Source organism: Eschscholzia californica, unplaced genomic scaffold (genome assembly GCF_041429995.1).
Source record: "Eschscholzia californica isolate CP2 unplaced genomic scaffold, dmEscCali1.0.p SCAF_4, whole genome shotgun sequence".
NCBI lineage: Eukaryota > Viridiplantae > Streptophyta > Magnoliopsida > Ranunculales > Papaveraceae > Eschscholzia > Eschscholzia californica.
In genome coordinates, this window is record NW_028238461.1 from 15137315 (window position 1) to 15279876 (window position 142562).

Below are 142562 nucleotides of genomic sequence, written 5' to 3' on the forward strand. Positions count from 1 at the left end.
CATTTAGAGAACCAAACCAAGCTCTCCTCCCTTAGCCCCTCTTTCCCCCTTCTTGTAGTTGTAAAACCCTAACCTTCTTTTCCCCTCTTAGCCTCTATTAGCCTCCTTTTCTCTCTACCTCTTCTCAACTAAAAACCCTAGCCACCATTCTTTTCTCTACCACCTTCATCTTTTCTCTAGATCTCCTTTCTCCTTCTAATTTCTTCTTCTAACCTTCTAATTTCTCCATTCTTCTTCTCTAAAATCTCTTCTTCTTCTATCTCTCTTCTAAATTTCTCTTCTTTTATCTTCTAATTAGCTATTATTTGGAGTTTTGAGCAATATTCTTGAGATACTTGGAGCTTAAATTGGACATCAAAATGGAGATACATGGGAATATGGATTGGGAACATTCTTGGTGATTTCTTTCCATTAATCTTTTGTAATTTCATTTATTTTATGAATTCAATGAATATTATTTTAGATTCCATGAGTAGCTAAATTTTGTATCTAGGGTGTAGAGGAAACCCATATTTGGGCTTATTTTGAGATATGTTATAGATCAATGAATCCTTATTTTGAGCTTCAATGCCTATTGATTGTCATTTCATGTTGATTCTATAACCTTATTATCATTCATGTATTATAATTAGATATTTCATGCTTTTATTGATTTATTAGATGGGATATGCCTTTTAGATCTTGAATGATAGTGTAGGAAATTAGTTTTATATGATAGTCAATCATACATTCTTGATTTTGAATTGTGTTATTAAAGAATATATTCCGAAATCTAAATAGTTTATTATGTTAGATTTTGAGTTATACATGAGAAAAAGGATTTGTTAATTAATGCATGTTTTAAGTAGTCCATTTATGTGGTGAAATCGAAAACCCTAGATTCTTCTTCTTCCTTGATTTCATCCTTATTAGTTTATTAGTATTGTTTTCTCTCTTTAAGTAGTTTCAAAATCAAATCTAAAAAATTGAAAGGGGTTTTAAATTCAAGATTTAGGTAAAATAGCTTGTCCTTTGGAACGAAACTCGACTTATTAGAAATACTATAACTTGACCCCGTATACTTGCGGGAATAGACCTAGTTTTAGGTTCATCACTATTCCACCCTCGACACGTCATCTTAAAGATCCAAATAGAGTGTTGCATTGAAGAGGAGTTTTAAGACTCTAAAAATTCTAAGTGGCACTCAGAATTTCTAAGATTGAGTGTTGCATTGGAGATGCTCTGAATGTACCCAAAATCTCAAATAACTCTGAAATAAAATTCTTGAATCCTAATTCATAAGGAAGATATTGAGAATTTCAGATTTGAAGAAATTGGGTGGAAATATAATTGTGATGGGCCAAATGAATTGAAAATTTTACTTGGAAGAATAGTTTTTTCTTTTGTTTTGGATATGAATATGAACTAATAAGAACAAAAATGAAAAAAGTCTTCTTACTTTGATGGAATTCAAACAACTTCTACCAAAAAGTGAGAATTTTGAGCCTTCTGTTCTTTTTTTCAAATGATGTATCTCTCACTCACATGACCGCCTACAAGGGGCAAACTCATCATTTCACTCGGGTTGAAGACGAAGCAACTGAGATTTATAGGCAGATTGACAAATTCTTTTTGAAATACTTATTTCTTTCTTCATAACTCCGCTCTTCATAGCTTTTTCGCCATTATATAAACAAAGGCTTTTTTCGCCATTACCGAAAAAATACATAATTAAATAAAGAAAGATAAAAGCTGTTGGATAGGAGTTGATTAGATTAAGACTCATTCATCTAATAATCTAAAAAGTGTTTTGCAAGTAGTAGGTATTTTGGGTGATTGTTAGCAGCTAAGGTCCTGCATTCACCACTTTAAAGAAGCAAAACTTTTTTTTTCTTTCTTTTTATGTTACATTTTTCATATTCTTTTGATGGAGATGTATATTTTAGATAAACAGCATTGGTGTTATTAATGATTCACAACAACATTGTTTTATTTGGGTTTCATACATCAAAATCAAAACCCAAAAATATGTCTAAGATCAATCCAACAATGGTGAAACATTTTGATTTTTGTTCATTATTATTGACCCATTTGAAGACCACATTTGCTTATGGGACACAATCCATGTGATGGCCCATGGGTCTTTCTTATTTCATGTTTTCTTATCTTTCCCTTACGGCCTTACATACTCATTGCTCTATTTTGTAATTAGATGAATGTATTAAATATATACATCGAACGGTAAGATTATGGGTATGCCTATTTTTAAATGTACTTTTAAGTCTAGGTTTTTAGTGAGCTTGTGAATCATGATAACCGGGTTTCTGTCAAAAAAGTGTATAAATACATATACAATTACTCAACGGTCAGATCATTTGGTACCCGAAGATCACTTTTTTGACTTGAGGTCTGTAGTGAGTTTAATCAAATCGGGCCTAAATTTAGGAAACCATCTTTTCATGGTAAAGGTTTCCTTGTCTGTGTATGTTTTTTTTTTTTTTTTTTTTGATGAGAGAACTTGTCTGTGTATGTTAGTGTTGTTTATATCTCTCACTAGGAAGTTTCATTTATATTGAAGTGAAATAGGGGAAGAATAATGTATGGATAAACATTAGTCTATTAAAGAAAAGATAATGTTAGGAGGAGCTATTTTTTTACGAAGAACTTTTCAAGTAAAAAACTGTCATTAATTTTTCTCGGATCATATTCATCCATAAAAAATATTTAACTATAAGACATATGAGAAATGAAAGAGTTCATTTCATTTTCATGTTGTATAAAATCGATGATAAAATATTTAGTGCAGGTAAATTTATTCAATTTCCAAGTTCATCCAAATAATGTGGCTTTGTTGTAAAGCAATCCCACATTCGTGGTGAGATGGAGTGTGGTGCTCCTCTTAAGAGGTTAAACACCCTTCCCTAGTGAGACATTTTAAAACCGTGAGGTCCAGGTGTGCTAAAGCGGACAGTATCACTAGCAACCCGGAAGGCTGGTCTGCACCATCCTATAACACGTTATCAGCACGATTCGCTCTACTGTGATGTGGTCTTGGGAGGGTGTGTTGTAAAGCAACCACACATTGGTGGTGAGATGGAGTGTGGTGCTCCTCTTAAGAGGTTAAACACCCTTCTCTAGTGAGGCCTTTTAAAATAGTGAGGCCCAAGTGTGTCAAAGCGAACTGTATCACTAGCAGCCCGGAAGGCTGGTCCGCACCATCCTATAACAGGCTCAGAATTTTTGAAGATTAAAAGGAATTTACTGAAAAGTTTATAATTTTAAGCAAAATGTGGAAGCTATCAAGAAAATTTTGACATTGACCTCCCACCTATTAGATTTTTCTTTCTATATCTTTCTTTGGATACATAAATTATAATAATAAGAACCTCAGTAATTATATCTAAAGAAATGAATGTCCAACCAATTGTTTGGTCTTTTAACAAAAAAAAAAAAAAAAAACAATTGTTTGGTGAATGTCCACTACTAGCTTTTGAGAATAAGACTTGGAGAGTCTCTTTAGCATGCTTTGTTTCCAAAGAAGATGTATTCATGCCTAAATCTAACTATGTAAGTTTTAACGGTAAGGTTGTTTATCAACTTGATTCCCGACACTTCTTTCATACACGAAATGTGTATCTTCTTGATTATGGTGCATAATTAGCAATAAAGGTTTACAAAACTTCAGTTCTTGTATTCAAGTAAGTTTATCTATTGTCTTAGTTTAGGTAATAGAATATTAAGTTGTTATAGCACTTACGCATTGTTTTGTCGCTAAATAACTTGGAGCGCATGTACTAGTGAACAAACCCTTATGGGTCAAAAGGGGAAACGATGGGTATTAAGTATTTGGTTACTATGAGACCTAATGAGGTAAACATATATTTACAAAGTGCAATCCTCAACGACATGCTTTAACCTTAGTGGGTTCGCAACTTGCCCCCATCTAATTTCCTTGAATTCCATTGTGGATGTTATTTTCTTGACTCCTCGTATGCTGAATTAGTTGAAGATGAGGAAGGTTAAGGATCAGACTGTGTAATATAATGATGTATTTAGTAGGTGTTGGTCATCTTCGACCCTCACAATTTGTACTCTCGTGGTTCCTGTTGTAAGTCTTAATATTATAAATTTCCCAACACCTACTAAATACATCATTATATTATAATCTAGAACAGTCAGTTACCTCTGGTTTTGTTTCAATTAGACTATTGGGAGATAAACTAAGAGATAAAGAGGATGACTGAAAATTCTTACTTGATCATTATAATGGATTTTCATTGTTTGATTTTCTTCCAAAGGAATGCCCCAGGTCGAAAATCAAATAGGTATTCAAAAGTTTGTTCTTGGAAAAATTTTGACCTTTGGTTTGGTTATTTAACGGAACCAACCATTCATGTATAGTTTGGTTCAGTAACCGAACCAACCCATGAACGGATTGGTTTGGATTGAGATTTACAATAACCGAACCCTTTGGATCAGACTATGGATAGGCTAAAAAAGTCAGATATCCAACGATTATCACCCCTACTCTTAACGCTCTGTTGGAGACAAATGGCATTGTAAGTTTCACCAGACTGGACAGTAATTCTCATTCTTGGGATACTTTGTCTATCATTTGGTCAATTAATGAGGCGCACTTTTGTTCAACAACATCATCAATGTTTTTACATCTAATTTGAGTGTCTATCTAATCCGAGTAAGCCTCATAACCGCACCTCTGAACTCTCTCAGTGATTTTTTGGTAGCCTACTAACCGCGTCAGTTCCCATGAGTAATCTAGTAAAATTGACCACACTTAATTCAGAATGGAGCATCTCTATAGGTGCTCCTATTTTTTATTTTTGTCCCGCCCTCGCTCTTACCGCTCCCACAGTCACAGATGTCCATAGGAAGAGCCAAGAGAGGAGTGGGCTAAGAAGAAAAAGTTGGGGCGCCTTAAGAGCACCTAATATAGAACCCGCGGAACCTGTAACCTTATTAAGTAAGGACATGTCGTATACTAGTTTGGAACCCTAACTTAAACCATACAAAACGCTTAACCAGTTTCTTTGAAGAAGAAGAAGAAGAGAAAAATGGAGTATTATCATATCTCCCCTCTTCTCACTTTTATCCTATAAACCTCTCTCGTATGTCTTTCGGTATCTCATTATTTCCCTCTACTTCTATTCACTTTGACCTAGTTTCTCAAATACCCATCCTTCCATATCCATCAAGGTATCTCCTTTCCTTCTCAATTTATCTTCCTTGTTTTGCTATGATTTCTTCAGGGCTTGTTCTTCTGACTGATTAGGTTTTATTTTGTGGGTATGATGAAAACCTTTGTATTTCTGCGTTTGGGTTTGGTTACTTTGTTCAGCATCGAAGGATTAATGTTGGGTTTTGTTATGTTTTTCTCTTGAATGGATATTGGTTTTGTGGGGATCGTGACTGGTATATCAGTGAGGGTTTGTGTTTCATGTTGTTTACTTGTGTTTCATGATTGGATTCTAGTTTTTCTTCATATTGGTGTTCTATTAGATCCCATCCATGCCTTTTGGTGTTTTTGTTGCCCTAGCTTATGCCTGTATTTGTAATTTAGGGCAATTTCTGATTGAAAAAAATGTATGAAGTTAATTTTTATTCAAACCCATATAAATCCTGTAGGATAACTAAACCCTTAATTTCTAGGGTTTAAGTGGAGAAGGAAATCAGAATGAATGTGAATGAAGAAGGGATCTTTTGTTGGGAAATTGAAGAACCGCCAGTTTTCTTTACGCGAATTCGACCCTTTACTTTAGACTAAAGATGAAATGAAGCACGTTTACTTATCCAATTTCCCAAAAATAACAAAAAAGTTTTTTTTTAAAACACTCTGGCGGGCCGGTCTGGTTGAAATGGTCCCGGGCCTGCCCTTGTTCAGACAACCCGGGTTGACTGCCCGATCCGGGACCATTTCAACCCGGGCGGCCTAGACCCGGCCTGGCCTTTTGAGCACTTCTAGTTAGACTGTTTGTAATACTAATAGTATGTGTATGAGTTATAAGTAGAACTGTTATAGTGTTACTTTTATACACTGTTAATTGTTTAAATTGGTGTTAGTAATAGCAATATAGCAGTGTTGTTTGATTTGTTTAAATTTGGTGTTAGTTGTTAGTATGTGTTAGTAATAGACTAATAGTATGTTTATATCTGTAAATTGTAATGTGTATGTGTTTATGAAGCCCTTGAGACTTTATATAATGGTAAATTGGTAGTAAAATTATGTCATGTTATGTCTTTACACTCTTTGAAGTTATTTTTCTATATATATATATATATATATATAAAATTACGTATTTTACGCATCGAGGCATACGCTTCGAGGCACCGCTTCGCTTTTTGAGAGCCCAATGCTTCGAGGCTTAAAATCGTATTTTCGAACATTGACTGAAATCACCTACACACACTTAATTTAGAAGGGAGCGTCTCTATAGGTGCCCCTCTTTTCTATTTTCGTTCCGCCTTTACTCTTACCATTCCCACAGATGTCCACGGGAAGTGCCAAGAGAGGAGTGGGCTAAGTAGAAAAAGTTGGGGCGCCTAAAGAGCACCTAATATAGAACCCGCGGGAACCTGTAACCTTATTAAGAAAGTACATGTCGTAGACTAGTTTGAAACCCTAACTTAAACCCTTGAAAACGCTGAAACAGTTTCTTTGAAGAAGAAGAAGAAGAAAAAAATGGAGTTAGTAGAAGAAACACCAGGTATGAAGGAAGAAGAAATAATAGGGAAAAACAAAGAAGCTGAACCAAAAGCTGAAGGAGACGAAGAAGAAGAGGACTACGACGACGAAGAAGAGCTATCATGGTCATCAGATTCAGAAATTGGAGATGCCCTAGATTGGTTGGATGCCAAAGACAACACAGGAGGTGTTGATGGAGCTTTTTCCCTTTCTTCAAGACGTCCTAACGCCAATGGTGGACTTCTCTCTCGTCCTCGTTCTTCTCCTCTTCAACCGCTCTCTAATCGGAACCAGAAATTTACTCATCATATCCGTCCATCTCCTCTCGAGGTCAATCTCTCTCTCTCTCTCTCTCTCTCTCTCTCTCTATAGTTTGAATTCTAATTTGCAGAATATTATGATTACTAATGGTGGTTTGATGGTGTAGGAATGGGAAGGGAGGATAAATGTCGGGATGTCAAATTCTGTAACAACAGAAATTCGTGGAAGTGTTCGAGGATCGACAATTGGGAAAACTAAAACTACTGAGAAAGCAGATCGAGCCACGGTTGAACAAGTTAGTATTCATTTGCCCTAAATTCTTGGTCTTATATATCATAGAACTGAATTTCTTTTGTTCATGAGAGTAGGGAAAAGAATGTTTGAGCTCAAAATGATGATTATCCAGGTTTATCTGCCCGTTTTATGTTTTGTTCGATTAATATTTCACGGTCTAGTTACCATTTCTTTGCAGGCTATCGACCCAAGAACTCGAATGGTTTTGTTTAAAATGTTGAATCGCCGTGTGTTTAATGACATAAATGGCTGCATTTCAACAGGGAAAGAAGTATGTTACAATAACTAACTATATTAGTTTTTCATCTTGATTCCTGACACTTCTTTCGTACACGAAATGTGTAATCTTCTTGATTCTTTTGACCATTTTCTCAGGCGAATGTTTATCATGCAACTAAAGATGATGGTCCAGAATTAGCAATAAAGGTTTACAAAACTTCAGTTCTTGTATTCAAGTAAGTTTATCTATTGTCTTAGTTTAGGTAATAGAATACTAAGTTGTTATAGCACTTATCCATTGTTTTGTCGCTAAATAACTTGGAGCGCTTGTCGTAGTGAACAAACCCTTATGGGTCAAAAGGTGAAACGATGGGTATTAGGTATTTGGTTACTGTGAGAACAAATGAGGTAAACATAGATTTACAAAGTGCAATCCTCAACCACTCGTCATGCTTTAACCTTAGTGGGTTCGTAACTTGCCCTCATCTAATTTCCTTGAATTCCATTGTGGATGTTATTTTCTTGTCTCCTCGTATGCCGAATTATTTGAAGATGAGAAAGGTCAAGGATCAGACTGTGTGATATAATGATGTATTTAGTAGGTGTTGGTCATCTGCGACCCTCACAATTTGTACTCTCGTAGTTACTGTTGTTAGTCTTAATATTTTAAATTTCCCAAAGAAACCATTGTTAATCTTTCATTTTGCGCTTCACTTGCATACTATTCTATATCTGCTATTTTATGACCTAGCTTTTTATATTGAGAAAAGAAGGGTGCTATGAATATTTCAATGTACTCCTGTTTTAGGCCTTTTGGTAAAAGTTCTTAATGGAGAAGTCTGAAGTCACATACTTTGTCTAAAATAAAGTAATTCATCTTTGACTTGCACCATCTCTAATTTCCATTAAAAGTTTTTGCGAAGTAATGTATTCAGATTATTCTCGTCATTGCTACTTCAGGGATAGGGATCGGTATGTGCAAGGGGACTATCGTTTTAGACATGGGTACTGCAAGCACAATCCCAGGAAAATGGTGAAGACCTGGGCTGAAAAGGAAATGAGAAACCTAATGAGGTGAAGCAGGTCCTTCCAGATTTTTTCGTCTTAATTTTGATGTTTTTATCTTATCTTGGAACATCATTTTATTTATTTTTGACCTATATGGTATAGAGGGGTTTTAATTGAGCACGACTAAGAAGTGAGAGAAAGCTACATTTTTCATGTTGTGCGTGCAAAACTCATCTAACAATTCTGCTTGGGGACCAACCAATCAAGAGAAAGAGAGCTATTAATGATCTCCCTTTTATTTCATTTCTTCCCATGACATCTTACTGTTGATATTCAACATCACTATACTTTCTTGCCAAGACAATGGACAAAACTCTACCATCCATAATTTCCATCAGAGGTACAACCTCAACGTCACTGTCATCCATCAAAGCATTCATTATCCCAGTAGTTCTTCGAAATGCCAACAAATAAAACATATCTATTATAAAAAATTGACCTATTGGCCACATTCAGATTGTGAAATCTTATTGTAAATAAGGGAGCTAATACAATTTCAGTTTTTCTTTTGAAAGAAGAAGAAAAGAATCATATTCTCTGGCTGTGCTTTTGTTTATTAAATGCCCTAGTTGTCAAATGCAGGCTAAGGGCGGCAGGAATTAGGTGCCCAGCGCCAATACTTTTGAGGCTTCATGTTTTAGTTATGGAGTTTATAGGTAATATTCTTTGCATGTTATTCGTGTCATGTTTTTGGGTTTTAATTTGATGTAAAGCCTGAAGTGGAAGTCCCTTTGAGGTCTTACACTAGCTTTTATGTTTCTACCTGCTCTCTTTCATATATTTAGAACTCATGATCATGAAGAAACCAAGTCAAATATGGTCTAGTGAAATAAAAGAACGTCTGAATATGGATCAAATAGTACACCATCTAACATGTCCACTCTTGAAAAATTTTCTTATCAATAAGTTTGGGTATGAGTCCGAAGTACGGTATGTGATTTGTTACCATCATAACATTATTAAAACATGGTTGAAATGCCTATGAGATAGATAGATGATTTATAAACAGGGTTTTTTAGTTTACCCCCCCCCCCCCCCCCCTCAATACTAATATATAATTGAGTTTATCCCCCTCAGTAATTGGTACTTGAGTTTACCCCCTTGGACATACTATTTTTGTTACAAAAACTATGAGAATGTTTGGTGTGTGGAAAAAGAACAGGACTCCCAAGAATAATGAACGGATAATGTGATTTTAGTTATTGTAATACCATTACCTTATGTTAGGTTTACTCAAGAATATGATTCTTAAAATTTTTGTTTTGTCCGTAAATAATTTAAATTAAAATTCGAATTCCTTCATGCCAAACATGACTCTAGTATTTTGCTAAAAATAGTAAGTCCAGGGAAGTAAACTCAATTATAAACTATTGAGGCGGGTAAACTCAATTACCAATTAGTGTTGAGGGAGTTAAGTCAAAAAAACCCTTATAAACAAGTAACAACCATGGACCCTTTCCTTGAAACAGAAAAAGCTGCTCCCTTCTTTCTGAGTATTACCGATAAATATTCAATTGTAGTATATGTTTATATGTTGGTTTTCATATGAGAGCAAAAAAGAAGAAATGGCAAGCGAAACTGTTTATCAGTGGGTGCAATAATGAAGTGAAAAACAAGACTGAGATTCTTTATGATGACACTGTATACCAAACTAGTATTACACCTCAATGCATTTACTAGGAAACCTCAATCCCTATGTGCATCTTTTCTTGAACTCCGTAAGTAGTTTTTCTCTATATTTTCTTTGTTAGAATTGAATCACATCGAGAATAATTTTATTTCTGCATTATAGGAAACTCAGGGTGGGCTGCACCTCGTCTCAAGGATGCTGGTTTATCTGAGGACAAGTTACGTGAAGGTTATTTAGAGGTCAGTTTAAGTTAGTCATTATATGTATCTTTTTTTTTTAAGTTTTGAGGGTGAAATATAAAAACCCAAAACTAGCCGTTATGGCTGTTCTGAGGGCCACAGGTCCTAAGAGCCTACAAACAAGCTATAAACAGACCTTAGACATGCATGCACTGGTGCTAAGCCATGCCCGGGCTAAAAGGGCAGTGATTGATGTAATTAACTACGATAACTATAAACACTTCACCCAGCAAGATTAGTATCATCTATTTTGTTGCTATGTTTGTGTTTTCATTAATTAGCGAATTCCTGTAATGTTGCTGCAATAACTTAATATCTTCTTTCCATGATTAGTTGATTATGGTGATGCGGAAGTTATATCAAAAGTGCAAGCTAGTACATGGAGATCTGAGCGAATATAACATATTGTGTCATGATGTGAGCCTAATATACTTTCATGTTCTACTTTTTCCTCTTTTGTTTTTGGCTTTTGAGCACTTATACATTTTTCCCGTCTGCAGGGCCACTTATACATCATTGATGTTTCTCAATCGGTAGACCTTGACCATCCTCATGCTCTTGACTTCTTACGTGAAGATTGTGTGCACGTTTCTGTAAGTTGATTCTAGCCTAACTACATCAAGCGCTCTTACACTTCTTCCTGATTGTATCAATAAGCAAGAACTGATGTTTTAAAGCAAATGATGACTTTCAGGATTTCTTTAGAAAGAATGGTGTAGCTGTTATGACCGTGCGTGAATTGTTTGATTTCATTGTCGATTCATCTATTGCTGAGGAATCCGTGGATAGCTATCTAGAAGAGGTTTGATTCTCCGTTTTATGCTCTACAAATACTCATCTCCTATACTTAATGAAAGCCTCCTAATATTGTATATTGATTTTAAATGATTAATAATTACAGGTTCAACAAAAAATTTTGGCGAGAGGAGATCAGCTAACTACAGAGGAGGAGATTGCAGATTCAGTATTTGTGCAGGTATCTATCTATCTATCTACTATTTCAGGTTCTTTTGTGGAAGTCTCTGGTTATATTCATTCGAAACTTTTATATAAACTATTTTCACTCGGATATTTATTCGACTCAGACCGAGGACTCTCGCCTAATATCGTCTTAGTGATAAATGTGAGTGGAAGTTCCAAAAAAATAACTGTGAGTTTTTCAGTCTTACATTCCAAGGGCGCTCGTGGATGTAAAAAATGCAGAGAAAGATGTAGACATGATCAGAAGTGGCCAGGGTACTGGGGATCTAATATACCAGACTATAACAGGACTAAAACATGTTCTTCCTTCGGTTGATGGAAGTGAACAACCTGAACAAAAAGAAGAAACAGACGTGAAGCAGGCATCTGTCGAACAAACCAAAACCTTGGTCGATAGTGATTTAGAATCAGAGACTGATGCAGACGAAGACGGTTCAAGTGATTCAGATGGAAATGACTCGGAAGATGAGAACAAACAGACACCAGCAGACAGAAAAGCTGCGAGGAAAGAGAATAAGAAGAAAGTGAAAGAAGAGAAGAGGGAAGCTCGTAAAACCAAAGTCCCAAAAGCCGAGAAGAAAAAAAAGAAGAAAAAATCCAAAAATATCAAAGCTAGGTAGGTTTATCTATGCCAGTTCATGGCTGTTAATAAACTGAGCTAATTTATTTATTTATAGGTAGGTTTACCTATAAATAATGCTGGCTAGTAAGTTTTGTTTGATGAGAGTATTAGACCTGAAATAGTTAATTCATATGTTTAACCAAGTTTTTAGGAGGTTTTTATGGAACAATTCGTGAAGTGTTATCTATTCGTGTTGGTTGTTTGGTTAGTCTTGCATTCCGAAGTCCTCAAGCTCAGCAAGTGTCGAGGTCTTTCAAGGTGGAACAAAATCTCAAACCATGGTAAATGGTGGCCGAGAAAGGACAAATTCGTGCATGTGGGGGTGGTGTTGCTGCCGTACTCTCATAAATAGGGCAAATCGTGGCTTCACCAATGTCGAGGCCTTTGGGTGTGCTTTTTGAGCATTTTTTTGAGAACAAAACCCTGTACCCGGGTGACAGTATCGTTAACTATGGCTTGGGGGAGTGACGCGTTTTTCTTTTTTCGGGATATAACATTCTAAAGAAACTGGTTGTTTTTTCAAAAAAGTTCATGGGGCAACAAAATTTCTTTGCCTTATGTGCAGGACCGGCCCTGGCTTTGCTCGCTTTGGGCTAGTGGTGGCCAACGGGCCGTGCCGTGGCGGCACGACCCGTTTGACAGCCGTGGCGTGTTTTTCCCAGAGCACAAAGTCTGGGGACAGAAACTCCCCATGGCAACGGCCCAACCGTTGCCGTGCTGTTTCCGTGGCAGTTCCGACCGTTGTTGTGTCGGGTCGTGGCTAATGGGCCAGTTGTTTCCAGTAACAAAATGAACCACTAAATAATTTTCAAGTTAAACGTTGTGATCTTTGTTTAAACTTTAGAATCTATGTTTATTATATTACTTAATAATATTATTAACTATTGATTTTATTAATTAATAACTATTTTCAACAAAATAATAATAATCTTTTGTAAATTAAGTATCCGTTTCTAACGTGTTAGCGTGTCGTGGCGGGTTAGGAATGCCATAGACCGTGGCGGGTCGTGTTTCCGTTCCTGACGTGCCGTGCTTGACGGGTCTGGGAGCTTAAAATCCCAGACCTGCCACGGCCCACTTGATCCGTGACGGGTCGGCACGACACGCGACGTTTCGTGTCATGTTGCCTTATAAGCGGGTCGTGCCGTGCCGTTTCCGGGCCGACACGACCCGTTGTCCACCACTATGCACACAAATTGAGGGCCTCAACTGGAAGGGTGCCTACAGAACTCTTATTTTGCTCGCTTTGGGCCACACAAATTGAGGGGCCTCAACTGGAAGGGAGTGCCTACAGACCTCTTATAAGCCTATCTATAATTGGAGGCCTAGTACAAATAAAGAAAAGAAGGGGCGGGACTAAACTACGTTGGGGGCCCAGTTCGTTAATTGTATACTCACTTCTTCTTTCATTTGAGCAAGTGGCCCCCACCTAAACTTCCCTTCTCTTCTCCCTCAGTGACTTACCTACATTAGGGGTGGGAATCGGGCGGGTTCGGACGGGCTCGGGCAAATATGAGTCGGGCTCGGGCGGATCGGGCTTGGATAAGCCGAGCCCGCGACAAAGAGTCGGGCGGATCGGGCCGGACCAAACACTAACTATAAGAGCCCGTAGCCCGTCCGAGCCCGACTGCCCGAGCGGGTTACAACGGGCTCGGGCCGGACGGGCTCGGGTTTTTGTGATTTAAAAAGATATAAAAAAAACAAATTTTCATCATCATCTATTATATACTCTATCAGGAAAGAAAAATTGAAATTTCATTTATAAACAAAAATTACAAAAATATACACAAAAACAATATTGCACCAAGTAATTCAAAGAATTTTAAGAAAAAAAAAAGTATAAGTGAAAGAATAAATTACACAAGGCATATCTAATATCAGATCAATCAATGGTTTATTCTCATTAGTTCCTTATCTTCTTCTCCATGAGATTTGTATAGTGAAAAATTCATCTTCCCCTGAAAAAAAAAAGCCATAAATGTATTCAATAATCAAGATGATCACAAATCAAGGTTATCCCTGATGATACAAGATAAAGAACTTCGAAAAAGAAACAACAGAGATGATAGAAAACATAAAACATAAAACCCTAAAGTTATACTTACAAAATGGTGTATGAATAAACTTACTGTTGATCAAGCCCTAAGAAGATAAATTGAAAACAAGTAGTTAAAAAGCAGAAGATATTAGGAATATAAAATGAACAAGGAGTAAACAAGTTGTTACATTATGCATAAAAGATATTATTAGTCTGGAGTGGTGTCTTATGGTTCTAACACGGAATTCTGTAAGTTCACACAGAAACCAATATACATATCTAAAAGTATACCCATTGAAGTTAATGGAATATCTGATACAAGTAAATGAGTAATCCAACTTCCAAACGATTATTCGACTGAGCAGTATATTACTAAAATAGTATACCTAGATTACACTAAATAAAACAACAGTTATAGAAGTATCCAAGGCAGTGAAATGACAATTCGTCTTATTGTACCCTGGAATCATGTGAGACTAAATACTATTCATCAACTTAATCTTTAGAAAATGCAATGGGAAAAGCTAAGCTAAACATCAGATTAAGAATATCAACTGCTTCTATCATTACGAATTGAGTATGCAGTTCATTAGTTATTGTAGTATCTGAAAAAATAAGTGCTACTAACTAAGCAATTGGGATCGCCTGATCTACCAGAGACCTCATGAATTGGATCGAAACAGGAGGTAGACCCGAGCCAATCCATGCCCATCCCCCAAATCAAAGATTTTCCACTTAAGACAGAATTTTGAGAAAGAGGAGGGGAAAAGGTTGATCCATTGAAAGGCTTTATGTATAAGTATATACATGTATACATAGTCTGAAGTATGACCTATCCCAAGCCGATACCAAAGCCAATCCAGTCACGAAATCGGGATCGTTGGATAGCTGATCTACGCAGATTGGAACTACATAGGTTACCATAAACAAATATCATTCTGAAAACCTGAATCAGGTACATACTACTTAGCTACTTAGTTAGTTTATGTTATTATGTACTTCAAACTGAAAAACCAATATCAATAAGTGAGATTCCCTAGATCATAGAAACTTGGTTTTGAGACTTCTCTCTCAATTGATGTAAGAACTACTCAACTAACATCTATCATCTATGCATCAAAAAAATAAACCCAAACTCTAAAACAATATAAGTAACAAAATTAATGGTTTTGATCGATCACAAGTTTACTTACATAAGATTTCCATCCGCAAGGCACTTCCTGCATAAAAAGGTAAATGTTAAAAGAAATCAATCATCCTATCCGGATAAACATAAAAAACGAATCAGGGAAAATTACTGCAAAATACATCTAATCTACTAAAAAATGAGTAGAGCTTGTTTTATTATCTGTTATCCCTAGGGTAAATCGAACAATTTGAGTATCAAAGAAGAAGCCAAATAACTAGGGCTTCTTTTTATCACCTTTTCTATAGAAAAAGTGAATTAGAACCTATAACACGCGGGCGGAAGAGTTTAGGGTTAGGTTTCTTTCTGTTAGAGAGAAAGAGGCGGAAGAGAGGAGAGAAAGAGGCGGAAGAGAGGAGAGAAAGAGGCGGAAGAGTTTAGGGTTAGGTTTCTGGTTGTGATTGCTTTTATATTAGGTTTAGATCTTAGGGTTACTATTACACGCGGGCTCGGGTAGCGGGCGTAATCGGGCTCGGGTATCGGGCGGACTTATCGGGCCGGGACTCGGATTGGAGTCCCTGTCCGAGCCCGGCCCTATAAGCCCGAGCCATCGGGCCGGGTAAGCCCGGCTCGGGTTGGCTACGGGTAGCGGTCTCTAACGGTCCGGGCCGAACGGGCCGGATCCCGGGGTCCCGGACCGTTTTCCCAGCCCTATACATACCTACTCCATCATCCTATCTCTTATTTCCCCTACTTCTTTTCAATATTTTGATTTTTTTGTCGAGAAATATTTTGATCTTTTGATACATACTTAGGGGGGGGGGGTATTGGATTGAGATTTTCGCGGACATTTGAGAGTCCGCGAAAGTCCGAGGCATTCAAATCCAGACATTTGAGAGTCCACGAAAGTCTGAGACATTCAAATCCAGACATTTGAGAGTCCACGAAAGTCTTAGGCATTCAAATCCAGACATTTGAGAGTCTATGAAAGTCCGAGGCATTCGATTGTCTTCCAAAATGTCCCAGACTTTGGTGGACTTCATAGTTTGATGGATTTTGTGAAGGATTTGGGACAATTTTGGAAGCCAAAATGTCTTTCAAAAAACAAGAGACATTTAAAGTCCATCATGTGATCAAACAACAATAATAATATTAAAATAATAAATGTCTACCAAATGTCCACCAATATCCACAAATATTCACAGATGTTTACGAAAGTCGAAAAATATATACTCCGTATTTGAAATGTTAGTATAAATATATTATTTCATGTGATCAAACAACAATAATAATATTAAAATAATAAATGTCTACCAAATGTCCACTAATGTCCACTAATGTCCACAAATATTCACAGATGTTTACGAAAGTCGAAAAATATATATTTGAAATGTTAGTATAAATATATTATTTCATGTGATCAAACAACAATAATAATATTAAAATAATAAATGTCTACCAAATGTCCACTAATGTCCACAAATATTCACAGATGTTTACGAAAGTCGAAAAATATATATTTGAAATGTTAGTATAAATATATTATTTCATGTGATTAAACAATTATAATAATATTAAAATAATAAATGTCTACCAAATGTCCACAAATGTCCACAAATATTCACAGATGTCTACGAAAGTCGAAAAAAATATATATTTGAAACGTTAGTATATATTTTTTGTGATTAAACAATAACATTAAATATATTATTTCATGTGATTAAACAATAATAATAATAATATTAAAATAATAAATGTCTACCAAATGTCCACAAATATTCATAGATGTCTACGAAAGTCGAAAAATATATATTTGAAATGTTTAGTATAAATATATTGTTTCATGTGATTAAACATTAATAATAATATTAAAATAATAAATGTCTACCAAATGTCCACCCATGTCCACAAATATTCACAGATGTCTACGAAAGTCGAAAAAAATATATATTTGAAATGTTAGTATAAATATATTATTTCATGTGATTAAACAATAATAATAATATTAAAATAATAAATGTCTACCAAATGTCCACAAATACTCACAGATGTCTACGAAAGTCGAAAAAAATATATATTTGAAATGTTAGTATAAATATATTATTTTCATGTGATTAAACAATAATAATAATATTAAAGTAATAAATGTCTATCCCCAGAACATTTTGTCTATGGATCAAATGTCTTGAAATGTCTATAAAGACATTTTGTCTACAAACTCAATGTCTTGAAAATGTCTATGAAGACATGTTGTCTATAAAAAGTCATCCGAAATGTTTTGAAATGTCTTGAAATGTCTACGGAACATTTTGTCTATGAAAGTCTGTGAAAGTCCCAATCCACTAACCCCCCCCCCCCCCCCCCCCCCCCCCTTAACATCTCCCTCTCTGTCTTACCGTATGTAATTTATATAATACATAAAATTATTTGTATATATGTATATTACATGATATTTTGACCTTTGGATACATACTTAAACAGGTGCTTTTGTATTTTTCGAATGAGACGATGCTAAAGTCATTTAGTATAGCGGTTTGTCATGTTAAAGTCCCTTTTTATAAGGAGTTTGATAGAGATTACATCCGACGACTGATGTAAAATTTCTTTTTGTAATTCGACTCAAAATAAAAGGTAGTAATGTCAACAATTAAAGCACTTAAAATCTCTTTAAAATATCGCTCACGACCCCACAATTTCTCTCTTTCTTTCTTACCCTCTCTCATTTTTCTCCCCCCTCCGTAACTTCTACATAACTTCTCGCTCCTCCTTTTAAATCTTAATAAATAGGATTTGTATCTTTCTTCTTATTCTTTTTCAGGAAAAGAAATTTTAACCATCATTATATTTATTTTTCTTCAGATAAAATGTGGATCACCGGCGTAATCAAGAGGGATTGGACGCGTCCGAAATCTAGTTAGTGAAAAATCACATCGAACTCTAAAGATTATTTTAATATGTTCTCATTATTATTAGTATTTTTTTGGGTTAATTCTGTTTTGGCACCCAATTTGTGACCAACTCACCGTTTTGACCCCCATAAGTGTCTGACAGTTCGTTTTGGCTCCAAAACCACTTTCGAGCAATGATGACATCATCAAAGTCAGACAAGATATTTTGTATTCCCAAACTACCCCTCTCATCAAATCCAAACCAAATACCCATCAAATCAACTGACCCCATTTATTACCCTATTTTATTCCCCAAGACACTTTCAATTTCCAGTTCTTTCCCTCTCTCCCATTAATTCTAATTTTTTCTCTCTATTTAATCTACCATTAAAGAAGAAACAAACTTTTTCCTCTCTAATTTTTTTTGAGTTAATTTCTATTTGGTCCCCTACTTTGTGACCAGCTTTCTATTTGGCCCCCTTTTGATATGGGTCAATTCAAAAAAAAAAAATCAATCATTTTGGACAAAATTAAGGGGCCAAAATGGAATTCAATCTAAAAACACTTAAGATACCTCATCCTTCCCTCTCTCTCATCCACATCATCAAAACTAGACACCTCATCATCTTCTCCGATGAAGGTAGCCGGCCGGCTAATATTTCCGGCGACCTTCAAACTCAGAAAAAAAAAAATCTCTCTCTCTCTACTCTCTTCTTCTTCTCTCCTTTCTTTTCTCTCTGTCTTTCTTCTCTCTCTATCTATATTCTCTCTCTATTCCACTGTGGATGTTATTTTCTTGTCTCCTCGTATGCTGAATTAGTAGAAGATGAGGAAGGTTAAGGATCAGACTGTGTAATATAATGATGTATTTAGTAGGTGTTGGTCATACGACCCTCACAATTTGTACTCTCATGGTTACTGTTGTAAAGTCTTAATATTATAAATTTCCTAACACTTACTAAATACATCATTATATCACAATCTAGGACAGTCAGTTACTTCTGGTTTTGTTTCAAGGGTAGTTTTATAGCAGCCCCCGTTCTTGTTAAAAGGCCCCCCATGACTCCGTTGACTTAATAAAATGTCGTTGACTTAATTTAGTTAAAGGGCGCCCCTTGGAGTGGGTGAAACAAACCCCCTTTAAGGGTTAAAATATATTGACACATTAGACATTGATTTGAGACATTAGACATTAGAAAACAAGCGGAAGATGATTGCAATTAGAAAACAAGCTTAAAATGATAAGTAGATATTTCTCTTATCTTTAGACTAAAGTACTTCGCACGTTAAAATATATTGACACATTAGATATTAATTTGATTAATTTGGTCATTCTTTTCATGAAATGAAGGTCAATCTTTGTCAATTGTTATGGTTTCACACCTGATATGATTTCACAAAAAAATGTATGATGATTACTTATTAGTAATGCAATTTCTATCTTTCATAATGATGATTCTTTGTTGACCTGAGACGTTAAGAAGCTCTTATACAAAACAAAATGAAAATGATTTGATTATTCAAAACCCTAAGGCCATGTTTGGCACGCGGAAATCGCATGGGAATGGAATGTGATTCCTGGGAATCACATTCCCGACTACTGTTTGGCTCGCGGGAATGCAGGGAGAATCCTATTCATGGAGGAATGAGATTCCCCAGAAATGGGGTAATAGCAAACCCAGGGAGGGGGTGGGTTTGTGATTCCCATTCCCGGGAATGATTTGATTTAATATTTTTGGACAAAATAATCCTTAATAAAATATTAGAATGACTAATATTAAAATCGTCATTCTCATAATATTTTTACTAAAAATATTAAAAACCCAGGGTTTCAACTACCATATTACCAACACACACTCTCTCGCCCACCCCTCTCTCGCTCAAACGTAACTCTCTCTCCATATCTCTAGTTTTTTTTTCTTCTCTCTTGCTCTTTGTTCATTAAAAATCGATTTCATAACGTTTAAAAAAAATTAGTCGAGACCTTATTTATTCTAAATAAATCTTTAAAAATACAAGTTAAATTAGTGTATTACGTTATTATTTCATATCTATAAATTTGAATAGACAATGCTATTTAAAATATATATAACAAAGTTGACCTATAATTTATGTAGTTTGAGTAAAAGGATACAACAGGACTTTCGTAAAATTTACATCATAATTTATGTAGTTTGAGTAAAAGGATATAACAGGACTTTCGTAAAATTTACATTCCTATTCGTACACAAACCAAACAACAAGTTAGGAATCCATCGGGAATGAAATTCCTATTCCTGGTTGAACCAAACATTAAACTAAAATAATCTGATTCCCGAGAATCGCATTACGGGAATGTGATTCTCGGGAATGACATTCCATTCCCGCGCGCCAAACATGGCCTAAGAGATGGAATGAGAGTTTATTAAAGGTCTACTTCCATGATACTATTGTTCGCGCTATCACTAATATCAACTTATCAGAGGAAAAAATAGTAGACAACCTTATCTGGAAACCTACTGAATCGGGTCGATTCAGCCCCAAATCATACTACTCAGAAGTCAAACACATTCCAACCTTTGCTACAGATATACAAAATTTTCCATGGAAGTTATTTTGGAAGTACACATCATCCAACCCTAAGATTCAAAACTTTCTGTGGAAATTTATTCACAATGCTCTTGCTACTTTGAGTAATGTGGGTAAAAGAATTCAAAACGTACCTCAAGTGTGTAGATTATGCAACTCGGGTGAACTAGAAACAATCCATCATCTTTTTGGTTCTTGTCGGTGCTTCCAAGATCTTCTCCTTCTTTTAGACGACCTTAACCTTCAAAACCTAGACATGGATCCAATCTTAAACAACATTAATATTTTAAGAACAGGAGCTACAGAGTTGGTAAAGTGGATAACTTACACCTTTTTATTGTGGGAATGGTGGAAAGCTAGAAATGACATGAGTTTTAGGGCTACTCCAATAGATCCTCGCCGAGTCCGGATGATAACACAAAAAGTTGTAAGGTATGATATCTCCCTCCCTTCGATTTCTACTAATTCTTCCATGCAGGTAGAAGATTGGCTTCCACCACCCCAGAACATGATCAAAATCAATGTTGATGGAGGATATAAAGTAGATAGAGCTTCGGTAGCAGCAGTTGCTAGAAATGATTTGGGTTCGATCATTGGTGTTAAGACACAAGTGTTTTGCCCTAAATCTCCTTTACACAACGAGCTTATTGCCTTCAAACTCGGATTCCTTTTGGCGATAGAGAAAGAGTGGAGCCCCTTTATATTAGATGGGGATTGCAAAACCCTAATCGATCTCCTATCTGACGGTGTGGAGAGTGCCCCGTGGCGTATTCAGATGGAACTCCTGGAGCTACGTGGCATTGCGGAAAAAGTCCAAGTTACTTACTCCTTCGTTTCTCGAAAGTGTAACGATTTAGCCCATGATTTGGCTGTTGTGGCAATTTAGTCCAGTACTACAACTTACCCATTTGTTGTTCATCTCAATAGTTAGGACTTTTATTTGATGTATTCTTATTCTGGTCCTTTCTTGTAAAACATTATATTATTAAGGGTTTAATTCCAAAAAAGGATGAAAATAAAAGAAACTATAATAAACTTAACAAACTTTGCATCTAATTTTATGATGACAGAGTGAATAATTCTTGTAACTACAACTCTACAAGAAGATGACGCAATTAGAATTCTTGTATCAGATCTTCATCTATGTGAAAAATGATAATTGCAAAGGTCAGAAAGAAAGGAATAAAGTGATTCCAAAATCTCCTTTAAAGAAAGACCAAAATCCATTAGGACAATAGGACCCATACATTGTTATAACTTTAACTTTTTTTGAGTAATTTTTTCCACTGTCATTTAATTCTACAAATCTTTATAGTTTATACTAACTTAAAAGCCCTAATGCATTGACCACTCACCACCCTAAGGGACACAAAGTATCACTCTACCACAAAATCGTCACTTGACAAACCAAATGTCAAATCTTAAATTTCTACCAGACAATTCATACCCCACTGCTAGTCATATTATGACACGTAGTTTGTCAGACAAAAATTTGTCAACAAGACGAGTTAACTAGATTTATCAACAAGATGAGTTAATTAGATTTGTCAACGAAATCTCACTTTAATCAAAGCACACTGTTAATGACTCTCCATATACGGGAAAGTGGTGTCAACTTTCAAAGCCTAACATTGGAGAATGGTTTCTTTTGTTTGATCCAAGAAAGTGGGTTTCTCACTTCTTTCCAACTTGGGTACGATTCTACAAATGGGTGGTTTGTATAAGGACTATGTTTGGTAGTATATAGCCATAGGGACACCAAGAAAGTGGTGCCCCTTCTTAATGTTACAACCATCAAAAAAAATGTTACAACCATCATCATCTCTCTTTAAAACTCTCTCCTTTCCTCTGACATTTCCATGGAAGCTTCACATAAAGCTTCAGTTAGAGGGAGGGAGAGAGCTTAAGAGAGAGAAATGGTGGTGGTGGTGATGGTGATGGTTGTGGTGGAGTCCATAAAAACCATGTCTTATCCGGATCAACCAAATATTTAATTATATCAGAAGGTGATAGAAGAAGAGAATCATAATCTCGTGGTCTAAATGTGAATGTTAGACAAACATGAGGATCAAATTTAGTTGGTCACAAGCTGGAAGTCAATTTAAAATTAACCATTTGTAATTCAATCTTTAACCCTTTATACAATTCTATTTAATACTTGCGTTTAAAAAATATTTAGATGTGACCACAAACTCCCCTTAGAGCAACTCCAATGACAGATTGTCTTAGGCCGAAAAAAATTACTTTTTCACTCAAAATTTTTGGCCTCAGCTCAACCTCTAAAATTCAGCTCCAGCCTCAGCCTTTCTTGAGGCCGAAAATTTGAATTTGAAATTTGAATTTCCCCCTTTTCTACCATATTAAATATCTCTAACCATCCAACCACCATATTAAATATCTCATATTTCTCTATAAATATATCTCCCTTTCTCTACAAACTCATCAAACTTCATCTTCTTCTTTCTCATCAAACTTCATCTTCTTCTTTCTCAACCATGGATCCTTTGAATCCCATAAATCCTTTGAATCCCATGAATTCCAATTTTACTTTATTAATGTTGATGTTCGAAGAAGATGAATGGGCTCGAAGTAGAGATGACGATGATCGTAGAATGTTAGAAGAAATGGAAAATAACGTTACACGAAAACGTTCTCGTCATGTTGGTTCTGTTTTGGGTCGCCAAATTGTAGATCGTAATAGACAACTCGGTCATGAAAACATCATGAGAGACTATTTCAATGAAACTCGAACTTATGATGACACATTGTTTCGCACACGCTACATGATGAATCGTGGTTTGTTTTTGCGTATTCTCAATGTTGTTGGGAGATACAACCCCAAATTTACTGAAAGAGTTGATGCAGTGGGGCAAAAGGGATTGTCACCTCATCAAAAAATAACAGTTGTAATGAGGATGCTTGCATATGGATGTGCAGCCGACGCACAAGACGAATATTGTCGGATTGGTAAGTCTACTGTCATTGAATCTTTAAGAGAATTTCTAATAGGAGTCATCCATGTGTTCGGCCCTAGATACTTGAGAGATCCGAATGAGTTAGATATATCTAGACTCCTAGCACTTGGTGAATCGCAAGGATTTCCTGGAATGCTAGGGAGTATTGATTGTATGCATTGGGAATGGAGTAAATGCCCCGTCTCATGGCACAGATCCTACACTGGCCATGTCAAAACCCCAACTATCATCTTAGAAGCAGTTGCATCGTCAGACCTCCATATATGGCATGCATTTTTTGGGATGCCTTGATCCTCAATGACATTAATGTTCTTGAACATTCACCAGTTTTTGATAAACTGTTAAGGGATGAGAGTCCCCCAGTTAATTATGTAGTTAATGGAACACAATATAATATGGGTCATTATCTTGCTGATGGGATATACCCTCCATGGGGTACTTTAGTTAAAACTATTGCTAATCCACATGGTCCAAAAGAAGCATATTTTGCCAAAAGACAAGAGTCGGTTCGAAAAGACATTGAACGAGCTTTTGGTGTACTGCAAGCTCGTTGGGGAATTATTCGGGGACCGTCACGTTGGTGGGACGTAAAGACCATGAGTGATATTATGAAGGCATGTATCATAATGCATAACATGATTATTGAAAACGAGGGTCCAAATGCTAGCTACAATCAATATTGAGGGATGTGAAATGGGTCTGATAGAGCGTGGAGAAGATTTATCGGACGAAGTGCTTGAACGAGTAAGTCGAATTAGAAGCCAGGATACTCATTCTCAGTTGAAGGCAGATCTTATTGAACACTTATGGAATACGAGATCTAACGATGACAATGAATAGATTTTGGTCGTTGGATTATTAGTAATGTGTTTTGGATGGTTGGATTATTAGTAATGTGTTTTGATCGTTGGATTATTAATATATTTTTATTATTAATGTTGGTTTTGATTTTTAAGTTATTTTTAATTTTTTAGTTATTTTTAATTTTATATTTAATTTTGTAGTTATTTTTATTTTAGAAAAAAAAAATTAAGCAAGATCTGGTCGTTGGATAATCCAACGGTCATGTTGAGGACTGCTTCAGTCGCCCCAGCCGACCCGCGTTGGAGATGCTCTTAGTCCTAAAACACTTGTTTCGCCTCTCATGATAACATAAGAAGTCTTTTGACGTTTATGAAGAGAAAAAGAGGTAGAAGAGCGAAGATGGCGAAGAATATGGATATAAAGGGAATAAGAAAATATAGCATCGAGTTAGTATTGGGTAGAGATGAAGATGAAGTTTGAGTGGTATTTTTGGGAAGAGAAAATAACGAGGGGGCTCATTGGAGATGCCCCTGCACCAATTGGTATATAGGGACAACCCAATCAAAAAGCTAAATCCTTTTTAGGTGCTCCTTTACACCAATTATGAGTCCCTATACATGCTCTCCTCTGCATAAGTATTCCTATTTTAGAGAAAGATAAGAACAAACTTCCCTGTTTTGTTTTCTTCCTCAACTATAAGTTTTACGAAAATTGAGAAGAACCCATTTCTTAAAAAGCGTAGACAAGAAATGGGTCGATCTTACTTTTTCGATTTATTTCTGTTTTCAGCTGTTCTTTCTCTCTGCATATCTCCAGGTACTGGCATCAATTCTCTTCTTCTTTTTATATTTCTAGATTCTTCATTCTTTTTCCCTTTCTATGGCTCACAAGTTTCTTTTTTTATAATTTGATAGGATTTGGGAGAAAGTTAATAACATTAGAGAATGGAGCTGCTTCAGATGTCTCAGGAAATGATGTGGGTTTTTCTTTTTCTCTCTATAGCTAGCTGTGGGTTTTGAGTTTTCTATATCTTGAAATTTGGGTTATGTTCTTCTGTTTGCTTTTTTTATGATAGGAAAAAACAGGGGAATCAAATGGGATGATTGAAGTTCTTGATTACACTGATCCAGAAGCAAACACGAATCCAAGAGCAGGATATTTATACAAACCACCCTCATCTTCATCTCCTTCTGCTCCTTCTCCTAAACCCTAAAATATTTGATTTTGTGTGCTTTTGGTTGTTCTAGAATGTAAGATTACCATCTTTAAGGTGTGAGAGTGAAAGATGAAATGATCTTTTTGTAACAAGTGTTCTTTGTTTACCTTTGTTTGAGATGGAATAAATGAAATTCTAATGTCTATTAGGACTATCGTCGGGCTCAGAGCATCTCCAATGCAAAACTTAAAAAAAACTCTATTTGGCTTATGTGTTGAGTCTCAATTGAGATTCTCTTTCCTATGTGGCTAACTTGAGTGTCTCTAATTCAAGTCCTTCTCCAATGCAACACTCTAACAAACTCTAATAGATACACATGTCATACATACATTTAATAGGAAAAAGTGGTTGAGAAAGAAAAGCTTTTTATTGGTTCAAAAATTAAATTTGATGACTAGGACACTTAAGACTCTCAATAGAGATCTCAAAAATAGAGTTTCTAGTTGAGACATCTTAAAACTTAATGTTTCCACATCAACTTAAGATCTCAATTGAGTTTTGCATTGGAGAGGTTTTTTCTCAAAAAAAAACTCTAAAGTCCTAGGTGGCACTTAAGATTTTAAGATTGAGTCTTGCATTGGAGATGCTCTCAGGCAGACTGTTTTTTTTTTTTTTTTGAAAATTGACTACGATGTACAATAGTCAATACAATGGTGTTGATACATCAAAGATGTGATATGCACGATAACCAGACCAACTGTTTTTTTAAGGTACATTTTATAGGGTTGTCTCAGGCAGACAATTTCTGTAAGGGATATTTTATATGCATTTACCGTTTTTACCGCCCACAATTACGGTTAATCGTGTTCACGACCCAAACTCAATTTCGCACATACCTTTTTAAAAAAAATGAAAGATGTGATATCTTCACTTTGCTTTCATGACATCCCAACTAGGTTGGCACCCCATGAAGCATCTATCATTAGATACCATCACCTGATATTATTCATAAATGAATTTGTCCTTTACACACTTATTTTAGTTGAAGGTCTTTTGATAAAAATTCCAAAGGATTTTGAGGCATAAACATTGTGTTTCTTTATCTCTGAAACCATTCCAAAAAACCGAACCTTCAATTACTTCCTTAATCTTCTTATCTTTCTTCGTTCTACTACAAAGATAGGTTCGAGTACAAGCAGTTACAGTTTCAACTTTGTTGCTGAGATTTCACTTTGAAACTCCACTTTAAAGTTCAACCATTCATACCTTTTAGGGTTTTCACTTTTTTAGAAAATTTTGGATGATTAGGAATGCCTATGGATGATTTTGATGTTAAAAAACTATATAATATATGCTACAATTTAATGGTTATGGATAATTTTGCTGTTTATGATATGGATTTGCTTTTTCTTTTTTTTGTTGCGTGAGAATCTTGATTATTTGCAACATGATTAGCCGCTACCATTTTTCTGAAATATTTTGGATAATTACGATGGTTATGGATGATTTTGATGTTAAAAAGACTATATAATGCTACAATTTTAATGGTTATGGATGATTTTGATGTTTATGTTATGGATTTGTTTTTATTTTGTGACAATCTTGATTGTTTGCAACAAGATTAACAGCTACAGATTTTTCGCCCGTAACATAATTGCTGACACCATCTGAATTGGAAAGGTGCTTCCGATGGTAATACTTGGCTGCTGGTATTCATTATACCAACAGATAGCCGAGAATAATATTTTAAAAGGGTACCTCTCGATTTTCCTTTAGTATGACAATTACCAATGCCATCTGAACAAAATCGAAAAGATGTCTCTGATTGTAATGTTTGAAGGTCATTACTCATCCTATTGGAAAAGTGAGAACAATTTTTTTAAATGGTAACTTTCAATTTTCCATTAGTAAGACGATTACAGACATTGTTGAACAAAATCGGTAGCTTTGGGCCTATTTGTAATGCTTCGTCTGAGCATCTCTGATAGGTTATGTACATAGTGTTTTTTTAATTTTCCAACTCAAATACGACTTTCAGTGAAAAATAAACTTGAAACGGAGATTTATGTAATGTTTGTATAATTGTATACCTTTTGAATGGTGAGTCTTCTTTATATAGTTGTGTATGGATCAAATAAGAAGTTGAACTTTCTCTTTTCTCATAATTTTCACCATTAAAACACCAATGCAAAGCTTCAACAGCTAAATATGATCTTGGAGGAAGATCATGGTTTGATTTTAATATGTCCCTACTCCCTATCAACAACGAAGTTTCAAGTGGTGGGGCAAAGAGTATGGTTAATGGAGGGATTCTTAGGTTTTGCGAGTCGTAGAAGATTTTGTGTTTTGTAATCAACTTGACTCGGTCGACGTAAATAGATCAGTCAACCCGAATGTGAGTGTGGTGGGTAGAAGAATGAGAAAGAGATTTAATCTTTCAGAGATAGTCAGCTATTGAGGGATCTCTTCTTCTGATAGTTTGAATTTGTTGTCTCATGGAAGAGATCTTTGCCTCAAATTCCTCAAGAGAAATTTTATAGGCAATGCCCATATTTCTTTAAAGGCAATGCCTGCAATAATCAAGTTTTGGCGGTTATCATCACCCAAGTTATCTTTTCCTCTCTCTTCAAAATAAGGAACTAAATCAAGCCCTAGATGTCAAACCCGAATCCCTAAACCCTAGTTTCATCTCATCGAAAATATCAAAGTCACCGGTTACTGGCGACCTTTGAAATGCACCACCCATTGTGTTTGTCTCCTCAAACTCTAAGTGCAAGTGATACCATATTTGTTAGAAACCACCATGGATGAAGAAAGTTCCAAAAATATTAGGGATACGCCAAAAGACTACACCAAAACGATTTCTGCCCAAAATTCTATTTCTAAAGCGGTATGTGAGCATTCCCTAATACTTCGATTCGTGTTTGAAGGAGTAAATTTCGGCATTGATTAAAAAAATTGATGTCGACCTCAAAATTGGTCTGGTTCGATCGAGTTCGTGTGTATAGCACGATGTGACCAGACCGATTTCGACATACTTGTTTTCTGTTATTGAAATCGGTGAGGTTGTACCGATTTGCACTGCCCCCACCGGTGTGGCCACACCGATTATCACTGCCTCTATCGGTACGAGCCCACCGATTCAACAACAGGAACTTAATTTTGTTAAACATCTTTAAATATTGCGTCAACTCCAGACTAAAATGGTCGGTAGAAACGCTTCAATTAAGACTCAAAGCAACCCCAAACAGAGAAATTTAGTTTTGGGTCAAGATTTACAGAAATTCGATCTCCCGAATTCTAGGGTTTATGGACAAATAAAATGGGAGAAAGATGGAGAGGAGAGTTGTAGTGAACGCAAGTTAAGTATGGCCGATCTTGAGAGAGAGAGATTTGAAGAAGAAGAAGAAGAAGAAGAAGAAGAAGAAGAAGAGATCGACGAACAACGTAGATCGATTATCTTCTCTGAATTTGGGGAGGGGTTAAGAACGATTATCTTCTCTGAATTTGGGGAGGGGTTAAGTCAAAAGACTTTGACTTAACGATTGACCTAACAACATTAATTACGCCGTTAGGTCAAACCGTGGTTGAGGCATTGCCTCCTACCTATACATTGCCTCTAACCAAATTCGGGCTTGCCTTTAGCGAGATTGCCTATAACAAGCTTGGGCATTTCCTATAAAATCTCCCTAAATACAATTTCAAGATATTTTCAAATTTCTCTAGCTGAGGTTAGTCCAAGCACATTAGTAGATATTCAGTCAATAGAGGTAGTCTTTAAACATAAACGAACAAAGCTATCAGCGATTCAGTTCTTCTCCATTGATTATACAACGAATTAGGTACTTCTTTGTCATCTCCGTTTATTATCTTAGTTTGAGGTATCACTGAACCATCACCGAACCCAATTTGTTTTGTGCTTATAAACATAGTTTCCATCTGATCTTTCCAAATAAGATAGTTTGTTCCTTCGAGTTTCTCCAATACAAATTTGCAACATTCGATATTGAATTACTTGGAATTGAATAGGAGGTAAAGAAAGGTGAGGAATAAGAGGCGTCTCTAGAAAGACTTATTAAACAACTTAACAACCTTTCGTGGGTGCTGTTAGAGTTACAACTATAATGAAGCCATATGCTAATTCTATAGGTACTCCTATGACTAGTTTCTCATTTATTCTAACATCACAGTAACACTCTCTTCCTTTCAACCATTAGAGACTTTAGATTGAGCTTGGTCATCATCCAGCAAGCGGTCCACACTCGCTTCCCCATGGTACTAGGAGAAACTGAGCGCTCAAAGCTCTGCCTATAAGGGCAATGAGACAACTTAGGTGGACGTTTTACAATTTTAAGTGGCCATTGCTCGCCCAAGCCCGCCACAGTTGTTAGGCACACGAGATATCTCGTGCCGGGTCAAGCAAACATTTTCTTTGATATACAATATCATAAAAAATTAGCGAGAACCCAACCATGAACCAATTCTAGTATTCTAACAATTACCAAGTAAGTGGACAAGTTTTCCAACTATGAACAATTCTTTCAATTACTTTATAATATCATTTAGGTGGACTACCCTCAAAGTTAACCTAGACTTTTCTTGGAAGTACACCAACAAGAGAAAATCACATAAAATGACAAAAGAAAAAAACTAAAAGTCAAGGAGAGCACCTAACTCCATATGGAACATATCTTTGCCCTTTTCAGGCTATAGCAGTTGACCATGAACCTTCCTTCAATACTTACTTCTCCAACTTTCTCTCTATTCTTTTCCACCATTTTCGTATGAGACTTCCCTACATCAGCAATAACCTACCTTCTTCCTTTCCTTTTGAAATTCCACAATAACTTTGATAACTTCAAAGATAAGCAAGTACTCATTCTATATATATATATATATGACTACCAAACCTTCTTCCTTCCTCAACTCTTATCAATACATATTAACTTCTAATTTCTCTTTAAATTGTTTCATAGCTCAAATTTTGATCAATTAATCAGTTCTTAAGATACCCTTTTGACCGATAAATCGGAATCTGTTTATGTTTTTTTGATTGAAACTAATCAAATTTAAATGGAGAAAACATCAACCAACTCCCTCTTACCAACTTTCTCATTAGCTGGCCTAATTGGGTTTCTCTTATTCCATGGGATTTTCAAGTGGGTTAGTATAGCTCAAGATTTCTCTTCATTTTTTGACTTTTTTTTCGGCTCGTCGTCTAAGCGTCGATTGGAGAAGAAGAACATCAAGAATGACATGCCAATAAGTACTTGGGAGAAGGAAGAAGAATCACAGGAAGATGATGGGAAGCTAAGTAGAGAAGATATAGGGATGGTAATGAGAGAAATGAAACTCAACTATAATCGAGAAGGTAAGAATCTTGAACAGAGATTAGGGTTGGATGATTTGCTAGTCATGTTCGAAGAGAAAGAACCCGAAATAGAGGAAGTAAAAGCGGCTTTCGATATAATTGACAAAAACAAAGATGGATATATAGATACAACAGAGTTACAAAGTCTTTTATGTAGTTTGGGTTTTCGAGAAGGATCGGTTATGGAGGATTGTGAAAGGATGATTAGAGCTTTCGATGAGAACAGAGACGGACGAATAGATTTCAATGAGTTTGTAACATTAATGGAGAACAGTTTTTGCTGATCCCTTTTTGTTCTTGTATAGTTTAAACCAAAATTAGCATTTCATTTCTTGATTTTAAAGATATTTTTGAGTGATTATATATTTCTAATTCGAGATTATATGAATTTTGAGAACTTGAGAAGAAAACCCACCATGAAAATAACAGGCAAATGTCAACAACCCTTGATTTGAGTGGTTAATATGTTGATCTTAATCCTCTAGGTCTCGATCACGAGACACTGATACATATTGCCTTTCCAAAAACAAATTAACAAGCAAATAAAACACTATAAGAAACTATATTTCTATGAGGCATCACTAGAAAAATGATGGTCATTATTAACGGGTTACTTATAACTGCCGGGAGTAAGCCGTTACAAATAACTTATTTATCACGGCTGCTTGAGAAAAGACCGTTACAAATACGTGATTTATAATGGCAAAACCCTAAGAGCCGTTTTTTTCTTGTTGAAAGCAAATACATTAAACTTTTAGAGTCTATTACAATATCCAAATTCGAAAAACAAACATAACAGTAAATAAAGTAAAATAACAAAATTACATGATTGAGGAATTGCACAATATAACTTCGATTAGTGGAGCTTCCTTCATTATGTAGCTTTTAAGTCTGATAACTCTTCAAGAGGATGATCTGAAATTTTGTTCTTGAGAGTCCTTCCGGTTAATTGAAAGATGAAACTAGTACCTAACTTCTTGTAACATTGAAGATGGATTAAACAGACACCCAAAGTTCCAGAACGAAACGAGGATGTCTGTAAGGTGGAACCAAATGATGATTCCGAGTTATCCCGCCAGTATTCTCCATATACAGAGACCATATCCGCTCGAGTTCCACAAAGTAGAATCTGATCAGGCACCTAGTATATGGGATCGTCGTCATAACCCGAGTATAAATACCCAGCTAATCCGACAAATGATCGCAAATGAATTGTGAAAAGGGGTGGAAGTGAACATGTTAAGGAACTTGGATAAGTAGTTAAATCTATTCGAAAATCAAACACAAAAGTAATCGACAGAGATTGAGTTGAGGAATGAGAAACAAAATGTGAGCTACAAAGATAGACATAACTATGTGAATCGTAGTGTCTTCCTGGGTCGAAAGGTAAGTTAATACTTCTGTTAAATCTTTTATAAGACAGAGGGTATGAACTCATGAGCCACAAAGTTAATAGATGGATCCATATAAACATAAATTGATCTCATTCGTTAAAAACTTTCTTGGTGTTGTAATGTAAGATGGTAGAAGAAGATCCAAGGTTAAAGTAATGTTCAGTTAAGATAGAAGAGAAGTTTGAACCTAGGGTTTGGTCATCGTTTAACATGAGAGGGATGAAAACCACCACTATTTCATGCGCTCTAAGCTTGTCCTCTAAAGATGCGCGTCTAAAAATCAAGAGATGCAGAAAAATAGATATTCATGTGGAAGTCCTAGTACAGACAGATCTAAAGATCACAATAACCAACATAAAGGTGCCTAAAACCATTCAAGAAACTCTAATTAAGGATGAGAAGTAAGGCCTAGACTAAGGAATAGATATACAAAAGTAAAGAAGAAACCAGATTACTACCCTGAATGTGCTGACGTGATGATGAATATAGGGTTATGTTTTTGCTTCTGTTGTCTCCTCACCGGCTGCAATTTATATAGGGCTTTGTTGTGGAACAGATTGCTGACTCTGATTCGAGATTACTCTGACCAATTCATAGATTTCCTGAAAGTTAGATTTAGTTGAAAGAGGCCGTGATTTTGCTGGTTGTGTTGGTTGATTGTGAGTGTTTTGGAGTTTAAAGATTAGGGTTTACTTGGGGTAACTTATTTCTGATAGTTGAGAGGAAAAATAATGGAGGCAAGATGTTGATTAATCGTATGTGGGATTATGCTGGTAGGTTAGATGAGAAGATGTTATTGCATGCAGGATTTGGGTGGTTGATTAGGTGGATTTGGTTGATCTTGGAGTGGTTTAGGGTTCGTTTTGAGGAAAAAATAAGAGGGAAGAAAACCAATCGCCTGTTGACGTCAGGCTGGACTTTCTCTCTCTTCAAAAACCCTATTCCTTTATTACCAATTTCTGACTGTAATTAAGAGTTGTTATATATAACACATTATAACAACTTGTGGATCGGAAATGCTAGATAACCCAGCAAATTTAACCTACTTGGTTGACAAGTACAACTAGACCACACATCAAAAAAAAAAAAAAAAAAACTTAGATAAAATCTGGGTCGTTTATTTTGTGGTCCAGATGTACTTGTCAACCAAGTGGGTTGAATTTGCTGGATTATCTAGCATTTCCACTTGTGGATAAAACCGTTATAAAATGTAAAGACACAGAAAGGTAAGTGCTTTAGTTGTAGTTGGGATGTTATAACGACTTGATAATGTTTTACCATTTTCTTGTAACGGCTTGATGTTGTTTTACCATTTTTTTGTAACGGCTTCTACATGAAGAGTCGTTAGAAATGGATTATGTATAACGGATTCTTTTAGGAAAGCTGTTGTAAATACCCCATGTATTTGTAACGTCTATTTTAAATCTATGTAGTTACAAATACCTTAAATAATTGCGCCGTATTATTTGTAACGGGTCAATCGTTGCAAGTACTTAAGTTGTAACGGCCTTTGTCTGTTTGAGCCGTTACAAATGTGAAAAACCCTAAATATCATGGAACCTGAGATGAAATCCAAGAGATAAAGAAATTTCAACCTTACTCATGGAACCTGAAAATGGGAAATATATTTGTGAAGAACTACCATATAATGTACAAATTAACCCATAAAATGTATTCCACTTTCATAATTATTTAGAAAACATGAGATAGAATTTTCGAATTTTAAAAACCCTTCATGTTCCTGCGTCTAATTATGTGTATATGGGATTAGCAAGCCATATCGGTATCCTACTGGTTATGATATTGGGTCTTTTCTCATGAACAATGCTCTGATCAGAGAGATTAAAAAATTGAGTTTTAGGCTCCTCTAATTTAGGTTCATTGTAGAATTCTTAGCAGATTTTGTAGTTTTAGTTTAAAAATCCATCACATAAGAAACTTCTAACCAATTGTCATTCCCATAAGAAGACACCCTCGGTAAATAAGACACTCTTATGTGTTTAGGTGTCCAACTATCATTTTTATGCTCACCCTACCAATAAGAGTGAGGTAATTTCATTCAAGGATAATCCAAATCTCATATCCATCATCCATCCATCTTAGTCCATTGCTTGTTTTAAATATATATAAACATCAATGAATTAAATATGTCTGTCAATGGACTTTCTGTTAATAAGCAATGTATGGGTTCATTGCTTCTAAGGTGTACTCGATCTGAGTCGATGATAGGATATCGTATGATTAACATATCTTTATTTGTTTCATGGAAGTTAGAAATCATGGACAAATCTTGGATGATCGATGATAAAAGGAGATCAGAAAAGTTTGCGGATGGTGTAAAGGCGTTCTTGGATTTTGCATTTGCTCACGGACCTGTTATCAGAAGTATGGAAGGTGATCAAATAAAGTGTCCGTGTGGGAAATGTAATAACTCTAGGTGGGCAGTTAGAGAAAGTGTTATGGAACACTTGTATTTCTACGAGATGGCGAAATAGTACACAACCTGGCATATGCATGGAGAACCTAGACCGATAGTACCGAATCCTATGCCCGCACCAATAAAGGTCACTAATAAACAAGTCTTTGTCGGCAACAAAAACAAAGACCTTGAAAAGTTGGTGCGAGACGCTTATGGAGTCCATGACAACTCTAGAGTAGATGTAGATGGGGGGACAAACGAGGTTGAAGACAAAGACCTTGAAAGGTTGTTACAACAGAGGAAGAAACCATTGTACTCGGGTTGTGATAAAATGAATATGCTGCCTTTTGTTGATAGATTATGAACTATTAAAACAATGGGAGGTCGGAGTAATGCGTCTTTTGAGTCAATGCTCAAGTTATTGCATGAAGCTCTTCCTGACGGTTGTAATCTTCCAAAAAATCTTACTCAGTGCAAGAAGATCATCTCAGATTTGGGAAACGAAAATGACGAACTCAAAAAGAAAGTGGCTGAACTTGCGGCAAACCAAGCTGTAATGCTTGAAAGGCAAGAGAAACAAGAAAGAGATATTGCTGCACTTATGGAACTCATGCAACAACAACAACGACAACCACCTTCTTCTGAATCTTCACAACACCTCTAGGTAAGTTTATGGTTGTTGTGCACTCGTGCACTTATAGCTTCATCTGTTTGTTGTTCGCCATTTTAATATCTTATCATGTTAAATGTGTTCACTTGTTGTTAAATGTGTTTATTTGGTGTTAAATGTGACTTAATGGTTAAATGTGTTCATTTGTTGTTAAATATGTAAAAGTTTTACAAATAGTGTCCACTATATATGTTAATTTTGTCTACTTAGTTTGTATGTGTTGAAATTGCAGAAAAACCATCATTTCATGATTTTAGTTGCTGAACTGTAAGCTTTTCAAGTGCTCCAAAGCTTTTGATGTCTTAGACTTGAGATTTCTTGAGCTTTGAAGGTTTTGTTGAGCTTTGATCTGCTCTTACTTTTGTTTTGGGATCTATTCTAATTTTGCTCTTACATTTGTGTGAACAGTGTGGTAAACTAATTCGACTGTCTAACGGAACTTTTGTAGACAAATAAAAGGTACTTTCTGATTATTATTGTCTGGTTCATGAAAAAATCATCGTTTAGCTTTAATAGTTCTGATTCCATTAAGAAAAATAACCACTTAGATATGATTTCCATCCAAGCAAGTAACGATATTGTTTATGTTTATAAGCGTAAAGCGCTATTATTACACAAGATATGAGTTGATAGCTAGTGTAGGCACAGATACAACTATGGTGAAATCTAGCGAGAAATCAGATCAAATAATAGCGATACGGCTTGTTCCCTTCTTCTGCATTCTTGTTAAGACCGTTTGGTCCGAATGTGAACTTCTCTAATTTGATATTACTCTTCTTACTCGTAATTGTTTTTGTTGATTATCTTCAAATTTATTAAGTCTGATCTGATTTTGCTTTTCAAATTTCCTTCTTTAGCTTGCAAGGCTAAAGGATCAGATCTTAGAGTTCATTTTAAGGTGTCTCATTAAGATTAGTATCTGGTTTTGCAACATTATTTCTTGATTAGTCCAAAAAGATTGAATATGAGTAAAAAATTCATTAACTCTGCTATTTTTCACTATGACTAGTAAGTGTTTATCTTGTTCTGTTATAGGTTTTTAGTATCAACTGTTGATTAGGTTTTTCTTTTCTGTAGTGAACTGTGAATAGCATTAGTTTCCGTTTAGATTACAGTTCTCTGTTATAAACAGAAACCTTCTGTATTTTTTGACTACTGATATAGTTGTTAATGAAGTACTATGACAAAGTGCATTAGTGTTTGAGACTTCATATTAGTACTTTTATTTATATTGTAATGTCAAAACATTTGCCTTAAATATAACTTAGGTATGCAGATTCTGCGTCAGTGGAAGAAACTGGTGGTGCTCGGGTCACTTTGTGAAGAATGAAGAGGGTGGAAACTCTATAACCGCGATTGTGTTCTTTTGTGAACATGTACTGGCAGTAGCTTAAATGACCAATTGAGACAGCAGTTGATGATGGTGTTGTCATGCTATTGCCCCTCATGTTTTGGAACCCATGTTTTTTTATGGAACAATCAAGTTACTTGATATTTGAAGATGAATTAATGATGTGCAGGTGAACTTTATTGAAGTATATTGAAGAAAAGGAAGATATCTAGAAGATATCTCCCCAAGATAGAAAGAAATACATAATATAGCAATTGTAATTTTAATTGTTTCCTCTTTGTAATATTTCCTTATTTATTATTTCTCCACAAACCCTATTGTAATCTCTATAAATATGTACCCAAGTCTATCAATGAAATCACCTTTGATTATTGTGTCTTCTTCAATTTATTATGGTATCAGAGCACAATTAATATTTCCTGGAGTTTTTTTTTAAGATTATTGGTTTCTTCGGCTTTTATTCAACTCAAGGAGCTCTAAGGATTCTTATTATTTTAATACTCTACTCCATCTTCAAAGGTCAGTTATTATCAACATATTTTTCTGTTTTTTTTTCCAATTTTTTCGAAATTTTTTTCGAATTTTTTGCGATATTTTTTTATTATTTAGGTCAGAAACAAATTCTGTTCCGTTCCAGAACAGATTTAACCTAATCTGGTCGGTTCTGTTCCGTTCCAGAACAGATTTAACCTCATCTGGTCTATTCCAATACCAGAATAGACATAACCCGGTTTATTCCATCCCAGAATAAATCTGTTCTGTTCCGTTCCAGAACAGTTTTAATCTAATCTGGTCTGTTCCAATACCAGAATAGACATAAAACCAGAACAAAACTAAAACAAGTCCCAGATCGGAACCCTAATTTGGTTCCCGATTTCTAGGCTTCTTCTCCGACGAACTGGCCCTCTAGGGTTTCAGAACTTCCGCCGGCAAGGGGTGATACCGGAAGCATTCGCCCCTTCTAAACCACCGGAATATCACTTCCGACGACAGGACCATACAACTCGCACGATTTCCTCTCTAAAACCGAGATATTTCACTCCGGCGTTTCTCTCTCTACACCATTCAACTTGATCGAAAATCCTAGCTTTTGATCGGTTTCATTACGACCCACCATCTCGGTTTTTTATTACCCTGTGTCCCCTTAATCGGGACCCTAATTTTGGCCGGAAATCGACACCCTGTTCCTTTGATCGGAACCCTAATAAGGCCGGCGACAATTTTGACCGGAACCCTAATTATTGGCCGGCGACAACTCACGCAACAGAGTCAAACCTAATTGACCTCGACTTTGTTGCTTTGACCCTTAACTTTCACATATTGACTTGACTAAAAGTCAGTCAACTTTGACCCAGATTCTGTCCTTGACCGACCCAAACATCTGACCCCTTTTTTGTGACACCTCACGTTTGTGACGTTTTTTTTTTTACCACAGTACACAACTGTTGGGACTATTCACTTGAGACAGCATCTACTGTCCCTTTTCCTTTCCAACACTTCTGTTAGTTGTGACAATCTGAACCGTCCCTTCTAATTTATTGTGACGCTGCATTTGAACATTTTGAACCGTCACTTCTAATACTATTGTGACGTTGAATTTAAAATAGATTATTTTCTTCTATTTCTTACAGAATAATGACTTCTGGACAATCTGCCAACATCAGTGATCTGAACTCGAATACCGATGACACTCCACCGATGACAGATTCAACTCCCCTCCAACAAATATGTGAGGCTTATTATGTGCATCCTTCGGACAATGCAACTTCCGTTGGTGTTAACCCCGTTCTTACCGGGCCAGACTATGCTGAATGGGCTCACAGTATGCATGATGCTCTTATCATCAAAAATAAGCAAGGTTTTATCGATGGGTCGCTCCCGAAACCGACGGATCCTGCGCAACTTCATGCATGGATCCGTTGTGACACCATGGTGGCTGCTTGGATATCCAATTCTGTCAGCGAGGAAATCCGACGTAGCACGAGACGTTCGGCTTCTGCTTTTGATCTTTGGAAAAATTTGAAGGAGCGTTTTGCTACGTCTAACGCTACCTACATTTATCAACTGAAGAAAAAGATTTCTGCCCTTACTCAGGAGCACCAGACTATTTCAGCTTATTACTCTCAGTTGAAGTCTTATTGGGACGAATTGGATGCTATCATTCCACCCACTTCATGTGCATGCCCTGTTGGCAAAACAACCATTGAATACCATCTTACCTCGCGTACAATTGAATTTCTCATGGGTCTTCATGCACGTTATTCTGCAACTTGCAATAACATCCTTCTAATGGAACCGTTACCTTCTCTGGCTAAGGTATATAATTTGGTCATTCAAGAAGAGCAGAAGAACAAGATCAATGCTCCCTTTGACTTTCATGCTTTCAACGCCAAGATCACGGCCGCTAACAAGCTGAAAGAAAGTGATTTACCTCCCCCGAGAAATAAGCGAATTCGTCCTTATTGTACTAAGTGCAACCTTCATGGACACACTGCTGACACTTGTAACAGAGATGTAATGTGCACTCATTGCAAACGTCTCGGTCACCCTGTTGATCGATGTTATCTTCTCCATGGTCGCCCCCCTCGTCCAGGTGGTGCCCGTAGCACTTCTCAGGGTTCCAGCTCTTCTCCAGCTCCAACTCTTACCAGAGAAGACTATGACCGCATTATGGCAGTTGTCAATGCACAGACTCCTTCCAGTTCTGCTATGATGTCAGGTACTTCCCTATCTCATCCTTCTGTTTGGATTGTTGATAGTGGTGCTTCAAACCATGTTTGTTTTTCATTAGATGCTTTTAGCTCTTATGCTTTAGCACCACCATCTTGTTATGTTCAAATTCCCGATGGAGCGTCTTACTTAGTCAAATATATTGGCAGAGTCACTTTTTCTGACTCTCTCTCTATTGACCAAGTTTATTACATTCCTAATTTCAAATTTAATTTGATGTCTGTAAATCAGACTTGTAAATCTTTGAAATCTGGTGTTTATTTTGATTCAACTCATTGCCTTTTTCAGACGATCTCAAATCATCAGGAGATTGGTCGGGCTGATGCTATTGATGGACTCTACATTCTCCGTAGGAATTTTACTGCACTTGCTTTGAATAAGTCAATCGACGTCTGGCACCGTCGACTTGGACATCCTAATTTAGGCCGTTTACGTACTTTATCAGAACGTTTCCCGTTTATTTCGTTTAATAAGATGCATGAATGCGTTGTATGCCCTATGGCAAAACAATCTAAGTTGGTTTTTAATAAAAGTAGTAGTTTTAGTACTTTTGCTTTTCAACTTATTCATGCTGATATTTGGGGACCCTTTCCGGTTCCATCTTTAACCAACAAGCGTTATTTCCTCACACTTGTTGATGACTTCTCCAGATTTACTTGGGCATTCCTTATGCAAACCAAGTCTGAGACTAAAACACATTTAAACTTCTTTTTTCAGTTTGTTTCTAAACAATATCATAAGAAGATTAAATCTATATCCTCGAGTCCTGAAAATACATTTTCAAACCCGATTGAAACATTTCGTTCTGATAATGGAGCCGAGTTCTTATCCAATGATCTCCAAACTTGGTTCCATTCTCATGGAATTCTCCATCAACGCAGTTGCGTCTCCACACCCGAACAAAATGGTGTCGTCGAACGTAAACATCGTCATTTACTCGATGTTGCTCGCGCTTTGCGTTTTCAAGCACATCTCCCTTTAAAATTTTGGGGGGAATGTTTAAAAACGGCAACCTATTTAATCAATAGAATGCCGACTCCAATACTTTCATACAAATCTCCTTATGAAATGTTATATGATTCTCCACCGGACTACTTAGCTCTCCGAGTTTTCGGTTGTTTATGTTTTGCAACCAATACCAACATCCAAAATAAGTTCGATCCTCGAGCTAAACCTGGAATATTTGTTGGTTATCCGCCTGGGAAGAAAGGATACACCATTTACGATTTAGAGACACACAATCTCTATGATTCCCGGAACGTGCGTTTTTTTGAGGATAAGTTCCCTTTCGCTGAACGTCAATCGACATTCTCTGAACCTACCTCCTTCACTCCGCTTTCATCGGACGCCTATTACTTCAGTCCCATCGACGATACCCACTCGCCTCATCCGGACTTGTATACTCTCCCGTCTTTGGTCGACGACCATTCACACTCTTCCACTAACGCGACCCCCATCCCACCTATTGTGTTAGACTCCTCCTCTTCCGCTGCTTCTTCCTCGGAGGAATCTCCCGAGCTTCCTTCTGACTCTGTTATTCCCTCGCAAGGTATTTCCCCTCTGCAAGGTGCTTCTCCTTCGAAAGAACCTTCACCTTCGAATTCTGACACCACCCCGGTTTCAGCTACTTCTCCCGAAGAACCTTTACCTTCTTCTCGACCAGTCCGTACAACGAGACGTCCTGCCCATCTGGCTGACTATCTTTGTTCTTGTACTACTGCACCTACGACTTCCACCAAATATCCCTTAACTGACTATGTCAGTTTTGAAAAATTCACCCCTTCTCATCGAGCATTTCTTACTTCCGTTGTCAATACGGAGGAACCCACATCCTATTCCGCCGCCAAGGCTTTTCCAGAATGGCGTGCTGCAATGGATAAGGAAATTCAAGCTCTTGAACAAAATCAAACTTGGTCATTAACTCCCTTACCCCCGGGAAAGAAACCAATTGGTTGTAAATGGGTGTACAAAATCAAATACCGCTCTGACGGATCAATTGAACGTCATAAAGCGCGACTCGTTGCCAAGGGTTATACTCAAGTAGAAGGCATCGATTATCATGATACTTTTGCCCCAGTCGCCAAATTGGTCACTGTTCGTGCACTTCTTTCCGTTGCTGCCATTAAAGATTGGCCCCTCCATCAGTTAGATGTGAATAATGTTTTTCTTCAAGGTGACTTGGATGAAGAAGTCTACATGACTATTCCACCTGGGTTTTCCAGGACTGGTGACCACAAAGTATGTCGCTTGCACAAATCCCTTTACGGATTAAAACAAGCTTCTCGACAGTGGTTTGCCAAATTTTCTACCGGCTTACAAGCTGAAGGTTTTAAACAGTCATCTTCTGATCATTCACTGTTTTGTTTTTTTGATGGTCCGACTGCCATTTACGTCTTAGTTTACGTAGATGACATCATTATCACCGGCAATAATGCCTCGGAAATTTCATCTCTTCAATTACGTCTCGAGAAACGTTTTTCTCTTAAAAACCTTGGACGACTTCAATACTTTTTTGGAATCGAAGTATCTCGTTCCCCAAAAGGCCTTTTCCTTTGTCAACGCAAATACACGTTGGACATTCTTCGCGACTCGGGTCTCCTCGGAGCTAAACCAAGTCTTTTTCCTATGGAACAACATTTAAAGTTATTACCTACTGATGGTACGCCATTAGACGATCCAACTTCGTTTCGGCGTCTTATTGGTCGACTTTTATATGTCACGGTGACTCGTCCTGACATTTCATTTTCTGTGAATTACCTTAGTCAATTCATGCAAAATCCCCACTCCAATCATATGGATGCGGCTACTCGAGTTGTTCGTTATTTGAAAGGCACCATGAATCATGGCCTCCTTCTCTCTTCGTCCAGCACTCTAACTATTTCTGGTTTTACCGACTCTGATTGGGCTAGTTGTCCCATCACCCGTCGCTCGACCACCGGCTACTTCACTATGCTTGGTTCAAGTCCGTTGTCTTGGAAGTCCAAGAAACAACCGACTGTTTCCCGATCCTCGGCTGAGGCAGAATATCGGGCTCTAGCTACACTCACTGCGGAACTGCAGTGGCTGAAATATTTGTTTCAAGACCTTCGTGTCTCAATTCCAGAACCCTTTCAGGTCTTCTGTGACAATATGGCGGCTATGCACATTGCCGCCAATCCTGTCTTTCACGAACGAACAAAGCATATCGAGATCGATTGCCATTTCGTTCGGGAGAAAATTGAATCTGGTCTTATTAAGACGACTCACCTTCGCTCTGCCGATCAGTTAGCTGACATCTTTACGAAACCACTTGGTTCAGATCCATTTCATCGGTTACTCTCCAAGTTGGGCTTGATTCAGATTCCTTCCCCTGCTCCAACTTGCGGGGGGGTATTGAAGTATATTGAAGAAAAGGAAGATATCTAGAAGATATCTCCCCAAGATAGAAAGAAATACATAATATAGCAATTGTAATTTTAATTGTTTCCTCTTTGTAATATTTCCTTATTTATTATTTCTCCACAAACCCTATTGTAATCTCTATAAATATGTACCCAAGTCTATCAATGAAATCACCTTTGATTATTGTGTCTTCTTCAATTTATTAAACTTAGATCGAATCTTGGCTATTAATATCATATTTCTTTGGTTTGAATTGTTATCTTGTCTGATTTTTTATGTTCTCTGTTATATGAGCATGCTATAAAAAGCAGCAATTTTGCAGCTGATATTCACTGTTTTGTCCTGTTTTAAAGAATACATAACCTATTTGTAACATCTTACAGTAGATAAGCCGTTACAATAAGTACCACTTGTAAATTATAACGGCAAAACGAGGTTGACCTGTTACATGTAATAAACTTGATTTGGCGTCATAACCTATTTGTAACGCTTACAAGAGGTTAAGCCATTACAATTGGTAATGTTTAGAACGGCTTGACTTCCTCTTAGCCGTTACATATATTCATCTCGAATTGCGCTAAAATGTTGTGGTCCTTCCTTATAATAAAAGGACTCCTAGTTGAAATAGGATTTCCCTTATTCCTTATTTGGGGAAAAAATAGAAACTTTTATTTTTTTCAAACCTAAAAATGAATTCCTATTTCTATTGGTAAACCTCCTTATTTATCATTATAAAAGGGAAGGAAAGGGAAGAGATTATTCATAACTTTCAGAACAAAAAAGAAGTCGGAGAAAGAGAGATTTCTGAAGTGGTTCTTTCAAGAGAGATTGATAGAGAAGAATATTAGTTTGAAGAAAAGAAGATTATTAATCTTGTGAAGCAATTTAGTTTGTGGTTATCTTCTTCAGCCTTTCGTAATCTAGGATTTGTTCAAATCCTAAGAAGTAAGAGGTTTTTATTTCTTTGTTTCTTTGTTCAGTTTATCCACTATAGTTTTGGTGAAGAGTCGTTATCCAAGAGTGTTTCTACACATCTTAAAGAATTGGTTAATCCCCAATTGCTTTAGGAAAGATTTGTGTAACACATTATTATCATTATAGTGGAAGATTTCTGGAATAGGTCCCGTAGTTTTTTACCTTATATCTTGGAGGGGTTTTTTGCCACGTTAAATAATCTTGGTGTCTCTGCTTTTACTTTCACATTGTTTATCTTCATACTAGGGTATATCCCGTGCCCTAGGGCACAGACACTTGTATCAATCAAATGTTACGAAATTTATTGTTATATTTTATTGAGAGAGATTTTTATTAGTTATTTTTTTGTATTATTTTTTTGTTTCTTTTCTTTTAAATTAGTTATTATTTTATTGAGAGAGATTTTAATTTCTTTTTTTAACCCTTGAAATTTATTTTGTTTTTTTTTTTTCGTAAATTAGTTATTTTATTTCTAAGAAGGAAAGGATTATTGTTTTTTAAATAGGTAACTTTATTTTTACGAAGGACTATATTTTAAATTTTGAGAAGGACTTCTAGATAATATCCTTTATTAAAAAAGGATGTTTGTCCCAGTCATCGTTTTCCCTTTTGTTTTATTATATAGATTCCTGAACAAGTTAATTAGGTTATTTTTCCTAACATAAAAAACTTTACGTCAAATGCTCCGCCTATTTGTAATGGTTTTAGTTAGTAAAACGGTTACGAAAGACTATTTGTAGCGGCCTCAAAGCAGATCTAAGGTTTGGGGGAATCTTAACCCTATATTAGAGAGAACGAAGAAGATAAAGAAGAAATAATCAAAAAAGAATTAAAATTTGAAGGTCGTTAGAAAAAGTGGTTGATTGACGATCTTCGCAGGATAAGATGGTGGGGTGGAGAGATGAGATGCAGGTGAGATGTGATGTAGTGAAGGAAAAAGAGTAGATGAGGTAGCCTTTAATGTTTTAAAAAAATTTGGGAGTTCACTTCATTTACCCCCAACGGATATTTTCAAAAAAAAGTTGAAACTTATTTAGCTCTTGGAGGGCAAATTCAAATTGTTGCGCACTTATGTGGTTGAAACCGCGAGTTGGTCACAAATTGGGGTGAAAATGGATTTAATCCTTATAAAAACTCGAATTTCTTGCCTCTCTATGTGTTTATTGTTTCAAGTTTGCTTTTGGTAGTTATTGGGGGACTAAGGTCTTCCTCTTGGATTGATGTCTCGCGCCCTCATTGAACTCAACACCTTATAGAGAAGCGAATCCCCACCAGGAAGCAAGCGCGCATGTCTTTTTAATCAAAAATGAAGTTTCTATTCGAGTCTCCTTACCCTTTTTTTTGTCAACAACCCTTGGTTGGAGTGGTAAGAGGTATAATCTTCCACCTAGAGGTCAAGGGTTCGAAGCACACGCTGAACAATTCTAAAAAAAAAGTCTCTATTCTTAATTAACGAGAAATTGGAAAATTCTTTACTTTGCATCAGTGACAGGCTAGTTAAGTAGATTAGGTTCCATAGCAAGTGTTTGTTTTTTGAGTTATTAGAGATGCTTGCTTGCACGTGTTTGATGAAATGCTAATAGAAGTATCATTTGTTTGACTGAATGATATATGGACGAAGATAAAGAGCAGTGGCGTGGCTGGGAATTAGGGGTTCGGTGCCAAAAATGCTAACTGGCCTATTTCATATCGAATTTTTTTAAATAGAATAATAAATACTAACGGGCCTATTTCATATCCAAATTTTTTAAATAGAATAATAAACATAAAATTCTAATGATCCAACCATAAAAAGAAAATATTTCATCGACGAATTGAATCTCGATGGCTATTTTGAACTATATGATTTCAATTAATATCTTTATTTGACAAAAATTTCTCTTCGCATTTTTCAAAGCAAAATTGTCAACTACTAGTCGAATTTGATCTTTCCATTTAATTAATAATCTCTACTTTTATTCTTTTTTTTGTTGAAACTACTTTTATTCTTAATAACAAGAAACAAAGCTACGTTCAACAAAAAAAACAAGAAACAAAGCTAGTAGACAAGAGTAGTTATTAGTTAATATTTATATTACATAAAGAGAGATGGCACTTGAATATGGGTAGAGAGAAGAAAACAAGTGGGTAGAAAGGAAATGTAATAAGAGAGAGAATAAAACCAAAAAGGAGGAGATGAATTGGAAAAGTAGGTAGTAGGGTTGTGAGTCACCCCCTATTCTCATGCACTCATGGGATAACTCGGGCGTGTATTCAATTTTTAACCCTAATCCAAGAAGTCTAAGAAAGTAAAAAAATTTAGGGGTCCCATGTAGTGGGGGCCTGTACGGGAGCACACCCCACACCCCCACCACACGCTACTGATAAAGAGACTTTAAGGCTTTCTCAACCAACTTTGATAAAGGATTTGGAGGTTGATAATTTTACTTTTAGAGGGAGGAAAAGATGATGAAGAAGACGAATAACAAGAATAAAAAAGTATAAAGCAACATCTTTAGAGTATTTTGTAGGAATTAATTTTGAAGGCAGGGCATTTTTGTCACATTTCATGTGTGTCACTTGCATAAATTTAATTTAGGGTTATTTCCCTAATGGCCCCCTACTTTGTGACCAGCTTTCCGCCTGGCCCCCTACTTTACAAGAAATGCCCATATGGCCCCCTAAAACCGTTAACTTTAACTTTCCGTCACTCTCTCTCCTCCATCTCTTTTTCTCTCTCTGCCATGTCACGCCACCTCATCTGTTAGGCCACCTCATCACCATCTCCGGCAGAGGTCGCCGGCCGGCCAAATTTCCGGCCGGCGACCTTCAAACTAAAAAAAAAACATTTTTTTTTTCTCTCTTCCTCTCTCTCTCTAAAATTACTCCGGCGAAGGGAGACCTTCGCCGGAGTGGTCTGTTCTTCAATGAACAGACCAAGGTCTGTTCTTCAAGAACAGACCCGGGTCTGTTCTTCAATGAACAGACCGAGATCTGTTCGTGAAGAACAGATCTCGGTCTGTTCATTGAAGAACAGACCACTCCGGCGAAGGTCTCCCTTCGCCGGAGTAATTTTAGAGAGAGAGAGAGGAAGAGAGAAAAAAAAAAAAAAAAAATTTAGTTTGAAGGTCGCCGGCCGGCAATTTGGCCGGCCGGCGACCTCTGCCGGAGATGGTGATGAGGTGGCCTAACAGATGAGGTGGCGTCACATGGCAGAGAGAGAAAAAGAGATGGAGGAGAGAGAGTGACGGAAAGTTAAAGTTAACGGTTTTAGGGGGCCATATGGGTATTTCTTGTAAAGTAGGGGGCCAGGCGGGAAGCTGGTCACAAAGTAGGGGGCCATTAGGGAAATAACCCTTTAATTTAACTAGGATTACGTCTTTTGTTAGAGTGGGCCAGTGGGGGTCTATACCATATGCTCTAAAGAAAACGAGGTGTAGTCTTAATATTGACATTAAAGTAGAGGGTGTTTTCAAAATCTCCCTATTCAAATTTAGATAGGTTTTGTTGGAGGTGCATTTGGAATTTTGGATGCCTAGAGCCATTTCAATGTTTTGGTGCCTATCGAACTTGCCTCAATATGTCGAAATACAGTTTGTCGATATATTCTTTTTTCTTATTTGGTGGACTCTACGAATCAAAGTGGCTTTAAGAGCATCTTCAATGCGACCCTTAAGTAAAATTCTGAAAAATCTTAGTTATCAAGTGTCAATTAAGATTCCCTCTCTGAAGTGGCAAAAAAAAAAGATATTCAAAATTTTGTGTTTTTCCAATGAAGATCTCTAAATAAATTTCATTTGATACATATGTTACTCCTAAATTTAATAAGAAAAAAGTAGTTAGAAATAAAAGTGTTATTAATTTGAGTTTTAAATTTAATGAGGTGACATATAGAAAAACTCAAGAAAACACTTCATCCTTCTCGATAGCTTCTATAATAAATATTCCCGTATCTTCATGGAGTGTGTAACAAATAGTTGAGTTAGAAAAAGAATTTTACCATAAGATCTACAAAATTCTTAAGTGGCATAAGTTTTAGCTATTTTTTTAATATTGAACTCCAAGAGTCATTACATTTAGATGACATTGATACATCATGAATATAATATCCAATACATCATGAATTTCGACGGACACTATAACAGCCATATTAAGACATCTTGGGTCCTAAAGGTCACATAAAGTGTTGGGTTATGATGTCTTCTAGTGTTGCGAACGGAATCTCAGACATTAGTTCCGCTCTAATGTCTAACACTAGTATTTCCCGAATCTCATGCATAAGCTAATAATTAACTAAGAGTTAGAGATTACCTTAATCGTTAAATTTTCCCTCGAACCTTTCCAATCGAATGTGAAGACCAAGAACTCCAATTGTTGCTCTTCTACTCAAGACACCAGAATGAGCAACTTGATCTCCCCACCTTGCTGCTAGCTAGAACACCAATGGTGGTTTGATTAGAAGAACTCCATCTTTTTACGACTAGATAGATAGTTGGGTATTTTCTCTCTTTCTTTCTCTACTTGATGTTATAGAGAAGAACGCTTCTTGAGAATTCTTCCACTCCTTATTCAAATCCCTAAGAGACATTATATAGAACCCTTAGTTAAAATAAAATCCTAACTAGGTTTCCATAAAAGCCCTTTTGAATAAGAATTAGGAAATATTCAAAAATAGAAACTAGTTTCTATTTTCTCAATTCCCTTGCGTTGGCCGACCATATGAGGCCCATCTTGGGCAGATCTGGCTTGCCCCTATTGGGGTGCACGGTCAAGCATGGTCGTCCCCTTTTGGGGTCCAGATCACTTGTTTTGGTGTCCGACCCAAATATGCAGAAATTTTTATGTTAAAGGTGAAGAAGAAGAAGAAGAGAGAAATTTTTTTTTTTTGCGTTAAAGGTGACCAGCCAGAATTTTTATTCCGACCGGCGACCATTCGCTGGAGAAGAAATGTGAGGTGGAGAGGAGGTGGTGTGATGGAGGAGAGATAAGGTGAAGTGGAGGAAAAAGAAATAGGTGATGTGGCTTTTGTGTTTTTTTTTCGAAATATTTTCATTTTGGCCCCCGAGAGTAATTTGGTAAAAAATTTGGCCCTTTGGGGCCAAAACGAACTGCCAGACACAATTAGGAGCCAAAACGGTGAGTTAGTCATAATATGGGGGCCAAAACGGAATTAACCCTTTTTTTTCGTATGCAAATTGATGAGAGGGGAATTTTTAGATTCCACCAAGCCTTCTAAGGGGTTATCTAAACCCTTTTATGTGTATTTTTAGATCTCGCAGATAATAAACCAACTGTCTGATAACATTTGTCAATTAGTCAATAACTGTTAGCTCAGTTGGTAGTGCATCTGCTCTGAAATTCTGGAAGTTTTAGAAATTCAAGTTCAAATTCATAACAGAGGAGGAACCTAATGATTTATTGAACTTGGATTATTAAAGATATAAATACTAGCCTATAGGGTAGTTTGTGTGGCATTTAACGATTTGATCAAAATAGTTAATGACAGTTATAAACATATTTTATCGTTTTATGTGTCAAAAGTTAATTAATGTAATTATGTTTTATGAAAAAAAACAAATTAGAAAGCCATGAAAAGCCCAAAATTATTGTAAGTGTTACTAGGTAGACATAGAAAGTACTTCAGGTGTGGTTTAAGAATCATGCCTTCTCAATTTAATAAGAGTAAAGTAGTTTAACAATGTTTAATCTTAAATGTGTTTGGGGGGAGTTTCAGTTCAAAAAACCAAAAGAGGAAATTGAGGATGTATATTTGCTGGCTAAATTATGTACAATAGTAATTTAGTATGAGTTATAATTTTTATGAAGAGGAAATTCTTATCCACTTTTTCGACCCGTTTTCGTAGAAAAAGAAATTCAGTATCAGAGGAAAAAGGAGGGTGCTTCTAAAGGCACCGGGCCAAAAGGCTGTTAGCATCCAAAAAATTTATTGACTCGGGTCAATGGGCATTGACCCGAGATCTCTATAAGCACCGGTTTTTAATGTGGGTGACGTTCACCTTCGTTTGCTTCTTCTATCTTCTTCTTCCATGCTATAATTAATTATTGGCCCCAATGGCTTGGTATGAAAGCTCAACCACGCTATAATCAATTATTAGCAATTCCCACCGTTATGCTCCTTTAGTTTTGGTGCATAACTGATAGTAAGTCATCTTCCAGTAGAATGAATCAGGCTCTTACCAATTCAAGAGTTCATTAGAATTTCTTTCACTGTTAATGTTGTTTGTCAATTGACATATTTAAGTTTTGCAGTCATAGAGTACATGGTAAAAACCTGTTCAGGAATATAAAGTGGATTGGTTACATTGAATTGATAAAAAAAAAATATAGCTGAATTGCTGAAAAAGTGAGATGGTTATTGTGTTAGAGGATAACGCTAAGGTGGTTAGAGGGTTGGAAATAGAAACTCTATGTATTGTATGTAGGAATCTTGGATTGTTGTTTGGATAAAGTTGTCAGTTCATGGTTTTTAGGAGTTATCTAGAGAAAGAAAACAGTCTTGCATCGGTGAAGGTAGCTTTATTACTTGTTTATGTCAGATCTTTAGAAATGGAGTGTCACTGTTAGAAAGCATATGCTCCGATTTGAGAGAAGTCTTAATTAGTAAGCATAAGTAAGTTCATAAGATGTTCTCGCAGATGGTGTATGTACTGTTGGAATTTCTAGTTGGTGTATGTACCGTTGGGATTTCTAGTTGGTTGGTGTTAAAAGAGAAAGGAGTCGTTGGGCCTGGTGGTAACAGAGATGGATGCTAACAGCCTTTTTGATGTAGAACGCAGCGGAATTTAAGAATAAAGTAAACTAATACGAAGAACGATAAAATAACAATTAAATAACTCTAAATAACTGTAAACTCGATTAAACTTGATTGGGTTTTCTCTTCAACATCGGAATAATGGACAAACTAGATATCCTTTTATAGGATTCTGGACTTTCCTAGATAGACTTGAATTAGACTTTCCTAAATAAATAAAATACTGCAACTTCCTAAATAACTAGACTCAAATCTGGACCTTTCCAATTATTGGAAATACTAAAATAACATAATTTCCTAAACCTAAATTCTCTAATAATCATACTAAAATTGGGACTTCCTAAAGCTACTCTCCATGGCCGGATGGCCCATGACCCGGTTTAGTCATGGAAAAAGCCTCCACGCCGGGTGCCCCTGCATCAGCATCCCCTTCTCCCAAGAGGTTCGTCCCGAACCGTTTGATGAAGAAAATAACGTAATGCACCAGCAAACGGTGAACTCTGTTATGGCGATCCGTAATTCCCACTTTGTTCGACATTTGCCGAAATTTCGAAGAAGAATAAGGACCAAAACACCTTCATACCGAATCCAACGTTGCAAAGATCCTCGGAGAATCGATCTTAGAGAATATAGGTCCAATAATTTTCTACATCTCTTAACCTTTTCCTTCTCAAGATTAGCTTTCTCTTCGTCTATTTTCTTAAACTTTCTTGCTACTTCATCCAAAGTGTTCGAAACTTTTGACTGTAATTCTACTCCACTCTTTTCCATTACAGATATGGTGGTTTTAAGCTTTTCAACTTCCTTTTGTAAGTCATCCATCTTCATCTTCAGATTAGTTCCCTGTTCATTAATCTCTTCCTTCTCTCTAACAAGTTCATCTTTCTCTCTCTTCAGATTCTCAATTGATTTCAAGGAATCAATCAACTTTCCATCAACTAAATCTTTCTCCTTAATCAAAGATTGAATATTCATTTCCCTAACTTTTCCTTCCTCAATAAGTATTTCTTTCTCTTTCTCTAATTGATTCAGTTTCTCCTGAATTTCTAATCTAATTTTATCAAGTTCAATGAAATTTGATTTCAAAGTTTTAGATTCAATTACCTGAATATCGAGATTCTTCTGGATCAAATTCATCTCACGAACAACAACTTCAGAAGAACTTCGTTCACGACCTAACTCTCCATTGACGATATCAAGCTGCTTCTGCAATTTCTTGATCTCAACATCTCGATCAATCTTTTCTTTCTCTAGATTACAAAACTTCATCTCCATGTCTGATTTCTGTTCGAGAATTCGATTATTAATCTTCCAGATCCGCTTGATTTCATTCTGAGATTCTTCATTACTCTTCTCCAAATCATTCACTAAATTTCTCAATCTATCTTCTTCTTTTTGCCTCTTCTCACGATCGTTATTCACTTCAATTCTGTCATCACTGAACTCCTTATTCACCTCAATAACCTCTTTGATTTTCTCATTTAATTGATCGTTCAGTTCTTTAGCTTCTTCATTCATCTGTTCCTCTAACGCAGCTTCATTCACTAGGGTTAAGTTATGTTTAATCTCAGCTTCCATAGCTTTATCTTGAAGAATCTTCTTCTCTTCCTCTAATCTTTGATTCTCAGCTATAAATCGTTCGATTTCAATTTCAAGATCACTTTTAGATTTCATAAGAGTACTAACCTGATCACGTCGCTCCTTTGTTTCTTTCAAAAGGATATTATTAAGAGTTTTCAAGCTCGTAATCTTCTCCAATGGATTATTATTCTCCTTTGTTATTTTAGGTTTTCCTTCGTTCGTAGTTTGTGATGAAGTAATTGCGTAAATACCTATAGCTTCAACTTCTTCGTACGTTTCTTTTTCTTCTTGTTCTTCTTCTTCGTCGACTTGAACATCGTTGTGAGCGTCTTCTTCAACTTCTTTGTGTTCTTCTCTTTCTTCTTCCTTATTGAAAGTTAAAATAGACGATGAATATGGTTGACGTATTATTGTTTTGATGTCGTTCACCACATGTTGATCCTTAACTAAATCGGGTATTAGCGATGGAACTGTTTCGAAAAAAGACGGTTGTGGTTGTTGTGGTGGTGAATAGGAAAGAGAAGATGATTGTGTTGGTGGTGGAGGTGAATACGGTTGTATAAGAGGTGGTGAATACGGTGCCGGTGTAAAATAAGAGTACGAAGGTTGCGGTGGTGGTGGTGATTGTGGTGAATAATAAGTGTATGAAGGTAGAGGTGGTGAAAACGGTTGTGAATAATAAGAGTACGGAGGTGGTGTAGAAGAAGAATATGGATGTGAAGCTGTATAAGACAATGGTGGGGGTGGTGACGGTGATGATGAATACGGTTGTGGAGGGGTTTCTCGTTCGATTTCTCCCGGATTCCAATGATAATTGTACGAGTCGTTATTCGCATATAAACATGAAGAACATGAGCATTGATTCGTTATCTCTTGATGAGTATAATTTGATTGAATATAATCATCTTGACGAATATAATACGATTGATACTGATGTAACTGGTCTGGAAAAAAATTTCCAGAATCATTAGCCAAAAACTTTGGTGGCTCTGAATACCACATGATGTAGAACGCAGCGGAATTTAAGAATAAAGTAAACTAATACGAAGAACGATAAAATAACAATTAAATAACTCTAAATAACTGTAAACTCGATTAAACTTGATTGGGTTTTCTCTTCAACATCGGAATAATGGACAAACTAGATATCCTTTTATAGGATTCTGGACTTTCCTAGATAGACTTGAATTAGACTTTCCTAAATAAATAAAATACTGCAACTTCCTAAATAACTAGACTCAAATCTGGACCTTTCCAATTATTGGAAATACTAAAATAACATAATTTCCTAAACCTAAATTCTCTAATAATCATACTAAAATTGGGACTTCCTAAAGCTACTCTCCATGGCCGGATGGCCCATGACCCGGTTTAGTCATGGAAAAAGCCTCCACGCCGGGTGCCCCTGCATCACTTTTGGCCCGGTGCCTTTAGAAGCTTACAATTCCGTCAATAGTTGGTAGCCCAAGTGGTTTCAAGGTGTTGACATAAAATCCAGAAAGCCCTGGAGGTCCCAGGTTCAAATAATGTAGTTGGGCTTTAGCCATAGTTTAGTTGGGCTATAAGCCCGGTCTTGTAAGAGTTTGAATGGGCGGTTATCGAGCTTACTATCGTTAGATCGTAGTCGATTTCCAAAATAAAAACCTTTTCCCGATGGCCACACACATTTACCCGTCCGGACCCTTTTTTACCCTGGTATATTCATTTTTTATATACAAATTTTGGTCAGAAGTGTTTTAACCTAATTCTTCATTAATCGAAGCTTCAACCATCAATTTCTTCCTCACTTTGTCTTCTCTTTCTTTGTTCAACCTTCAATTTCTTCCTCAATCTTCACCATGCTTTCAGTTTCTTCCTAAATCAACAAAGAAGAATAACAAATGGCAGTGGGTAAATAATCAACATTCTTTTTTACATGATCAAATGGGGACAAATCATCACTTTTCTCTGTAAATCATCATTATTTCTTGTCTTTGAAACCCTTTGTTTGATCCAAAGGTTTCACAATATGATAATTTCGGTAAGTGGTTCACTACAAATGGAGGATTTTCCCGACAGATTATTACCGACAGTGTTTTATATCAGTTGGCAATAATAGTATTTTTGATGGATCGTTCGAAATCCGTCAAAATCCGAAAAATCTTATAACTATATGAAACAATATTTTCATATAAATTTCTCTCTCAAACTCTGGCATGGGGTTAAAAAATTGGGAAATGATAGAGTGACTTAGAAATTGGTACTTAGAGGGTGACATATTTCCTCATTTAGAAATAAAAGCGGTCCCCACCGTAGTCAAACTTTGAAAAAACCTTGTCTTTTAGTGATTCCACATCAGCTGGGCATTAAAATGCCCAAAAAATTTGGGCTCTCTAGCATCTCCCAAAAAAATTATACTCCAAAAAATGTGAAGAAGCTTATGACCTAGCTAGATCTGACCTAGCTGGCCTAAAATATATGACTTCGATTATAGTATGGACATTTTGCTACTTTAGTTCTAACTACAATATTGTTCATTAGTCATCAATCAATCAAGAACATTCAACTAAGGTAGTCTCACTAAGACTATGTATGGTTCTCTTCGCAAGCGACAATGGATAGATTTATTTATTTATTTAAGACATCATTAAATCAAATAACTGAATTTCCTTATTCAAAATGATCCTCTTGGAGATAACTTGTGCTGAAATCTAGCTAGTGTTCAAATATTGTCCCGCTTATCTTCAAAACCGGCTGGAACAACGTCGAAGACTATCCTCATCTGATTCGACAAAGAACGTCGCGGAATCAACTTTAAGGGGCCACGCGGGAAACTAGACACACTTTTGGGGCCAATAAGGAAATAACCCTTTAATAAAACAATACATCCATTAAAGATGTTTCAGGTATATCAGTATATGAAGCGAGAAAGCGATTTAAGATATTAATCACTTCTCAAAAAAAAAATGTCACTTCTCTTATTAAATGGTATCTTCCTAAGGTTGTAAATTTTCAAGATGTATCAATAATGACTTTCTAAACATAGAATGATTGTTGTTTGACTAAAACCCCTTAACATAGATGATTGGTTTTAACTGTTACATACAGAGAGATTATGTTGATATGATATGACATTAAAAAGGGCAAAAGATTATTGTTGTTATGTTTCCACATCAAACTATCAATACAACAATCCTCTCTTTGTTGTTCTTTTGGGTAACTTACCATGGCAAAAATGGGTCCTTTTCTGACCTATCAAGGGAAATCTACTCAACTACAGGTGCTTTAGAAATCCTAAATCCCTTTTCATCATTTAGCTCCCACCCCAAGAAAGTCAATGAAAGTAGGTGTAATAGGGGTGTCACAATAGCTGCTAACTGATCTCTGGTTGGTGGTGATGTTATTGTCAAGAACTACTTTTGATGATGATGGTTCATTGACTGAGAAATGAGATGGTGATGTCTTAGAGTAGTAGTAGTAGTAGTCTGAGTTGTGAGAAGAACTAGTATCACATTGGTGGTTAGACTGTTGTATTGACATCATCATCATCTCTTGGGAGGAAAGGTGATAAGAATCAATGAAGTTTGAATCATCATTTCTTGGCATTTCCCAACACCTGATTTGGTTTAATGAACTTTCCATCTCCATCTCTTCTTTCTTGGTACCTTCACATGAAAAAAAAAACAAAAAAAAAAAAATGAAAATATTAGTACTAATTAATCCCTCTACTAATTTAACCCACTCATTAAACAAATCACTACTTAAAATTTGACCAATATTAGTAGTGTTTAAGTATTATCAAGATAAATTAACTAATGGATTGTGTTGCAATTCTCAAAACAAATATGGAATAATCAAATATTTAGAAATAATTGAGAGAAATTTTATATGCACTCCAAAGTTTTGTTATCTCCAGGATTGTGTGACTAAATTTCTCCTCTCTTAAGTGTTATCGTAGTGTAAATAACAAAAATAATATGTGGTTGTGCTAGTGATTGATAGTGTTGACATAAGTTCAAAAGTCCTAGAAGTCCTACATTCGATTATCAGAAAAAATGGAACCCATGATTATTAAATTTGGGTTATTAAAGATAATGACTAACGTAGATCGTAATCCATATTCAAAAATAAATCATTCTCTACTTAAAAATTTACCAAATTTTGGACAATTCGTGTTGAAAGGGAATTTCGAAACCAATGGACCAATTATAGTGACTAAATATATTGTCTAACTAGTGAGCTGAATTGTTGGGTATGTTAGTAACTTTCAAAATAAAATATAGAGACATATATATATATATAGAGAGAGAGAGAAAGAGAGAGAGAGAGAGAGAGCATACAAGAGAAGAAATCAAATGGTGTTTGTTGTGGTGGTGGTGGTGTAGCTTCTGCACAAGACCAAGTTTGAAGAGTTGAGTTGTTGTTTGAAGAACCAAGTAAAACTTCACTACAACTTGAATCCCTTCCATAATGTACAACTTGGGTACTCATAAGTTTTCTCCTTCTACAAGAACTACTACTACCACCACTACTAGTAGTAGGAGTAGTAGTACTTGTAAATGACTTCTCTCTATATTTCCTTGCAATTACAACATGCCAATGGTTCTTGACTGAATTATCAGTTCTACCAGGAAATAGCTTAGCAATCATAGCCCATTTGTTACCATATAATCTATGAGCTTCCATTAATCTTTTCTCTTCTTCTTCACTAAATGCTCTTCTATTGATTCTTGGGTCTAACTGGTTAAACCATCTTAATCTACAACTCTTACCTTCAAAACAAACCAAATTTTAAAACCATAATCAAAACCTAATTAAAGTTACCTCAAAATTCAAGAATGTTAGTAGTGTGGGTAAGAGAGATCTTTTGCTTACCAGATCTTCCTTCAAGTTTTTCAGAAATGAGGTTCCAATTTTGAGGGCCATAAAGAGCTACAAGATCCTTTAACTTTGAGTCTTCTGCTGGTCTCCAATGGCCTCTTGAACAAAGTTTTGACTGCCCACCATTATTCATTGAATTCTCATTTGGGTTTTCTTCATTTAAGTTGATGTATTGAAGTTGTTTATGATCTTCACTACTAATGGAGAGAGAATTGATATCTGCAAGCAACCCCATTGATGAACAAGAATTAGAATTAGAATGAGAAGCAAAGAAATTAAGGAGAGAAATAGAAAGTGATGATTTGATTATGAGAATGGAAGTTGGTTTCTTAAAGAGCAGGGTTGTTGTTTTTGTGAGTCAAACTCATATTTTCATTTTCATGGTGTCAGTGTGAAAACTAGTTGCTTTCATTTTCAGAAGGAAAAGGATGAAAGATGAGGAAATGAAGTAGAGAGAGGATAAGGATTGATAGAGATTGAAATGTGAATAGTAGAAGGAAAGGAGTTGTACAGAGGAAAATGATCTCTTCACTTCTAATTAAACACAAAAGCTCTCTTTCTCTCTCATCTCTCTCTCTCTCTCTCTCTCTCTCTCTGTCTCTCCCTATTGATAATCTGTACTCTGATATGCTCTTGGCCTAGCTATTGGCCAAACCTGCAAGCTCAATACATACACCTTTTCTGTACAGGGAGGGAAGTCAGGCTTGACACAGTCATCCCAACTCCCAAAAACCCAACCTTCAGCCCAAATATCCCAATAATTCATATATTTCTTAGATAGGTGTATATTAATAAATAAATCTATAGACACTATAGAAGGGTTTATATCGATTCAAATAGTTGGTGTTGGCACCGGAATTGGGAATTGGATGATCCAATTGGTTATAATAGTCAAGTAAAACGACATCAGGAAGTTTACAAACTGGTCACGCCACGTACAATGTTGGGGTGCAATGCAATTTGTTACCAAGGTGAAACGGGTTGTCAGTCATACTGTCGTTGCTTGATGTGACTTCACATACCCCCTAAGTTCATTTTGATATTGTACTCGTGTTCCCTAAAGAATTTTATCAATATTTTGCCTCACATTAGGCTTGGGAGATCATCTCGGCCTCCACAAAGAGATAGAGGCATTGATATATCTAGGCTTTAATACCATTTGTGCGTATGGTCTTCCTCGCCTCCTACTGGTCTTGGCTCGATGACACTGGAAGCTAGAGGGTGTCAATTGTCATTTGCTTTTACTTCTAAAGTGCGCACCACTCTCTCCTAATAGGCTGAGATAACATCTGACGTTTTTCAATTTTACGATCAGAGCAACAAGGAACCGAGCCAAGTCTCTAGAAGTAGAAAGAAAAGATTATGATTGTAGTTAGTGGTGGTAAGTGTTCTTGGGTTAGAGAGAGAAGACAAACTGAGTACTTGATAATACATAAACAGAAGAGAGCATTAAACTCAACATTAATTTTTAGTTAATCACTTTATTAATAGCTTCCATCTGTTCATTTGAACAGACTGTCTGGTGACCCTCTCATGTGGCAGTGAATAAGTAGCCTGAGCAACTTTTGTAGTAAAAAAGAACCTAAAACCCTGCCTATATATGGAGAACTAAACTAAATGAATAGACTACTGCATGGAACCTCAGACAGATATTGGCAATTATTTCACCAGGTACCAACAAACTTATAGAGCTTCTCTTAGACCATTGGTCAAAACTTCAAGTCCCAGACTCCCATCCCCCTCCCTCTATCCAAAGTCCGATCAATGACACCCTTGATTAGGTCATCCATGTTGTCATGTTGAAACGTGTAACATTATAAAAAAAAAAAAAAAATTATATTTCCCACAAGTCGAATGCCGATGTGACCGTCTCTTATTGATCGGTCATCTAGAGAAAGAAATGTCCTTTCAAATAAGAGTCAACCACATCTACTTTCCAACCGATCAGGTCCCATTCCTCGAGCTAAATAGTATTTCTCCAAGATTATTGATATTGCGTTCTTGTGAATGGGGCATGAATTTCTGAAATGAGTCTTAGGTTTAGTTTTAGTCCAAAGATGAGGGAAGAATGGGATTAATCCACCCATCCAGGAAAATGAGCTTTTGCCGACTAGGAAAATGAGCTTTTGCCGACTATGTTTCGCGTTTTATATAATAAGTTTGTCTCCATTTTTTTAACATTCCCGCTTTTTTACTTCAAAAACATTTTACAGAACGGAAATGTTAGGTTCACAAAAGTTTTTGATGAATTTTATGTCAGAATGATGGGGCAAGTTCCCTTTGAAAGCTTAATCGAATCTAGGTCGTAAAAAACGTTCACGACCCATATTTAAATCTCTTTGGATTATTCAGATCCAGCCAAATTTTCAAAGAGAACTTGCCACATCATTCCAGCATGAAAATTCGTCAATTTTTTGTGAAACGAGCATTTCTGTTCACAAAATTTGACAGTAATTCGCTTCACGTTATCAACATTTGACAGTAATTATGTCGTGAGCAAACTAATTTCGTATGACTAAGAAACAACTAAAAGATATAATTTACCATTTTCTTTTCATGACAAAGGAAGCAAAATGTTTAATGTAAGTCGGGAAATATTGATAACATTTTGAATTATGTTGTGAAGAAAACTAATTTTATTGGCCAGCGCTTTGGGGAAAGCTAAATAGTTTCCGGGGTATGAAATTTTAAAGGAAATATGTAAAATTTTAAAGATTTTCCGGGGAAATAAATTTTAAGGGGAAATAAAAAAAAAAACACTCCACCTCACCTCAATCTATCTCCACCTCACCTCACTCTCTCTCCACCTCACCTCACTCTATCTCCACCTCACCTCACTCTATCTCCACCTCACCTCACTCTCTCTCCACCTCACCTCTTTGTCTTCTCCGATTTGGTCGCCGGCCGGAAACTGTCAAACAAAATTGTCAAACAAAATTGACCAATTTTTGACCAAGTCTTCACACCCCGGAAACTTTTTAGCTTTCCCCAAAGCGCTGGCCATTTTATTTTACTCAACAATACATGTAGAAGATCACTGATTCCTTGCAATATCAGACAGGGGCGGGCCCACATAGGGGCCCGTGGGGGCGCAGGCCCCCACGACCCAAATGTGAGTCCCTCCTATAGTAGTAATAGAACAAGGGGTGCCTATTAGTTTATACCAAGTAGCGGCCAATCCAAAAAACCAGCCCAACTTTATTAGTTACTATTTTTTTGAATAAAAAAGTGAATGGCCCACCACCAACATTTACTTCCATAAAAAAATCACCACTTTCCACTTAATCTCACCCTGTCTTGGTATACTTACCAATAACCCCACTTACTTCTCTACTCTTTAATGTTATTTTTTTAGGCCTAATTTCTTTCTATGTTGGAAATTTTTTATGATTCCTTATAGTTAGCCACTTCTATTTTACTTAAATCCTAAATTGTTTTCTATTCTAATTAAAATTAAATTTTTAATCTACGATTATATACTAATTTTAATTCTAATCAAATTAGAAACAAACAAAGATATAGAAGTTATATATTTCGTTACTCAGGTTCCCTTACAAAATCGTATTCTCATCTTTTCTTTTGTCGTGACATCAAAAGAAGACGAGTATGTGATTTTTCTTTTCTATTCTTATATGATTTAAATTAAAAAATTTATATTCAATAACGTTGTTAATGTCCGTAAACTAATGTGCCCCCACATCAAAAAATTTCTGGCTTCGCCACTGATATCAGACATTCCTCTCCAATATTCATCACTACTCACCCTTTTTTACAATTTAGGTTTTTTTTTTTGTTGAAAACAATTTAGGTTTTGTTATCGAGAATGTAATACAGTGCCACATCAATTAGCTGCCTTTCCTTTGAATGAAAATAGGACATAAACATGGGACATAAGTAACATTTCCGATACTACTAACAATTTTATTATACGCTATCATGCTTGAACAAAATTATAGTTTTGTTTTAAGAAAAAGTAATGTAGTGTAATATAGAAAATAATGACAAGATAGACAAAAAAGAAGAAAAAATCGTTCTTTTTCACATTCTTGTACTCTTGTTGCATCAATATTTTGTAAACTAATTGCTTTTGCAATTCGGGGCAAAAGGGGTTAACAAAAAATGGATAAAAATCTGAAAAAGAAAACTAAGGTGCTGTTTGTTTTTTTAAAAGGGTCTGAATCTGAATTGGCTGAACTGAATTAGCTGAATCTGAATTGGCTTAATTTTCTTACCAGTTAGATGTTTGTTTTGTACATCTGAATCATTAAATCTGAATTGAATTTTTTACTGTTATACCCTTAATAATCTTGTGAACCAAACAACCCTTATCATATTCTTTTTTAACCAAAGAAAACCCTAATAGCTATTTCTCTTTATCTCTTTTCTTTCCTGCTCTCTTTCTCTTCTCAATGGCAGCCATTTCTCTCTCCACCCCCAACGAATTTTCTGTATCTCTCTATCTCTAGAAGATTAGAAGTGTCTCTCTCTTTTGGAAGAAGAAGATCAGAAGCTAAACATTACAAGGATTTACTTGTTCAAAGCTAATCAGATTAGATGCAGATCTACTTAGATTTAGGGTTTAGTTTTGTTTAAATCCTGGCCGGATTTATCAAGGTTTCTCCAGTAATCTTTTCTTTTAGGGTTTAGTTTTTCTGTATTCATTAATTTCTGAATCTTTTATCTTGAATCTAGGGTTTATTTATGAACCAAAGTTGAAAATTTTTTTGGCAAAGAAGTTAAAAGATTCTTGTTGTTTATCATTTGTTGTGGTGGTAATGACAGTGGTGGTTGGCCCATAATGGTGGTGGTGGTTTGCCGGTAATGGTGGTGGTGGTGGTTCGCCGGTAATGGCAGTGGTGGTTCGGTGGTGGCAGTGGTGGTTCACCGGTGGTGGCAGTGGTGGTTCACCGGTGGTGGGTGAAATATTTTAATCAGAAAGACTTTCCTAAATTTAAGGGGTATAAATGTCATTGGACACTTTTCAGAAGTTCAACCCTCATTTCAGACTTGTTTTGAAGTCTGAAATTTGTGGGGTATTTTTCAGCCGAATTCAGATCATGGCCGAATTCAGGTTGGTTTTCAGATTTTCTTGAATTATAAAACAAACAGCTGAAATCTGAATTGGGATCCAATTCAGATTTCAGATCTGAAAAAGTAAAAAAACAAACAGCACCTAAGTTGCTGAATTTTGTAGTGGATGTATTTTCTGAACTAAATCCATATTAGAGTTAAAAATGGGCAATTAGGAAACTGGCACGTACTTTTTGGACAAAATCCGTATTAGAGTTTAAAATGGGCAATTAGGAAACTGGCACATACTTTTTGGACTAAATCCATATTAGAGTTAAAATGGGCACATACATTTTGGACTAAATCCATCTATCTTAATCCATCTATCTATACTTTTTTAGTTCAACAAAAAAAAAATCCAAATCTACTTTTGGACTCGTGAACTAATCTTCTAGCTTAACCCCTAAACTAATGGTGGTGTATTTTTTGAACTAAATGCCATTTTTTTTTTCTTTCACAAACATCCGGTCGCACCCCTCGCACCCCATGGATCCGCCCCTGCCTGAGTGGAGTATGATGGTTCTTTATTACATAACCTAAATCAACCATTTCTCTTATATAATATAGAAGAAGGTAGTATTAATTAATAATACATAAAACTAAAAAGGATAAGTGAATGACCATAGGAAATCAAGTTCTATAGTTAAGGAATGGGGAAACAATTAGCTTAGTGTTTGGAACTAAGTTAATACTGAAGAGGGGTATATAAGTTAACCACCTAGAATCGGTCCATGACCGCTGACAATGCGGAAAGGGTGAGTCTATAGACGTTCAAATATTTGACATAGACTGCCGCTCACTTGGCATTTCCGGTGGGCCTCGAACCAGTCGGAGTCCATGTTGTTTAAACCCAACATGGGTTAGGGTTAGTCTGAATGCCCTCGGACTGCTCTCTTTGTGCGAGGAGCTAAGAGTGAGGGCGGGTCTATGGTAATTTGTGGGATCGCCTATAGGCCCTCCACTAGGGAAAGGTCACAAGGTGATGACACTAAAGGTCCCACAACATAAAAGAAGTCACAGACTGATTTAGGTGCATATATGGCTCCACCATATAAATGAGTAAAGAGAGAGAGTTGATGATCCATAAGATTCTATTGTTGGTTATGGTGGCAATATCTCAGTCTGCTTACCATCCCTCTCTACAAAACTAGCTCCCAGGAAACTATTCGTATTTAAGAAGAAAAATGCTAAATGTACAAAGGATTTTTGACAAATTTTTTAAATTGACAAGTCACACTGGTATAGAGGGCAACCCGTGTACACCCCCACACTCACATCAAGGAGGACAGTCACGCTTAGGGATGTCAACGGGGGGTTCGGACGATTTACCCCTTCCCAATTCTATCCCGCTAGTAAACGAATTTTACCATAATCATCCAAAAAGTTAATCGTGGTGGGTATTTAATTACCATACCCGCCGCTAATAAAAATCGCTTAACCATTACAGCACCGTTTAATATGAAATGGGTCAGGCGAATCGGGTTCAAAAAAGTTTGTGACTTGTTTAATAAGAGATAAAATATTTTGATGAACATAACGATAAATATATCATATAACATACTAGTCAACAATTGGTTGCCCAAGTGGTCCAATGTGTTGATATAAACTCTACAATCCTGGAGGTCCTAAGTTCGATTCCAGAAGAGGTGGTTTCCATAGTTTATTGAACTTGGGTTATTAATGTATAAATAATGTTGTCGGGCTTTAGGCCAAGTTTAATTGGGATAAGGGCCTTTTTTGTAAGAGTTTGTATCGGCAGTTTCGTGCTTATCACATCTTTGATGTATCAATCCCAATGTAATGACTATCGTAGTCAATTGCCAAAAAAAAACATACTAATCGGACCGGGCGGAGTTTATTAACTAGTACCAAACCCGCTCCAACCCCAATCATATTTTTCGTAACTTCATCCCAAATCTGACCCGTTAATTAACGGCGCGGTAAAACCCAGCCCATTAAGGGCGGGTTGGGGTGAAATCCTGCCGATTCGAGTCAAATTGCCACCCCTAGCCACCCACGGTGAGTTAAACTTATCCAACCATAAGAGTCTTTGAAATATTGCTATGATTGAAATGTTACACATTGACCATAGGTTATCCATTTATGGTCATGGATGAAAGCTGCCTAAGTAGACATCTTAAATAGGAACTAAGTTCCTAGTACTCTCATTCAATACTATCTAGATATATAGAGAAAGATGGGTTCTCATGATTACTCACTCTCTCTGGTATATATTTTAGACTTCAAAGTTCCCACCCTTCCTATTCACCACAGAGTCATTTTGATTAGAGAAATGAAAGGGAAAGAAGCCTAGTAGAAACAGACAGACAAAGAACCAATGCAAGAAACAGTGATAAAATTTTCTCTAACTGAAAGATGATGGAGATATGCCTGCCAATTAGGTTAAATAACTGGGCAGATTTGAGGAGCTGACATCTACAATAATTTGTACAAATAGGTTTAGAGAGAGAGAGAGAGAGAGAGAGAGAGAGAGAGAGAGAGAGAGAGAGAGAGAGAGAGAGAGAGAGAGAGAGATGGTTTTCTCTCCTTATTGGATTCTCTTACTTTTCTTATTCAGCAGGTCCACGTGCATACAGCCTTTGTCCTTAAGTTCAACAAATTCACACTAAAAACCGATCGTATGTTGAATCTCATCAAAGAATCTAGACGGCCAACCGATCGTATGGTTTTCTTAATCGGAAAAAGAGACTAGACGGCCAACTAGAGACTCGCTAACAGAAAGAATCTCATCAAAACCGATCGTATGTTGAATATTATAATTTATACTTATATTAGCAATTATAGACATTTGATCCATCCATGAATTCAGACTGTCCAAGAATATAATAAGAAATTTGAGTTTTAAGCTTTAAGATTAGAAATTTGAAGGAAAAAAAAAGTGATGAAGAAGATATAACAATAAACAAAGAATGAAATTTCGATTCTAATGAAAATTTTAGTCGGTTGAAAAGTTAAAATATTTTGATCAGTGTGGAAATCTTACAAATGTACAGGATTGATAGAAATATGATGCAATTATGTATGACAAGATTATTAAACCATAACGAATTATAAAAATGATGTTACTAAGTAACGGATCAATACCCTTCATCAAAAAAAAGTAACGGATCAATAGAATCTATTAGTTTGAGGAGTAATAACAAATTTTTTTTGTATTGTCAGTGTGTCTCAGACCCATGACCTAGAAGGCAGAATACTATACCTCCTATCACTCCAACTAAGGGTTGTTGGCGAGTTTTAACAATTATACAGTTACGTCCGGAGGTAAATTGAATAATTTTTTTGCTATAACACCGAAAAGATAACATTCTTATTAATAATAGTTAATAGTTAACAAACTATATTAATTTGAGAAAGTATCATCAATTACACAGTTATATCAAGGGTGTTACTAAGATAAAATCAATTTAGGCAGTTAAGTCAGGGCGTAAATCATTCAAATATATTCAAAAAAACATCCAAAACATAACATAAAGATCAAGAGATATCTATGAGAAATGAAGATGAAAAATATGAAGAAAGAGATATATTTCTAGTATTAATTTGAATATTTTGCTAGATTTCTATTATGTAGGTCAAAAGTTGTTGAAATTTCAAAATCAACATTTCGGGTAGAAATTTCCCTCATGTTGGTGGAAACTATGCAGGAAATAGTTGTCAGTGTGATTTCATGCACCTAATCTAAAGCTATAAAAACGTTTCGCAAAATTTCAGTACAATTTTGCGAAATTACATTTCTTGCGAAAAAAAGCAAAGAAATCAAACCACAAGAGCTCGGGTCATCACAGCGACTAAGTAGGCTTCCCAAATCGACTATAAGAGCTCGGGTCATCACAGCTATAATAACCATAGCAGTTGTTCTTATTTAAAGGAAAGCGATACTAGGTGAGCTATGTCGATCATTCTCATACAGCAAAAGTTATCAAGTCTAGACTACCCTGAGGTCCTTCTATCACAATATGACTACAATTTCAGCAGAGACAAACTCTAACCCAAGCTCCAAATACAGCAGGAAGAATATATTCTTCCTCATCCTGCTGAAGTATACTCCAAATAATAAGCTAGAACTGGGAATCTGATTCTACCTAACACATTAGTACTCTGGTAATAGCTACAATCACCCCCTTACAGATCCAAACTATTCAAACTTGGCAGTCCAGTTGTAGTGATAGATACACTCTTTACCAACAACCATAAAGAGTTAAAAAGGTACAAAAATCACAGTTCACATCCATATATCCAATCTATTTAACTTTTCTAGCATCTTCCTTGATAGTCTTATAGCATCATAGAATTTCTACTTTTTTTTTTCTCTATTTCATTTTTTAACAACAGTGGCTTCCTTTGAAAACCCTGAATTCAGAAATAAGAATTATTAAGGCAGTCAATTTCTTAGGCAACAGCATCAAAACTATATCAAGACCTTGGTTTTGTGGAGGCCTATAATATTAAGTCTTGCAACCGTGACACCCTTTATCATCTACCTTTATAACATTGACATAGCTACCCATAACTGCCTATGTTAAACTGACTCTATGCTTTAAAAAGCTGGCGCCTAGACGCCGATGACACACTATTCGGCCAGTGGCCAGTCGACTAGGGCCTGGAGCCCTAGTCGAATCTGAAGACCGAGTTAGACAGTTACTGACTACCTATGTATGGTGCCCGAGTATTCGGCATCTATGCAACATTGTTTGAGAAGGTCGTTCTAGTGAGTTAATTGTATTCAACGTGGGTAATGGGAAGAGGCACATCAGACCTAGAGAGGTAGTTGTATTCGACATGGGTAACAAGAAGAGGCACATCAGACCTACATATATTTTCTTGTACTTAAGATTCTTACTTTTAACTTCTAAAGTCAATTCTACACATTATAATAGCTCAGTGGTATTCCACGATGTAAAATGGAAACAGTATTTTTTTTCACTTTTTGAATGTCAAACCGGACATTGACTGATCGGCAAAACAAAATATTCTTTTATAAACCGCTTAACCTAGTTATAACACATAAAAAAAAATCCTAATTGTAATTCTCTAAGGTTCTCACCTGAGCCTAGTAACACTACGCCGAGCAAAAAATAGAAACGAATTTGGAAGTTCAATTGTTTTCGCTAAGCCTGAGCCTAATATCGCCATTCCTTGGCCAATTTATCTCTAGAAGGGGTTAAGATGAGTAATTCCAAATGACTATCTGCCCCCACCATTGTGTTTCTTTTCTAAATCAAATTCTAACTTATTTTATCAACAAAATCCTAATCACTAAGATCCTCACTTGATCCCACTATCCTAGTAATACTATTCCTAACACAAGAGAAAACAAAGTCGAGCTTGCCAAGCCTAACCCCCGCATAGCTTGGCTCGAAAAGCAGCCTTTCTCTTGGCTCGGCTCGTTAATGTTAAGTGGGGGGTTTGGATTAGCAATGTCAGAGACAAGAAGATTTCAGTATTTCACACTAACTTCTTACTAGTGAAGATAAAAAAAAAGTGAAGTATCTAAACGTAGCGACGAACATAAACACCTGGTTATACTAATTGGAAAAGTTCACGAGAATAGTTGTTCGAAGCAGACCAGAGTGACAGCAGACGGTGAAACTTTAAAACAAGCAGAGCAACATACGGCTCCCTTAGATTGATCGTTATCAATATCTGAATATGAATCCTTATTGTGGTTTATTTCTATAAAGGTTGCAGAACCCCATCAATTTTGATCAAAAACACCTTGTGATTCGCACATAAGGAGGTAATTTTGACTATTATAAAGAACATACCTCCATCACTATAATTCAACACCTAAGAAATAGGTGGGAATAAAATTGAAAGTCATTATCTGATTTTAATTAAATCATGTTAGGGTACTAGACTTTCTACAGGAAGCTGTTTGGGACTTGTGTCCAACCTAACATTTTTCTTTTCGCGGTTGGCTCGACCTCCCATATTTGACAGGGTTTTCTTCAAAAAATGCAATTCATAAACTTTTGACAGGGCAAAGAGAACCCAAGCTAACTCCCATTTCGGCGAGCTTAAAAAAAAGTATGCAGGAACAAATGGTGTTCAAGTAAGTAGATCTAATTCGAAGAACAACAGCTAAGTTTTATTGTACTGCTTTCCACTAATCTTTGGCTTAACGGAAATAGTGACATTTTGTATATTTCAGGTATCAATACAATAAAGTGGTGCATCTTAGGGTGATTGAAAACTCATCGAAACAACGCATAAATGATTCGATAAATTAAATTTTACATACTAATTTACACAATTTGATAGATCTATAAAGTGTAAATAAGATTACAGAGAATAATAAAACTTACAATGACAGTTTGTCGACAGACCGGAGTCTCATTTCAACCAATCGATCATTGAATTCCCCATCACTAACCCTCAACATAGCTTCTAGTGGAAGCGAAAATCCATGTTCAACCAAAAGCTTATGCCTACGTTTTATCCTCCCCTCCAAACTGAAAGAGAAATACTGTGGAAATTTCTTCAATTCCATCACATCCCCTTTCATTTCATTCAAGAAATATTCCACCTTTGGCTTTAAGTTATTTGATATACTAAAAGTTAACAATCCGGGTGATCTCAAAACCATCTTAACTACTTCTCTGTAAGGAAACCCTAAACTTTGAAGATAATCAAGTTTAGGTATGAGTGTATCTTCAACACTTGATACTAAAAGCAATGTAGTTTGACATGTAATTGCATTAGTTCCAACAAACCCTAATCTTCTAAGAAAATAAAGTGTGGGTTTCAATTGATCACGAACACTACAAGTTAACAATCTAGGGCATCGAATTATACATCTACGAATCTCACCATAAGAAATTTTAACATCATTGAGGAGAAAATCAAAAACAGGGTAAAGATCAGTATGAATATCACAAGTTAGAAGTTGAGGATGCATACCGAAAATCCGACCCATATCAGACCGTTCAATTCCCATTGAATATAAACATTTTTCAACTGATTTAATTGATTCGAGAGAAACTGATCGAAAATTAGGGTTTTCTTCTAGGGCTTTTGTGGAGTTTATATTGAGTTTCTCAAGGTAGATAAGCTTTTCACGGAATAAGAGACCAGAATCGGTACCGATGTTGGTTGGAAGAGGGGGAGAAGTTATTAGGGTTTTTAATGGAGTAAACCCTTGAAGGAGTTGAGTGTTACGTGTAAGATTAGGGTTTTTGAGAGGTTGCGATGAAGCTGAGTTGTGTGGGAGACGAGGAACTGAGATTCGGAGGGGAATTTGCATGCGAATTATCATCTCGGATTAAGCATTTAAGAGTAGAGAGAAAGAAAGAAGAGGAAAATGTGGATAAGAAATTTAACGAAATTTAACGAAATTTAACTGTTGGTATCGGGCTGATGGATCGGGCTAGACGGTTGTTGACATGGCTATGGTGGAATGGGCTTTAGGATCGTTGATATCGGGCTGACCTGCTAACCTAGTCGGGTTAGTCGCTGTATATATAGGCATACAAGGTTTTTACATTCTACCATGCCCACTCACCATTATACTTAACTTGGTTCATGTGTCCTTCATCCTTTGGTATAGTGGTTGGACATCATTTTTTTAATATAATGAGGTCCTCGGATCAATGTTGGTGGAAGTAGTTTGCTATATGGTTTACGTTTACCCCACCTAATTACTAACACATATATTAAGTGAAAGTGAGAATGTGGAATCGATGAAAGAGTTTTTTATATGATTTTTAAAACCCAAGATAAGTTAAATGAGGTTGTTATAGTGTTTATTCAATTCATGTTGTATTTTCGTACTATATGTTCATGGTGGATCCAGTGTCATAAAAAACTTGGTCCAATAAGTTGATCAAGTCAAATGTAAACACAACCACGTCCAAGAAAAAAAAGATGAATGGTCATCGACAGAGAGGTTCCTCACTGTCAGCAACTCACTCTCGCTATCATTGTTTCTTAACTTCACCAGCACAACCACTATCGTCATTGCCACCACCACCAACTCTCTTTTTCCTCACCATCTCCCTTATCATCATCTCATCTCTGACCACTTCCTTTCGTCTCTGCCTATAGCAAAAAGTGAACAGAGAACAAAGAAAAGTAAGTGTAAAGAAGATAGAGAAAGATATTGTGATGGTTAGAGACGATGGTGGTGACAATGGTGTTAATTGGTTACAGTTGTGGTGGTAGTAAAAATGAGAGTGAAAGAAACAAGTCGGGCGACACAGATGTCGTCCGTTGTGCATTGCTATCGACTTTTAGTTTTTTTTTAATAGGGTAAGTAACAAACAAGTCAGGAGATATGTAGAAATGAGTTCGACGCCTTGGGTCTACTTTATTTGTGAGAAATGTCGGTTACACGGAAGGTCAGACAAAGATCTTTATTATAAAACTTCCATTTATGGCCCTGTGGAGAAAGATATGATCACACGACTATGATCATAAAGATTCAATGTATGGGCCTGTCAAGTGGGTTTTATTAAGTTCGTGATCTATTACCGCCATGTAAACATCTATAAACAATATTTGTTTGTCCCGAAAAGAGATTTGATGTTTAACCTTTAATTTCTCATTGACTTTCAACCTGCAACACCAAACTGACTTGAGCGTCGAAGTGTTTACACGTACTCCATATCCAACCACCGACGACAAAGAGAAACAGTTGAATGGATGATTGGGTCCGTGGTTAGCCCAACGGGCCAATTCAGTCTCATTCCTCTAGGCTCTAGGACAAGAGTCCTTATCCCCTTGTGTTCTCTCGTCTCCTAGAATTAAATTACTCTAGGGTTCATAATTTATGTCTCATTTTCTTTTACAAAACCCCGACTTTTCATTTTTTTTGTTCGTTTGAAAGAACATTTTACGCCTCGCGGTTCTCTCGTTTGAATTGAATACCGAATTTGAAGGTCCTCCGATCATGTATATGTAAGCTTCGTCTCTTCCATTTAATCTCTCCTTCTTTCTTTTCTGTTTTTCTGTTACTGTTCGTTAATCTCTTCCTTTCTCTCTCTAGTTTTTTTTTTTGGATTTATCAAATTTTGTCTCAATTTAGGGTACCTGAGTTACGTAATATCAATCAAGATCAAAATCTTTTTTGTGGGTACCTGTAATATCTGCTTCAAACACTGTTCTTACGCTTTTTAGCATTAATCAAAGGGTTCTTTTCCAAATTAGGGTTCTTTTTGAATCATGGGTATAGTCGGACTGTTTGAATTCTTACATTCTTATATTGAATTTTGCTCTCTGGAGTTTTGTTGGTTTTGATACAGAATTTATCCTCTTTCCCCCCCTAAAGTTGTTAGCTTTTGTTATTGGCAAAAACTTCTACATTTTTTTTTAGAATTTTTTATTTTGGATGGTTGAATCCCTTGGGATTAATAAGTTTATCTAATATAGGGCGATTGAATATTAATGCTTATAGGAATTTGAGTTTCTTCGTATAAGGGGTGTTAAGAAAACTGGGGAGCAATATAAAGGGTGTTAATTGAAAGGGGATAAAGTCATGGGAAGGGTTAAATTAAAGATAAAGAGATTAGAGAATACAAGTGGTAGACAAGTTACATATTCAAAACGAAGAGCGGGTATTTTGAAGAAAGCTCGGGAGTTATCTATTTTGTGTGATATTGATATTGCTCTTCTTATGTTTTCGCCAACTGGAAAACCCACATTATGCCTCGGAGACCGTAGGTAATACTTTGTTTGCTTTTGAATTTCGGTTGTTCATTTGGATCGACATTATATTTTTGTTGTTTGTTCTTTTATTGAATTACACTTTGTATCCAATCACTTGGTAGGATTTAGGATCAATGGTAATGCTTTACATGTTTCTCTTACTAACGGTAATTAGTTTAGATGAATGCGAACCATAATATTGGGTTGTTTCCTATGAATAACTAAACTAACTTGACCAATTGATTGAAATAAGATTTGGAAATAACAACAAGAAGTAGAAAATGAATGCATTTGAATCATACTTTTAGGTTATATTTGAATGAGAGAGAGTATTTCAAGTGATTTTGAGGTTCTGGTGGAAAGATTATTTGTATGTGATTGCGTAGTTAGGGTGTTACGTACCAGTTCTCTCTAAGTTGACAGTTGTGCTCAATATTAGTTTTGAACTGTTATTTTCATATTAATTGCGTCTGCTCTTTGATCTGGATCTCTAAATCTAAACCAGTCTGATCAAATCGGAAACTGCACTTCATTATGTGTTGGAATTGTACTATTTACCCTATAACATCAAGAATATATTTGTGGCTTGTTGGGCGTCAGTAAGTAACTTATACCTTTATAACTTTGGTTTCTACCCTTTATTCTCCAGCAACATCGAAGATGTTATTGCGAAATTTGCTCAATTAACTCCACAAGAGAGAGCAAAAAGGTGCATTTGAAAATTCTTTTGTTTTATGACTATTTCTCCAATTTTTTAGTAGCTGAATAACAATGGCACTAAAATTGAGCACTTGTGCGTTGGAACAGGAAGCTAGAGAGCCTTGAAGTAAGCCGATTCTTCACAACCTATCATTTTATTCGCAATTTTATTTTATAGGTGTTACATTTGGGATCAAACCGTCAGCACTGTACCATCATAGTACTATTCGTTTTCTTGGCCAGGCACTGAAGAAAACATTTAAGAAGCTGGAGCACGATGTAAATATACAAGATTTCTTGGGCACAAGGTATTGACAACTTGAAATTAGTTGTCATTCTTCTCATTTTAAGTTCACTTGTCACATCTTTTCCCGTAACAGAACTCTTATACTGCCATTTATTTTCTTGCAGCACACAAACTGTTGAGGTATGCATCGGAATGGACAGTAACTATGATGTCATTCTTGTTTGTTTTGGTATTCTGTGTAGTTTCACAGAGTGTTTATGGTTACTGATGTTTAATTGGGCTAAATATCTTTCTCCAGGACCTAACTAACCAGAGAAACCTATTACAACGTCAACTATCAGAGATGGTTGAGAGACTGAGGTATCACTTCTGAAACTTGGTCACGGGTCACCTATGTTGTTTTCTTTTTCTTTGTCAGAAACCTTCTACTGATTAGATACGGAAAGATACATACGTCTTAATTTGGTACAGAAAAAGACAAGTTGTTCACTTGCTGAGTTCGCATCATCAACTATTCAAGCCTAACTTAGCATTAAGTTATAACTTAGTTTTAGAAGAAGCACTTTAAGAAGATAATGTGGTTTACACTTTACATTTATTATCTTCATTACAGATATTGTAGCAGTGAATTGTTTTTTGCATTTTTTTTTCTGAAAGCATTCTCCAACAATTGTATTGATACGGTAACCCCATTGTTTAAAACGCTAGATATCATGTTTCTCTTCTTATAGAAGACATAACTTTCCAATATCAATCTTTTAGGTTAACTACGACTTGATTGTTCATCGTCATTTGTGACTCTTTACAACCAATTCATTTTTCAGATGTTGGACTGATCCAGAGAAAATAAACAATGTCGACCATTTGAATGCAATGGAACAATCTATAAAGGAATCTCTAAATCGAATTCATACACATAAGGTACGGACAGTTAGTGCGTTTGTGCAATATGCACTTTAAGAACATTCTGCGGAATTCTTAAAATGCATCGTGTTTGTGCTCCATTATCTCTAATTTATGATAATATTTCACCAAACTAGAAAGATCTCCATTTGGCATGTTTTTGTTAGGCCATGCATTAATGCAATATTTTGTAGTCTACTAAAAACAATTAGTCAGGACCCGTAAGTGACTTGTCACACACAAGGTTATCATTAATGTATACTTCTATTCCACCTTGAGATATTTTAGGGCGCTACTTTATATGTTACAACATTGTGATTTTTTTTATACTTCCATCTGGTAGGAAAATTTGGGGAAGCAACAACTTATGTCGCTAGAGTGTGCTCAGGTAACAGACTCTTCACCATGTAAAACTTCTCTTTGCAATGGATTTATGGGTGTCAAAATGCCAAAATGGGGATAATCTTACTTTTAAAAAAAACTTTTGCAGTTTCAGAACGGGATGCAAATTCCATTGGGAATGGGTGGAGAACAACAACCCCAATCTTTATCATGGATTCCTAACCATGATAGTCAGCATTTGATGTTATCAGAAGATACAAGCTTGCTGCCTCAGAGGTATGCTTGGTACTTTCACTATCTGACTTCAGTTGTTATATAACAGAAGAACTTGCTGAGGCTTTGTCGCCTGAATGCATCGTTATCTGAGTACAGAGGATACTTTAGTTTATAGAAAAATTGGAAGAATGCAGAAATGCAACAGTCCCCAAGATAAAAATTGAGTTTGACCATCTGTACTTGAATTTATACATAGTAGTCCGGTGCAAATTATGTTGAAATCTTGAGGAATGCTGTTTGAACAGTTTCTTTGTTCTTTAAGCATTAGATCGATGGTTAGAATCTTGTTCTAGTGTCTAGTGGGAGTATGAAAGTTGGAGTTGAACTGGTTCACAGTTTATGAACTAGTTGTGCGGACCTGGTTCACTTTTGGATCATCACACTTTACTATCTGCTTGAAGGAATATATTTGTAACTGTTGTTTAATGACCACACTCCTTGAGGATTATGCCATTTGACTTGATCAGTTTCAAAAAAAGAAAAAAACTGTTACTTGATATTTTAGGAGATGTTTGTCTTTATGAACACTTCTCCTTCTCCTGCAAACACTTACCCATTGGATTTATCATTCACGAGCTTAGTCAATGGGTGGTGCTTCGGAAGAATCTTACTTTCTGGTATGAAGGTCTTGTAGTGTGACCTTTAAACAGTTCAAAGACTCTCGAGTAGCTTTCAGCACAATGCGACCGAAGCACCAGTCGTAAAGCAATGGATTTAGCAATTTACAGTATTATATAAAAACTTATGGAGTATAACTTGAGAATAAGCTTATCAGAACCATAAACTGTTAACACTTAACCCGCTTTGTCTCGGTGGTTCTAAACTTATCTGTGTTTTGCCTCAACAGAGATATTGAATGCTCTACTGATCCTTCCCTTCAGAACTATTCTAGTTACCTTGGCATGGGCAAACAGGTGGAGATCGATAATTCGGGGCAAGATGGTATTGGTAGTTCCTTGCATGATTTCAGCGCAAATGCTTGTTTGAGTTTACAAATTGGTGGTCAATTTCCGTACCAGCCGTACGATTTTGATTTGGTCAACAATAATAAATATAAGAATGATTCTGAGATGAGTTTACAAGAACCTCGCTTGGACTATCAAGTTGGCAATATCAACAGCTTTGGGCCACCCAGACACAGATATGACGCCAACGATCAAGCTTGGGCTTCGACATCCGGACAGTGTTCAGTTCCTATGTTTGATGGACAGCCATTCCCCACTCACAGGTTAGCTTGGTATTAAAATAAATTATGGTTCGACCTTCAAGTTTCTTAGTTGGTGAATGTGCTTCATTTTATCTTTATCATACTTGCCCAACTTGGAGTTGATGCAAATATAGAGTAATATCTCTGAAATAAAAGATAATAGGAAAATGTAGAAAAATTCTATCTCGACTCCTTTCATGCTACACCAACACATTGCTCCTGATTTAGGCACCACACATTCCAGTTCGACATGGTACATGGTTTTCTTTCTTGAGCCTAGACTACCCCAGCTTATCCACTTGACAAGTGCTAGCATATGTGTACCTTATAACCCAGGTCTCGAAGTTCTTCCCGAGCAATGTGGGACTAAATTCAGTATACATCCCGTATTTTCTAGTCAAATAGCTTGAAGAAGTTGTGCCTTGAATGAGAAATTATAATACTCACATTGCCAATCATTTTTTTTATTTTTCATGACAGTTTCAGTTCTTTCTTACAGCAACCAAATTGAGTATCATCACGAATAAGTAGCTGTTCATATGTTGATCTGAATCACAGTTACCAAGAGCGCTCGTAGCAAAAACAGTTCTGTTTGTGATTTCCATGAATCACATGGATAATCGATCGATGGGGTTGAAGATAATGCCATCACCGTCATGGACATCTACTCCATACATGTATCGGGTTCTGCATTATATGAGATAAAACACATCTTACTTGCGTGTTTCTGCAGGTTTATAAGATGGAAGAGTGAGATATAAATTCCCTTTTTGAGCTCTAAGAGAATCTGTAACGTCGTAACATCTGTATAATATTCATAGTATATTTCAATTCACAGGTCCCGTAGTTTTTTCTTTTTTTCCTCTTAAAGGAGTTTTTTTTTTGTCGACAAATCACGTATTTTCACTTCAAAGTGACCTGATATGTAAATTATTATTATATTATATACTACACAAAATAGATGATGAAGAAGAAGATTTGTTTGTCATTCTCTCGTTTGATGCGGATTTTAGTAGTTCAAGTTTATATGTAGCGATGTTACATACAGATTTTCGTGTTTCAAGTTTGAAAGAAATATTGATAAGTCACAATTTTTATACAAGATTTGCGGTTCACCTCATCTTTGAAAATATAATAAATCTGATGTAAACCAAGTGTAAACACATTGCAGTAGTATGTATAAATCTGTTGAAGAAAAAAGCAGCAAGTTAGCACTAGAACAGTAAAAAGGATAAAGAGAAGACCAAAAATTGGAGATGAAAACCCACCTAAATTCATGCATAAACCACACCAACTATACCTAGATTTTATATTTTAAGTGTGTAGGAATAGCCTTTTAGAAATGGGCCAACCCCATGTGCATTTACTTCACATATTTATTTCTTCTTACCACAAACTAAAAAGTGGATGGAATTTTTTTTTGAGAAACAATATATTTCGACCCCACAATGTCTAGTCTAATACCAGTCCTGCTTTTTCGATAACCGCAAAAAGATGAAGTCGAAATTTCCTAGAAACTCCTATAGTTGTGGTCGCTTTCAACCTTCGGTGAGGAAGATTGTTAGTATTTGTGGATTGTTTGTCATATTTCTGCTTCAAATATTAACTGTAGGAAAGAACGCTTAGTGGACACTCGAACTATGGTATATAATATTTTCCTTCACTTAATATCTGCACTAATGCATTTTCCCGAATATATCTCTATCTGGAGAGAATTTAAAAAAAAACCGCTCTCTCTCTCTCTAACTTTCTTCCTCTCCGTTACTTTTTTTCCGGTCATCGTTGAGTTTGAACTCTCGCCGGTTCTGGCGAGGGTTCTCCTCTCCCTCTTTCTTCTATGTTTTATTCTCTTCTTGAGAAAATCAACTTCCATTGAGAAGGGCTGTTGCAGTTATCTCTATTTCTCCCATTTCAACAAACCCTAGAGAGAGAGACGAGGGTTGAATCCGGTCGACTTATTCTCTCAATCCACCGGTTTCATCTCTAAATCCCAAACCATTTATCGCAAATTAACATTTAGTGAGAGAGAGACTGGATTGAACTCCAAAGATTTGGATCTTGGTTCATCTCATACAACCGATTTTGCTATTCAAACAATCGTTCATGGTTTATCTCATACAACCGATTTTTCCATTCAAAGAATCGATCACGGTTCATCTCATACAACCAATTTTTCTATTCAAACAATCGATCATGGTTCATCTCATACAACCGATTTTGCTTTTCAACAATCGATCATGATTAGGTGTTAAAAGGAAGGGGGTGGTGGTGGTGATGGTGGTGGTGGTGTGGCGACTGCGGCGGTTTTCCGGCGACGCGGCGGTTATACGGTAACGGCGACGGTTATCCGGCAACAAGGCGATTTTCTCCGGTGATGACGGCGGTTTTCCGGCGACAATGGCAGTTTTCCAGCGAAAACAAATGGGGTGGAAATTTAGTATTTTCTTAATTTGTATTTTCAATTATTATTGCTGTACTTTGTCGACCTTTAGGGTCTTTTCATTCACGACCTTTAGGGTCTTTTCATTCTCGACCTTCAGGGTCTTTTTATCGAGTCGGTGTCTAGTCCAATTTCTTTCTCTTCATGAGGTACTTTGCATTTAAAGGTATGTAACTCTCATGAAGTTTTCAGAGGAGAGAAATAAGAATTATCATCCATGTAAATTGTGATTTTTATCACTTATGAAATGAAATGTTTCGCTTGGATTCAAAAAAAAAAAAATATCTGCACTAATGAAGCTATGGAAAAACAAAAATTGGGTAAATTATCGACCATCAGACTTTAAAGAGACATAAGCGTGCCCCTTCTGAAAGTATAACGAGGGTAGGACTAAACAGACTTTAGCTGAATGTTAACATGTATTATGTTTTTAGACAGAAGAGAACAGAAGGCCTGTTAAACCCTAGGGTTTTTGAAGAGGCAGAATTTGCACGTGAAGATTAATACCAACAAAACAAATCATTTAATGTTGGATGGAAGTATCAGAGACAGATTCACAGACCTTTCTCTCTCTCTCTCTCTCTGTCTCAAGTTTTGTTTAGGCTTTTACAGAAAGTCTCATTAAATTCTATTTGGTTGGATCTTTCAAGTTGTTGAAACTCCTGTATCAACAAAGAGTCATCATATGGCACAATAAATTTGGACTTGTGGGGTGAAATATATAGCAGTGTTTGAAAGAAAATAGATAAAGAAATTCCCATTCATAGTGAAATAAGAGATTTACAATTACACACTCTTTCAACATTAAACCAAGTACAAGAAAAACACATTTAGACTAGTTAACATAGACCAAACCCACTTGATCAAAACATAAAATTTATAGTGGGGGGAGTGGTCAAATACCACCACTACCAAAATATTCCATCACTAATACTTTGACAGAATACACTTACCACAGTTTAGACTATACTCACTAGTCACTACTACTACACTACTACTCTCTCTCTCTCTAGCTTCCCACACATAACAAACAATTAAGGGTACCCTCTAAACTAAAGGAACCCACCCCACAGTAGAGAAAAAAAACACTCCACAATCACATTAATTAATATGATAAAAGGGACATCTTAAAATGAGCCCCTTTTCTCCAGAGTTGACCCAACCCAACCCAACCCAACCCAAACCCAAACTTACACAATAAATGGTTTACTCACTATAACTATGACTATCTAGTACTATATATGGTTATAATTCCACCCAACTACACAGCTAGAAATAGCTGTTATACCTTTTTTTAGGGTTGTTAATGGAATTGTCCTCCACTATAGGTCTGCCCAAAGGACCAACCAGCTGGGGCAACATTGTTGGAGACCACACTAGCACCATCACTAGTTATGACCTTGAAAGAAAGACTTTGTCCATTAAGATATGAGTTGCTTTGCCAATTTTGACCCCAATTTCTTGACATTGGTTGCCATCCTGTCTTTGATCCTTTTATCATTACTGCATGAACATCACCTGCCCCTCCAACATTTGTTACCAAAACTAGGTTGAAGTATGAATGTCCATTTATTGTGAACCTTATTCCTCCTCTCTTCATGCATGGAACCCTGCAAAAAAATACCACCAAATATTTTAAAGAAACCTAATTAGATTTTCATCAAAAAATTGCATGTCATATAGCAACCAAAGTAAGATCAAAACAGAGTCTAAGATTTAGGGAAAAAACATTTCCTCTTTTTCTAACTTTAAAATATGAAGACAAACAAGTCCTAAAAGGTCTATAAAGAAGGGTACTAGGGTGACATGCATGAGCATCTACCTTTAATGTTGCCCTAATAAAATAGGCAAAACACCCAAGTAGCAAAAATTAACCAACACCCACATACCTTCTATAAGAAACAGGAACAATTCCAGCTCTATATTGAGCAATGTGTTGATAAACAGGTTGAGCAAGATCAAAATGGTGGAGGGGAGGATTACACCAACCCCCTTCATTATTAGGTAAGGCATTGTTTGGTGGGCAAAAATTAGTTGCAGTTACCACAATTGAACCAGGCAAACACCATCTTGGATCATTAACACATTTAATTTCATAACAAGAACCACATGCTAAACCATTATTAAACATTGCTGTACTTAAAGCTGCTGTATTTGTTCCATAACCTTGACTATAAAGATTTCCATACCCACAAGCACCACCTACAAAAAAAACAGAGAATTTTTTTAGGGTTAAAATGGGTATTTCTTAAAATGTATCTAAGGGCACAATTGAGTAGAAAATTTTAGGGGTTTTCTTTGTTAGTGTTTTTGAGCATACCCATTGTGCCAGAAGCATCACCACCACCATAGAAGGTTGCATGAGCATTAACCCAACCAGCTTCATCACCATACCCATGGACATAGGAAACCATTGAAAGAAGACCCATCAAGAGAAGTCCAAGAAAACCCATTTTCCTATTACACCAAGACTGAGAGCTTGAAAGATTCTAGAGAGAAAAAAAGTAGGGATAGAGAGAGAAAGCTTTGGAAAACAGGGGAGAGTTTAAAGAGTGAAAATGGGGAAGTGAGGGATTTGTGAAGAGAAATGGAGGGGTGAGGGTAGTATTAAATAGAGGTTTGAGGAGAGTAGTGATGTCACAATTAACTGATTATTTTAGCTGTTGGGACCAAAACCAGACAAGTGGTTTTGAGGTTAAAACAAGGACAAGAAGAGTGGTTTTATAGTTTTTAGAGGTTGAAAATGGTGTGGTTTTGTGGTATAGTTGAATCCAAGTGGGGGTGGGTGGGGTATAGTGGTTTTGTTTGAGAACAGTAAAAACTGTCAGGTGCACATGCAACTACCATTTGCCGCAACAACAGACCTCTCCTTGACTCCTCTCTTATTACTTTCTCTCTCTTCAACAGAACTTGAACAGAGTCACAGACCTCATTTTCTCTCTCTTAGTTCTTTCTCACTCTTCTTAAGTTCTCCCTTTTGAATCCTCTCCCAGCCCTCTGCCGATGTCCAACATATCACTTGAGTGTGGAGCAATTGGAGAGAGAATTTTGAGAAAATATATTCCAGGGCCGTGCAGTGCGAGGTGCGGGCCGTACGCCCGCACCTCGCACTGCACGGCCCTGCAATATATCACTGGAATATATTTTCTCAAAATTCTCTCTCCAATTGCTCCACACTCAAGTGATATGTTGGACATCGGCAGAGGGCTGGGTACGCCCGCACAGGGCCCTCCACCACAAAGGGTCGTTTTCAAGTTTTTGGCCATTTATTAATCCTATTAAACCGGGAAGGGTATAGGATTAGCATGAGTTGTGAAGTAGTTGTGCACCGTTTATCTCTTGGGCTAGAGGTCTTGGGTTCGAGTGCTACCGGTAGCACTTTCTCTTAATTTTTTTGGAAGAGGTCACATTGAAACGTTAATGGTCAATGATTCAAGTGGTATAATATACATGTCAACAAAAAAAAAATGGTATAATATATAGTATTTTCATCCCAAAGCCAATAAGGACAACAAAACTATTCTCTAACTATCACAAATCTCCTTTCTCTCAGTCTCTCTTGCGACATGATATTTCTATAATTTTTATCGCAACGCAATTTGTTCTTTGACACATAACTTTCTTTTTAATCCTTATTTTTTTTCTCCTCTCTAAAAATTTTCATTCTTTCTATCATATGAATCTCTATCCAAACTCTCATTATCATTCATAACTAAACTATAATTTAATGTGTGAGATGAAAAAGTTAGCCACAACCTTGACATACACAAAAGCAACCGAATGCGTAAAAAAAATTTAGATTTTACGTTTGCTTATACAAGGGGGGCCAACTAAAAAATTTGGCACCGAGCCCCCGGATTCTCCGTCACGGCCCAAATATATTGTCACATCGGCGGAGGACTACCAAAATAGAAGATGAATAGAATTTTTGTTCTGTTTTCACTCATAAACCTTTTCCTTTTCTTTCAAAAATTCAGTACATTCAATTAATGTATAGAATACAGAATAAACACGTAACTGTCATGATAGTGGTGACATGTAATATGGTACAACACATTAACAAAATTAAAAGAAGAGTTCATGAATCTATACAATAATATTACATACTTTGAAATCCATAAAACTAAATTTGAACAACAATTATCTCTATTTTATTCATTAAACACACACCTATAAATTATACAGTATGAGGCAAATTTAGAAGATAAACTACAATATTTCTAGTCAAATCTCAAGTAATAAAGCATTATAGTATTTGAGAAAAACATACGAAAAAATGACCAATTAAGTCATGTGTAACAAAAAAAAAAAAAGTCATTTATCACTTTAACGAATTCAATTTGGAATACTCTCGTGCCGAAAGTTTAAGTGAAGCAAAACTTATAAGGAGTGCTAGATAACCTAGCATTTTCAACCTACTAAATTACAAAATGAACGGTTAGATTTTATCTAAGTTTTCATTTTTTTGTTAAGTCCCTAGATTAAGAATAGCTACTTATGTAACATTTCTTATTTAAGAACAAACATTCTTCCAAATTATTATTATTTTTTTGATAAAGTTTTTTTTTTTTGATAAAGAACATTCTTCCAAATGGATAACTACATTTATGATGTAGCCGTTTATTTAGACCAAGGGGGGGAGGTTGGGAGGAATGTGAATGGATTTAATACAATAGATGAACAAATTACTACTCAAAAAACAAAAACATGTGCATGTGAGAAGTGTTTTATTCCTTCATTTTGACTAGTATTTGAAGAATAAAAATAGTAGAGAATTATCACTATTACTAGAAAATTATTATTTTTTTCGCCACATGTTTGGTGTAATGGTTGAATTTTATTTTGTAACATTTTTTACATGTATATGTTCGACCTTTCATAAAAAAAAAAAATGTACATGTTCGACATTTATGTTACAATACACGATACTGTGGGTAAAATAAAGGAAAAGTCTAGTGGGTGAAGTTATTAGAATGGAGAGAAGGTGAGGGGGAGAATTTGGTCTCTGTCTTCTCTTTCTACATTTTCATATCTCTGTTCATGACTTGAAAGGGACTCGAACTGTTTTCTAAGTCTATACGTACCTTTTGCACATGCATCCTATTTTGCTTCTTTCACTCTCCCCTCTATCTCTCTCTCTATCACGGATTTTTCAACCACTAAAATGTCATGTTTGAAAAATCCAGCCATTCCAAATTTCGATTGTACAATCAAATTTTTGTTTTAGCCAAACAATCAAAGCAATATACAACCACAAAAAAAATTTGTGTTAATTTTTTAAGTTTATCACTGAATCATAAACTCGGATTGACCTCAGACTATTATCGTAGTCCCTTCAATGGTTGTCTACTTGTTTTTTTCTTTTTTACGTCGGACCAAGAGTCATTACATTCGATATGACATAAATATATCATGAGTAAATACATAAATTGGATAATCTCTATAACTGACATAATTAAAGACGTTTTGGATCCTAAATGTCATATAAAGACCCTTAAAGTTGTTATAAGGGTTGAAAGCATCTTTATACCTTTAGTTGATCACACCCATTAACACACGTTAATAAATGATTGACTTAGGAGACATCTTTATTTTTAGTCTAAAAATTAATTGATTATATTTTGCCTCCTAATCTTCATCTTCACCTCACCTTCACCGTAACAAATTCTGCCCACCGAACACCTTTTACATTTTCTCTCCCTCCCTCTTTCCCTTTCAGCGATGCGAGTGGTTCCTTCGCTGGAACCACGTTCGCCTAAGACAAAGTCGATCTCGAGGAAGAACGGGGGGGGGGGGGGGGGGTTCCAACAAAATCCTCGATCGAGAGTTTCGTGTCTGGTTGGCCACGAGAATTTTCATCGTTGACCGGTCACGACATGTAAAGAATACGTGTCGTTGCTAGTTGATCGCGAAACATTTCAGAACGACCGCCCATATATAATACCCTCGAATATCGGGGATTACAAAATCTTCGAGGAGGGTTTCGTTGGAACCCTTCTTCGAAGTCCCCTTCATCCCAGACGAGGGAGTTCCGCCAAAAGGAACCTTCCCTTTGCTAGGAGAGAGAGAAATGAGGAGAGAGAGAGTTTCGCGGCTACAGTGGTTAAAAGCGGTAGTGGTCGGAGGTGGTGATAGAAGAAAGTGGTGAGTAGAAGTGAGAGACACAAATTTGGATAAAACATAAACAAGTCGATTTTGGCCTCTAACCAAAATTACTCCATACATCACTTTAATGGACCGCTCCAATCTTTATTCTAGAGAGACTATTTTGGATGCCACAACGTCTTTATGCCTTCAACTAAAAATTGTGTATCCCAAAGCACCCTCCTCTTTAAAGCGGGTCCAATCAAATTTATCCATGGACCACAACAGTTTGTTCTGCATTAACTAGTACCTTGGAAGAGGATCAATGAACCCATTCCCATTTTCTTTTGTTCACCTTAGATAATAAAATGGTCCTATTAGAGCTTATGATAATTGGATTATACCCAATATGAAAATAATAATGGTAATAATAATAAATAAATAAGAGAAACAATTCAACTCACTCGTCGGAGTGGTCTAATATTAACGACCATGATGATTTTAGATTATTTACTTTTGTCCGACTCATCTGCATAGCTAATTTCAGACCGATTTCAAGTCTATTGAAGTCAAACGTTAACTATAGATTTGTAATGACGACTCGATCTTTGAAATATTTACTTGCAATGATTGGTGTATTTACAAAATGGATATGTCAAATTCTAACATTACATGATGGAAAAAAACACCACGCCCGATAATTGTATTGAAATATTAACTAATATTCCCCATTTTCATAAGGGGAGGATTTAGCTTCGAATCAAATTAATCCAGCCACTAAAGTAGTATGGATAGAGTATAAACTTAGCACCCTCTAAGGAAATATTTTTGGTTTTCTCCTTAGTTATATTTGACTAAAATTTCCAATTATTCTTAGTTTTGAAAGTACACAAAGTTTAATAGAAAGTAGAATATTAATTAAGTGAAAATAAAATGAATACATGATGGAAAAAAACACCACGCCCGATAATTGTATTGAAATATTAACTAATATTCCGCATTTTCATAAGGGGAGGATTTAGCTTCCAATCAAATTAATCCAGCCACTAAAGTAGTATGGATAGAGCATCAACTAGCACCCTCTAAAGAAATATTTTTGGTTTTCTCCTTAGTTATATTTGACTAAAATTTCCAATTATTCTTAGTTTTGAAAGTAAACAAAGTGTAATAGAAAGTAGAATATTAATTAAGTGAAAATAAAATGAAGATAAATAAGGACTTCTCAAATTATATATGAACATTATCTTTTAACTGTCATAACCAACTTGTCATTTGGACATTTGCCAACACTTAGAAACTCATTTTTCTTCAATTTTGATCTTGTCTGTCTTCTTACTAATCTTATCCCCAAAATCAAATGTTGATGGTATAAGAGATTTGGTTTATGTCTTGTCTCTTTTATCCTAACCTTTCATTGCTCTCAAGGTTCACTCTATACCTACAAAATTATTTTCTTACCTAAAAATTCCAAACAAGATATAATCTCTGTTGTTGTCCCTCCAATGTTTTGGGAGCCATATCTAGTTTAGGATAATAAGATGAGTCTAGTCTTTTACTGGAAAAATTAAGATCTAGGTGGTGATTGTTTTTTCTCTAAGTAGACATGAAATTTGTTTATTCGAGTCATATTTCAACACGATCATTTTTGTGATGTCTTAATATTGATCTAAAAGTTATAGTGGCTATCTGGATATATGTACCGAAAGGATGAAAAAATATGCTTATTCCATGTAATATATGGGATTTATGTCATATTTATGCTCCGTAAGTAATTTATATTCTTTATAGTAGTTGCAATCATAAATACTTATGTGACCAAAGAAAAGTCATGTGTATTTGTTTGTATAAGAGATGCATAATAGCATGATAGAGATATCACGTGACTCTACCTCGTAGCTTGTTATTTGGACTGATATATGTGCATCTAAGATCATGAATGATGCAAACAATCAATTAATGATACAACGAATCTCTACGACCGGGGATTACACTTCTAGTCACGTGTAAGATGTGTACTAACATATTGAGGCAACACGCGACGACTTTGACATTCTAAATGTTCAGTGGATGATAATCGAGTTGCACAAATTTATATTTATAGAGTCCTTCCAAAATTTTGAGAGTAGTACATATACTGCATGTTTACCTAAGGGTTTTGACATCACCAATTAGGGAGATGATCCAATACTTTGGTGATGTTGGGCTCCTCGTATTATCGAGCGGGATTGGGCTCAATAAAATGTCACACAGTAGAGATCTTCCCTTGGAGTCAGTCACAACTCACAATGTGTCACCTAAGTCTTGACAACAATGTCTAGCGCATGGACGTCCAACCCAAATAACTTTTTTTTTTTTTGCGGAAACCATCCCAAATAACTTGGTAGGGTTAATAGAATTGCCGAATTATACTTTTGCCACTTAATACATTAGATGCCCTAGAAAATGAAAACTTTTCTTTAGAGGAAAATAAAGTTGATGACAAGCAAACAGAGCTAGGGATTTTGAAATGACATTAGTCCGTGATTAGTGGCAGCTTTTATTTGAAAAGAGAAATGGGAGAGAATTTTGTATCCTTCTGATAGATTTTGTAGGGTTCTTTAATTTATTTGACTTTGAAATAATCATATTTATTCTTACTACAAGTTTGTTGGACTGTCACATAGAAGTTTGGTGGAGTGGGGTGAGTTCTAATTCTAAATGTTGTCTTTAAATTTGTTATGGTAAGTGTTAAGAGGCTTTTCATGATGAAAATGACCATAAATCATGATTTAGATGCAAAAGGAAAAGATTGGGGCTTCTCTACGACCGTTATAGTTTCATGCATTTTCGAAATGATTTTCTTAATATGTGTTCTGAAACAGTATATTTACAGTAATTTGTGGCTGTCGAATTCACACAGTCAATTAACTAAAACTGGAAAACGGTTCGATATTTCCAAAAAGAAAAAACAGTTGCAGACATATATATACGTAACCGATGATTATGTTTCTGAAAGGTTCTCGAAGACCTTTGTTGCTGACAGTTAAATTAAAAGTAGTGAGTGTAAAGTTCACTAAGATTGTCACAATGGATCATACTTTTCTCTTTTCCCCTAAAATTTATATATTCCTGAAAAAGTTGTCTTAGATTCCCAAATTGAATTTTAATCTCAAAGTATATATAAAGTTTCATATCCAACAAACCCTCCTGTACCCACATAATATCCCCTTTGGTTTTCATATGAATAATTTTAGAATCTTAAATCTAAAAAAGAATGTAAATCAGATTAGTGTGTCAGACAAGATCCAAGCAAATCTTTAAGAAAGACAAATTAATTTTGGGAAATATAATTTAAGGCAGAATTTGATTTTTGTCATCAACTTTTAGAGCGCACATGAATGATTGAATGTAAGGCGAGAAGAATTGAGTATCAAGATGGTGTTTGGCAATGGAAAATGAATGAGAATTGGCATCCCGAAAACAAATGTGATTCCTAACGGGGGACTCTGGGTGTGGTGGGTTTTCAATTTCGTTAGTGTATGAATCGTTAATCAAATAATTTACGAATAAAATATTGATATATATTAACCATATTTCTGACCAAATAATCACATTCTAAAATGGGGAGTGCTACAATGACAAAATCATTGACAAAATTCTTGACTTAATGACTCACTTTCACTAAATGACAAAATTTTTCTAAAGTTTGACTTTAATCTAGATTGTTCTTTTACCCGTGTGACTCGTCAAGTCATAGATTTTGTCAAAAATACCTTTGTACACTTAGCATTTCCCTTCTGAAATAGCTATTCATGGTACCCGGATTTCTTTATCGCGCCAACATAACTTTATGTGCAGGAGCATGATCTCACGGAGTAAAGTTCGACTTGGCACTTTCATCCTATTACCCGTGCGACACTTATGCTCACGACCGACACGAGTCGAGCACAAGTCAACCTTTACCTTAAGTTGCCCAAGTACTACACCCTGACTCGAGCAAATCAATGAAGTTCCTTGGTGGCGCAATCACTCAAGGAACACTATCGCAAAGTACCTAAGACCTTGCAAGAGAACCCTACTCTAGTCCACACACACGTTTGGTGGAAAGGAACTCTTATTGATCAAGAACTCTTACGTACAACCCTTATATGTGCACTCTTGGCACGCGTCTCAAGTCCCTCATCTTGAACTCTAACTTAGTTTGAACTTGGTTGGTTACAAATGAGGACCCTTCCTCCTTATATAAGTCTTGGGACACATTAAAAGGACACGTTAATACAAGGGACATTCTAGATTACTCTACAAACTAGACATACCTAGATGGCTAGATTACTTTTACAACCTTCCGGCTTACTCCAGAGCTTCCCCAGGCCTTCCAGAATGTTCCACCATGATCCAGAGTTCTCCATAAGATTCCAGATATTTTCGAACGGTCCTGTCTTTTATAATACTCTTGAGTCCTCCACCTAGGAAGAAGAGGGTTACAATGGCACATATTTTAGTCTAAACCGTGTGCCAAAATTTTACCCCGTGACAATGAGCTAATGAACTCTTTCACTCCCTTATGAAACTCCGAAGCTCCACGTTCGTGGTGATATTTTGGTATTTATTTTTGGATCCTTAGAGCCTTAAAGAAACTCCCATAAACCATAAATCTAAAGCAACTATACATTATTTTTAAGACATTCATTTGATTATTAGGAAATAAATCCAAACATTTTAGAAGGCTTTGGGTACATCATGAGAATAAACAAGTAAAATATCAAATGGTGATTAAGGGGGCACCAAGGCTGTCATACCATAGATACTTCAATGCCTATAAATTATTTATACCATAAATACATAAATGATTATTATACATGAGGATTGGTAACATGACCTCTTGGATTTCAAAGGTGAACCTTCGAATCGAGCTACCAGTGGTAATGTGGAAATCGGTGAGTGTGTAAGACCGAGGTTAATGATAGAAAGCCATGTTTTCTTTTCGTCTACTTGGTGTATTTTCTTCAGTGATAATTTGGTTTAAACCATCATTTGCGATGAAATAAATTGCCAACCATTAAGGAAATATTTTGTTGATCCAAAACTAATCTAAGCGATCACATTATACAGTGGAGCAGTCTTCAGACGGATCGATGAATCCATCCTGCTGTCCGAATATTTTTGAAACTTGTTTCCTCTATCTCCCATGTACATATGGAAGTTCAAGAATAACCCATTTACCAATATCTGTATCCTGAAATTGAATTTGATTTGAATGCTTTTTGAACCTAAATTCGTTCTCTTTTCAATCATTTGGATGGGAATTCCATAACAGAAATAGGGTTTGAACTTGAATCCGATAATTTGCACTTATGAAATTTGGTTTGATTTGAAAATGATTGAGTATTCTCAATCAATTGGAAGAATCAGTCCCTTATGTGCTTGAAACTGTATATGGACATCATATTCGTATTTACGGAGTCAGAATCTTCCTCTGTCCTCTCCTCTCTTATCTTCCCCTTCACAAGCAGAGGGACCCCGACGAGAAAAATCCAAAATCCTCAATCCTCCACTTGCCTGAAAGAAAAACAATGATAAGGGAGGTTTCAGTTTGCAGAGAAGGAGAGGGTAGTTGGTTATGCAGAGAACTTTTCTAGACCACTTCTTTTTAAACTAAATTCACCATCTTTTGACTAATCCAATCTTATAACCAGCAGCCAATAAATGTATGAATCCATCATAATCATTGGAACATAACATTCAAATTAGAGGGAATAGAGGCAAGACCTTGCAAAAGTACTATCAGTTAGGTCTACAACACCTCAAACTTAGTAAAATGCAATCTCAGATTTTCAAGTACTGCAAACACTGTACATACACCATACAAATTTGAACAGGATTTTAACCTCAAATTAGATACTGCACCGAACATGGAGAAGAAATCGAACTACCGATAGCCAAAGAAAAAGGGAATCGGGTGCCACCCCAAGAACCAACTCATTGATCTTCGCTTCACCATCGTTTTAATACTGGACCCCCAACCTTCCTTGAGCCACTGACTGCTTCTTGTTCCGATGACCTCCCATAGAATATCTGAGATGAAAATGATCCGCTTTTACCTAACTTATCTGGAGTCTCCTTACCTGAATCACCTTTAAATGAAAGATGCTTTTTTGGGCGATTTCGGTTTAAAAATAGCATATTATTGCGTGGAGATGCATGAAGAGCACCTTCGACGCAATCTCCTACCTGCCCGCAACTCCAAGGCTTTGATGGACCTTCCTCTCCAGATGGCTTAAGCCTTGGAAGACCATTCCTCGACCTTGAAATTACCATTGACGAACTATTCTCCTCCGACCTTGCACAAACTGGGCATGGAGGATCTTGCTTCTGCATCTTTGGGGTTGCTTGCTCCAAACAATCGGCGTGGAAAACATGTGAACAAGGAAGAACTCCGGTAACTGGCATGTCGCCAGTTCTAACAATCCTTCGGGAACTCCATGGAGATCTCTGTGACAGGAACTTCTCACATAATCCACATCTGACTCCTTCTGATAGATCATATGATGGGCCAATACTTACAGATTCCAACTGCTCTGAAACATCTGTGAAATCCATACTGCTGCTGCCACTGCTCCATAGATGTGTTTCTTTTTGGGTAGTAGAGGAACCAACTCCTGGGAACCCAGAAAAAGACAGGTTTTCTGCAATATCTTGAACAGATTTAGCATCAAAGCGGTGAGTACTGTTGTTATCGTTAGGTATTTGATAGTTAGATGGACTTCCAGCTGATATTGGTAGATGAGTAGTTGGGTTCGAAAATGAGATGGGATGAATTGGTTTCGACATGAAGCAACGGCGATTTGAGAAATTCCGGTTGGAGGAAATATATGATTTAGCAATAGGCTCAGACTCGCTACCATCTGAACGGGAAGAAGTGGAGCCCCCACTATACGGGAGGGCTGAAGTTCCCTGAAACAAAAAATGGAACGACGTGCAAAAACATCAGAACAAAAGTTCATTTGATCAATTAAAAATGAACTTGATATGACATTCAAAAGATGAAACACGTACCTCCATAGATGGTGTAAACACCAATGGCCTCGGTGCTGGCTCTAGCAAAAGGTGAAAGTCAGTAAAATGTAAAATTAGCAGTAGCTATACTTTTTTTTAATTGTAATCAAATAACAATAGCCTGATATAGAACACAAGCAATATTCAAATAGTTATATCCAATCACATGTAACATACGGATGTGATTTCAATGGATACTACATCCGTATGTTACATGTGATTGGATATAACTATTTGCTGCTATACTTTGTGCTGCATTAAGAATAACCACTTGGTTTCTGTTTTGTTTAAGAATACGATTAGTTTTTATTGTCTAATTTCTGTACTTGATGTTACAAAATAACTAAAAGTAGAAGTTGCCTCCCAATTTTGGGTAAAATCTTTGTAATGAGTTCTCCTCTGTAACTTTGTTTTATTAGGTTTATCTTTAATAAGAGTTGAATTAGTTCGACAACTATTTATGTGAAGATTAACTAAACATACTGTGACCCTTAAGTACTTCCCAGTTGATTATGTAGAGAATGCTAACTTCCTGAACATGTACTTTATCAGTGATCAAGACTCAAGGTACTCACACTTAGGCTTCAATTGGTATAAGAGGATTTTTGAAAATTTTCCCCCATTCTATCACATGGACAAGTTTCTACCTAGTCCAATATGAATTGCCAAAACAGGGTTTCTACCCTATCTTGCAATGATTACTAAACAATGGTCAATGTTATAGCCCTAAAATTAACACTACAAAGAATAAATGGGACGTGAAAAAATTCTCTAGATAGCAAGCACAAAACTACAAATTTCAGTTTCCAACCCGTGTTATATTGTATGTATTTTTTTACAAATGAAAGATGAACCTATTTTCTTACACCCAACCAGCGTGCAGGCTGCAGCTACCTGAAAAGTGTCATGTAGAGTCATATTTTCTTTAATTTCAGCTAGGACAATCATCAAACTCATAACATAAGTGTAGTATGATCAGAGCACAACAGTAAACGAATTAGGACGAAGTCAATAGATTACTTTCTAGAAGAACCTCGAAATACTCAAGTCAAACAACAGTTGCAGTTTATTATGACAGTTGTTATTGGTTAATGTAAACAAGGACTGGCTAATAGCTGTTTTAATCTTGAAGAAGATGAAAGTAAAACTATTACAATAGAAATACCTCTCATTGCTCCAGATGCTGAATCATCAATATTAGAACCTTTCATTGGAGGTGTCCACTGCTGGGTTAGAAAGCTGTCAGTCGGGCTGCTAAAATAAGAACCAGCGCCATCAGATGCAGAATGACTACGAATATGGTGTTCTCTAACTCTCATTGACATTCTACTTTCCTTACTATTTGATGAGAGAGAAGACCCATAAAGTTGAAGAGCACTATTTGACCCAATTGGTAGCTCTTCATTCTCGAAGCTTTGATCCCATCTTGTTGATAATGGCGGCGAGAAGCTTGTGTTAGTTCTCCAGTAAGGTTCGGTTGGACTTGGACCCATGGACCATTCTCTGCTGACTGAATTGGACCCATGTGGCCTAGCAGCCACGCAACAAAGGGACCCCGTCTTAGCTATGTTGTGTTGAACTCACAAAAGGCAATATAATTTTCTACTGAACCTTTCAAAACATGCAGTGTGCAACTGAAAGCATAATTTGACAGATATACAGGTAATTCCTATCTTATAACTAACTTATTCACAGGTAACGAGGTTCCAACAACCAATTTAAATAACTCGTTATTGTGCAGATATCTCCTTGCAGCCAACGCCAATGTTTTCAAACACCAACTGGTCAACCCTGCTTGTGCTCTATCCCTCTGTCAGCCTAACTTCCGGAACAATCAATCACCTGGCATGAAACGAATAAATCATAATACTAAGCGAACTATGGGAGAATAAGGTAGACAATCATTTGAAAATAAAGACTATCAAGTGCTTTAAAACTAGAAAAGTTCAGTAAGTGAAATTTAACCAAATGATCAAATCCAAATCAAGTCATAAAACACCACAAACATAGCGTGCATCGAGGTGTTTATGACGTTTTATCCTGCAACTCAACACAAATACATATACGCACAAATGCTATTTTTGTTACTTCGCCATTTAATGCTAATGCTTTATCATCTTAACTAGTAGTTAGACTGTCGATTGGCTTCTCCATCTAGTTGTTAATTCCTGTTGGGCTGCTTGTTTAGTTCATTAACATCAATATGCGATTGAAACTAATAAACTACAGGAAGGAGTTTCTAGGGTTTGATTTGGTTTTGAGGCTCAAAGTCTTGCTACAGCTACAACGACCAATATTTGCCTTACTAAGGAAAGTCACCTCAAGCCTCAAATTTCTTTTGAAAACATCGAAAGCACTTGCCTACGAAAGTTCAAATGCACACTAAAACTTGACACTGTAAGCCATGTCAAACAACTCTGATAAACATATGGCAGCTTACCTAATGAGACTGTCATCTTTAACAAAGAATATGTAAAGAACGGATATAGCAGAGACCCAATAGCTCATATAATGAGAGGAAACTATTTGCAGAGTTCCGTTACCATTAATGGGTTACTAAAAAGATTTTCTATTGACACAGTAATCCTGGGTATTTCAGTCTTATGGTTCTTCATCACTAAAATGAAACATCAAAGTCTAAAAAGATCACTTTTTTCAATTTCTTTAAACATACTACAGATAGAAGGTGGTACTTAGGGCATTAAAAATCAAAAAAGGAAAAACACAGACAAATTCAACCAAACTGAAATAAGCAGAAAACAAACAAGTCTAAAACCAAAAATTACACTAATTGAAAAGAAAAAACATCTAAGAACATAAAGCAACTTAAAATCAAAGATAAAAAAGAACTGTTCTCAAGATAATAGAATAGAAATAATCAACCCCACATCAAGAGAATGATTGCTTCCTCACAGTAGTTTTATAAGTAGTGAATATTTCAAAGACAGATAAAACCTAGATAGAGAAAGAGGGCAAAACCTGTTGAGTTGCAAAAAGTATGAGAGAGAGATTGAATTGCTCTGAAATGAACAGGAACAAAGAAACCCTAATTTTTCGGACGGAGAGAAACACGAAGAGAGAGAGAGAGAAGAGGAAAGAGAGGGAAAGTGGTGATTAATTAAACGAAGTGGGTTTGTTATCTTTTTTCAGCTAATCAGTTGCTTTGTTAAAGTGGCAAAGTGATATTCTCCACTACTGCCCCCAAACTTTCCCCATTATACCACTTATATCCCTAATGATGCCATTTTTTTTTTTGAGAACTCGACTACGATATAGGTTAGTCATTACAAGACACTGATGCATCGTGAAGATGTAATAAGTACGATAACCACCTAATTTAAACTAATAATAAAAGAGGTCTAAAGCCCAACAATAAAGAGGCCTAAAGTCCGACAAATTATTACATTATTTATAGTCTAAATTACATAGGATAAATTTTGATGGCAAACTGCTTCCACCGAGACTCGATCCCACGACCTCATGGACTTAAGAGGGGTGTCCAGCCGCTGCACCAAAGGGTGGTGGACAAAACGCCCAAAAACAAATTCACCATGGGAGTTCAATCCGCGTCAGAAAAAAATTCGTTGCAGGTCCATACGCACTTTTCGTGTTAGTTAAAAATGGAGGTTACAGAACTCGGTGTACTTTAAACAATATTTACAAATTTGTCATGAAAGAAAATATCATGTTTTTCTTACTTTCCAATAATATACAAATGAGTCATCCACTAAGATATTGACACGTCATTTTTTTCTTCCTTTTCGGTAAAATTACATATGGGTCATCCATTAAGATAATGACACGTCAATATTTTTTTTCCTGGTAAAATTACAAACGTGTCATTCACGAAAGAAAATCCCGTCTTTTATTATGTGATGTACTACTGTATATAATAAATTTTTCTATACATTCCTTCCACAACTTAAACTATTTTAGTGAAAATTATAGGAAAATTTGTTATATACAGTACATAATAAAATTTCCTATACATTCCTCCCAAACGATTTTAATGAAAATTATAAGGAATTTTGTTATGTACAGTACATAATAAAATTTCCTATACATTCTTCCAAAACTTAAACCATTTTACTGAAAATTATATAGAATTTTGTTATGTACAGTACATAATAAATTTCTTATACATTCCTTCCAAAACTTAAACTGTTTTACTGAAAAATTATAGGGAATATGGTTATGTACTGTACATAATAGAAATTCATACACTACATTCCTTCCAAAAGGTAAACCATTTCACTGAAAGTTTATAAGGCATTTTCTTATGTACTAGACATTTTGTTATGCAGTACTGACATCTTTTTATGTACTTCGATTTGGTTTAAGGATACCAAATTTGTTATTATTCGATTTAATTTTTAAGAAATCCTATATCTAGATTTAAGATTTTAAGATCCAGAAACTGATCATAAATCATCAACGATCCCTGGAATTTTAAACTCAAATCGGAAATTTCTTCACCAATAAATTTTTTCATCAAATCTATTCAAGAAATCAAACCCTTCCAAAATCAAACTCTTCCAAATATTTTCAAGAAAAGAAACCCAAACTTGTTCAAGAAAAAAAATCCAAATTTGTTCAGGGAACACTTCATGTAACTTTGATGAAGAATCCTTCAGATTTCTTCTTAAAACCCTATCAATCTTTGCTTCATTGATTTGTAGATAAAATTTTAGTGAGAGAAGAAATAAAATTTCTGTAAATTTTAGAGAGAGAAATGATGAATAAACTATAGAGAAAAATAACAAAAAAAGAAGGTTTGACTGTCAAAGTACGGTGCAAGAGTAAAAGAGGAAGAAAAAAAAAATAAATTTACAGCTGAAAGGAAAAATGTCAGAAAAACAATACACAAACTTTGGATCTGCGTCTAATTTCCTGTACACGCTGGGACATAATCTCATTGACCCATGACTTATTGGGGCTCCAACCAATTTTGGGATATTATAGGTACAAAATTAGAAATGGAAATTTAGGGTTAACACCACCACCGCCCACAACCACCACCATTATGGTTTGAGTTAATTCCTATTTGGCCCCCTACTTTGTGACCAACTTCCTTCTTGGCCCCCTATTTCTTGTAAGTCCAAATTTGACCCCCTTTTTAAAGATAAATGCCTTAATTACTCCTCCTACAAATTATATGTTTCAAAATAAAAATAAAAAACCCTCCACCTCACCGCACTCTCTCCACCTCACCTCTCTCTCTCTCTCCACCTTACCTCTCTCTCTCTCCCCACCTCACATATCTCTCTCCACCTCACCTCTCTCTCTCTCTCTCTCCACCTTACCTCTCTCTCCCCACCCTTCTCTCTGTCTTCTCCGACCAGGTCGCCGGCCGGCGACCTGGAAAGATAAAAAAATTCCTTAGCCGGAGTTCCGGTCTGTTGAAGAACAGACCAGATCGGTGTGTTCTTCAACAGTCCGGAACTGGTTTGCTGGTGTGTTCTTCAACAGTCCGGAACTGGTTTGTTGAAGAACATACCGAAACAGATATGTTGACGAACAGACCAGATCTGGTATGTTCTTCAACAGACCGGAACTCCGGCGAAGGGAACCCCTTCGTCGGAGTTTCTAGAGAGGGTGGATTTTTTATTTTTTTATCTTTCCAGGTCGTCGGCCGAAATTTTTTCCGGAGTTTTTTATTTTTATTTTGAAACATATAATTTGTAGGAAGGGTAATTAAAGAATTTATCTTAGAAAAGGGGGCCAAATTTGAATTTACAAGAAATATGGGGCCAAGAAGGAAGCTGGTCACAAGTAGGGGCCCAATAGGAATTAACTCTTATGGTTTTTTCTTTCTTCTGCTTCTCCCTACTTTCTCTTTCTAAAACCCGAAGAAGGATTCCCTTTTACAGGAGGCTTTTCTTCAGTGAAGTGGTGATTCCCTCCTTTACTGAGGAAGGGGGTAAAGCCCCCATCGCACATATGCCAGGAGTGGGTATTCTTGTAAAAAAAGTCGAGGAATTTAGAACTCTTCATGGACACCCTATTGTGTCAGAGCCCATGGACAATCGAAACCTGAAAGAGGGTATACAGCGGGCTCGATGAAATAAACAAGTCAAATTTGGGTTTTAAAGAGTTCTCCACCATCCTCTTTTAACCTGGTGTTTAAATATTTTTCTATATCACCCACTTATTAAATCTCCATCCATTTAATAATACAGAGGGAATAGATGTGCTTTAATTCATCCATTGCTTGCTTCTCTTAGAGCATCTTCAATGGGACACTCTAACAAACACTCTAAAAGTTTAGTTGTCAAGTGCCAAATGAAGGTTCTCTTTCCTAAGTTTCAATATAGAGACACCCTAAACTTTTCTTGTCTCCGATGGAGATCTCTAAAATGCCTATACTCAGTACACATGTCATTTTTAGATTTCAGAGTGTCTCTCTTGAGAGCCTCTCTTAATAAATGTTTCACATCATTATAGAGTGTCTAGTAGAGTGCTTGATAGGCCTAAAAATAGGTCTATTCCCGCAAGTATACGGGGTCAAGTTATAGTATTTCTAATAATCAAGTATCGTTCCAAAGGACAAGCTATTTTACCTAAATCTCGAATTAAAACCCCCTTTTAAATTTTTGATTTGATTTGGAAACTACTATAAAAAAGAAAGCAATACTAATAGACTAATAAGAATGAAATCAAGGTGAGAAGAAGAATCTAGGGTTTTCGATTTCACCACCTAAATGGACTACTTAAGACAAGCATTCAATCAACAAATCACTTTTTGTTTATAACTCAAAACCTAGCTTAATGAACTAATTAGGTTTCAGATAATATTCTTTAATAACTCAATTCAAAATCAAGAATATTTGATTGACTATCATATAAAACTAAATTCCTACACTATCATTCATTATCTAAAAGGCATATCTCATCTAATAATTCAATAAAAGCATGAAATATCTAATTATAATGCATGAATGATAATAAGGTTATAGAAGCAACATGAAATGACAATCAATAGGCATTGAAGCTCAATATAAAGATTCATTGATTTATAACATATCTCAAAATAAGTCCAAATATGGGTTTCCTCTACACCCTAGATACAAATTTAGCTACTCATGGAATCTAAACTAATATTCATTGAATTTATAAAGTAAATGGAATTACAAAAGATTAATGGAAAGAAATCACCAAGAATGTTCAAAATCCATATTCCCATGTATCTCCATTTTGATGTCCAATATTAGCTCCAAATGTCTCAAGAATATTACCCAAAACTCCAAATAATAGCTTATTAGAAGATAAAAGAAGAGAAATTTAGAAGAGAGATAGAAGAAGAAGAGATTTTAGAGAAGAAGGTATGGAGAAATTAGAAGGTTCGAAGAAGAAATTAGAAGTAGAAAGAAAAAGTAGAGAAGAGATGAAGGTGGTAGAGAAAGTAGAAGAAAAGAATGGGGGGCTAGGGTTTTTAGTTTTGAAGAGATAGAGAGAAAATGAGGCTAAAATAGGAGAGACATGCTAAGAGGGGAGAGGGAATAAGAGAGGAGAGAGCTTTGGTTGGTTCTCAAAAAGTCTTTATATAGAGTTAGGGTTTAGTTGGGGTTAAATGGTAAATGATGGGAAGTTGAGGGTTATTTTCGGGAAATAGAAAGATTTAAAGGACAAAACCCTAATAAGGCTGGCGGCTAGGGTTTGTGCAATTCATGGGAGAAGGAGACAAGTGTCGGCTGATGAGAGGGGTAACAGATTTAGGGTTTTAACAACTAATGTATAGCCGGATATAAGTTAACAAGTCGTGGTAGAGACAGCAGTCGTCTGATCTTGGTGCGCTCGGATCTAGAGGGACGATACAAGGCCACGTGTCCCGGAGCACGGTACGTAGCTGCTTCGGGCAACACGGAAGCACCAATAAAAGGGCCAGATGCACAACAGCCGTCCGATCTCAAAAACGCGGAAGGGAGAGGCTGAGATTAAAACGTTGGATCGGGACCACCAAGTTAAGCTGCAGCGCGCTCCACCGGATCAGGCCTATAGTGTCCATTTCGCTGCTTAGCAAAAACACGGGATTTAGATGCACCAGCCTCTAACAAGCGACACGTGTCTGTAAGCATACCGCGGGCCAGAAACTTGCCCGACATTGTACCGAATGCTGACCAAATGTTGACCTAACTTTGACTTCACATAATTCCCACATCCGGACTCCGATTTGATTTCCGTTTCTCCTACGGACTCGTCTCGACCTCTACTTTTCATCCATGTACTCGCATTGGCCAAAATACCAGAATGTCCTTGACTCCAAATGACCAAACTACCCTTTGTATCAGTTTCTAACCGTTTTTCATACCAAACTCTGAAAAAGATACCTAATCAAGAAAACCAACCATTTTATTATAATAAAGACTTGAAACGAACTAACTCGACTAAATTAAACGACTCTGATGGGACATTTTCATGACCCATCAGTGCTCCATTGGACAAGATCTTTTTGCAAAATCTCTAAACATCCTAAGTGGCGCTCTAAGTTTAGAGTTTGGGTATCCCATTGGAGATGCTCTTAGTCTCTCTTTATATCTTTAGTCTCTCTTGAGAGCCTCTATTAATAAATGTTCCACATCATTATAGAGTGTCTAGTAGAGTGCTCCATTGGGCAAGATCTTTTAGCAAAATCTCTAAACATCCTAAGTGGCGCTCTAAGTTTAGAGTTTGGGGATCCCATTGGAGATGCTCTTAGTCTCTCTTTATCTCTGTACTATCTACGACAAGACATATACTTCATCAGTATTTTTCGATCTTTCCAATCTATCGACGGCTCAAAAGTAAACTCTTTAAGTAGTAAAATAACGAAAAAGTGGAGGTATGGGCCAAAATATTTTGTGAAGAGTTTAACTATAAGTAATCTCTTAACTATCCCATCAAATAAGTCGAGCCATCACTTTTAAAACAATTTTTGTTCACTTACGCGGATGATGTTTACATTTTTCTGGTAATAACAAAACTATCCTTTTGTACAGATAGTTGTTTTCTTTTTATAAATATATATTTTTTTCTACAAACTATTGTTTATTCTTGAAAACCAAATTTGTTCTCATGAGTTATGATGTCGTATTTCGATTTGTTCTGAATTTGATGAAGCTTTAGTATTTTTTATATTTGTTTTGGATCGCCACTTTGGGAAAACAAGAATATTTTCTGGATGAAAATTTTAAAGAGAACATGTGGATTTTGTCAAATTTTCCAGAGCAACACAACTTTTCTTCTTCTCATCCACGACCACCACCTCCGACCAGTCGGGGTGCACATTTAGTATCCGAACAAACCAACCCAAACAAATTTGGGCGGTTTAGGGCCCGATCCAATGACTATCTGGATTGGTTCAGATACTAAAAGATCAAAACCTAGGGGTTTAGTTCGTTCTATGGATTTGTTTGACGGATAATCGAAAAATCGAACCAAACCATTTATCATTATCTTTTATATATATTACATATGTAAGAATATATGATTGGGCATGATGGAAAGTGGAGATTCAATTGTTTATCGTCTTTTTTTTTTTTTATCTTTTTCGAATGTTGATAAATTATGTCGAATATTATTCACGTACATGTAGACTTAATGATTTGTGAGATAATATTAATTTTTAGCACATTCTAAGTATAATGTAGTAGGTTTTAAAGTTGAAAACTCGAAATTTTGTTCTTGGCAAAATTCTAACTTTTGGTTTTGTTATCCAACCGAACCAAACCGTTCATGCATAGTTTGGTTCGATAACCGAACCAAACCATGAACGGATTGGTTAAGATTGAGATTTACATAACTGAACCCCCTGGATCGAAGATGGATGGGCTAAAAAAGTCGGTTATCCAACTGATGTTCACCCCGACCGGCCACCACCACCATTTCTCTCATCTTTCTCTTTCTTTAGTACCTTTCTCTCTACTAAATCTCTCCCTCTCTCTATAACTTAAAGATTTTTCTCTCTCTATCTCAATCTTACTGCTCCGTAAAGAGACTACGTCGAAATAGTAGGATTATGAGAGTGAGAGGTAACCTTAAAGTCTGAGACAAAGAGAAAGAGCTTAAGTAAAAGAGAGAAAAGAACAAATGATGATGGCGGTGGTCGGAGATGATGTCCTGGGTGGTGGCCAGAGGTATGGTTGGAAGAGAAGAGATGAGAGAGAAAGATTTGAAAAAAATAAAAAAATGAAGGTCGTCGGCAATGACAGTTTGCCCGACCCTTACCGACATGGAAAAGAATTAGTAGTAAGGTTGGGAGAAACAAAAAAGAAACAAAGAAAAAGTCTACTCAAAATATTGTATCCCGGATTTTTGTTTCTCCAATGCGGAAGCCTTGTTTGATCTATGTTTGATAATCTTTTTTATATCTATGTTTGATTTGTTTTGATACACATAGATGTTTCTTTATAAATGTTTGTGATGTTTTGCAAATTAAATCAGTGGTCTATTTGATACAGTAGTTTGTTCGATACAAACAGTCATCCTATTTTTACACAAATAGGCACATGTTCGACACAAACAGTCGCTTGTTCGACACAAACTATCGTCTGCTCGATACAAACGGTTAGACGAATGGGACAAACAGGTTATGTGATTAAAAAGAATGAGAAGGGAAAGAGAAAAATAATAATAAACCCGCAACAGTTCTTTCAAAATAAACATCAGTTTGTTCAAGGGAAACTCTAGCTTGATAGACCAACAAGTATTTTTATTAGCAACACAAGTAGAAAATAAATAGTTGCTTGTAATCAAATGAAAAAAAAACACTTCGAAAAATAATCATCTTTAAGCTGAAAAATGACATGGCAAAAAAAAATCAACAAAGAACAGTACAAGAATACACCAAAAACAACAAAATGTCAAGACAAAATAATTTTTGGGAAAAAATCATTGAAAAAACCATAAAGAAAAACAATGAGAAAAAAAAAAATGTAAAAACGATCAAAAAGCATCTGAAAAACAAAAAACCAGCGAGACAATAGTAAGAAAAAATAACGAAAAAACAATTTGAGATGACCAAACAAATATCGGGAGTGCTACATGTACAAGATCCTTGACAAAATTTGTGACTTTATGACTTTTTTTCACTAAAAGATTGATCAAAGCTTTTCAAAGTTTGACTTTGATCGAGACCATTCAAATGACATTTTGTCTAAAATCTTGTCGAATATTTTTTGTACATTTAGCATTTCCCGACAAATATTTATAACAAGTTTAGAAATGACATTTAATATTATGTGGAGAGGAACGAGACTAGGATATACAATGTGATTATTATGTTGTCTTTGTCCTTTTAGTAACTTTACACTTAGTGGACTGAACAACCATTACAAAAAGATAGTGTTTTTTTTGCCATTAAATCTGTCATTGCCTTTAAAATAGTTCAGTTTTATTACACAATGCTGGATCTTTTGTTCATCTCTTACTAATTAAGTAAACAAAAGTTAAAATTCTCTTATCGTTATACAAAAGGCTCAACTAAAATTTGGCACACGACCTCTAAATCTCATTTACAACCATATTTGTTAGCTTAAGTGCAATATTTCGAAACTTTTATGTAACGCCAACTTTAAGATAGTTTCCATTAAGGAAAGTTTAGCAACTTATGTTGGACGTCTTGTAACAATCCACACAATTCAACATAGATGTTTCATTTTTTCTATGATATAAAAGAGCAATGGATTCCCTTTCTAATTCAAAAGGAAATGAGTTTAGGACCATTAGTGTGCCATTTATTTTTTTTTATTTTCTTAAAAATGGCGTTTTGCACTGGTTTAAGTTCGCCGATAACAAAATCCTGAAAGTGAGTTGTATCTCAGAGATAGAGCCTTTAAGGGATGCCTCTGAAATGTAGGCAATTCTCTGGTAAAGTTGTGCTTCAAAAAATATGAATTAAATAAATTTGTCAAAAAAGACCGCAATTTTGTGGCATAAAAAGTATCCCTGGGAATAAATTCTCGAGAGAATTTATGTTTTTTTTGTACATTTTTGGGGTATATTACTTTTTAACCCAAAAATTAACTTGAGCAAATAGTGCCCCCTAGTCTTCATCTTCTCTATCACCTTCACCACTACAACTTTCCACAACCGTCATTCCAACCACCATTGTCACCTCTTCTCTCTCCTCTCTTATTCTCTCCCAGTCACTGTTACTGTCTCTCTCGGTTACTCTTTTTCTCCCTCCCCCTCTCTCTCCATTGCTCTCACTATCTATGTCTCTCGATCTCTCACTGTTTCTCTCTCAATCTTTCATTGTTTCTTGACCATCTCTCATTGTTTCTCCCTCTCTCCCCCTCCCTCTCTCTCTCTATCTCTCTCTCTATCTCTCATAGACACTGTGCCGACGAAGGGAAGTGCTCCCTTAGCCGAAACCAGACATCGAGGAGGGTTTCTGACGAAACCCTCTAAGGATTTCGTGGCCACGAACTCAGTGATCTCCACTGAGAGATCTATACATACTGCAAGAGAGGGAGGGAGAGATAGAGCGAGAAAGAGAGATAAAGACTGTGAGAGAGAGAAAGATAAACTAATCTACAGAGAGATTTTCCTAAAGCGAGAGAGATGAGAGTGATCTACAATGAAAGAGTGAGAGATCTAGAGTGAGACCGACATAGAGATAGTCAGTGAGAGCAAAAGAGATAGTGAGAAAGAGAGAACGAGAGAGAGACCATGAAACCGTGGGAGAGAGGGAGATAGAGATAGTAAGTAAGAGAACGAGAGAGATGGAGGGAGAGAGAAGAAGACTAAGGGCCAATGTTTGATCAAGTCAATTTTTGGTTTAAAAGAAGAATATGCCCTCTAAATCGATGTTTATTGTCTAACTCATTATGCCCAAAGATTTTTCTTTGTTCTCCAAAACCTCCGCAAAAAAAAATTTCGAAAGAATTTGAGAAAACTATACCCACAATGAACGGTTCAGATTAAAATCAGATTCTCCACAGTTTGAACAAAATCTTTGTCCATGAAACCAAATGGTGTTTCTGTTAAGGATGGATGTCAGACAACAGGAATGTTAAAGAAATTAAAAAGACTTCTATTTATATTTCAAATTCAAATATGTGTGGGTGGGTTGGTGAGTTTTCAGTTCAATTCCAGCTCATGTGGTGGCTATTGGAGTCAATGTGCTTATATTATCTATACCAAAATTGGTAGAGCAAAGAGTTACAACTAAAGATATAATACAATAGTAGTAGTAGAGTATTACTAAAAATGGTTATAGTTTTCAAAAATAATTAAAAGAATATTAATTATGACACTTTATTGTAATTTTTTACGATAACAATAATATGTCGATACTATTTTAGTAAGTCTGGAAAGCAGTTGCAGCAAAAAAATTGTTAAAAATCAAAATGTAATGAAGAAAAATGTGAACTATATAAATTTTCCAAAGGCTGGTCAACCTCTGCCCCCAACACCATATTCCCTTTTTGTGCCTCCAGGGCTACTTTTCCACAATCTTAATAGTTTCATGTTTGTTCACATTTAGCATGAATGAACACTACTTTAGAACTTTCCTTTGGTAAATTAGGGTATGACAATTTTTATGTCCAGGAAGTGTTATTTGTCTTAAAAATTGGGCCACCACATACCAAAGGTTGATGTGCCTTCCATCCATTGGGCAAGTCATTTCTCTCTCTACATGATCTCGGTGTCAATCACGCCAGCTTTCAGTCTCTAGTCGACCCCATTTCTTGAGCAACATAACATTCTTCTTCTACGTGTATTTCTACTTTCCAAGTGTATCAAGGAACATAAACCAAAAGGTTTCTATAAGAAAACATGAAAGGGGAAGAAATATTTGAAGCTCTGAAGTTCACTTTGTTAAGTATAATATCACATGTCCGTCCTTCTACGGGAGAGACATGGCTTGAAACCTTAATAGTAAAAGGAAAATACCCGACGATGCAAGTACACCCTTGTGCATTGTCTTGAATAAGACAAGGGGCAATTTTATTTTTTCATACCCACTCGAAGGGCGTGAAAAGACAAAATTTCCTTTTGTCCTATTAGCCATGTAGGTTAGGCAGTGGACAAGGGAGTAAACAGGGTTGTACTTTAAACATTTTGAATATAGGAAACCATGGAAACAAGCATTTTTATCTTACCCACTCGAACAAGGACTATTTTCAATATTAGAAATTCATTGACAAAATCAACCAGCATCCAAACTGTATCAGAACTACTTCTCAGTTCTACTACAACAAATACAGAATTCACTTTATATTTTCTTATTCATGGTTGTAGTATTATAAGGACTCATTTGCTTCTCAGTTTCGTATACCTGCAAAATATTTTCTCCGGGCAGCTCTATTCATCAGTTTCATGTGAACTGTGATTACTCCCTCCATCTGCAACATAAGAAAGAAGACCGACTCATCAATGATGGAAAAATAATCAAGATTAGAGCTTTTACAAGGAACTTAATAATCAAGAGCTGTACTTACCTTCTCCCTCCCCAGCTGGAGCATAAGGTGATTTCCTGGATCTGACTTGTTGATGTGGTGTTGGCTGGTAATGAAATCATAAAGAAAAGAAGAAAACAATAAAGAAACCTATTTATGACCCTCTCTGAGTATCTAAAAAAGTTCGATTTTATCTCCGAAAAAGGTAACCAGATAAGAATAAAATGTGAGATTGATCCACTGTTGTCGAGAATATTATCACAAAGCATGATTACTAATACTGCCAATGTATAGGGTTTACTGACATACGGGCATAAACAGAGCCAACCAATGGGGGGAAAAGATGTGTTTTACAATTGTACCTGCAATTTTGGTCTCAGTGCCTCAATAGCTTCTTTCGGCTTCTCATTTACAGGTGCTCCTTGCTGTTAATAGAGGAAAACATCAGGTAAGTTAAGTCTTCGATTAGGCCCCTCTAAATATATAACATTCGACTAACAAGCAACCACCAAACAACACATAGTATGACGCCTTCCAAATATTAAGAATATTACCTTCCCAAGTGCCCAATCCGCAGAATCGAAAAAAGCACGTTCATGGTCCTGGCAGTGACGAAAAGATAAGTTTAACAAGAATAGGTGTGGTGTCAGAACCTAACAAAGCGAGCAAGTAAAGAAATATAAATGGAACATTACCTTGGATATAAGGGGAGGCTTCTTGGGTAACATGCCTCCATACTTCTTCTTGAGTGCTGCCTCCTGCAAAAGACAATTAAGATCATATTTTTTTTTTCCAGGAGAAGAAATATCACTTATATATTCTTGTTAGCAGTAAAGAACGAAGTGAATTAGTAAATTTGAAGAACTCAGACGAGAATACCTCCTCCTCTTGTGAAGGCATGGTATTTTCAGATTGTTCTGAATCCTCGGAGACATCTTCAACATTCTCTGTGTGCTGCTTCTCCTTCGCATCCTCAGGACCTGACATCTTCTGCTCCTTCTACAGCAGAAAATGAACTGTTAAACACTTGGCGTTCACTGCCATATCCACTTAATCCACAACACTAGGCGTTCACTGCCGAAAAATGGGGTAAATTTGAATGAAGTTATGGTGTGAGAATTAACACACGATTTAACTATGAGCCTTTAAAAAAGTTGTGATCATTGGGTGTTTCAGATTGAACCCTTTAAACAACTTGTCGCATTTTCCCTTATCTATGCTTACTACATCCTTAGCTCTTCCCTTTTTTCACCTGACATTTGATTCACCAAAGGAACAATATGAACCATGAAGTACTTTTCATCTTCATTTTCAGTGTGTGGTCATTATGGTAATGTCTTATAAAATTTTCCGCGAGGTTTAACTTTTGACTTAAATGAATCAAATTCAACAGGCATATATGTGTCTGGTATTGTTACAATAAGTATAAAATAAGACATTTCCACTGTGGGCATCAAAAAGCTTCACATGTAGTTTGATAATTAGAAAAATCCGTATTGAAACCGACGAGTCCCACCAGAACGCAAATGGTTTCGCATCTTTCACAAAATAACTAATGAACATATGGTCCTATAAGACCTACTTCACGGATGAGTTGGTCATATTTGGCGCCTCTATATTGAAACCTATCTTGAAATCACATTTCCACCATATGGTCATATTTGATGTCACAAACTAACAAACCAACATATATGTTATGAGAAATGCTATTTCGCCAGAAAAATGGGGCAGACCACAGGCCCAACACTGATATGGCAGGTCCCCATTAGACGAGCCATTTCTCTATCTAATGGGAGGAGTACACATCATCCTGTGGTCTGCCCTAATTTTCGGGCCAAATAACATTTTTCATATGTCAATATAAAAGTTTCAAACAAATTTTTTTTTTTTTTTTTTTGAAAGTAGTTTCAAACAACTTGGGAATTTCAAGTATAATAATTCAAGAAAAGATTAAAAATCAATAACCGATAATTAATCAAGCAATAATGCAATTAGGTTCACATCATCCAAGAAAACCAAAATTCCCAATAGGTATATAATCCAACCGATCATGCAAAAGATAACATAAATAAATGATCTATATATGTAAATATTTTTCAACAATTGATCGACCGATCTACGAATTCTCAATTGTTAATCTGAGAAATCAAATGAAGATGACCAAAGATAGATTCAAAACCCTAGATGATAAAACGAATCCATGCAAACGCGAAAATTTCGAATCGAATACCAAAAAATGCAAGAACACGAACGAAACAATCAATCGATTAAACCAGAGAAAAGAAGTTGTTACCTAATTACGATAGATCAAAATCCTCTCCTTCACTTTCTCTCTCTCTATCTTCTCTTCTGTGGGAATTCTTTCTTTCTTTCTTTCTCTCTCTATAAAATTGTTAATATTTCCTCTGGTTTTGGGGTTTGTTATTTTGAGAATGAACAAGAAACGGCTTTCACGACGCGGTTTTATAACATACGTCATACGTGTTACGTGATTAAAAGAGATTAATCGTACGGACGATAATTATAGTTATTTATGAGGTTAAATATCACCGTCCGTTTTTAGATGACCCACTATTTAATATGGGGTGGTTCTATAAGCGCCCCTCATTATTTGTGTAAGCGCTCTCATAGAGGCAAATTCTAGGGGCCTTTAGAATTTCCCTTTCACTGTGTCAGTTGATTTTTTGGATATTGACTACAATCGTCATTACAAAGACATTGATATATCGATACAATGTGGTAAGTACGATAACTGTCGAATTACTACTGGATTAAAGTCAGACGAAATTAAATGGCCTAAAGCCCGACGAAATTAAATTGCCTAAATTCAAGGAATTAAATGACCTAAAGCCTACATAAACTACTTTATTTATACTCAAGTTCATTGTTCCTAGATTTGAACTTTCATGAGATCGAACACGGGACTTCCGCATGGCAGAGTAGATGCTCTTACCAACGGGATACCAGTTGTTGGCTACTGTCTTGTTGATTGATGTGAAAACATTTAGACGAAAAAATCAAGTTTTTGTGATAGGAAAGAAAACAAATGTTTTATTAGGTTATCTCTTTTTGAGCCCTTACTTTGCGACCCCTTTCCCTTTTGGTCCTTTGTTTTTCATAAATTTAAAGTTGACTATAACCTGGTTCAGTTTACTCTAGGGTCACTATTTTTTTTCTCCAAAATTGCCATTGCGTGTGTCAGCGTGACCGATGCCATCACTACTTTTTTCGAGGTTATCATATCAACCACCCACAACGGCGAACCTAATGATGGTGCATGTTCTCAAACACGTTATTCGTTTTTTATTTTTCTTCTTCACCCAAGAGCTCTAAATTTTTTTTTCTCAGTTTAGGTGGCATCACCAGTGCCATCACTAGTCCTTATAGGATCACCACTAATTTCTATCCCCTTTTTCGGCAGACCACCGTAGCGTACTTGCACATCATTATACACAAATCCTTGTCCTCCCTCGAGTTCACATTCCATGGAGATTTCTTACAAGATTCTTAAATAAGAATGCAACTGTTAGGATAAAAGAGAAGGTTTCATTCAGAAGAGAAGGTTTCATTCAGAAATATGACGCCTTTGAGAACATGCACCATCATTAGGTTAGCCGTCGTAGGTGGTTGGTATGACAACCTCGAAAACGAGGATTAGTAATGGCATCATGCTCGCTCACGCTGACGCGCATACAAACATTGTTGGAAGAACAATATTAACTATAATGAAAAATAAACGGATTTAAAAAGTGAGGATCAAATTTGAATTTACGGAAAAACAAAGAACTTAAAAAAACTGGGTCACAAACTAGGGAGCCAACAAGAAACCATCTCTTATTTGGTAGTCTACTGTGAAATACATACCCACAAGTAAACCAAATAGTTTTGGAACTCAATGTTTAATGTAGCAACACTAGGATCATCTAAAACTATAGCGTTTAATTGCGGAAGTTAAGGCTTTATTAACCAAGAGGCCTATTAGCTCAGTTGGTTAGAGCGTCGTGCTAATAACGCGAAGGTCGCAGGTTCGAGACCTGCATAGGCCAACATAATTTTTTTTTTTTAGCCAAATCTCCACGGTCAAAACGTGAGCTTTCATAACGCCAAAAAATTAAGAGTAGTCACTCCTTATCTATTAAAATCCCATTGAAATCGTCAAAAAGTTAAAATATTGCATTTTTTAAGTTGGGCGGTTGTATATAGGAAACTTAAAAAGGGGCGAAAAAGAAAAGGTTTTTTGAGGAGAGAGAGAGTCTGGGGTGACGTCAGAAACCCTAAAGAGCTTCATCTCCTTTTCACCTTATTCACGAAGGTTCCTGGTGAAACCCTAGCGGCTTCATTGACTCTCAATCCATTCTAAGTCTCTTTTACTACAGGGCCTTTCCATCTTCTACCTGCCTCTTAACTAACTTAACCTCTTAGTTAGGGTTAGGTTTTTTTCACTACTCATCTTCATCATTAACTCTCTGGCGGTTTCGATTCTCTGGGTAGGAGTGCGTCATATTTAAGACAAGCAGTCCCTTCGAATTCGTGCGACTTCCCGAGACAAACTATCGAGCGATTGGGTGATGATCAGATCAACTTAAAGTCGATCAGTCATCGGAAATATCACAAATACCTTTTGGCTGCTGTTACACTCCAGCTAAGTATCTTGCCTTAATCTCTTTTGTCTTTAGTTTATTTCTTTGCTGTTTTCATCTCTCTTGCTCTGTTCTCTCTCTAGAATGCCTACAGTCGTCGCCGGAGGCACTGAGTAGTCGTGGCTGGTGGTGACCTCCCCCCAATCCCAGTGCATGCAACACAATGATGGTTTCTTGGCCTTACCTGATATTAGTTCCTGGTTTCGAAGATATCTCAACTACCACCTTCCTAATCCACCACTATATATTCAGATCTTGGTGTCATCTTCTCCCTCATCTGATCTTCAAAACTCTACCAGCCCTCTTTCTACCTTCCTCTCTTCTATTACACTTGTCCCTCATGGCTTCCCAATCAACTCTAACTTCTCGTGGTAGACTCTCTATTCGATTTCACAAACCCTCTGTCAAACCGGAACTCCAACCTATTAGCCAGGGTTTCGTGGCCCGTTGGTGTAACCCTTTTGAAGCCTCTCTTGATACTATTAAGCGTCTCCTTTACCCCCAATCTAGATTTTTCAGGGAATGTGCCTATTCCTATCTTCAGGGTCCTCTCAATGTCTTCTTGATCAAACCAAAAAGCTTGTTCGTGCTAAACGCACTCAATTATGGTCGACCTTGGATTTTACGTGGTATGCTTTTGGTTCTCAAAAAAGTGGACCTCCCTCTTGATGAACCTATAGATGACCTCTACTACGAACCTATGTGGTGTTCGCTTTACAAGATCCCATTAGCTATCCAGAATAGGGGGGATCTGGATGCTATCTTCGAATCCATGGGAAAAATTATTCAAGTTCGACCGAGAAACATAGGTTTTGTTGATAACCCTGTCATTAGGGTTCATTTTCTTTATGAAGTGCGTTCTCCTCTGTTAGCCGTGATCAACCCTATCTTCTCAGACACGGTAGCTGAGATCAAAATCAGTTATAAAAAATTTCCTGGCGCTATTTGTCAAAGCTGTCGCATTGTGGAACATCCCCTCAGTCAGTGTCCTCATCCTCTCCAGTACTACTTCTCAGGGGAAGATGAGGAAGACTATGAATCGGATCCCATGGAAGATGAGGAAAACACTATAGTGATATCTCCAGAACCTGATGTTCCTAGTTTAATCGCCCCTCCTCCTTCTCCTGTTCATCAACCAATTCCACCTCACCTTTTGTTCAGCCCGTCGGGTAAAAGGTTGAGAGAAGATATTTCAGCCCACTCCATCAGCTCCTCAGACTTCTCTGAGGAAGACCAGGTTATTCACTCCTTGTTCAATGATAATCAGGAAGTCCAAGCTATGCTAGATGATTCGATGATGTTGTCACGCAGTCTGGAGTTCGAAAATCCAGGGGATGAAGGGGAGGTCCAAGCTTCACCAGCTAGGGCTACTTAGTCGGTTTTTTGTTGGTCTTTCTTTAGACTGTTAGTTTAGTTTTCTTTTAGCTTGTTTTGTTCTTACTTTGTCTCTCTGTCCAGTTAGTGTTGGTGTGTTTGGGAACTTTTGTTGGTCCTTAGTTGGTATAAAAGCCAGAGGTTATCTCGATCTCTTCCGAGGTTTAGCTCGAGATTGTCTTTTGTCACCTCTGGCTCTTCTACCAACTGTTTGCTCCCCATTTTGTTCAGTGACTTCTTGTTATGCTAGTTCTTGGCTGGTTTATTTTAATCTCTGTTAGTGTTTAGTTTTCGTTCAGTGACTTCTTGTTATTCTAGTACTTGAATGGTTTATATTTAATCTCTGCTTAGTGTTTAGTCTTTCGTTTTGTATCTCTCTTTTGATCTTGCTTTGTATCTCTCCTTTGATCTTGCTTTGTGTTGCTGCTGTCGGTTTTCTTGTAGTCTTGGGAGCGGGTGCCTTAGTGAGGTTTTGGTTCTTCGGTTGTGGGTTGGTTCCACTGGTGAGACCTGTGGGCACCTCGGTGCTCTAGTCAGTCTCTGACTTTCCTGATTGGTGCCCCTTGGGGTGCATTGTGAGCTTGTTGGGCTGTCGTTTCTCTGTTGGCACCGATAGTGGAAAGTTGGTAGTTAGGGGTGCCTTTAGTGCTGTGAGTTTGGGTCTGGTTTGGCGTTGGGGTTTTAGTCTGATGGGTGAACCGTGTCCTAACGTCTCGGTTTTGGCTTGGAACATTAGAGGCTGTGGTCGTGTCCTTAATTGTAAGCACCTTTACCGTCTCTTTAGGCAGAATAGACCCGACTTTCTTTTTCTCTCTGAGACCAAGAGATCCAAGGACCAGCTTTCCAAGTTACTTCCTTTTCTTAGGGACTATAATAGATTCGTGGTTGACCCAAAAAATACAGCCGGAGGGCTGGCGATGTTCTGGACAACGGACTTCCAAGTGGAAGTCATCCATGCTGACGATAACATTATACATACCAAGAGTCAGCACCTCAATATTGGCCTCCCGTTCATGTTAACCGGCTTTTATGGTAGCCCGTACAGTACTACCCGGATGATCCCTTGGGCTACGATGAATAACCTTCAGGATAATCACATCCCGGATATACCCTGGTTGCTTCTGGGTGACCTTAATACCATCTTCCACCCCTCTGAGAAGGAGGGAGGAAACCTTAATTTGCCTATGTATGCTCATAAAATCAATAATGTGATCAATGGGTGGGGTCTTAGAGATTTGGGCTTTAGGGGTCCCCAGCACACATGGTCGAATAAACACTTTAAGGGCACGCTGATTAAGGAAAGATTGGACAGGGCGCTTGCTAATTATAGTTGGTTGACTGCTTTCCCGGCCTCCCTTCTTACCCATCTGGAGGGTGTGGGATCGGATCACCTTCCCATTTTACTCACCACCCTTCAATCGGAGGAGCTAGGTCGGAAACCGTTCAAATTTATCAGAACCTGGATGTCGCATCCGGAGTGCGGCGAGTTCATCAAAAACCACTGGCCTCCTACTCCTTATCTTATTCAACCCAAGCTCAATCAACTGGCTCTTCATCTTTCTAGGTGGAATAAGTATGTCTTCGGGAACTTGGAGACCAAAATTTCGGAGATCACTCGGGCAATCCAAGAGGTAGAGAATCAGGAGCAGTGCAATTCGTTACAACAGGAGCTCGAAAACACGTATCTTCAGCTCGAAAGTATCTGGAAGGAGAAATCCAGAAATGACAATATTCAGTTGGGTGATCGAAACACTAAATTCTTCCATGCAAAGGCCATTAATCGGAGCAGAAAGAACCAGATTTCGGCTATAAAGCGTAACTACAAAACAGACAGGCTTTAGTTACGGATAAATTCCGTAGCTGTTACCTCAATTTTCGTAGCAAATGCTCAGTTGCTACGACCCACTTCTCGTAACTAATATTGCCGTCACAAAAGGTTTTAGCTACGAACTTGTTGTTACGACCTTATCCGTAACTACTAGTTAAGACCTTTTGCTATGGCTTTTCCGTAACTAAATGTTCAAAAATATTTGACCGTTGCTTAGTTATTTGTTATGGAATTGGTCGTAGCAAAAAATCATGTATAATTACAAATGGATGTGACATTAGCTACAGAAGCATCCGTAGCAAAAACGTATCCATTATAAAATCCTAATTCCTGTTTGCATCCATCAATCGTGACCCTGTTCAACCTGCATCTATCCATATACATATATCCATAACTAAAACACATATAATGCCAACCATCTGTTTCATTCATTCATTAAAAATACTTCGTACATATATCAAAGTAAAAAAATATCTCAAATTAAATTTACCAAATATGAAAGTAGTATATCGAGTAAACAATCCAAACTAACTAACGTCAACATATTAAAAAGTTCAACGTACTATATATTAACAAAAAGAATCTCGTACGAGGGTTCACTTCTCCAAATTTTCCTGTAACAAGAGATAATATATCATTAGAATCCAATGAGAAACAATGGTACTTTGATAAAATAAAAAAAGTAATCATATCTTTTTAATCAAATGAAACATCACGATTCGAAAATGCAAACAAACAATGTATAAAACTATTTACAAAGTCTTGAGTATGATACCCTAACCATTCATTATAAGATTCAATGAAAAACATATATAATGTAAGCAAGCTAACAATAAGTAAGTAAATGTGTAAAGTTATAACTAGTGGATACCAAAAGATCAATTGCAGAATATAGTTTAATAAAACGAGTAGCAAACTGCATCATATTTACGCAAGCTAAGTTGCGGCAATTTTCATTTAAGTGCTCTTATGGGTGATTGTTACAACTATTATTGCTCAATCTGAATGGTATCTTCTTTGGTTATGTGAAACTAAAACATATGCAGATTTCGTACTTAAAATCACCCCAATTTCATATATGCCAACTGTTCGGTATGTTATTGCTTATATTATTCATGTAAACATCAAAATTGAAGGAATAATAAAGCAAGTGTATGCATACAGTTGCAGTTCGGTTCATGCTTTTCCCAAATAAGATTGTTGTTTCTCATATACTTATAAATGCTTTAGGTCCACACAAGATCCAAGGAATTGGTGTTGGTTTCATTTGTGGCGTCCTTGATGTTGGTTTCATCGACGAAGTTGTTCAACTAAGCTTCATAGGTTCTTTATTAACTTTCTAGCGTGTTGGATATGGTTGTCAATGGGTATAGTCTAAATGACTCCCTAATATGATAGATACTCTAAAACTACTGTGACATTGTCTACCACATCCATTAGTGCACATAATATGTAGTTTACCACATTGATGGATATACTGAAACTTACGAAAAAATCAAAATATGTAAGAAAGTAAACTAGAAGACGTACCAAAGCATAGTCTTGTAACTTTCTACAATAATAATGTAATCCTCATCATTGTGCAGAGTTACACGATGAAGTACCCTATAGAATAAAAGATGTTTAGAAACATAATCTTTATAATAAATACTGAAAGAACAAAGTTGGCACTTCTAATAGTAATGCAAAGTTGGTACTACAGCAGGTTATAGTTGCATTATTATGGATTATGATGTATTGCCTATCTTGCTAAAACCAGATTTGTGGATGGAGAAGTGGAGCTGCTACCTACTGATTTTGATAAAAGTATTTTGAAGCTCATTCATGAGGATAGAGTAGGTTCCATTAGAGTCAGAGTCTCTAAATGAGTAGTGTCTTCTTACACTTCGCATCTAGTAACTATAACACTGCTCTCTATGCCGTTGTGTTTTGTATAAGCTTAAGTGGTTGCATCTTAAACAATTTCATATTAAATACATGTATATACCTGACTAGATAGTCGATATAGCTCCTCCTTCATCTGATCCATAGTTGTGCGTAATACTTCAACTTGTTCACTCAAATTCTTGATCATATCATCCTTTCTTGTGGAGCTAGAAGCGCTTTCTTTAACTCTGTCAAATTTCATTCTAGGTCCCACAACACCCCATCGCCCTTTTTTTTCAGGTCCTACAACTTTTGAATAAATTAGTTTACCTTTCAATAGGATACATCCATCGAAAATGGACAGGACCACCAATACGCGCCTCAGACGCCAGATGGATGATCAAGTGGATCATAATATCAAAAAAAGATGGGGGAAAGATTCTCTCCAATTTGCAAAGAGTTACAGGAATACGATCCTCCAACTGTTTGAAATCATTTGCTGTATTCACCTTAGAACATAAATCACGAAAGAACGAACTTAACTCTATTAAAATAGAACTAACTTGTTTTGGCAATGTCTTTCGAATAGCTAGAGGTAGAAATTGTTGCATAATTACGTGTGAATCGTGGCTCTTTAAGCCAGATATTTTGCGTTCTTTTACATTAATTCGACTAGCAAAGTTAGAAGAATAACCTTCTGGTATCTTCACACTCTTCAAAATCATACAAAATAACTCTTTTGTAGGCTTGTCCATGGAGTAACATGCAGGAGGTATATAGCATTTAGTATTGTTTTCTTCAAACCTTAGATGAAGTTCAGGCCTAACTCCCATATCCTTTAAATCGAGTCTTGCTTTTGCATTATCTTTTGATTTCTTGTCAATATCCAAAAGTGTACCGACAATGTTATCAAATACATTTTTTTCGATGTGCATGACATCTAAGTTGTGTTTAAGAAGATTTTCAGCAAAATATGGTAACTCATACAATATACTCAATTTTTTCCAGTTATCTGGCATGTTAGGCAAAGACTCTGTCTCCCGTGCTCTTTTTCTTCGACTAGATGACAATTTATCTTCAGGTTTTTTTCCGAATTTACACGGAATACCTTTTAGTTTCTCCACGACATCCTTCCCAGTTAGTGGAGTTGGAGCTGTTTCATGTTCGATTGTTCCATCAAATTCATTTTTAAGTTTGCGAAACCTGTGATTTAAAGGCAACCAACGTCGGTGACCCATGTAACATACTTTTCTCCAATGCCTCAAACGTTTGTGGTGTGTATGCTTATGACACGTTGGGCATGCCTTAAAACCCTTAGTACTCCAACCAGAAAGCATCGCAAAACCAGGAAAGTCACTTATAGTCCATAATATTCCAGCACGTAGTTTGAACATTTCCTTACTATATGCATCATACGTCTCAACCCCTTCCCATAATTCTTTTAGCTCATCTATTAGAGGTCTTAGATATATGTCGATGTCATTACCTGGACTTTTAGGACCCGGTATAAGCAAGGACAAAATCATATGAGGTTGTTTCATACATAACCATGGTGGCAAGTTGTATGGAATGAGCACTACAGGCCAGGTACTATGGGAGCAACTCATTGATCGAAATGGATTAAACCCATCACTTGCTAAACCTAACCTTACGCTTCTTAAGTCTTCTGCAAATGTTTGATTTTTCTCGTCAAAATATTTCCAAGCCATCGAATCTGCTGGATGTCGTAAGACTCCATCTTTTGTGCGACCTTCTTCATGCCATCTCATGTCCTTCGCAATTTCCGGAGACATATACAAACGTTGTAACCTTGGTTTAAGAGGAAAGTGACGAAGGATCTTAACAGGTGTATTCTTCTTCTTTCCTGATCTCACAACTTTCCATCGGGAAGCCCCACAAGTAGTGCAAGATTGTAGGTCGGAGTTTTCCTTCCAAAACAACATACAATCATTTTCACACGCATCGATCTTATTATAACTTAATCCTAAATCAGAGATAATTTTTTTGCATTGTGTGAAGTTTTCGGGCAAAGTACACCCATCCGGTAAAGAATCTCGTAATAACTGAAGCATCATGTTGAAAGTCTTATTACTCCACCCACCTAGGCATTTGAAATGCCACATTCGAATGAGAAATGCTAACATTGTGGTCTTCTCACATCCAGGGTACAATTGCTTCTTTGCATCGTTTAATAATTTGTGAAAGTTTCCACTAACACTATTAGAGCTATTACCGTCGGTTTCTGCCACCCCATCGACCATATCTTCATTTGCATTTGGAAACAAATCATGCAACATACCGATAATGTTATCATCGTTAACATTATCGTTGCTTTCATCTTCTCTATTCCCCACCATGGCAGGTGCATCCTGTATCATTTTTGCTTTCTCTCCGTGATGATACCATGTTGTATATGTTCCTAGCATCCCTCTGCAGACCAAATGGTCATAGATTGTATCTCTATCTTTAAAGATGAAGTTCTTACAATCTATACATGGACACCTTATAAGTCCCTCATCATTAATATAACCATGAGCAAAAGCATTGTCCAGAAATGCAGAAACTCCATCATCATAAGCTTGAGAATTTTTACACATATGAATCCAACTTTTATCCATCGTCTTCAGGAAACACTTAACAAAGCAACAACGACAAAGTTATCATCAACCTAAAAACCAAAAAAACAAAAAAACCAAGAAGGTTGTTGCAAGGCAACAACAACGTTGCTGAAATGAAGGCATATTTTGCTATTCAATAACTGACATATCATACAATACTGAAGAAATAGTAATAAAAGTAAAATAAGGACATTTGGTACCTCCATTAGTTCTATAAAGTTATCATCTAGGTGTTAAGTTGCATTACTTTCTATTCTAGGTTAGAAAATCACAAAATCATATAAGTCTCAAACAAATTACAACAAACACATAAAAATATAAACTATCAGAACCCATTTTTCTTCTTTCTTTATCTAACTTCCCCTAGTTCTCTCTGTTTCAATGATGAAGAACCATTGTATTTCAATAAAATCCCCAAAAGGAAAATCAGTCCTAATATAATGAATTTCAGTTAGGATCATGTTGTGGGACCAAAGCATGCAGAAATTGGCAAGTGTAGTTAAGCATTGGTGTTGGTCTAAAGTCAGTTATAAATTAGCTCTGCAAGGTGAAAATTCATAAAAATAATAATAATAATAATAAATGGTTTCGTTTGGTACTTACAAGCTCGAGTCTTTACAAACTTGGTCAATTCACTGAAATGCTCCGATAATAACTCCTCCTACAGTGGAGAAAGATGATCAAATTTCATATGAGACGATTAGACAAGAAATTTTAGTCAATAAGTGACATCTCAGACCACTATCTAAGATCTTATTGTACAAGATTAAGATATGGTTGAGGAAAATACAGATTGTAAAGAGTAAAAAAATTACATAGATCTGGTATGTAATTTAATTTTGTACCGAAAAATCACAACATTCGAATGAAGCTTCAAAGCAAGACATATAAGCAGTAAATCACAACCAAATCTTCGCACAAAATAAACTAAAACACAAGTATGATAATATATCTATAGACTACCATTACTAGAGAGATAACAAGTTTACCCTCATACTTCAACAATTCTTACTGTGCAACATATTCATGTATACTCATGTATTTCTCTGATGGGTGGCATTGCAATAGGACTCTTACTTGATCAGTACCTTATAAGGATTCACTAATCCTTTTGACTAACGAAATCCAATCCCAACTTATTAGTGTTACCTGCCCGAGGTTGAGTTTCTCTGATGAATGAACCTGTTGCTAAGCTGCTCAAATGGCAGAATTTGTGGTGTATACAAGAATTAACTGTTCTATTAACTACTCCAATCCACAAGAATTAACCGTCTAAGCAACAGTGGTGAGGTACTTACGAGTTAATATCTAAGAACCACACAAACAACAATAGTTAATTACTGGCTAAAGTATGATTATTCTAGAAAGACTAATTAAGCAACACATGTTTAATTAAAAAAAATTACACATTTCCAAAATAACAAGAAGCACTGAAATTTGAGTGTCCCAAATTATTGAACCATACTGTTTCAAAAAAGCAAGTCTACTAAAACTACAAAACAACTCAAACATCATAAAGTATGTTTGAAGTGATGAAGTAGGAAAAGGAAATCTTTTTCGACAAAAGAAGTAAATTTTCTTTGGCTTTTTAAACAACAATATACCTGCTAAGATTACTTATCATTCTGATTGGGGATTAATTTCAGTCAAAATCCAACTTCAACCATAAATGAGCTATCAAATTGGTTTCAAGATTAAATGAAGAACAATTGTAGTTACAAAATGGTCAAACATGTAACAGGTGACGATGATCTTCTAGTCCTCGGTCTGCCGGCGATAACAACCTTCTAACCTCATTAAATTAGTTTTTTTGTTTCAGAAAGACAAAAATGAGTATATATTTGAACTAGTGAAAGATTATCATCAGTTCAATTTCGACATTTCGTAAGTGAAGTTACTAAAACCAGTGATCAAAATTGTTTAATAATCAACATCGGCCAAGAAACCCTCCAAACCAAGAGTAAGACCAGACATAAGTCCTCCTAACACAACTAAAAAACATGAAAATCCAGCAAAGGTGAACAACCGCATGAAAACAACAGAACAAATCATGCATCCATTTTTAATGAAAACCTATATGGCACCTATACCCATTTCAAATTTCTCATCAATAGTCTCATCGTCAAAAGAAAATTTTCTCTTCATCTCAATGCCTTTCAAAACCCATTAGTCATAGACTTTGACCATCACATCTTCGCCAGTACTGAATTTATATCAACATCTAAATATTTATCATTACGGTTCAAACAACTCAGCCCTTTAAGTTTTTTGCCAAAAACTAAAACTATCCAAACCCAGATTAATTTCCAAGTCAAGGTGATGAGTAAGAACTAACAAACTAGAAAAGCAACATTAAAAGTCAACATTAAAAGTCAACATTCACATAAAACACAAGAGATTTACGCAGTCCTGTTGGTGAGACCTACTCTACGGCGAACAACAGCGTGATGATTTTTACTATGTATGAAGAATAAGATTACATAGATTTCTCAAAGATTATAATATTTGCAGCTCATTACAACCCTAGCGTTCCACCTCCAAGACCCTCTCCAAAAACTGACAAAAATATGATAGCCCCCCTTACATTGATTAGTGATAAAGGCTCTATATAAGACTAGGGCAAACATAAGTAATTGGGTTGTGGCAAAATTTCGGCCTCTCGGCACAATTTAACAGTTTCTCTGGTCGGGTTAGATAACCACTCATATTCAAGGCATGTTGAACACAAAGGAAGACCAACACTCCAAGCTTATGAATACCCACATGTATTCAAGATTAACATCCTATTGGCGCATAGTTTTAAGATGATCAAACATTAATCACTAAAGCCGAAGAAACTAATACAAATAAAATAAGTGAACATAATGGAACTCAATAAGTACTGGAGACTTTTTCAATATTCGTAGCTCATTAAAACCCTAGCATTCCACCTCCAAGACCCTCTCCCAAATCCGAAAAAATATGATAGCCCCCCTTACATTGGCAAGTGATAAATGCTCTATATAAGACTAGGGCAAACATAAGTAATTGCATTGTAGCAAAATTTCGGCTTGTGGGCACAATTAAACGGTTTTGATGGTCGCTTTTCGGGTTAGATAACCACCCATACTCAAGGCACTTTGGAACACAAAGGAAGACAACACTCCAAGATTATGAATAACCACACGGATTAAAGATTATTGGCCCATAGTTATAAGATGATCAAACATTAATAATTAAAGCCGAAGAAACTAATACTATAAATAAAATAAGTGAACATAATTGAACTCAATAAGTACTAGAAACTCTTTTGGTTTATCTTCTTTTAACATCAGAACTTAAAGGATCCCTAAAATTGAGTATGAAAATGGTAAAGGGTAAGAGGATAAATCAGTAGTGTTCCCCTATATTAGAACCTAAAAAGACTAATCATCAATCTAGTTCACTAAGGCAAGAGTAAATCTCTGGTTACTATACCAGCTACTGTTAGGGCATTCATAAGTAACATCTCTCTACTTCCACAACCAAACTAACAGTAGAGAGAGAAAAAGGATCTAATAGAGTGTTGTTATTAGGGCATTCATAAGTAACATCTCTCTACTTCCAAACCTAAACTAACAGTAGAGCTACAATATCATAAACCCAATTTTTGTTCTACAAAAACATCTTAGACAGGGATAGAGGGGAAAATCTATGGATACCTGACCATAAGCAGAAACCCTAGTTTTCTGGATCTCCTTCTCTCGGTCAATTTCTCTTCCTGAGAAACCCTTAATCGTTCTAACTCCCTTGCTCTGCAAAAATCGTTAGAAACCCTTGTTCAAGTCTCCCTCTCTCTATCTGGTTCTCACAAAAGAACTCTCCCTCTCTCGGTCTTTCTATTTTCTAATTCCAAAATAGAAAAAAGAAAATTGGGGATGATTTAGGCACTCCAAGTTTATATATATTTTGTAGTGAGCACCCAACTTTAATGTTGTTTTTATATAAGGCACCCAAAACTTTTGGCGCAAACCCCATTTTTTGGCGCAATTTTTTCCGCGCCAAAAATATTAAGTAACTGCTACCACTATTGACCTATCAACTACGGATTGTGCGTAGCTAATACCCACCAGTTGCTACGCAGAACGAACCGTAGCTGAAACACACTTCTAAATTTTTATACATGTTTGTGCGTGATACTTATTTGACACAGGCCAATGTGTAGCAAATGGACAGAAAGTTTGTAGCTGTTGGTAGGCATTTGCTACGAGAACGAAATATCCATAGCAAAATGGTGACTAGTAGCTACGATACTCGTAGTCCGTAACAAAAAGGGCGTAGCTAAATCCTACCTGTTTTGTAGCGATGGATCTTGGACTTACGAGGTTGCTGAAATTGCTAATATCTTCTCTCAAAACCTTAAAACGATTTCTACTTCGACGGAGTCTTCCATCGATCCGGTGCTTCTTAACCTATTTCATACTCAGATTTCCGAGGCCCAGAATAGCGGACTCATTAGAATGCCTACGGAGTCGGATATATTCCTCGCGGTTTCATCGCTCAAATCAGATTCCGCTCCAGGCCCGGATGGTTACCCTCCTCTTTTCTATAAAGCCAACTGGGAGACAGTCAAAAGTGATATCATCAAGTTGGTGGTGGACTTCTTCCACCATGGCTTCCTTCCTCATCAGGTTAATCATACCCATATTTGCCTCATCCCTAAAACTAAAGCTCCGCAATCTACTGCTGACTATAGACCTATCAGCCTCATGAATACCACGTACAAAGTCATCACTAAACTGTTGGCTAATCGTCTTAAAGTGCTTTTGCCGGATATCATTTCCCCGTTCCAAGCGGCTTATGTCCCGGGTCGCCAAATCACTGATAATGTCATCATTAGTCAGGAGCTTACGCATTCCTTCAAGGTCACCAAAGGCGCTAAAAGCTATTTCGCTCTCAAGTTGGACATGTCAAAAGCTTTTGATCGGATTGAATGGAAATTTCTAGAAGCAGTGATGAGTAAAATGGGTTTCTCCGACCATTGGCTCAAGATGATTCATGAATGCATTTCGACTTCTACTATGGCAGTTCTGATCAATGGGAGGCCTGGCCCTACCTTCAACGTCTCTAGAGGTATTCGTCAGGGGGACCCTCTCTCCCCGTTCCTTTTCACCATTGTCATGGAAGGCCTCAGTAGGCTTCTAGATAGCGGGGAAGGGGAAGGGAGGTTTCGGGGTTTCCAGTTGTCTCGTTCGAGTATTCAGATAAATCATCTGCTTTTTGCTGATGATTGCATCATCTTTGGGCAAAACTCTCTGGCAAATCTTTCGGTTCTCCAAAATATCCTCGATATTTTTTGTAATGCGTCGGGCCAATTAATCAATTTTGAGAAATCTTCAGTCTTCTTCTCGAAAAATACTCATCCCAAATTCAAGAGACTGATTATTAGAAATCTCAAAGTCCATCAAGCCTCTGCCCTTGACAAGTATCTTGGTACCCATTTATTCATCGGAGCAAATAAGGCCAAGATCTTTTCAGCCATCACTAACCAAATTCAACTCAAGCTTTCCAAATGGAAAGCCTCCCTCCTCTCTCAAGCGGGCCGCTCTATTGTGATTGCCACGATAGCAGCGGCTGTTCCCCGATACCAAATGCAATGCTTCGCTATCCCGAAAGGGATTAGCAGGCGCATTGAAGCCTTGCAAAGGGCTTTCTGGTGGGGAAAACCCAAATCTATTCACACCATTCACTGGGGGGCTATCTGTCGCCCCAAGAAGTTGGGAGGTCTGGGATTCAGGCGCCCTGATCTTGATAACAAAGCGTTCCTTAGCAAAATTGTGTGGCGCATTCTTAAATATCCAGACTCTCCGTGGGCTAAAATTCTGAAGGCTAAATACTACAAGAAAGAGGAGCGTCCAATTGAAGCTAAGCAGCATCATTCCTGGCTCTGGAAGTCTATCTCCAAACATCTCAGTCTGGTGGCTAACCTGGTGTTCTGGGACGTCAATCAAGGTACACATATTGATATTTGGAATGATTTCTGGATACCAAACCATCCCCCTCCTCTTGCTAATGACCAGAATTGTCCACTTACGAAGGTGGAGCAACTTATCACCAATAACCATTGGAATACGAATATTTTATCCCAATACTTTAATTCTAACATATGCAATGCTATTCTTAGTATTAATTTACAGGCAAATCAGGTGGATACTGCTAGATGGTCTTTAACTAAATCAGGTAACTTTTCGATCAAATCCATGTATCATTTCCTACGCGATGCGAGTAACCAAAATGAATCGAAAGATTGGAATTTTATATGGGATCTTCCAGTTATTCCTAGAATAAAACTATTTGTGTGGAAATGTTGTACCAAATGCCTACCAGTAAGGGACAAAATAGGTCAGTTCATTGGAGAAATCTTTAACTGCGGTTACTGTAATGAAAGAGAAACTATTAACCATGTGTTGCTACATTGTGAATTCGCCAAATTTGTTTGGTTTGGTTTTAATGTCTTTTCAGAAAACATTCATAGTTTGCAGGAGTGGATTACTTCATGGAGGGACATAGATGCAGATGCTCAGGTGCTATTCGCTACAGTGCTTTGGCATCTGTGGAAGGCTAGGTGTGAAAAATGCATAGCTCAAACTAATATGACCCCTGAGATGACGATCAACAGGATTAAAAGCACCCCCAGGTTTCTCAATGCCATTAGTGATCTAGATGTAGTGCGAGAGACGGAACAGCCGGTCCAAGTCTCAACCCCTAGTGTTGTGATACAAGTCGATGCTTCGTTTAAAGTAGTCACGGAAGTAGCAGGTGTTGGATGTCTGATGATGGACGAGCATGAAGGTTTTAAGGCTGCGGCTGCTTACACGATCAAAGGGCAAAACGCGGAGGAATGTGAATGTTTGGCGATCATAAAGGCGCTGGAGTGGGCAAAATATAACTACATCCAAGATATCCGTATTGAGAGTGACAATCTCAACATAATAAGGCGTCTAAATAAACAACCATCAGCAGTAGCTTGGCAATCGGAGAAGCTCATATCTATCATTGATCAGCTAGCTCTGGAGATAGGGGACGTAGGTTTCACTTTCATCCCGAGAGAAAGGAACAAGAGGGCTGACCAGTTAGCAAAATGGGGCAGAATGCATGAAGGAAATTGGATGTGGGTGACAGATCAGGCCTTCAGGGAGGCGTTCTCGGAGCTTTAGGTTGTTTTCTTTTGGTTTTCTCTTTCTCAACAAAAAAAAAAAAAAAAAAAAAAAAAAAAAAAGGTGTAAAATATTATCTTGACTTTCATAAGGATAATATGTATGAGAAAGGAATAAAGACATGCTGATAGACATGATTCGTTTTGAAATAAAATAAACCCTTCAAACTGGTGTGAGGATTCTAGTTAAACGTTTGTTTGTAGCCCACCACAAAAAATATAGATTTTTGCGGACATCAAAATGTTAACAAACGTCTGAACTACTAAATTGAACTATTTCAAATGTCCTAAGATGTTTGTATCATCCGATTGGGGAATGTTCGCGGTTTTTTCAAATAAATAGTTAGTCAAAAAACAAGAAAACGGAAAATAAATGTCTCAAATTATAAAATAGATTGCAAACTCAAGGTCTCACAATTACTCTTCAACAAAAAAAAAACCAAAAAAGTCTCACAATTACTCTTCAACAAAAAAAAACAAAAAAGTCTCACAATGTAGCTTTATTGTCTACCTAAAGAACATGAAAACATTTAACTAAAACATATAAAGGCACCTGCCCTTTTTTTTTTTCTAGTTCTGCAAGCTTTAATGTTTGTGGCATTCGATCCGGAAACAATATCTTGATTTGTTTACAAATATTGTAAAACACTAAAAATAATATTTCCATGCATTTTTGTCTATGAAGGTCCCACTCCATCCACGTAGAGTCATAAAATGTCTACGGAAGTCCCACTCCACTCCACTCCACGAGTCATAAAATGTCTATGGAAGTCCCGTTCGACTCCACGTGGTCATAGAGAACGGGAATTACAAACACATTAAAGAGATGTTTGAGGACTTTCTTATTAGTTCCTCTGTGTCTCTTTTCAAACCTTCAAATCTAAGAATAACCCACAATGACTAACCTAGATCGTAGTCGACTTCCCAAAAAAAAAAAAAAAAAAAGAATAACTCACAATTTATTTCAAAAAAAGAGAGGATTCTTCTTTTTACAACAATGGGGAGTGGTGGCTTATTTGATCTTGAGAAGCATTTTGCCTCCTATAGGGCATATCATAGCAACCCAATTAATGTTTTCATCCATATGTTATTTGTTTGGCCAATTGCCTTTACTCTTCTTATTCTTCTATACTTCACACCTCCTTTCTTTAACCTTCCTCAAATTCACTTCTCTGTACTTGGAAAGGACTTTAACTTAGATATCCTGGTTTCTATGCAAGTATTCAAACAAAACTTGCTGAAATCAATCATATCGAACCTAAAAGGCGAAAGTAAATTCTCCATTTTGTTTCTTGGGTTGTGCTTCTAAGTTATACTTGATTTTATATCTAATAAACAGTAGAATTGGTATTGATTAAGCTATTACCGGGCTTAGGTTTCTGAACCCTTCTGCCTCTCATAGCTTTTCTCACACTAATTACATCGTTCCATCGACCTTCACTTGCATACATATTCGCAAGAAGAACATAATCTCCACTATGATCTGGTTCAATCTCTTCAATATGCTTCCTGACCTTTTCACCCATTTCGAGAAGCCCATGGACACGGCAAGAGCCCAAGAGTGCTCTCCAAACAATAGAATTACACTTCATCGGCATGGTTTGGATTATTCCGTAAGCCTCTTCTACAAACCCGGCCCGACCAAGAAGATCCACGATACATCCGTAATGCTTTATTGTTGGCTGTATATTGTAGTCCCTGCTCATACTGTCAAAATGTTTTCTTCCTTCATCAACTAGTCCTCTATGACTACAAGCACAAAGGACTCCTAAGAATGTAATATCATTTGGCGTTTCAAGATTCGATCTCTGCATTTTATAGAAAAATTCCAATGCTTCTTCTGCGTAACCATGCATTGCTAGCCCTAGTATCATTGAATTCCATGATATAATGTTCTTCTTGCTCATCTTATTAAAGATAACTCGAGCTTTTTCAATCTCACCACACTTAGCATACATGTCAATAAGTGAATTTGATAACGAGACAACATGATGAAGCCCCATAGAATCGATACGAGAATGTACCCACTTTCCGAAATCCAACGAACCAGAGTTAGAACATGCCGAAAGAACAATAACAAATGTGACTTCATCAGATTCAATGCCATTATCTTGCATCCTCAAGAACAGATTCAACGCTTCTTTGAAATGGCCGGTATTAACACAACAGTCCATGATAGTATTCCAGGCTACTAAATCTGGTTCAGGTATTTCTTCAAACAGGTAGCGTGAGGTTTCGATGTCTATAAACATTCCATACATATATATAAGTGTGTTCCTAACAAACACATGAGAATCCAATCCATTTTTCAGAGTACAACAATGGATTTGCTTGCCTGTTTTAACAATACCCAAATCTGCAGATATCTTAAGCAAGAAAGAGTATGTGAAGTTATCTGCTCTCTCTCCTTTATCTATCATTCTCTTATAAAACCCAAAAGCTTCTTCTGGTTTATTAGTTCTTCCAAATCCTCTAATCATGGTATTCCAAAGAAACCCATCTGGGTTTTTTATTTGTTCAAAGATTCTACCTGCATAATCCATCAACCCATTATCAGAAATGGCACAAAATGTGAGAATCTTACCCACCATTAAGAGGTCCTGAGTAAAACCAGTTTGAATGATTTGTGAATGAATTTGATTCATATCTTTCATAGTGCTACATTTTTTCAAGGAGTAATAAATGTTTTGCTCTCTTGAGTTGGTGTTCAAATTTGGGACTATTGTTGCATTAGGAAGGAGAGAGAAAGTAGATAGAAGTTTAGAAAGAGGGTATGATGAAATGAACAGTTTTTTCTTCAAACAGAAACACAACATCTTCATTCTATTTGACAGTTTGAGTAGGTAGCTGTCAACTTGTCATTGAGAAGTTTAATAATGGAGGACTTTATACCACAACAAGTTTTCAAATTTAACCCACTTTTAAAAAGCTTAAGTAGTGTTTGTTTTTTCGTAAGTCTGTCTGAAATCTGACTTGACTCAGAGTCGGATTTCAGAATATTTGTTTTTGTCTAATCCGTGATGTCAGGCTCATCTGAATGGCTGATTTGACCTCATATTGGACCCACTCAAGTCAGACAATTTAGATTCAGATGATTCAGATTCAGATGTGTTGGGTGCAAGAAACACTTACTAGAAAAAGCCAAGCTTGCATACCAATGAGATGAGGAACCTCTGTTAGGATATACCAAACAATGAAGGAGTTTGGTCAAGGGAATTTGCTTCCTGAAATCAGCTTATGTTTTGAATCAAACAAGAAATTCATTAATTCTTTGTTATCGGATTAAATTAAGCTACATCCTGCTTCTTTTCTCACACCTCTATCATCCATCAATTTCCTTACACTCTCTGCACCTTCCCATTCACCCTTTGATGCATATATATTCGATAATAAAATATAATCCCCACTTTGATCATGTCTTAACGCTAAAAGTCGCTCATTTGCACGTTTCGCCAACTCAACATTGCCTTGAATTCTACAAGCTCCGAGCAGAGTCCTCCAAATGATCGGATTTGGTTCAATTGCCATTGATTCTACAAACTCGAATGCTTCTTCTAATATACCTGCACGCCCTAACATATCAACCATACAACCATAATGGCGAATATTAGGTTCAATTCCACACTCATTTCTCATAAGATCGAAGTAACTCCAACCTTGTTCAATCATTCCACCATGACTACAAGCAACCAAAACTCCAACAAATGTGATCTCATTTGGTCTAACCTTTTCCTTTCGCATCTCTTCGAACAAATCTATAGATTTGTTTGCATACCCATGGCAAGCTAATCCCCCGATGATTGAGTTCCAAGTCGAAAGATCCTTCTCTCTCATCCCCCTAAACATTTCAATGGCCTTTTCAATACTTCCACATTTAGCATACATATCTACAAGAGCATTCTTGATTAGAACACTCATATTTCTTGAACCCATCTCTATTAAAGATGAATGAATCCTCTCACCAATATCTAGTGCTCCCGAATCTGTACAAGCAGTTAATAAACTCAACATGGTTACCTCATCTGGTTGTTCTCCGACACTTTGCATTTCTTCAAACATCTCAAAAGCTTGTTCATGAGACTTCGAAAGAACATAACCAGCAATCATGGCATTCCACGTAACCACATCTCGCTGAGGAACCTTATCGAAAAGGTTCCTCGCACTCTCCATATCTCCACCCTTAGCATACGCCGTAATCATAACATTCCACGATACCAAATCTCTTACAGGCATTTGATCAAACAGTTCACGAGCAATTACTAATTCTCCTCTTCTTGCATATCCAGCAGTTAAAGCTGAATAAGCAACAACATCCCTTTTAGCTGACCCATCAAAAAGATTTCTTGCAACTTTCAATTCCCCACAATTTGCATTAAGATGAATAAGAGTATTTCTCACAAAAGTATCCGATTCTAATCCAATTTTTACAACTTTCCCATGGATTTGGTTACCCATTTTAATCCATGAAAGTTTTGTACAAGCTTTGAGAACAAAAGGAAAAGTAAAGTTATCAGGTTGAACGCCCTTCTTTTCCATTTGGGTATATAGAGAAATGGCATTAAAAGGATTAGAGCTTTGAGCTGAACCTCTAATCATTGTGTTCCATATGAAGATATCTGGTTCAGTAATTTGATCAAACAGCTTATGAGCATAATCTGTGAGACCAGATATGCCAATAGAACAAGTATAAATCAGCTCTCTTAGTGAACCCTGATTGGAATTGAATCCATTGATTATCATAAAACCATGGATTTGTTTCAGAGTTCGAAAATTTGAACATTGTTGCCATAAACTTGACAGTGGGAGACGGTTTTTATCTGTTTTCCTTATCATTGTTTAACTACTCTTCCCTTCTTCTCAATAGGCCAGTTATTAAGGAAGGGCATGTAAATAATTTTAGGTTTTTGTGAAGTTTGATTGAAACTAGAAAATGATTGGGGACTTGTTTCACAATTCATGAAGTTTAATTGAAGTTTATTAATGTAAATAATTTTAGGTTTTTCCATTTTTGTGAAGTTTGATTGAAACTAGAAAATTATTGGGGACTTGTTTCACAATTCATGAAGTTTGATTGAAGTTTGTTAATGTAAATAAATTTTTCTCTGGTATATTGAACCTAGAAAACTTGGTTATTTCTATTTGAAATAAATTTTTTGTTTCAAATATAAACTTATTAGTCCGATTTTTCTACTAAACATATTTCTTCCAATTGAAATAGAAATATTTAAGTCCACTTTTTTAACAACAATAAAAAATAATAACCATAATGACTGTAAAATGAAGAAGTAAAGACAGGACGAAATCTGAGTTGAGTAGTCTCTTGACCAGGCGAACCCACGTAGAGGCACGTGGGGTCACGGGCCCCCACGGTCCAAAATGAGTTTTCAATTAAATGAGGTAAAATCAGTTGTAAAAATACTTCAAGTAACACTTTCTACGTAAGGATTAAGTCTTAGCCCAGCGGAGTGAGAGAGAGTTGAACGTGTGAGCTAAATTTGTTTGTGTTCCCTAGCTTTCAAAGTATTCTGAGTGATCATTATCATTTAGTCATTGTATTTTTCCCTTATGACTCCATACTTTCAAATAAGTTCATGTTTGGATCTTTTTTTCTTTTTCTTTTTCTAATAAAAGAGATTTTTTTTTAATATATATATGTATATACATTATATTTCGGGCTATTTTTTTTAATTTAGTCAATTCTATCTCTCTTCTTAATTTCTTTAAGAACGTAAAATGTGGTAATCATTATTCAAGACATGAAGGAATCTCATTCTTTTGACATAAAATTTACACATTATTTTTAGTATAATTCGAATGTATATGAAAATATTTATTTTTATTGAGACAAAAGTCATTGCAACTCACATGTTAGCAATAGTCGAAGGAGTTGAGAGCGTAGGTATAAGAGACATAAATCAATCGCTTGAACCCATATCAAAATTTTTGCACAATTAATTTTTAGTGACCCCACAACATAAAATTTCTGGGTCCGCCACTGCTCTTTTTTTTTTTAATTGTTCAGCGTGTGCCTCGAACCCTTGACCTCTAAGGTGGAAGATTATACCTCTTACCACTCCAACCAAGGATTGTTGGCCCCGCCACTGCTCTTGATCATGGTATTAGTACCAAAATCAGTCTAGTGTTTATCACCCAGTATACAACGGTTGTACCTTTTAGTTTGATAACTAAGAGTACTTTGAATATCTGATTGTACCTTTTAGTTTGATAACTAAAGTACTTTGAATATCTGAAAGCCTGCAACTTTGAACAAGTGGTAAGAACGTGACAAACTGACTTCTTAAGATTCCAAATGCTTTTGTAACTGTGAATGCTGATGGAAATCTTCATTTATTTTTGCTCAATTCTGAAATGTATTTATAGGAGTGTTTGGTAACACTTCGAGTAGGCACCTACAAATGAATGGATCCTTCCCAATAGTCACACTTGACTTTGTCTATCAGGTGCGATTTGGACCGTTATATCTTAACGGTCTCTCTTGATCCTAGGAGGCGCAAAACATCTCGATTGTCGGATCGCTCTGATCCGCTCCTCATCTATCCATCGTTGGATTAGATCTCATATTCGAAAGAATCCAATCGCTCCTCACAACGATTCATATGTGCGAAGTACAAAGTGCGTCACGGAAGCGCCCGCAACGTCCATTCACCTACGCCACACGCTCATGCTTATTACACTGTTAAAAAAATACAAGAAAAAAATTAGTAGTATGTCTTAAACAAACAAACGTATGTTCTCCTCCGAGAAGAAATGAAAAAAAAAATACAGACAAAAAATGGTAAAATGAATTGTTGTACTTTTAGAAAAAAAGCAAAAATGAATTTTGAAAAAATAATAGAAGGCGTAAAACGATAAAAGAAGATTCATAAAAATCTTGTACAAAAAAATCACCAAATGCCAAAAAAATTCACCAAAATTGATGAAAAATGAGTAAAAGAAACAAGAATAAAAATAAACATTTAAAGAAGTCCAAAACAAAATAAAAAACACATTGAAACGACATGTGTGTCATATTCATTTTTTTTTATTAAATCATAATTCCATTCATAAGTGATAACAATCACAAGATTACATGGTATATAATTATTATTCCTCTGAGAACAACATGAGAGTGACTTAAGTAAGGTTCATAGATCTTTCGAATCTAAAGTGCCTCTCTTCATGAAGGGAAAGGAATTGACAAGACATAAACTCAAAGAAAATGCCCTAAAAGTCGAAAAAAGAGATCCTTAAGATCGAGAATGAAAAGACCTTAAAGGTCACAAATTAAAGATCCTATTTGATCATCGATAATAAAATAATACTAATAAGATGAAGTTGTACGATGAATAGAATTGATACCAATCCGAAAAAAGAATACTATGTCAAATCCCGTCGTGTGATTTATTCTTTTAACTCAGATCTTCGTAGTTGTTCATGTTCGAACCAGATCCGAAATCCATCTTCTCTTCGTAGGTAGACTTTGAAACCTTTAATTTGATTGGTGTCTCTCATGATCATCTTCACCGATGATATGAAACCCATCCATCTCTCTCTCAAAGAGAAATAATAACTTCAAACTTAAACCTAAGACATAAAAACTAAAAAAGAACTTCATCCCATTAAAAAACGAAGGGGACTCCGGTGAAGGAAGGACTCTTTCGCCGGAAAAACAACCAAAAACCAAGATCACTCTTTGTAGAAGACGGTTACTGGAGTTCCTCTCTCTATAACTTCTCCTTAAAAAAGTTTCTCATGTATCATATTCATCTTTTGTAAACTCAATTTTGGAATTTCACACTCCTCACATGCTTTTGGACTAAAGGGCCATTTCAAAGAGTTGTGGGGGGTTTTTTTGGGTTATATCAAAATGCTTTTTTTTTTGGTTAAACTACAATCACCTCATAATATACTAGAAGGATATGTGAGGAGTTTTTTTTGTTGAAAGAGATATGTGGGGAGTTTTTTTTTTGTTGAAACTGAATGGTTAAGACTTTATTATTGCCAAACTAAATTATAGTATCCAACCACCTCACTAGAGATCTAAGCTTCATATTTTTATTTGAGTTTTATAAATTATGGACATATGTCCTGATCTTAGTCTTGCATCATGGTTGGAGATAATACTAGAATTAAATATATCTTTTTCTTTATTTATTAATTTCGCTACAACAATGATCTGGAGTAGTTTTCTTACACTTAAATATTGTTAGAAGCATCCAGAAACTCAATTAGGTGTCTACAAATTTACCAGTTTTAAACTAAATCAAACTAGCCTTCTAAAGAAAACGAATATACCAAGTGCATTCCATTCAAAAAGCACAATTTTCTCGTAAGAAAACTTTTTTTTTTTCCTTAGCCTATACTAATAGGAAAACTTTGTATTCGTGAGAAGTAAGAAAATCATTCGCCAAAAGGCACAATTTTCTCATTGTGGTTCGTGAGATAGTCAATAAATCGCCACATCATTAATATTTGGTTGTATGGTGGATTTTATGGTTGCCATACATGGTAGTTCAATATTTGAATAGTCCAATAAAATACTAAAAATAGCAAAATGTAAAAATAAAATATATACAGAGTTCCAATAACACGTCAACATAATTAGCCTCTCTAAATTATGAATTATGACTATGAAAAATGGAACTTATTTTTTGTCATCATTGAATGATTTTCCCCAAATGCTAAAATTTGTATTTTTTTAACGTAAAGATAAACTACTGGTTGCCCCTTATCAGTAGAAATATCTAGAGATTGAGATGCTTTCTATCCAAATAAAAAGTTGTCTATCTCGCAATCAACTCAGTAATTTTATAAACAAGTTCTCTATAATCTTGAAAAAGTTTGTAATATAAAAAAACAGAAGAAGAACAAAAGATTCAAAGAACCACCATGCATAAAGAAAACATGAGCATAATTAATTAATTTAATTGTACTCCCTAATGAGGCACTTAGAGAACTCAAATAGATAAGCCTAACCAAGTAAAACTTTTACTACTTAATTAAATATACAGATTATACCACCTACCAATGAGTTAGGGGAAAATCTAGGGTTTTCGTTGCCACAATTACTAAGAACTTTAAGCTTTAATAATTGAAGTTCTTAACCACTAGAAAGAATTCAAAATTGATGACTTATCCAGTTATCCAATTGTTTCATGCCTAACTCATCCAACTTAATCTAATCAAATAACCAATTATTTTACCAATCAAACTCAACCAAGTACTATATATTGTCTCTTTCGTTCCCACATGCTGGAATAAAAGGGAACGTGGGCACATTTGCCTAATCAGTCAACTTAATTAGGATAATGGTCAAGTCTTAAGTTCGGTTAATTTTTTTTAAAATGGTTTTCTTTGCAACTGCCAAATATATTAATAAATAAGAGTATTATAACAACACATATGAGTAATATTACGAGGAACAACCCAGATTTTATTACTACAGTTATTTCTCGTCATTTTGTTAAAATTGTCCGCCCGAACATTGTTTTTTCTTGAAACGTATGAAAATTTTTCGGAACTAACTGCATGATTTTCTTGATATGTGCTGCCGATTGTCACTGGGCCATCTTTCTTGCGTTTTGAAGATGATGTATCAAGGCAATGATAATGTTGTCACTTTTTACTTGTATTGACTAATAATTGTTTTTTTCTGCTGCCCATTGGCTACTATTAAGCACAGAATTTGCTTCCCCTTCTTCGGAGTTTCTGACTCTTAAAATAGTTGTTTTTTTGGCCACATATTGAACACGATGATCATGAACAATACCAACTGATTCCAATTATCTCACTTATGTTAGTAAACGAGGCATTTTTATTAAGCTTGACATAAGGTAGTGATGAAAATGACCCTTCCATTGGGTAGGAACCTTCAGGGTGCAATTTGTGTATATATACATTGGTGACAGTTATAATTTGTGTGATGACTATCGGTGAGACTATCGCTTGCTGAAAGCAGTGATCAGAACGGGCCTTTCAAATGAACCATTTTATACTGGATGTTACTATATGCAACTTCAGTTTTGCTAAAGACAACTATTAGACAAAAATAACTAAATAAAACTAACTAAAATTGTGTCCTAAATTGCTAACCAACACCAACACCAAAAATCAAGTATAACCAAATCTCGCCTCCATTCTATACGCAACTTTAAAAAAATTATTACACAAAATAACTAAATAAAATTAATTGAATTTTGTCTTAAATAGCTAAATCCGACACTAAAAGAAAAAAAAAATCAAATGTAATCAAATTTTTTCTCAAAATTCAAATTTCTATTACCATAACTAATTATTCATAAATAAATTTTATTCGAGCATTAAACTAAAAAATTAACCAAATATTAACAAATAAAAAAAATATTATATTCCAATCAGAGCATTCCATGTTGTAATTTGAGGTAAAATCCAAAGAAAAAAAAATCAAATATAACCGAATTTTTCTCAAAAAATCTTGGATTCAAATTTCTATTATCATAATTAATTATTCATAAATAAAATTTATTCGAACATTAAACTAAAAAGTTAACCAAATATAAACAAATAACTAAAAAATATTATATTCCAATCAGAGCATTTCATGTTGTAAAAATCATACTACATAAAATCACTATGTAAATTTTTAAGCTTAGTTTAAACCTTAATAATGTATATTTCATAAAATCATATTACATAAAATCATACTACATAAAAATAATATATATTTTTTTAAAACCTATAACACGTTTAAGTATTTTTTTAAAAATATTAGATAACACTAATACAACCAATTTTATTTTTGTTTAATAAGTTAATAGAAGAAAAAATGGTGTCTAGTAAATAATTTTGGGAAGTTAAAACATAGTTGTATTTAGTAATCTAAGATTCAAAAAATTATTTGCTAGATAAAACCAATAAATCGATCTTTGGTGTTGTTTAGCAATTTAATAAAAAATAAATGGTTGTGTCTAGCAAATAGCTTTATGAAGCAATTATGCACCTTCGTTTAGCATTTGTCTTTATACTTGCATGACGGTTTTAATAGTTTCAGGACATTGACGGCGTGGACAGTCTAATATATTATCAATGCATTTAGCGATACGTTGTCTCACTGGGGGATGTTAGAACAACATTTCCAAAGGAATAACGCTATTCTAAGTATAGTTTTAATTTTCCAAAAGAAATTGGGTTATTTCCCAAATGGCCCCCAACTTTGTGACCAGGTTCCTGCCTGGCCCCCTACTTTAGCAAAAATACCCATATGACCCCCTTTTTCCGTTATCTTTAACATTCCGTTAACTAGTCACAATCTCTCTCCTCCATCTCATCTCTTCTCTCTGCCACCTCATCTTCTCGCCACCTCATCTTCTCGCCACCTCATCACCTTGTCCGGCAAAGGTCGCCGGCCTGCCATTTTCCGGCCGGCGACCTTCAAACATAAAAATAAATTTTTTATTTTATTTTCTCTCTCCTCTCTCTCTCTCTAAAAAACATTTTTTTTTATCTTTTCTCTCTCTCTCTCTCTAGATCTGTGATCTAGAGAGAGAGAGAGAGGGTCTGTTCTCACGAACGGACAATTGAAGCTCTGTTCGTGAGAACAGACCTTCTCAAGAACAGACCTTTGATGGTATCCAAAATCTCAACTCGAAATTGAGGAATCCAAAATCTGTTAAATTCAAGCAGATCCACCATAAAAAAAAGGTTAATGGTAGTTCTCACATGGTCGGTTATCCCATCTATTTTTTTGAAAAAGGGTTTCTGAACCTAATGAAGTAAAGACACCAAAAGCTTCATAGTACAAGACAAAACTGTGGTCTGCTTAATTCAACTCCATTATACAATTCAAACGCAAAAACATCTTAGAAAATAGCAATGTTGAAAACAATTCAGCTCACAAGCTCTAGGTAATCTACAATTACCTTATTCTATTATATTTTTGGTTTGCATAAAGGTATAACCTTCTACAAAAACCCTTGAATTTCAATATAAAACCTTGTCCAATAGAGAAAATCAATTGAATTCTGGGGTGAAGGGAAGAGGAAGAACCAACAAAAAGCCCCAACTCTGAATTCAAATTAAAAGACCAAATAAACTAAAAATCTTACATCTTCAAGACGTTTCTCTCGAAAATATCTGGTACCCTTTTGCATGAGATCAATAATCTGACTGAATCGGTCCCTTGATATACCATTAACATCTTCATCCGCCTACATTTCATAACAAAAATCTCCTTTTTATATTAAATTTCAGAATAACAAGATAAAAGATATGAATTTAGGGAACTAAAACTAACCAAGACGAATTCTTCAACGTCATCGAATTCATTTGAAGTTTCTCCGGTCACGGAATAAGGTTTATCAGCCATGAGCGTAATCAAAAGAGGAAAAAGAAGGAGAGGAAATGATGTAGATTGTTGCGGAAGCGTAAAAGTAATGGAATCCACCATTCTTATTAAACTAAACTAATGAAATAAAGCTGATGAAATAAAGATAAAAGCGATAAAACGATAAACTTAATTAATAATAAACTTGATTCATAATATTCTCTGATCTGAATAACAAGGACATACCTGACTTCCTTTTATAGGAACTTAGAAACTTCTAGATAGACTCAAATTAGGATTCCTAAATATCAAAGATACTCAAATATAGAAACTTCTAAACCTAGACTTAGTAGGAAATACTAAAACATGGAAACTCCTAAACTCTAACCCTAATGGACTCGGCCATGAGGCCCTCTAACTAGTTCGGCCGTGAGGCCCATCTTGATGGTCTCCATCATACTCCCCGACCGAGAACGAACTTGCCCTCAAGTGAGACTCAACAATGCAATCCTTAATTCCCACTTCGAGCGAACGGTGCATTGGGGTCGAAGGACACCCGCCACTTGGACGAAATCACTAGCTTCAATCTCATAGTGCAAAGAATCTTGCAAAAATAAATGTAAGAAAGAAACTTCCAACAAATTGCAACATCTCCCGTCATCTTTTAATTTGATGAAGAAGACCACAAACACCACATAATATTTTATGGAAAAATCAACCTTGAATTTCTTCATTTGAACAATCTTCCCACGTTCATCTTCGTGTTGCTTATAAACCAAACTCGAATATGGCTTAATCAAATCTAAACTATAATGAACTGACCTTTTCAAGCTAAAAGAGGATAATTCACTTTGTTCTTCTTGTTCCTCCGTCATTGAGAAAATTTTATTTTTTTTGTCAAGAACTTCTTCAATACCATCGAACACGGTGACCGAAGTAACATTCGAGGACTGTCTACTGGATGCAATCTTTGTCTCCACATACGAAAAATATTCATCTAAAGGAAGAAAAACATACCCAAAGATGCTTTTCAATGTAGTCCAATCGTCGACGAATTTTTTTCCTTGATTAATGAGTCTCCATTGCATCTCGTTGAATTTTTCATAGACTCTTTTAGACAAGTGTTGTTCGATGACAAAAACCTTATCTTCGTCATGGACTTCTTGGTTTATAAACCAATCTTCCATCTGTTGAATCCAAAAATCTATATGATATTGATAATCAAACATAGGAATTTTGGAATCGACATTAATTTTGTTTTGATCTTTTCGATCAACATAGAGTTGTTGTGCATCTCTTAAAGGATCCCAACCTAAACGCGGAAGATTATTCCAACACTCAAGATGAGAAGTATTTAAAAAAAATTTATCTGTTCCCAGATTCTTAAAGCTCTGAATACCAGCTGATGTAGATTGTTGCGGAAGCATAAAAGTAATGGAATCCACCATTCTTATTAAACTAAACTAATGAAATAAAGCTGATGAAATAAAGATAAAAACGATAAAACGATAAACTTAATTAATAATAAACTTGATTCATAATATTCTCTGATCTGAATAACAAGGACATACCTGACTTCCTTTTATAGGAACTTAGAAACTTCTAGATAGACTCAAATTAGGATTCCTAAATATCAAAGATACTCAAATATAGAAACTTCTAAACCTAGACTTAGTAGGAAATACTAAAACATGGAAACTCCTAAACTCTAACCCTAATGGACTCGGCCATGAGGCCCTCTAACTAGTTCGGCCGTGAGGCCCATCTTGATGGTCTCCATCAGGAAAGTAAGAGAAAACCCTAATAAAGAAAGTTAGATTGGGAGTAGAGAGGGAGAAGAAGGAAAGTAAGAGAAACCCTAATAAAGAAAGTTAGATTGGGAGTAGAGATGGAGAAGAAGGGCTGTGAGAAGGTATAGAGAGAGAGAGTAGTAATAGTAGTGTGGTTGTAGTAACCGAGAGAAGAAATTTTGATGGTCGTGTTTTTGTGTGTATCCTGTGTTCTCAGGAACAGACCAACGGACCCTCTCTCTCTCTCGATCTGCTGCTCTAGAGAGAGAGAGAAAAGAAAAAATAAAATTTTAGAGAGAGAGAGAGGAGAGAGAAAATAAAAATTATTTTTTTAAGGTCGCCGGCCGGAAAATTGACCAGCCGGCGACCTCCGCCGGAGAAGATGATGAGGTGGCAGAGAAGAGATGAGATGGAGGAGAGAGAATATGACTAGTTAACGGAATATTAAAGATAACGGAAAGAGGGTCATATGGGTATTTTTCCTAAAGTAGGGGGCCAGGCAGGAAGCTAGTCACAAAGTTGGGGGCCATTTGGGAAATAACCCAAAGAAATTCCCTTGAGTTTCAATATGTGAAGTAAGGTTTTGGCCCACCATCTTCCCATGGTACATGGGGTCTAGAGAGTAGTTATCTGATTTTGTATTCAAATGGATCTGATATAATGACATGGGAAATGCTAAATGTACAAAGAATCTTTGACAAGATTCTTGACAAAATGCTAAGTGAACGGTCCCGATCAAAGTCAAACTTTGAAAAACTTCGATCTACTTTTGTCTTTTAGTGAAAATGAGTCATTAAGTCAAGAATTTTGTCAAGGACTTTGTACATATAGCACTCCCGGAATGGCATATGTTAGGATAAAACTTTTTGTTGAGTGTCTGATCATTCCATTGATTATTAGTTATTAGTTGAGAGACTAATTTTAGGTTTGAATTATTGTGGTTAGTCAGTGCGAGGGGATGGTTTGGATCAAGTGGTCATTCGAAATGTTGATTTTAGATTCGTTATGAACATCCCATATAGCGTGGGCCTGAATATTAGACATTTGTTTACAAATAGATTTCCAAGTCCACGAGTGTGCCTGTTTCGTAGGGCCTGGGTTGTTAGTATTGTGAAAGTATTTATCTTTAAGGAATTTTGCCCCAATAGCGTCTTGTGGAGTTTTGAGGTGCCACACAAGTTTTCCTAAATAAGCTTGGTTGAAAATTTTTAGAGAAGAAAATATTTGATTTGGCATAATTGATCATCTGGCCAGATGAGCTGTAGAAAGTATCTAAAATTTGTATGAGATGATGGACGTTATCCAAAAGTTTTTTGCAGAAGATAATGTAGTTGTCAGTAAAGAGGAGATGTTTGATCACCATATTAGGGTTAGAAGTAGAAAAGTCAATGAACATCGTGGGTCTATTGGAACTTTCTAAAGCCTGCTAAGACCTTCCATTACTAGAGAAGAAAATATCTGATTTGGCATAATTGATCATCTGACCCGATGAGATGCAAAAAGTATCTAAAATTTGATTTAGAATAATTGGTTTGGCTTGAATTTCGGGTGAGAATTTTTAAAAAATAAAATTTTGATTTGGCATAAGAACTGCCATCGAAGAAGTAGAAATGCAAGCATGAATCATATTGATCTATTGATCAGAGAAACCTAATTTGTCCATGATGTCTATAAGGAATGACCATATGATGTGATTAAAAACTTTGGACATATCAAGCTTGAAGCGAAAATATCACTTTTTGCCCCTTTGATTTTTTTTTTGTAAGAGTGAATAAGTTCCCGACCTATAATAATGTTATCGATAATTTGTATTTTAGGAACATAAGCTGCTTAAAATGGAGAAATGATACTAAAAAGGATGGGTTTGAGTCTATGAACGAAAATGTTGGTGATGATTTATACGTTGTGTTGAGCAGACTAAGAGGTCTGTAGGGGGTAATGTTTTGGCAACAACATAGATGTGCGTGTGGTTAGTGTTTATGGGCACAATAGTAGCTTTAAAGAAGGATTGGACCATAACAACAATGTCATTGGTTAGAGTGTCCCAGTTGGATTGATAAAAGAATTGAGGGAAGCCATCTTGGCCTAGGGCTGGCTCGGCATTGAGACTGTTAGAGCTTATTTCGATTTCCTCTGGAAAGGATGGCCGTAGGACTACTATTTTGGGCATCCGAAATAGTATGATGAAAGAGATTGAGGATCTCATTGGAGGTATTAGTCTTTATAGAGGTAGAGATATTGAGTAAATGAGCGTTGAAAATATTAGCAATATCAGTTTCTTCTGATATCCATTCACCATTCACTTTTTAATGTAGTGAAATCGGTTTTTTCTGTTTCTACTAATAGTCGTAATGTGAAAGTATTTAGTGTTTCTGTCTCTTATGGAGATGAAGGAATTTCTAGACTTTTTTTTTCAAAGATTTTCTTGTTGTTCATACTGATGTTCAAGTTGATTGCTAAGAGAAATGGATTGAGACCTATTATTAGGGGTCTGTAAAAGGTTAGGGATATGTTTAATTTGATTGTCAATGTTATGCAACATGGTTTTATTCTAGCGAGCCAAATGTTTGCCCAGGTTATTAAGCTTGTATTGGATATGAGGGTTGCTACTAGTGGTAGTGATAACATACCATTTACTTGCGATGAAATTATGACACAATCTAGATGTGTCATTCAAGTACGAAAGAATTTGAAAAGTTTTGGGGTGTTATAATTGTGAAATATAGTAGTGAGTAAGATAGGAATATGATCCGACCCAACCCCTTTAAAATGAGTAGTAGGAGAATTTGAAAAGTTGATTAACCAATTATCATTAGCTAACGCCCTATCTAATCTATCATGGATGAGGTTATCTTGAAATTGTTTATTTGACCACGTGTACGAACCGTATTTTGATGCCTAAAAGTTGGACAGGATGACGCTTACGTAAGGATTATATTTCCCCTAATTTCTATGAAATACAAGATGCTAATTGAATGAATGATAAGAAACGAACTCACTTTTACGCCGCGAGATATTCGCCGAATATTTTTACATTCTGGTCTAGACCAACCAGCGCGGACCTGTAAAATCGAGATCAGTCAGCTCTATGTTATTAGTGATGGAGAGTATTTTCGAAGCCTGAGAAAAGAGAGCTTCTCTGCACCTCTGATTTCTCATTGGGGTGAAAAATACAATCGAGATCACCCTTAATGGTCAGGGGGTAAGGAAATGTCCTTGCCGAGGCTTTCAAGTTGATTCTAAGGGCGAAACTTATGTTTGTTATATAGACATCGGTAGAAGTCAGTGAAAATTAAGTTCAGGTCGTTGTTATTAAGAGATCAACTAGAGTGGATAATGTTATTATCCGAGTAAAGAATATTGACGTTCACATGATGCATCAGTACAAAGCCAGACCCCAGTCCTGTTTATGGGATCAACAATGTGAAGCTTAAAGTCTTTATTGAGAGTTAAGAGTTTTTGGATGACCTTTAGACCATCCGGAATTTAAGTAGACTGGGAGTCACAAACCTGTGAAATGATGTTTTTGCCCCCTCTACCCCGTGGAATGGCGTAGTATGAACAAGAACAACTATATTGTAGTGTGTTGG

General features: G+C 36.1%; 12 protein-coding genes, 1 long non-coding RNA gene, 1 other non-coding gene and 1 pseudogene across 23 annotated transcripts; 6 read left to right on the forward strand and 9 right to left on the reverse strand.

Annotated features, from left to right (window-relative positions):
* The first annotated feature begins 4803 nt into the window (after positions 1-4803).
* On the forward strand, positions 4804-12162 carry LOC147543091 (uncharacterized). Of its 2 annotated transcripts, none has more exons than XM_086636054.1 (13): positions 4804-5193; positions 6648-7009; positions 7107-7235; positions 7413-7505; positions 7610-7689; positions 8414-8527; positions 9104-9177; positions 10314-10390; positions 10724-10807; positions 10891-10983; positions 11085-11192; positions 11292-11366; positions 11554-12162. In XM_086636054.1, the coding sequence occupies exons 2-13, from the start codon at positions 6677-6679 to the stop codon at positions 11989-11991; spliced, it is 1698 nt and encodes a 565-aa protein (XP_086492180.1). In that variant the 5' UTR covers positions 4804-5193; positions 6648-6676; the 3' UTR covers positions 11992-12162. The 2 variants fall into 2 exon arrangements, with proteins under 2 accessions (XP_086492180.1, XP_086492182.1); XM_086636056.1 differs by having other exon boundaries at positions 4982-5193; positions 5647-7009.
* Positions 12163-20869: 8707 nt separating this feature from the next.
* LOC147543092 (uncharacterized) lies at positions 20870-21499 on the forward strand. The gene has a single exon (XM_086635373.1). The coding sequence runs from the start codon at positions 20870-20872 to the stop codon at positions 21497-21499; it is 630 nt and encodes a 209-aa protein (XP_086491499.1).
* Positions 21500-25046: 3547 nt separating this feature from the next.
* On the forward strand, positions 25047-25753 carry LOC147543093 (uncharacterized). The gene is made up of 3 exons (XM_086636338.1): positions 25047-25208; positions 25307-25368; positions 25468-25753. Exons 1-3 carry the CDS (start codon positions 25142-25144, stop codon positions 25603-25605), a joined length of 267 nt encoding a protein of 88 aa, XP_086492464.1. The 5' UTR covers positions 25047-25141; the 3' UTR covers positions 25606-25753.
* A 4713-nt stretch (positions 25754-30466) lies between these two features.
* Positions 30467-31277, forward strand: LOC147543094 (putative calcium-binding protein CML46). Its single transcript, XM_086636165.1, has one exon. It carries the CDS (start codon positions 30622-30624, stop codon positions 31201-31203), a length of 582 nt encoding a protein of 193 aa, XP_086492291.1. The 5' UTR covers positions 30467-30621; the 3' UTR covers positions 31204-31277.
* Positions 31278-55105: 23828 nt separating this feature from the next.
* Positions 55106-57731, reverse strand: LOC147543095 (uncharacterized). The gene is made up of 3 exons (XM_086634744.1): positions 57026-57731; positions 56491-56922; positions 55106-55815 (listed from the first exon to the last, which is right to left on the reverse strand). Exons 1-3 carry the CDS (start codon positions 57264-57266, stop codon positions 55460-55462), a joined length of 1029 nt encoding a protein of 342 aa, XP_086490870.1. The 5' UTR covers positions 57267-57731; the 3' UTR covers positions 55106-55459.
* A 10593-nt stretch (positions 57732-68324) lies between these two features.
* Positions 68325-69440, reverse strand: EMB93 (Mitochondrial transcription termination factor family protein). The gene has a single exon (XM_086637665.1). It carries the CDS (start codon positions 69378-69380, stop codon positions 68427-68429), a length of 954 nt encoding a protein of 317 aa, XP_086493791.1. The 5' UTR covers positions 69381-69440; the 3' UTR covers positions 68325-68426.
* A 1341-nt stretch (positions 69441-70781) lies between these two features.
* Positions 70782-76429, forward strand: AGL30 (AGAMOUS-like 30). 4 transcript variants are annotated; one of them, XM_086633787.1, is made up of 12 exons: positions 70782-71020; positions 71517-71782; positions 72417-72476; positions 72575-72593; positions 72710-72774; positions 72878-72893; positions 73012-73073; positions 73538-73634; positions 73960-74004; positions 74107-74234; positions 75082-75462; positions 75922-76429. In XM_086633787.1, the coding sequence occupies exons 2-12, from the start codon at positions 71598-71600 to the stop codon at positions 75950-75952; spliced, it is 1089 nt and encodes a 362-aa protein (XP_086489913.1). In that variant the 5' UTR covers positions 70782-71020; positions 71517-71597; the 3' UTR covers positions 75953-76429. The 4 variants fall into 4 exon arrangements, with proteins under 4 accessions (XP_086489913.1, XP_086489915.1, XP_086489916.1 ...); XM_086633789.1 differs by having other exon boundaries at positions 75941-76429; XM_086633790.1 differs by having other exon boundaries at positions 70895-71020; positions 71492-71782; positions 75941-76429.
* Positions 76430-78611: 2182 nt separating this feature from the next.
* Positions 78612-80923, reverse strand: LOC147543098 (expansin-A10-like). The gene is made up of 3 exons (XM_086633791.1): positions 80202-80923; positions 79771-80083; positions 78612-79491 (listed from the first exon to the last, which is right to left on the reverse strand). The coding sequence occupies exons 1-3, from the start codon at positions 80332-80334 to the stop codon at positions 79185-79187; spliced, it is 753 nt and encodes a 250-aa protein (XP_086489917.1). The 5' UTR covers positions 80335-80923; the 3' UTR covers positions 78612-79184.
* An 8690-nt stretch (positions 80924-89613) lies between these two features.
* LOC147543099 (uncharacterized) lies at positions 89614-94205 on the reverse strand. Of its 2 annotated transcripts, none has more exons than XM_086636733.1 (4): positions 93980-94205; positions 92166-92842; positions 91001-91041; positions 89614-90898 (listed from the first exon to the last, which is right to left on the reverse strand). In XM_086636733.1, the coding sequence occupies exons 2-4, from the start codon at positions 92491-92493 to the stop codon at positions 89939-89941; spliced, it is 1329 nt and encodes a 442-aa protein (XP_086492859.1). In that variant the 5' UTR covers positions 92494-92842; positions 93980-94205; the 3' UTR covers positions 89614-89938. The 2 variants fall into 2 exon arrangements, with proteins under 2 accessions (XP_086492859.1, XP_086492860.1); XM_086636734.1 differs by having other exon boundaries at positions 91001-91035; positions 93980-94156.
* A 10867-nt stretch (positions 94206-105072) lies between these two features.
* On the reverse strand, positions 105073-107819 carry LOC147543100 (uncharacterized). 3 transcript variants are annotated; one of them, XM_086637329.1, is made up of 7 exons: positions 107675-107819; positions 106261-106377; positions 106077-106139; positions 105936-105983; positions 105744-105806; positions 105424-105487; positions 105073-105327 (listed from the first exon to the last, which is right to left on the reverse strand). In XM_086637329.1, the coding sequence occupies exons 2-7, from the start codon at positions 106366-106368 to the stop codon at positions 105287-105289; spliced, it is 387 nt and encodes a 128-aa protein (XP_086493455.1). In that variant the 5' UTR covers positions 106369-106377; positions 107675-107819; the 3' UTR covers positions 105073-105286. The 3 variants fall into 3 exon arrangements, with proteins under 3 accessions (XP_086493455.1, XP_086493454.1, XP_086493456.1); XM_086637328.1 differs by having other exon boundaries at positions 106261-106380; XM_086637330.1 differs by having other exon boundaries at positions 106261-106455; positions 107675-107815.
* Positions 107820-109353: 1534 nt separating this feature from the next.
* TRNAI-AAU (transfer RNA isoleucine (anticodon AAU)) lies at positions 109354-109427 on the forward strand. Its single transcript has one exon. It is a non-coding gene; the product is annotated as a tRNA-Ile (tRNA).
* Positions 109428-113754: 4327 nt separating this feature from the next.
* Positions 113755-115327, reverse strand: LOC147543102 (uncharacterized). The gene is made up of 3 exons (XR_015224325.1): positions 115211-115327; positions 114754-114828; positions 113755-113837 (listed from the first exon to the last, which is right to left on the reverse strand). It is a non-coding gene; the product is annotated as an uncharacterized LOC147543102 (long non-coding RNA).
* An 88-nt stretch (positions 115328-115415) lies between these two features.
* LOC147543103 (uncharacterized) lies at positions 115416-117707 on the reverse strand. Its single transcript, XM_086674039.1, has one exon. The coding sequence runs from the start codon at positions 117705-117707 to the stop codon at positions 115416-115418; it is 2292 nt and encodes a 763-aa protein (XP_086530165.1).
* Positions 117708-125824: 8117 nt separating this feature from the next.
* LOC147543104 (pentatricopeptide repeat-containing protein At4g21065 pseudogene) lies at positions 125825-127753 on the reverse strand (annotated as a pseudogene). The gene has a single exon (XR_015223962.1). The product of XR_015223962.1 is annotated as a pentatricopeptide repeat-containing protein At4g21065 pseudogene (transcript).
* On the reverse strand, positions 126165-129998 carry LOC147543105 (pentatricopeptide repeat-containing protein At5g15300-like). 2 transcript variants are annotated; one of them, XM_086637507.1, is made up of 3 exons: positions 129910-129998; positions 128010-129804; positions 126165-127407 (listed from the first exon to the last, which is right to left on the reverse strand). In XM_086637507.1, exon 2 carries the CDS (start codon positions 129712-129714, stop codon positions 128164-128166), a length of 1551 nt encoding a protein of 516 aa, XP_086493633.1. In that variant the 5' UTR covers positions 129715-129804; positions 129910-129998; the 3' UTR covers positions 126165-127407; positions 128010-128163. The 2 variants fall into 2 exon arrangements, with proteins under 2 accessions (XP_086493633.1, XP_086493634.1); XM_086637508.1 differs by having other exon boundaries at positions 126165-127411; positions 128037-129804; positions 129910-129961.
* Between the last annotated feature and the right edge of the window lie 12564 nt (positions 129999-142562).

What these genes read in the sequence shown, in the direction of transcription:
- LOC147543091 (XM_086636054.1), top strand. Translation starts at nt 6,677, where the DNA reads ATGGAGTTAGTAGAAGAAACACCAGGTATGAAGGAAGAAGAAATAATA. An exon ending in ATCGAGCCACGGTTGAACAA is followed by an intron (nt 7,236 to 7,412) that starts GTTAGTATTCAT and finishes ATTTCTTTGCAG; the next exon opens with GCTATCGACCCAAGAACTCG. An exon ending in AAGATTGTGTGCACGTTTCT is followed by an intron (nt 10,984 to 11,084) that starts GTAAGTTGATTC and finishes GATGACTTTCAG; the next exon opens with GATTTCTTTAGAAAGAATGG.
- LOC147543092 (XM_086635373.1), top strand. Translation starts at nt 20,870, where the DNA reads ATGGATCCAATCTTAAACAACATTAATATTTTAAGAACAGGAGCTACA.
- LOC147543093 (XM_086636338.1), top strand. Translation starts at nt 25,142, where the DNA reads ATGGGTCGATCTTACTTTTTCGATTTATTTCTGTTTTCAGCTGTTCTT. An exon ending in TTCTCTCTGCATATCTCCAG is followed by an intron (nt 25,209 to 25,306) that starts GTACTGGCATCA and finishes ATAATTTGATAG; the next exon opens with GATTTGGGAGAAAGTTAATA. An exon ending in CAGATGTCTCAGGAAATGAT is followed by an intron (nt 25,369 to 25,467) that starts GTGGGTTTTTCT and finishes TTTTTATGATAG; the next exon opens with GAAAAAACAGGGGAATCAAA.
- LOC147543094 (XM_086636165.1), top strand. Translation starts at nt 30,622, where the DNA reads ATGGAGAAAACATCAACCAACTCCCTCTTACCAACTTTCTCATTAGCT.
- LOC147543095 (XM_086634744.1), bottom strand. Translation starts at nt 57,266, where the DNA reads ATGGGGTTGCTTGCAGATATCAATTCTCTCTCCATTAGTAGTGAAGAT. An exon ending in AAAACTTGAAGGAAGATCTG is followed by an intron (nt 56,923 to 57,025) that starts GTAAGCAAAAGA and finishes TTTGTTTTGAAG; the next exon opens with GTAAGAGTTGTAGATTAAGA. An exon ending in ACCATTTGATTTCTTCTCTT is followed by an intron (nt 55,816 to 56,490) that starts GTATGCTCTCTC and finishes TTTCATGTGAAG; the next exon opens with GTACCAAGAAAGAAGAGATG.
- EMB93 (XM_086637665.1), bottom strand. Translation starts at nt 69,380, where the DNA reads ATGATAATTCGCATGCAAATTCCCCTCCGAATCTCAGTTCCTCGTCTC.
- AGL30 (XM_086633787.1), top strand. Translation starts at nt 71,598, where the DNA reads ATGGGAAGGGTTAAATTAAAGATAAAGAGATTAGAGAATACAAGTGGT. An exon ending in GAGATGGTTGAGAGACTGAG is followed by an intron (nt 73,074 to 73,537) that starts GTATCACTTCTG and finishes TTCATTTTTCAG; the next exon opens with ATGTTGGACTGATCCAGAGA. An exon ending in ACAAGCTTGCTGCCTCAGAG is followed by an intron (nt 74,235 to 75,081) that starts GTATGCTTGGTA and finishes TTGCCTCAACAG; the next exon opens with AGATATTGAATGCTCTACTG.
- LOC147543098 (XM_086633791.1), bottom strand. Translation starts at nt 80,334, where the DNA reads ATGGGTTTTCTTGGACTTCTCTTGATGGGTCTTCTTTCAATGGTTTCC. An exon ending in TGATGCTTCTGGCACAATGG is followed by an intron (nt 80,084 to 80,201) that starts GTATGCTCAAAA and finishes TTTTTTTTGTAG; the next exon opens with GTGGTGCTTGTGGGTATGGA. An exon ending in GTTCCTGTTTCTTATAGAAG is followed by an intron (nt 79,492 to 79,770) that starts GTATGTGGGTGT and finishes ATTTTTTTGCAG; the next exon opens with GGTTCCATGCATGAAGAGAG.
- LOC147543099 (XM_086636733.1), bottom strand. Translation starts at nt 92,493, where the DNA reads ATGGGTCCAAGTCCAACCGAACCTTACTGGAGAACTAACACAAGCTTC. An exon ending in AGCATCTGGAGCAATGAGAG is followed by an intron (nt 91,042 to 92,165) that starts GTATTTCTATTG and finishes ACCTTTTGCTAG; the next exon opens with AGCCAGCACCGAGGCCATTG. An exon ending in TGTTTACACCATCTATGGAG is followed by an intron (nt 90,899 to 91,000) that starts GTACGTGTTTCA and finishes TTTTTGTTTCAG; the next exon opens with GGAACTTCAGCCCTCCCGTA.
- LOC147543100 (XM_086637329.1), bottom strand. Translation starts at nt 106,368, where the DNA reads ATGTCAGGTCCTGAGGATGCGAAGGAGAAGCAGCACACAGAGAATGTT. An exon ending in TGCCTTCACAAGAGGAGGAG is followed by an intron (nt 106,140 to 106,260) that starts GTATTCTCGTCT and finishes TGTCTTTTGCAG; the next exon opens with GAGGCAGCACTCAAGAAGAA. An exon ending in CGGATTGGGCACTTGGGAAG is followed by an intron (nt 105,807 to 105,935) that starts GTAATATTCTTA and finishes CTCTATTAACAG; the next exon opens with CAAGGAGCACCTGTAAATGA.
- LOC147543103 (XM_086674039.1), bottom strand. Translation starts at nt 117,707, where the DNA reads ATGGATAAAAGTTGGATTCATATGTGTAAAAATTCTCAAGCTTATGAT.
- LOC147543105 (XM_086637507.1), bottom strand. Translation starts at nt 129,714, where the DNA reads ATGATAAGGAAAACAGATAAAAACCGTCTCCCACTGTCAAGTTTATGG.